This window comes from Molothrus aeneus, chromosome 2 (genome assembly GCF_037042795.1).
Source record: "Molothrus aeneus isolate 106 chromosome 2, BPBGC_Maene_1.0, whole genome shotgun sequence".
Lineage (NCBI taxonomy): Eukaryota > Metazoa > Chordata > Aves > Passeriformes > Icteridae > Molothrus > Molothrus aeneus.
This window is the reverse complement of record NC_089647.1, coordinates 88,435,163-88,579,341: the sequence shown is the minus strand read 5'-3', so window position 1 is coordinate 88,579,341 and position 144,179 is coordinate 88,435,163. Positions and strand designations below refer to the sequence as shown.

The 144,179-nt window shown below is 42.5% G+C and overlaps 1 protein-coding gene and 3 long non-coding RNA genes across 18 annotated transcripts; 3 read left to right on the top strand and 1 right to left on the bottom strand.

Moving 5' to 3' along the window:
* Window positions 1-39,398: 39,398 nt before the first annotated feature.
* LOC136553607 (uncharacterized) lies at window positions 39,399-46,583 on the top strand. Of its 2 annotated transcripts, none has more exons than XR_010783190.1 (4): window positions 39,399-39,533; window positions 43,270-43,414; window positions 44,364-44,477; window positions 46,270-46,583. It is a non-coding gene; the product is annotated as an uncharacterized lncRNA (long non-coding RNA). The 2 variants fall into 2 exon arrangements; XR_010783191.1 differs by having other exon boundaries at window positions 39,401-39,533; window positions 43,267-43,414.
* Window positions 46,584-52,287: 5,704 nt separating this feature from the next.
* On the bottom strand, window positions 52,288-55,254 carry POU3F3 (POU class 3 homeobox 3). The gene has a single exon (XM_066545254.1). The coding sequence runs from the start codon at window positions 55,252-55,254 to the stop codon at window positions 53,941-53,943; it is 1,314 nt and encodes a 437-aa protein (XP_066401351.1). The 3' UTR covers window positions 52,288-53,940.
* A 3,352-nt stretch (window positions 55,255-58,606) lies between these two features.
* LOC136553602 (uncharacterized) lies at window positions 58,607-98,070 on the top strand. Of its 13 annotated transcripts, XR_010783179.1 has the most exons (7): window positions 67,466-67,579; window positions 67,977-68,086; window positions 74,379-74,460; window positions 83,305-83,390; window positions 92,558-92,684; window positions 96,364-96,516; window positions 97,494-98,070. It is a non-coding gene; the product is annotated as an uncharacterized lncRNA (long non-coding RNA). The 13 variants fall into 13 exon arrangements; XR_010783172.1 differs by having other exon boundaries at window positions 67,465-67,532; window positions 96,364-98,070; XR_010783173.1 differs by having other exon boundaries at window positions 67,466-67,522; window positions 96,364-98,070.
* Window positions 98,071-105,681: 7,611 nt separating this feature from the next.
* Window positions 105,682-124,812, top strand: LOC136553604 (uncharacterized). 2 transcript variants are annotated; one of them, XR_010783185.1, is made up of 4 exons: window positions 105,682-105,729; window positions 110,981-111,065; window positions 121,531-123,036; window positions 123,857-124,812. It is a non-coding gene; the product is annotated as an uncharacterized lncRNA (long non-coding RNA). The 2 variants fall into 2 exon arrangements; XR_010783184.1 differs by lacking the exons at window positions 105,682-105,729; window positions 110,981-111,065 and having other exon boundaries at window positions 119,054-123,036.
* Window positions 124,813-144,179: the final 19,367 nt, after the last annotated feature.

The window sequence follows — 144,179 nt, the reverse complement described above, 5'->3', positions numbered from 1 at the left end:
GCACCTAAATCGTGGGGCCACAAGTGCTCACCGGCTTTTGGATTCAGATGCAGATTCTGGCAATATCTGGCTATGTGCAGGGATGGGACCTGTGTCTAGGTGGATTCTCCTTCTCCTGTCCTATGCTGTGGTTTCCACAGGAAGAAAATGCCTGTGTCTGGGCAGAAAGGGAACAGCCAGTGCTGTGAAACATGATCGAGGCAAGCAGGAAACACCTCTCCCATGTTTGTTTGAAACGAGACCAGAGACAGAGCTAAGGAAGGATCAGGGTTTGGGCAGTCACTTATTTGTTTGGTACCCCGGGAAAGTTTAGCTGCCAAGCCGGGGTCACAGGCTGTGTGATGGGGGAGCAGCTCCGCTGGGGCCGGCAGGCACATCTGGAAGCAGACGTTTGGCTTGCGGCTGCAGCCCATGTGTCAGGTTTGGTGCATGTCTGGAAAAGTGTGCGGCAAGGACCATCACCCCCAGGACTGGGGAGGGGAGAGAGGGAAGAGCCAGATGGCTGAAAAAACTCGCTAAGGGAAAGTACTTCTCTCTTTATATTCTTGCAAATCCTTTTTCCTGGCCCCCAAGTTCACAGCTGCATTTGCTTTCTTCTCATAAAGAGTTCTTTTTTGTTGTTGTTATTTCCAGAACGTGATGGAGGAATTCCTGTTTGTTAAGGCATTCGGCAAGGCTGTGGTAAGCTTCCCTGGTTTACTGGTTGAGATCACAAGGTAGTTTAGTTCTTTGTCAAAATGCACTAAGTGAAACCTGGGCCCTCTTGTTTTTCCCCATCTTTCAGAAGGCTTTTAAGAAGGGCTGGATTCTGCCCTCCCTCCTTCTCTCATAGCAAACAGCACCTTTTTTTCCTGTCAGAAGTGGAATTGCCTTTGCACAGCCTACATAAATAGAGGTAGTAGAATCTGGTTTAGGGAAATATTCTTCAAGTACATAATGAATTATTTCAGAAATCTAAATGACACTGAAATGAAAAATTGTCCTGTTACACCAAAGGGATATTTAGCTGGGGAACCCCCACACTTAGTATTTGGTATTTTGAAAAATATCAATATTCTCTTCAGCTTCTAGTTGAGGAACTGAGACCATGTTGTAATTCTTACAAGATGGATTTCCTGCTCTCACTCAAGGGGTTTTCCCTATAAAGTATGGTAGGAAGTGTGTTGAGCCTCATTAACTCTCATCTTGTTGCTGAAACAGCACTGAAAACTGTTGGAGATGTATATTAGGCAAAGCTGCCTTGGCTTGAGTGGACAGCAGTGAGAAGCTGCTGTGAGGTGAGGTGAACCAAGGTACGGTGAAAAGCAAAAGGAAATCAAACGTGAGTCCAGATGGAAGTTTGTCTACAGCAATATGTACTATAGCCCCTCTTTCTTATGTGTCAATACATCACAGATTTCCCTCCCAAAACCAGGGAAGAGTGAGTTGGAAACTGAGGAAGCCATTTCAGATCACTATCCTTTAAGATAGCTCCAATTTTACATTTTACATGTTACATCCTGTTGTATTTGACTGTCCAAAAAAATCTCTGTAAGGTCTCCATAGATCACAGAAAAAGTATTTTGCTCTCTCCATCATTTGTTTTACCCTGGCAGTGTTCTGTAGGTTTGTGTAGAGCTGCTCCACGTTTACAGAGGAGTGAAGGAGAGGAGAGCTAGAGATTTCACACTTGATATTTACACACTGGACATAGGCTTCGTTTATCTCTTCCGGAGTTTAACTCAGTGAAACAATTAAAAAGTCACCTTGAGGATTTATCTCTGATAACACTTCAGCACCTCCTAAAGAGAAGACAACCAGGGAGCTAGCAGTGCTCAGAATTCAGCGTTGTGAAGGACTGGACTGCAATCTTGCACGCATTCTGTCTATTTTATTCCTGGCTGAGGGCTGGGGTAGCCCATGTATGTGACTTCAGATGCTAGCAATATAGAGTACATTGAAAGCAGAGCTGGGCCAAAATGTTCTCTTTGGACTTCTTCAGGAGCATGGGAAAGTACAGATTGAGATTCAGGGTGTAAACTTTCCCCATTGAAAGTTTGATACAGTCAGTGTGATTTCCAGGTGGAGTGAGTGAAAGTTGAGGGAAACCTGTTCCCCTTCAGTGTATTTACTGCATAACGTGAGCAGCTGCACTCTCTAACCCAGCAGCAGATATTCTGCCTTGGATGTTGTATACATTATGTTGCTGAAAGAAGAATAACACAGTAATAATGTCCAGCTATTACAGGCCTTAACCTTTTATCCCCGAGGGACTGCTCAGAGTTTTGTCTGAAGAGTGCCTGTAGGGGCAGGGTACAAATTTGCAGGTGCAAAGTAGTATTTGCAACTACAGATCACAAAGGTGCAAATGCCACGTTCTGGTCTTTTGCTCTGCCATCCGTCATCCTGCAGGCAGAAAACTGGGCACTGTGCTGAGCTCCAGTAAAACCTGTGATCCTGACTATTTTATAACATTCCAGTCAAAGGATAGGCACCTTCTGCTCCTGTGATATGCATTTTCATTTTTTTGGATGGGCTAGGACATTGCCTCTTTCTGCCAGTTTCTGGAGTCATGACCTTTAGACTGTGTGTGGCTTCTTGTTCCTTCTGCATCCAGCTTAGAGATTTTACAAATCTTCCACCAAGGGGGATGGATTACACTGACTCCTGCATTCTTTTGTGTTCTCCAAGAGCAGTAATATTTACCAACAAAAATCTCTTCTCAATCTAATCCAGTTCACATGAATATCACATGAGGCTACCTCCTGCAAGAGGCAGCCTTAAGATGTAGTGCATGATTTTGTGCTTACTGTCTTCCTTCCCTTGTCCTTATTTTTTCTTCAAAGGAGCTATCTGTGCAAGAAGGGTGAAAAGACACAGGCCTTGGAGTGCAGACCTGTATGAATTAACTTAATGGCAAGCGCAGATGAATACTTGCTATCCGGAGAGTATGAAGTACAGAGATTGCATTTATTAAACATATATGGGAAATTTCCAAACTCCAGCACTGCCACAGCGCTGTGAGGGAAGGCTTGTATTGCTACACAAGTCCAGCTTGTCTGCCAACATGTCTACCCATTCTGCAGGTGTATGTGTTACAGCCCAAGGCAAAAATATCCATGCCTTTCCCAACGATCTCATGGTGCTTCTGCAGGCCAGATGGTTCCAATTTGAGGCCTACGCTCGGTGATGTAGCTGTATTGAGTTTCTTCCCTGAAACCAACAAAACCTGCTTTACCATTTTGCTTGGATTAAAATATTTGTCCCTTTTTTTCACAGGGCAGAAGAGGGACTCCTGAAGCCACTGAAGGAAGGAAATCATTACAGGGTTCTACAGAAGTAGGTCATGTGCTACAGCTGCTCATAGTTTAAGAGGAAGAAACATGGGACCTCAAACATGGAACACGACTCCTTCAAAATGCTTGAGAGCAACCCAAGAAAAACATCCTCAGATGCTTATTTAATAAACATTATCTATAATAGTCTCAATGTGTGCTCATGTTTCCTTAGGAGTTTGCACCTACTTCCCAGAGCTAACAAGATTCCAAAATAGAGCACAGAATAATTTAATGAAAAGGATTTAATAGTTTGTGTTAAAGCTAATATGGTCCATTAGGAGCTGTCATTTTATAAACAATGAAGGTATGTTACCCTCTCTATTGCCATAAAGCCATTCCACACAAGGTTTGCAAGCAATCAGTAATGTTCTATAGAACATTCATAGAAGACAATTAGAGCCACATTTGAAAAATGTGCTTTCCCTCACATTTGATTTCTTTTTAGGTAAACTTAAGAGGATTCTATATCTATGTAGTAGATGGATAAATGTATAGTATAAATACATATATACCCTGTATCTATATAGCATATATATATATATATTTATATATGTGTGCATATGTGTATTTCATTAGAAATCATACTATGTTCTTTATCTTAAAAGCACTGCTTTTTTGACAGTTTAAAAAAATGCCTAAAGTGAATTGTTAAATCAACTGAAAAGTTTTAAATTATAATCAAAGTGTGACTTCACAGTGGCTTTTTTTTCATTAAATTTAAATTTTTGTGAAGACTCAACCTGTTTTCTTTAGTAACTGTGAATACAGAAGACTATGGACAGAAACAGGGCCAGTTTTCATGTGTGGGGTTCTTTTCTTCACAATGAGACTTAAAGTAAAACGTGTGTAATTCTAAAAAGGGACTCTCCAAGTCTTGGGGCCCCTTGTGCTTAGTGCCATATTCCACCAGTGTGAACCTAGAGGATGGCAGCACTGTTGTAAGCCATAACTTGAAGAGGCCTGAGGAGAGGGACAGAAGAGCTCCCCAGCTCCTTCCCAAGTCCCATGCTTTTTGGAAGCCAGGCAGGAATGAAGTATGAGAGAAATCAGACCTAATGACTGCAAGGGAGGTGCTTCTGGTGTACAGTGAAGTAAGTGTTTGAAAAATTAACTCCATAAAGTGTCTTTATTCCTTATTGCGACATGATCTAGGAGGAGATGAAATAGTCAAAAGATGACTAACTTGGTAAAAGAAAATGGATACAACCTTATTATTTATAAAGTGAACTCCTCATTTAAACAGGGCAGCTTTTTCAAACTTAGATCCTTACTCAAGAAAACAGGCAAGAAGGAAATTTTAGTCTGAGGTCATTCTGTTGCATATTTACCTTACGAAGATTTATCGGAGCTACTTCTGCAAAGTTTGTCTTAGAACTGCCAGGTTCTTTAAAACCATGTATCTGGAAATCCTACTAGAAAGCTGAGCAGAGACATGTATAATGAAATAGTAATTAATTGCAACAAGTGTTAAACAATCTTTTTGGAAGATTAGATTAGTTGATATATTTTGCTGCTACTTTTACAAATGGTCATTATTCAAACATCAAGTTGGGATAAGAGGGAACATTAAACAAGAGATCCTACTTGAAACACCATATAAATCATAAGGAGAATGAGGAGACTGTCTGTCTTTTCACATGACAGCAGCACCAAAAAATTATAGGATAAACCCGCCCTAAATGTGTGATTTGGGTACTCCCTTCTTTCTATAGCATGTAAAATTTCTCAGATGAATAAGAAAGGAGACAGTTTTACATTTATTTTCCCAACTATTGTCAATGGATTTCATCGAAATGAATATTATTGATTTACAGCACTGCCTTGGCTGTCTTTGTGACAGCACACTTACGAGACCCAACAGAATTTCCTTGTTGGTCAATGGACATATTTTGGATATTTTTAATACAAACCCCACTGAGTCAGATCTAGCATTAAATCCATGTCTAAGATTATTCAAATCTGCTGCTCTGTGCTAGGGAAAGCTGAAAGGAATTCACAAAGCATCCTAGATAGGAGAGACATTCATGTAATGAAAGTACTTTGTCAGCTTACAGTGTCATTTTCACAGGGATAAAAGCACAAATCAGTTGTTTTTGAATAGAAGGCATCCAAATAAAACTAATGCCCATGGACAGAGGTAGAGCCTAATAAAAGCAGCTGAGCAGACCTGTAAAGTCTGAGGATTCATCTGAGCTCCCAGAATCCTGGAATTTATCTAACTAAACATAGTTGTTTCCATCCAGATGTTTACATCATTTAAGCCTCCTTTTGAAGTAAATACATAGACACAGGCATTTTTAGGAGGTACCTACTCAGCATCTCCTAGGGCTGACATCTACATCTGACTTGATGAATCAAGTTGCAAAACACTGATTTCCCTCTAGTGATGTTGAAGGGATCCAAGGAATCACCCTGAGGTGTCAAAGTATACAGGACAAATGTCTGAAAGTAAGGATTGAAGGAATCTGTCCCACAGTCTATTATAACAGCTACTAGGAAGGAAGTTAACTCTATCCAAGTTTAAATCAGGATAAGAACTACTCTTGCAATACAAAGAAGGGATATAGAAACATATTGTGCCATTTCATATTCTTTGGGGTGAGGAATATCCAGATTTTACAGTTCTGAGTTTCTATTGTACTATTGTTACTGGGCTTGACCCAGATAAATAATGGGTATGATGAACTTGTTTTAAGCTTGATGGTATTTCAGTATAATGCAGTATTTATGTCTTTGATTTGGTGAGCACAGAGCCAGTCTCATAGCTTCAAACATAATTAAAAGATTTCCTGCTTCCTGATTGTTTTCAAGTGAAAATTATTAAGAAAGATATAATTTTAGTTTTTCACTCAAATGGATATTATTTTAGTGTTTACTTACTTTCTAAAATCTCCATATGATTGGAGAGGACTGAAACAGGGGATGCAGGATGGAGAAACAGATTCCTGTGCTCGCATTAGCTTTGTTTTCAAGGCAAATTTCACTGCTTTAGACTTCTTTCTTCCCAGGTAGATAAAGAGAAAACAAAATATTGGTGCTAGAGACAGGTGCCTCTAATGTATTCTTGTCAGACATGCTGGGAACAGGAGAGCTCTATTTTTGAGATACTACTGTTAGCTACATTACGTGGAGGTCTTGTTAGCGGTAAGCAGCAAATTGGTGTTTAGCGATGCAGCTGACAGCACTTATTAATTTGGGGGAAAGGGAAAGAAATCTCCAAATTCTCAGGGAGACAGGCATAGTCTTGTGTGTCAATATGAAGAATTTATGCAAACATCCTCTCATTCTAATGAGGTAGAAAAAGCAGTACTGCAGAGACGGTAGTAAAATAACAGCTTATGCCCTGATTCAGGAAGCATGTACTTAAACCATCTTTATGCAGGACAGCACTTAATCCTCTGCTTAACTTTGATTTACATGGGTGCTTATGTGGTATCTCAGATAGGAATGACTAAAGGCTGGGATGAGCCCTGCCTCAATTAATAACAGATACAGCTCTGTATTCATCTAGTAATGTTAATAGCAATGATGGTAACAATAATAATTTGTGACTAGGTAGCTACTTTCATTTAAATTGATCAAATAGTAAGCTGCACAAACAATAAAGATTTAAGGCTCCCTGCATTCCTAAACTGGGAGGAAGTTTGGGCCATTCACCCAGGGTAACAGAGCACCTAAAGATGAACAGTGTAGGAATCACACAACTGTGGTGCCTAAGATAAAGAAAGCAACAAGCTGGTCAGCCTGCTTGGTCTGTCCAGTAGCTGATTCCCTGTATGTTCACTGGCCATCTTGAACAAAATTAATAAGGGGAATCTCCTGTCTACAAAGACAGTCTGTGGCAAAATGTAGAAATATTGGGGTCTCATGAATGCCCTCCAGGCCACTGTGCAGTCACAAGAATATCCTTTCCATTGTCATCATCAAATAATATACAAAGGGGAATTTAATTTAAGTTACTGTCTTTATTTGAAACAAAAGCATTGCAATTTGCATGACCAGTGCAAACTGCTTCTAAAACATACCAGTTTGGAAAGAACAAGCATGAGATATGTCTGGTTTCTTGTCTGGGTTACACTTCAAAATTTGATGATCACACCCAGATGACTAAAATAATGAAGGTGATAGATTAGTGTATTGATGCATAATCACTGTCTAGCCTGCAAAACTTATGAGCTGCATGATTTTGAGAACAATTACTTGTAATTAAAGCAATGCTGCTCCCCCCCTCAAAGAAATATTTTGTGCATAACACCAATTAATTACATTTTTTCAATGAGAATAGCTCTTAAATGGCTGTGCTGCTATTTATTTCTGACCACATTCAGAATTCTGAAGAGATATGAATTATGTATTGTTTAACAGTATTATTTTGGGGCTGGGATTGTAAAAAATACCTCCTTCTTTTTCGTTAGCATCTCTTGAATGAATTAAAAGCTAACCACTTCCACAGGGTGAAGATATGAACTAACTCTTTTAATGATGAAAGGGAGTTTTTAGCCAGACAAACATTGTCTGATGAAGTCAGTCTATCCATCCAGCTTAACTATCTGCTTGTTTGTCTCTTTTTGTTTTTAAATACTCTTCAGATACAATTGGTGAAACTAAAAGCCTGTCTCATGCCCTGGAAAGAAGAAATCTACCACTGTGCTAAATAAATATTACTACACTTGTTTTTAAAAAGCAAGAATGTGTCCTTTTTTCCAGAATACGGCACAGTGTAGGTTTTCCTTTCAATGGGGTTGCAGTATAGAGTTATAGCTGATCTCATTATTAAAATATTGCTGTGAGAAAAGGTTTTCAGTAGTCCAGCTCTACATATATGATCTATTAATTCAAATGTGCATTAAAAACTGAGCTTGGCATCTGAATCCCAGTTCAGTATTTGAAACATCACATAGTCTTGAAAGAGCTGTATGGAACAAAAGAAGATAGGAACCATCCACAGTTTGCTTTTCCTAAAGCTGCAGCTTTACCTCACCAGTTCTGCACAAATAAACTCTGTAGTACATCTTTAAGTGAAATAAAGTACAAGGTCTGAGCTTTATTCTCAGAGATGCTGTACACATGCTATTCCCATCAAATCTTTTCAACTCTTCCCCTTCCCTGGATACCACTGAAGCCTCTAAAAGAATTGGGCTTGGTAACCACATCTAACACCTTTCCTTCTGGCAGCTGTGGTTCCCTGAAGACATAGATAGGTATCACTCTCTTTTCTACTTCAAAACAGTGAGTTTTCACTTCTGAAAAATGGACAGGCTTCTCCTGGTAAATCTCTTACCAGGTTTGTATCACTGGCAGCGACATGAACTGATGTTTTCTCCCCAGAACCTATGTTCTGTATGAGTTGCCATCCTCATCTTGATAAGTGCTCTGCAGAACGCTGCAACAGTGTCTGCCAAGAGAGGAGCAAGGACTCCTCCTGCCTTTCCAGCTTGCTCCTGCCACCCTGAAATCCTGCCTCCATCAACATATGGAAGAGAAGTATCTTCTGATAATGCCCATGTACTCAACAGACATATGAGCAGCTGTACCCAAAGAAATGCATTTTAGTACATCATAAATATCACACATGCCCCGGGAACAAAAAGCAAGACAAAATTTCCTTTAAAATCAGTCAACACTCTGAGCAGAGAAACTTGCCCGTCTAACCACAGGCTCACTTGTGAGTGGCAGAGACTGAAATCACGGCCTTGATTCATTTGTGTTTTTCTGATCTGTCACACTGGGGTCTCTGCAGTAGCTCAGCCACCCAAGGAATGGCATGCTCAGTCTTTTCTGTGACCCACAGAAACATTCTCTGTGTCTGTTTTGGCAGCTGGTTGTAACTCAATCTGCTATGGTATCCACGCTTAAACAATTCTACCAGTAAGCAAAACAGCTACTGTTTTCATCTTACCATGTTTTTCATAGTATCTAGATGTTGAAATAACACTGCCAAAAAATTGACATTTTATGCTTTGACAATGATTGCTTCTGATCGTAGTCATGATCTCAGGCACAGCAAGGGGCCCAAGCCTTGGCTTCCCGGTGTGTCAATCAATCCTCAGCACCTATCAGGCACACACACGCTGCCACCAGCCAGCAAGTTCAAGCACCTCCACTTGAAAATAGCTGCAGTGGCGCTGGAAAAGGAGGCATGTTTTCCACAGTGTCACAAACTTGTGAAAACAATTCTGCAACCAAAACTGAGAATAGCCTTTGCAATCGCTACCCCTCTCAGGCAGCCAGCTCACTCCTGGGTGCTGTAAATATACAGTAATAAACTGTACCAAGGAACCATGATACAGTAATGTTACAGTAAATTCTGGTGGAATTGCTTTTGAGGTGCACCAGCCTGTGAAAGAGGAAGAGAAATGGGAGACACTCACATGTTCAAGGGAATGAAGAGGAAATACCTTTGCAACCTCACTTCCCTACCTCTGAACACAGCTCTCCTGTACTTTGTCTGTAGCCTATGGTGCCCTGGCAGCCCATTCATGCATAGAAAGACTTGGCAGAACACATGGTTACCCTTACACTGAATTCTTTCGCCATGTGTGTTTAATATATCTCTGTGATCTGATTCAAGTGGAGCAGATTTGAATACCTCATTATACGGAGACCAATATGTCTTCATACACACAGTAATTATATTGTTCATTCTGATGTTAGAACGCTGTATCTCTTGCTGAAAGTCAGAGTACTCGCATACATTTTTTAGTCACTTAGACATAAGTGACTATGCTGACATTCAAATTCTAAACAAATTGCTAATGAGCTTCCCCGCTTCTTTTTTTTTTATCTTCTCCCCAAAAGCAGATTTCTCAGCCTCTGAAAGAAACAGAATGGAAGAGCTTAAATGAGAAGACACACGCACATGACTGCAGTCTAAGGAATAGAAGCCCATTTCTCAGCCAGTGTGCACTGCCAGAGCTGTGTTGGCTCCTTGGGGAGAGGGAAAAAGACAGGAGAAGCAAGAGGGTGGAAATACTTTAACCACACTTCAGATGTCTACCTTTGTGCTTGGATTTTGTAATGAAGATTTATCTAAATCTCAGCAAGTGAGTATTTTCCCCTAATGGAAATGCTGTCTGCAGCAGTCGTTTCTTTCCTTTCTCTACCCACTACCCTTTTATCTTATTGTAGCCTTTTTGGTTTTGTAATAAAAATTGTACTTGTGATGCTACTTAAGGTGTACTCTTTTGTGCTCTCAAGCAATATGTCTGAAGGTGCTCCAGGACTGCAGGATACACTCTGGATGTAGACACACATGGTAAAACAGCTAACACCTTCTGTGACCAGAAGTGGGTTTTGCAGTTTAAAGGACAGTCTGTGACCATCATAGTGACTAGCACAGGAGTGCCCTTTGAGAAATGTCCTTTTAATGTTACCTGTGGTGCCCCCACAGGTGGTGCCTTGGGCAGAATGCAGGCATTCAGAATTCTTAGTGCCCAGACTCCAGTCCCTCCATCACCACCTATGGGTATATATTCCCTGTTATAGCATTACCCTATACAGATCTGTAGCAATTGGGGTTTAATTGCTTGGCAGTCATCTTTTCTTTCCTTCCAGTACCTTGATACTTGAGGTCAGGTGTTGAAATGCCACTTGGGTTTCTGGGACCTGAGTGTTAGCAGCTGGCTTTCACTCTAGTTCCCAAATCATTTGCTGTGGGGGGTCTGTATTCTGAGTTCCCTGTGACATTCATACCCTTATTATTATCCTGTGTTAATTAAATTTCATATTGTTCTTAATTGTGTGTGTGGCCCTTGAGACAATGGGAAGGATTCATTACTAAAAAGGCAGAATTTTATTTAGTGCAGAATTCAGTGCTAAGAGAGACCTCACTTTATCTACCCAGGGAAAAGCAGCAATAGAAGGGAAACAGCTGCTGGCATATTGGTCACGAGCAAAAACAGCAGGCAAGACTGACCAGTAAAGCGAGAAGAAAATTTAAGCCCATGTGTTTAAATTCAATCTTAGACTAAAAGGCTAATAATAACATGTATCATCCCATTTGTCTTTCACCAATGTTGTATTTTAAGAGAAAGTTTCTAGTGTAAAATTTACTCCTTTTTCAATCAAAAAATTATTCAGCTCCAGGAAAGAAAGGCATTCAACAGGATGGCTCAGAGCACATTTAATGAGCTAGGCAGGAATAACAGGCTCCCTTTCCCTCTTCCCTCTCAAGGGCTGCAGAGGACATTTGTAGGCATAACTCTGGGCCCCTTGCTTGCTGACATGTTCCTCCACTGTGCTGAATTTCTTTCCACTTTCTGTGGGGGGAAAAAAATGATAGCACTGTGCAGCAAAGCACATACCTTCTTCAAGGGGTGATGAACATTTGGTAACAAAATTCCTTGTCAATCTATGTGGCTTGCTCTGTGTACCCAGACTGACTGTTAACTTCTCTTCCTGGTGTAAACTGGAAGTACATGTGCTTTCTCTGCAGTAATATATTATGCCCCAGTGATATTTTCCTAGATAAGCATGGCTTTCACAGGCTGCATCCTCTTGTCTATCTCCCTGTTTGTGGGAAAATAAATGAACACACAGTGTGTGTGCTTGTTCTCAGAAAATTCCAGTTGTGTTTGCTGGTTTTCATCTTTTTTTCTCAAATGGCTGTGGATGCTCTTTCATTGTTTCCCATACGAAAAAAATCCTGATCAAATACACTGCATACCAGCTGGCAAAGGGATGGGTTCCCAGCAGGCTTTTGGCATTTGATACACTCATGTATGTGAACAGGTTGATATGATTAAGGTTAGAGAATGAGAGACAATTCCAGACTTTTCTAATTTTTGAATAGCATTAAATATTTGCTGGTGCTTTTTATTTTGAAGCAGGCAGAATGCTATTTAATGTTCACAACGGCAACCTGATGGTTAAAATATAGGGGGCATTCTATCCTCCTCCTACCATTGCTATGACCATAAACCAGACCTGCAAACAGAAAAGAATACAGCAAAAAATAGGACTGCATGTCTATATGCCCAAGTTTTAAAAGCTTCACTGTCGATGAGAGAAAAACTACATGGGCTTCATTTTTATTGCATTCAGTGAAAAGTTATTAGGAAGTGATCTGGGGACCTCTACACCTGTAAAACCAAGGGCACTGAGGGGACAGAACTCAGTGTAGCCACCACACTGCAATTTGCTGGTTGGCTTGGGTCTCCTTCCAGCCGTGCAGTATTCCCAGTTCTCTTTGTGCTGTACTCAGGAAGGGCACAAAGCTGTTTTCTTTCCAGACAATTTTACCGACGGGCCTGACTGCTTAATTGGTTTGGCACAGGATGCCAGAGCTCCACCATTTGTCTCTGCTTCCTGTTTGCTTCTCGTCTGTAACTCAGGCTGTGGAACGGCTCTTGAAAGTTTAGTGTGGTATGGTGTGGCAGATTGTGTAGCAGATTGTGTGGCTTCTTATTTGGTGACAAATTTGGTGTTATTTAGATGGCCTTAGGTAGCTCTTGACCCTCCAGCCCCTCGACTACTCATTTCCAGCTCCATGTCATTGCAATGCTTTGCTTAGCCAGGTGTTTATGTGGCCATGAAGTACAGCAGTTCATTCATCTAGTGGGAAAAGCAGATCTTGCATCCCCCATCTTGTTCACTGTTTGGCTGTGGAGGCAATTTTGCCAGCACTGCCCAGAACTCCAGTCCTGGCACTGAAGGACCACTTGAGGAACCATGGTCTGCACCAGTCATTGCTCCTTGGAAGCACAAGTCTGTGCACAGCACTTACAGCATCAGCCCAGAGCCTGAACTGCTTTTTCAGCTTTTGCCTGCAGGGATCAGAGGAGTGTTAGTATTAGTGTGATCTATTTATCTCAGCTGCATCCAATTTCTCTTTTTTCAATACAACATTCTTGGGGATGAACACACTTTAAAAATGGAAAAGTGGGATGTGCCCAGTAAAACTTTTTTAACAAAAGCCTGTCAAGCAATATAGGGTATGTGACTTGCATGTGCATTCCTATGTATGTTAGCTTGAATGACACCAGAAAAATTATGCAAGGAGATTAATCCTTTAACATTGCCTAGTTCTTCTTCAAAGTCAGGAGAAGGTGGTGAATGCATTGTAAAAGACACATATTTTGTCAAGGTTGCAGAATTTGATTTAAATGAAGTGTTTTCTCAACATTTTTTCTTACTTCTAAAATTGTTAAAATAGAGAAACTGAGGGATCTGGTAAAAAAGAAACACCAGGTTAGGACTGAGGAACAGCAAGGGCTAAGACAGATGTTTCATGAATGACAAGCTGGACAGGAACTGGCAAGGTGTGCTTGCAACTCAGAAAACCAGTGATGTCCTGGGCTGCATCAAAAGAAGTGTGGCCAGCAGATCGAGGGAGGTGATTCTCCCTCTCTCCTCCACTTTAATGAGCCCCTGTCCACAGCATAATTAGAAGGCTGAAACACCTCTCCTGTGAGGAAAGACTGAGAGAACTGAGGTAGAGCAGCCTGGTGAAGAGAAGGCTCCAGGGAGATCTTATTGCAGCCTTTCTGTACTTAAAGGGGATGTATAAGAAACAGGAGAATATACTTTTTAGCAGGGCCTGTTTCTATAGGGCAAGGGGTAATGGTTTTAACATCAAGGTGGGTAGATTCAGAGTAGATATAAGGAAGATATTTTGTATGATGAAGGTGGTGAAACACTGGAACAGATTTAAAGATGTCCCGTCCCTGAAAACATCCAAGGTCAGGTTGAACAGGGCTCTGGGTGACCTGAGCCAATTGAAGATGCCTTCTCATTGCAGGGAGGTTAGACCAGATGACCTTCAAGGGTCCCTTCCAACACAAACCATTCTAGGAATCTATGATTCTACATTAACGTAAAAACTGTATTTTGTTTGTTGATTAGGAAAAAAATTACAAAGCAATTGAGGGTCAGATTGTTATCTAACATATCTTAGTGCAGCTCCAATGAAATCAGTTGAGCTCTGCTGATTTACAACAGTTGAGATCTAGTCATGGCTTTCTATACCTCAAATTAATTACTGCAACACATTTATTTTTGGCTCGAAGGTAGAATTTTAAGATCAGGATTGATTAGCTTTTTTTTTTTCCAAATTATTAAAGCATCTTTAATTTTATTTTAAATTTGCTTTTACTATTGATAGTAGTTTTTTGTCTCTTGTCATCATAATTTATCTGTTAAAAGTTTTTCTGAGTGTCAAATACTTAGACTATCTTTCAGATTCTCAGGTGACTAAGATAGGATTCTTTCTTTAATTAAAAAGAAGAAGATTGAGTTTCAGGGCAATCATGTTTTGATATTCCCATATGTATCTAAAGTCACTCAGATTAGGAGAACAGGACTTCAGTTTTTGAAATTAGACTTTGTTAAATTGGACTCTGAAAGTGTATTTCCCTATCTGACTAAAATACCCATGGTTTTAAATATTACAAGGTAAGCCCTCATCAACTCTGATAGATGCTAAATGGCACTGCTTTACTGTGTTGATTCGGACCCCATTTCTTGCACTGTCAATATGGTGTAAAACCTTCAAACTCAATAAAATTACTCTAGGTTTAGACTGCCATAAGAGGTTAAAGTCTACCTCTATGCCTTTGCTCCCCAAAAGAGAAACGTTTGTCATGGTAGCCACTGAAACCATAACCAGTAGATCAGATAACAGAAATTATAGTGTGGTACTGAAGGGTTTGGAGTTAGATTAATTTATAACACATAAAATCTGATCTTCTCTTTTCCTAAAATAAGATACCATTTTTTGGGGTACTGAACTTTACTAATTATTATAACTAATTAGAATTCAGAGTCCACCTTTGAGGCACCATATCAATAACATCACTGAATAGTGCAGGGCTAGGCTTCCTTGGTTATAAAAGAGAGTTGGTTCACAGTACATGGTCAACATTACTTCCAAAGCTCCCCATGCACACAGGCTCAAGAGCCCATACTGTTTGTGGGCCACTTCTGCTCCTCCCTCCCCACTCATTTCTGCCCCCCTGCCAGTGATGTCCTTCTCCCCTCCCTTTCAGTTTCAGGAGCCTGCAGGTTATTAGGCTGCAAGTCATTAGCCAGACATCACTAGCTTACCAAGAAAATGTGTGCAAAGCAAACCAGATGCAGGAAGAAGGGAAGATAGAGCTAGTGTGGGTCAGCAGCCTCAGCCAGAGTCTCCATCTTCAGATTCCACATCTGGACTCTGAGGTCCCCTCTCCTGTGGCCCAATAGCAAATGCCCTGTTTACATCCTTCCAGTGAAGAAAGTATTTCAGAGCTCACTACAAGAGTTCTTGAGATTCAAGTCCTTACAGTGACGCTGGCTTTTAATAACACACATATACCCTTTTCTGTGGTTTCAAACATCCACAGTCATACTTACTCTCAAGTCATTCTGCCTGATTCTGAATCAATCTCTTGAAAGGAAGTGGGGGGGAAGGGGCGTTGATAAAAATCTCACCCTTCTATTTGTACTCCTCAGTTTTTTCTGGTGAAAAACTTTGGCCCTCTAGATGGTGGCTGAAATTGGCAGCAAAGGAGTCACTAACTTGGACAGTAGTTAACATGATGGTTCTGTTGACCTTGATAGGTTTCCCTGCTAGGACAACTGAGGCACTTGCAGAGCTTTGGACAAGCAAGGGCTGTGGAAAACCCATAATGGGATGTCCTATTAGCTGACTGGCACTGGCAGTGAAACAGTGCAGTGAATGACAGTTAAAAGCACAGTGGAAAAATATGCCTCTCAACTAATTTGTAACTGAAAGGTCAAGAATACAGAAAATTCAGCTGTATATCTTCTAACAGTCCTGATAGACCCCAAGCTTTGTGCATCCAATACCTATAGGTAGCAGAGTACCAGAGTCTTCTAAATGGCACATGCAGCCTTGTGAACTATCTCTCTCTTTTCCATTATTCCCATTTCAAAATGTCTAGCAAAAGTAATTTGGGTTGTACATTTCTAAATAACCTTTTCACTCCCTTCCTCAGCATTTCCTGAGAATAACAATAGTCATCTTCCTTGCCAGCTGTGGTTCAAATTTCCATGAATGGTTTTTCTTTTTTGTTCTTTCCGGAGCTGACCATCTTCCATTTACAGCATGCTACTCTGTTTCCATTATGGATCCTTAGCAGCTCAGATCAAGTTCCTACCTTCCCGGTCACCAGGTAAAATGGCATTCTGCAACTGCTTGTGGCAAAAAACAGTTGTGGACTCTGTTTGGAGCCTGGGTCACCGAGCAGTAGGTGTACAATGGGAATCTGCATGCCTCCCCAACACTTGTAGGATGGCTGCCATGACCAAGAACATCCTTTCACTGCTGCTTGCAAAATATGTGGAAGAACTGGTGAGATGTGCTGATGTCCTACTGCTGAAATAATGTCCTAGATGCAGTCTGAGCTTCTTTATTGTGGAAAAAGGAAAACAGATCCCCCCTCAAAGAACTCCCCAGAAGGATTCTCAGAACTAATTCACAGAGCAGTATTCCCACCCTCTGGATGAGCTGAGGCTAGTCAAAGTGCAGAGTGAGATAGCAGGTAGTGGGGCTGCAGCATACAAATACCACAGATGGAATTCAATTTACATGTGCCACGTATGAAGGGAACAAAATGCATTCTGACCATTAATGCATAAACCCAGCACTGAAGACTACAGAACAGGTGTTACAGATGGGTTAAAACACTCCCACAAAAATGCCACGTATTGCTGAGCGACATTGTGGATGCAGTACTCACCCCTCATGTCAAAGAGCTTTGGCCACATCTCTGTTCTTGATTAGGAAAAAGATGAGACTAGCTCAGTTGGTTAGAGCATGGTGCCAATAGTGCCGTGGCTGTGGGTTTGATCCCTGTATGGGCCCCTCACTTAAGATCTGGACTCGATGGTCTTTGTGGGTGCCTTCCAACTCAGGTTATTCTGTGACTCAGAATATTCTGCAATTGATTTCTTGCATGAATATCCAAAATGGACCAGTAGTTGATCCTGCCCACGCTGCTGGCTTTGCCTGGAGTCTCATTCAGAGTGAGCAGAGCCTGTGCACGTGCTGCGGAGGAGCTGTTCACACCCAGCTAGAGCTGCGAAAAGCAGTGGGCACCTGAGACAAGCTGCCAGCAGTGGAAACTATCAGCAAGGAAGTCTTTTGTTTTGCTCAGTTTTTGATTTACACTGGACCAGCATTTAAAAATACTGAAGACTGCTCAGGTGAAGGTGCCATTTAGGCAACCTCATACCCCATTCCTGCTCAGCACTGGGCAATACTTTTGCTTCCATCCTATGATTGATCTCATGTGGCTGAAACTGGCAAAGATAGTAGCTGTTATTATGTCATGTTTACATGCATTTATGTGTGTGTGGTAGAAACAGGGGAGAAAAAAGTGATTGTGGTCAAGTGAACTACTGTAGGATAAAGAGAGATAAATAATTCAGGTTCTCATTACAACCGAAGAGCGCAGCTTTCACAGAGAGGACAGGGACTGTCTTAGTGTGAATTGGTATTCAGTGGCTGTTTAGTAGCCATAGCATGTAATCTAGCATTAGTATTAACATAAATCAGTGGCAGGAATTAATAATATTTCTAAAGTCTTATATGATAACTGGATCCACACTATATTGTTTAGCTCTCTTGGGCATTTTAATGATCATGTAATAGAAATGTTGGAGTAGCTGAGATATTCTTTATAAAGCTCTATGAAAGGTCTTTAACACAATGTCTTTAGCAGACAGTTTTGATAGAATGTGTTGTACAAGAAGAAATATACCTATTTTGGTAATATGAGTATGTTTCATTAGCTCAGTTCACAGCAATATGACATTACATTTTAAAAGGAGTACAATTAATAACAATGAGAGGAGTTTTTTAGCTCCCAGAGTATAGCTGGAGGAACTGAGCAAGGTGTCAGGGCAATTAAATAGAAGGACTGTATTACCTTTGTCTGAACACTCATAGCATCATCCTGTCTCGATATGTTGAATAGGGGATTTCTTTGCAGTAGGATTCTTAATTTATTTTGATGTTTCCTATAACTCGGATAATAATAAGATGGACTTTTTTATTAATCTTTAAAATGTACAAATCTTGGGGATTAGCATGTCTGTAGATCCGTATATTTTCCATTTTCCATAGAGTATGGAACGATTGTGTTAGAGATACACACAATAGCTTCCCAGCCTGAACTTAATGGAACCATCATATCTGTTCTGTGGAAAAGTACAAAATACTGCTGGTGCATATACAGCACATGGATTAGATAACTGCAGTCCAGGGAAAAAGTTATACTTTGAGACTATTAAAATAATCAACATGAGTATTATTTTATTCAGCATTAACCTTTATGTTCTGTGTTAAATGACAATGAAACCAGTGGAACACAATCCTTCCCCAGAGTAACGGTACCGGGCATTTCTTTCATCTCTAAAGAGGTTTCTTAATATCCTGCAATCCTAAAAATGCTATTTTTCCTCAGCTTCAGGTCAGATTTAATAACAGTAACAGGAGATAAATTGATTGGGCTCAGCCAAGATTTCAGCAGCCCTGTGGATGATAGGCAGGGATCTGTCTCCTCCTGGGAGAAGCAGCAGCAGAAGGAAGTAGGGGCGTTGCTGTGATGCCCTCAGGGAACGGAGTCCTTCTCCCTAGGGATGTAGTCCTTTCCATGGCACTCACTTCTCTTCTAAAGGGTCTTCTGCTTGGCCCAGTCTGTTCTGCATATGTGGGTGGGAAGGCTTGGAGTCCTCCTTGGCCCTGGGAATGAGGGTGGCAAGGAGGCGACAAAGCCCATGTGACATCTTTGGTGTAGCCAACACTGAAAAACATAGGGTTGCTTTGAGGAGAGGCCCAAAGTGCTCCACAGAGGGAGCTCTCTTCTGCAGGGGCAGCTCACTTGTACTGCTCATACTTCCATGGCAGCAATAGTTAAATGGGAAAAAGTGTTAGGCAGGTGCCAAGGCAGAAGCGACCTTCCCCTTTTGCCCACACCTCCATGTGCCCCATTTCATGGGTGCCTGGCAGCGGTGCACCAGAGGCTAATAGAAAACACCATCCCTGGGCCCACAGGGAATTAATGAACAACTCCATGACCATTCATGAGTAACATTATAACCCAGCAGGGAACAGTTTCCTAAGCCAGTGAGCTCCAGGTGACTCCTTCCACAGCAGCACCCAGGTTAATGGCGCACGGCGCCAGCCGCCCCATCCCGTCCCTGGGCAGCAACTGACCTGGCCCTGCTTTTAAGCTGCCACATATGCAGTGACACACGGCGCCTGAAGCGATTAAATTGTGAGGGCTGCCCTTCCCTGCTTGCTGTTATTGACAGACCCATCAGGGGCAGTGATGCATCGGCACCTGCTCGGCCCCAGCGGGCCCGCACAGGACAGGGCGGCTGCCAAGCCACCATGTTTGGCGGAGAGGCCTTGCGCCCTCCCATCGACCTGCCGGGCCTCGGCTCTATCGACTGCTCCAATTTGCAAGAATTTATGGTATTGATGTGGGGCTGATTAACATTTTGTGCCACAGCAGTTCAATACAGGCTGGTAACAGCTTTTAATGATTAATTGACTTTTATGATTCCGCCTGGGTGCTGTCAAGCCGGCTGTGAATGGCGGGCACGCGCTTCCACAGCCACTCTCTCCGGTGGCACCGGGCAGTGATTGAGTGCCTGGGAAATTAGTGTCCTTGCTGTCTCGTTTTATGAAAGATAAATGCTATGACATTTAATGTAGACCTTAATTTAGAACAGAACTAAACAGATCATTTTGCAATTTAATCATAAACAGGTAAATATCAAAATTGTTTAGCATTTCACGAGTCAGGCAGACAGGCAGCAGAGGTAAAGTGAAGTGGGCAGCAGTGGAATTGCAGAGGTAAGGTGAGGTAAGGTAATGAGACTTGGAGCCAGAGATGTTTTAATAGTGGCAGCAGCATAAATTAGATGGTATATCACATCAGCCATTCAGGTATGGTCTGCCCATATGGTGATCTTGCTCTCTCTTTCTCTTTCATCCTTTAATCTCATCCACTGTTCCCACTCTAGCTCTAAGGTGAGGGCTTCTGACATATGACATGATTCATGGAAAAAAAAAATGTCACCTACAGTTAATTTGTTACTTAAAACAAACATAATCATTATGGAAAATTTGCAAAGGAAAACAGAATTTTATTATACCCCATAACAACTGAAAAAAAAGATTGTCTGGAAAGCTGTGTGCTGTCAACTCCTACCTTCCTGTGTTCATATTTATAGCCTATTCCTTTGCATTCGTGTTAATTAAAAAGATTGTAAGTTTCTTTTTAAATAACTGTCTAAACAAAATGTCATATTATGCGTGTTTATACATACAAAAGCTAAAATGGCATATTTTGATCCTCTTTGAAATTTTATTCTCTATCTTCTCATCACCCCATCACCCCCTCAATTTGGTATGATTTTCAGAGGAAATGAGGCTGCAATGGGCCAGATTCTTAAATCATTTTGACCCACTTCAAATGAGCTGGGGATCTGCTGAATCTCCCCATTCAAGGATTCCCTTGGCACTAGGGAGTTCCTAGCTCATACAAAGCTGACAGAGCCAATTCCTATGCCATCTGTTCCTACAGAAACCATTTAGAAGAGCCTAGTGGAGGCAGACCAGGGGTGCAATTGAGGTATTTCTGTATTTTCCTCTCCCTTTTCAAGACCCTCATGGAGGCAGTAGTTAACCTGTTACAGTACAACACAAATCCCAGGAACAAAATATAAAATGAGCTCTCTAGCTGTTCCTCTAAGCTTTACCCAGTACAATTTGCCAGAGATAATCCTAGAAGCCACACAAAACAGACCAGCTCCAAAGGCTCTTCTCTTTAAACCTGAATCACTTTCTGGAAGTCAAGAAGCAATCAGACAGAATTAAATTGCGAAACTGATTGGGCTGTAATATCTGAGGAAAGGGGGAAAGGGGGAAGGGGGACAAATTCCTGGACAAAGCTGTGTGCATCCACCTCTTTACCCTGATCAGCAGAAAATCTCATCTAATAGCAGCCCTCAGCCAGCTATGTAATACCTGGAAGGGGGTACTTAGCTCTTGAATCAAAATTCACAGTGCTGAGCAAGACCCTTAAAGCTCTGTGTACACTGGATGTTTGCCTATGGATTTATCCTGATGAGCTTTGTGACTCTCCTGACGCTATGATCTGAATGGCATGTACTCTGGCAGGTTTCTCTGCTTGAAGGCACCAACAATTATCTGAGAGGTAGTAAGGGATGGCTTTTTAAACCACCTCTCAACTGATGCCACTTGTTACTCTGTCAGGAGAAGCATGTCCTTCTTCAGCATCAGGCAGGCTGGTGAGGAAGCAGGGTCTCTCCTTCCCTGGAGTGAAACAGGAACAGAGTAAACCTATCTCAGCAATTAGGTGGTGACTATGGGCTGAGGGGCAGTCTTGATGTGCTGTTTCTTTCTGGGTTTTTTTTAGTACCACCATTCAGATATTTGCTTCTTTCTCTCAGCCCAAGCTTCTGAGTGACTGGCACATTTGGAGCGTGAGAGCATACCACATCATGTGTGGGACAAACCAAGGTGCCTTGCAGAGTCCCAGAATCCAGTATTGTTGCCTCAAGGAAGAGAAAGAAGACCAGGTCCCCAGGGCTTTTCAAGCTATAAGAGGGGAGGGCAAGAAGTAAAACAAGTCAAGAGCCATAGCTGGATGCTGCTGTCATCACTGTGGGGTTGACTGCTGATCCTTGGAGGAGCAGCAGGTTCCTTGATACATACTGACCTCTCACTTTGTGTCATCACAGAGCCTGGCTTTCAAGGACATAGGACACAGGTTAAATGGCTGTTATAATAGCCCATTATAACCTGGGCAAAGGTCAGTCTAAGCCACTGCTCACATTTTGCTTGTGCTAACAGCTGGCCCTCAACAGAATTCAAGTGTGTCCACACAAGCTGCTCTCACAGGATCTCCACTGACCCAACAGTTTGAAGATCAAGCCTAGGGAGTGGCATTCTGGCTTTAGATATCAGCAGTGAGTAAATTCCCAGGTTAGTTCACAGGCATGGGCTAAGGTATAGGCAACATGAAGGTAGAAAAAGTTTAAATTCCCTTGACACTGACTGGTGAAATCTAGCCTTAAAAAGGCTAGATGGGTACAGTGAGACCTCTGTCTGCTCCTATGGGTACCCATACAGCTACAGTTCTGGACCTAAGGTCACAAGACTAATCTCCAGGATGATAATGCCATGTATTCATTGCCAGGGTCACAGATGGAGCAGACATGTCTGCCTATACTCACCAATGTAAGTATATCCTAAGCATGGGCACAGCAAGCTAAGTATGTCACTGAAGCCAATAAGAAATCCCAATAAGGGGAGTTTTGCCCCACATCAGAGCTGCAGTTAAATGTGCCTTTGAATGTCAGCTTCTAAACAAAGCTGTCCTGTCTTTAGCTATCTTACTTGCATATTTGAAGGCAGGTGGCTTGTTTCTTTCTCCTTTGGGATGAGGTTAATGATGATACCACTCTTAGCTAATAACCAGTTGAATATGAGCCCCAGCAGTGGGACTCAAGCTCTATCTCAGCAGACTGTGCAATAATGCAGAAATAGTGGTTTCATCAGAAGGATATAAGTGAGAATGGGAATAGTGAAGAGAGAGTGCTTCTGTTTTCTCTGCTATCTGGGTAACTATGCAGCAGAAAGCACAGACTGTAGAGCCAGAGGTAGCAGAAAGGAGTGCCATGAGTGGTGCAGGTAATAAGTATTCCCACTGAGAATGAGAGGCTCTGAACCCTTAAGTTTGGCCCTCCCTATCTACACACGATGTTAAAACAGTGCCTCACCTTTGCTCAATTTAGCTCTGCAACTATAGACTCCTTGACTGCACTGCTGCTCACTTCAGAGCAAAGTAGAATGTGGTCCTCTTCCCTGCTACCTCCTCTTTCTCAGTGAGAGTCTCCTTAAGGGACCTTCAAAATCAAGAGAACTGAAAACTTTTGTTTCCCAAAGCATTCAAGCTGCCAGGCAATTACACAAAGAGCAGACAGTGGCTGTCATGTTTGAAAGGAAGTGGCTGAGAACACTGAGACCCAGAGTATATGAGACTATGCTGACATGGTCTTTTGCAGATGGAGGTGAGCCTGTTTTGTCCTTTTTCCAAGCCAGATGGGGAACTGCTTTACTGTAAGCTGATCCTGAGTAATGAAATGACACCCCTTCATGTTCAAAAGCTTCTAGTTAGTACCATGTGCCCCCAAAAACAAGCAGGAGAACTCTCTGTTTCTGCCAAAACCCAGAATAGTCCTACATTACGGTCCTGTGTACCTTTGAGGCAAACCCCGTAGGTTCTGACTCAACAGAGTATGAGGTAGGGAGGCCCAGCTTGTGGAAGGAAATAAGAATGGTTTAACTATGTAACTCTGTAGCAGGGCCAGTTCAAAATGTAAAACAAGTAGGCTGTTGCTTTTTCTGCCACATGTTGCAAAAAAAAAAAACCCAAACCCAACCCAAAGCAAACAAAAACACGACAGCCCTACTTTGCTTCAGACAGAGACCAGGAAAATGAGGCAGAAACCTGTGTCTTGGGGCAGCAATTGGTGCCTCTTATTCTTTATTTCTCTGGCAAGACTGAGAGTCTTGTTCTGAATCCTTAGGACCTGCTCCAGGCTTTGTCCTTCCTTAGCACTTTCCGCTACATAGGAAAGCAGGCCCCCAACTCCTCTGCCTGCAGGAGGGTTACACACTCCTTTTTCACTTGAGCTGGCTGTGGTGGGAGTGGCTGGACACATGCAGTGGAACTGTACTGGGCACATAAGGAAGTAACACGCAGCAACCGACATGCCTTGGAGACACCTAATTCAGATTGGCAGGATTTTCTGTGTGACCTTCACTATGCCCCTACATTTTGCCTAAGTTGTATTTTAGGCATGTAAGAGGCTGTTTGGGATTGTGCTCAGGTTCATCTTATGGCGCCTTGAAGTTCTACCCACTTACCTGCAAAAAGGAGATTCTATGCCTACTCCTCTCTTGGTGAGGGAGGCAAGGAAGAGGGGAGTATTCTGTGTTGTTTGAACAGTACAGCAGAACAAGAATTAGAGAAAGAGACAAACTGTGTGGAAAAAATCTCAGCCCCACTGAAGTCCCTGGCAAAAGTTCCACAGACTTCAACAACTTTCTATTCTATGGCTGCATGTGCTTGTTTCTCATTGCAGACCACTTTCAATGACACAGTTTTAATAAGTTGTATGGCTGCTGCAAAGGCTGAAATGCGACCTTCACCTTTTTTATTAGGGTGCTACTCTGACTAGCATGCAGCATCTCTTTACATCAGACCTGCATCAGGTAATACAGGAAGAGTATTGTATTATCAAGAAAGTTTTTCTCCCACAATATAGAATGACTGGCATTTAATCTCTTCCCTTGTTATTCTGTCATGTTCCTCTCTGTTCTATTGTATATTGGTCCATACACACACTGGGTTCAGTGAAGATTCCCATATTCAGCCTCACTTACTTTTGTTTAGATGCATGCCTAAAGATACTGGAGAAGAAGTGTGGTGGACTGTATTTATAATTACAGCTCAGATATTTATCCATTCAAAATAACACAATAAAATTTTGAGCAAAAATAATATTCAGTATTTTTCCAAGAGAGTCTATTGTTTTTCTGCAGCCACATGCCAGCCATTACTCAACAAAATTCCACACATTATCTTTCTCATGAGTTCAGAGGGCAGTTACCAAGTGAAATTTCCACCTGTAGGCACTGATTTAGTCTTCGTTTTATGATTCCTCTTCCAGATTTATAAGAGAATTTAATTAGGCTTCTTATAGATTTCTTTGGCAATTTTTGAATATATATATCTATCTCCTTCTTGATTACCATCCCCTTTAACTCACTGGATGTCCCAAATTATAAGCTTTGCATGGAATCAGTTGCCTTTGGCTATGTTTGGTATTATGTTACCTTCTGTTCAGTTAACGGTGTGGAGATAGACCATAAGCACTGGAAAAACCTCAAAGCTCTTTTCTGCTGTTTTGAAATTGAGAAAGCAGAAACATAATTGCTTTTGTTGGATCACAATTCTGAATAGCAAAAGACTTTTTAAACATCTGCCCTTCCTTTGATTGGCTTTACATCTTCTCTCTTTTTTGTCTACTGTTCATTATTCTGCATTTTATTCACTAATGAAAAATTCTATCCATGACAATATTTTCATATGCTGTAAGATGACTGCGATTCAATGCACTTAATCTGATCTAGCCCTACAGAAACCCTTAATAGAATGTGACAATATATGTTAATTCTGTGGGGTTTGTACTTCCTTCTTGCTTGTGTCATATCTGATCTGTACTGCCTACAATCTCAGGGCAATCACCTGCAACTCTGACTTTTAGCAGAGCCAGAGTCTAACTCCCAGCACATATTTGCAACACCTATTGAAGTCAAACAGCACCGTGTAGCTATATGGAAAGTAAATTTTGCTTTCTTTGTCATTGAAGCCCTTCTCCCATGCAGATCTGTGACAAATCTGCACTCACTTTCATTCTGCCAAGATCAGGTGTCAGAATTATTACATTTTATATGGGATTCTCTCTGATGGGAGAACTTGCATGTGTTTCCAGGTGCTGATCTCCTGCTTGCTCTTTATCACTAATCAAATGACTTGATATGTCTCTCTCCTTTCTTACTTTTTTAATACCACTGTCAAATACCTATCATGACATTACTATGCATTTCTAGGGAAATGTAGCAGCCAGAAATAATGCTGATCCCTGAGTGGAATGGAATAATCCATTCATTCTGCAGGGAATAGCTACCCTATTCAATAATAATATTGAAATTAAGAAATCACATTCGGTCTTTTAACATGGGAAGACAATACAAATAATTGGGGAATTTCCTAATGAGTCTGTTATTATAACAGTATCTAGAGGAAACCTGAGCACTCAGACAACTGAAATGTGTCCTTTTCTTTTTTTCCTGGTTTGAGCATAATGCCTGACATCAATACCACAAGTATTTTCAGTGCTACCTGGGAATAAGAGGAAATGAAGGCAGGGGACTTTTGAAAAATCACTTCTGATTTTGCTCATTTAAGAACTACGTATTTCAAAAGAAATGAGGGCCAAACTTCCAAGTGCCAATAGTCCCCTGTTGGATCCAGATTTTCAGAAAGATTCCATTCTCATTTACACTTCTCAATAGAGCATTTTTCCACAAGCGCTCAGCAGCCAGCAATTCTTTCTGGCCAGGAAGCCATTGAGAAAGCTGGCCTTTTTTTTTTTTTTTCCTTTTTTTTACCCTTCTGTGCCTAGAAGGGAACGGGGAGCTCTTTTGTGAATAAGGTTCTTCAGACAAGTTCTGCTTGATGAGCCTGGCTCTGAGGGAAGCAGTGAAGTACAAGTTTCCTCTCTGAAGCCTCCAGAGGCTGTGGGCGCTAGAAAGACCCAGTCAACTGTTGGGCAGAGATAGTTCTGAGAGAGCTAGCTTGGAGACTGGAAGCAATGGAGAAACACCCATAATTCCTGCTGGAGCTTTGCAGTATGTGAGGGAACAAGTATTTCCATGAATCCCAGAATTATTCCGGAAGCCTAGTTTCCAATGGAAAACTAATGGAGTTAGTGTTTCATGGCTGACTGACATTTTAAATGAATTATACTATTGCTGCACTGTGAATTCTGCCCTTATCAGACACTGGAGAATCCATGGGGGAGAGAAGCCTTGGCTGTGGAGTGGATTCCCTTATATCTAATAAGGTATAAGCTCTGACTGAAGCTTTCCTTCACATACATCCATTCTCTTTCCCAGGTGGATTCTCTCTGTGTCAAACGAGAACTGAGCGTAGGCTGCAGACTTTCCATCAGTAGAAAAACTCTTCAGTTTTCTGTATTCACAAAAACTTACCAACTTGATTATCTCTGGAACCTCTGCCTTTCTGCCAGGTTCAGCTACAATTACCCAATGGGCACAAAAGTATGAAAGTTTTTAGACAACTGTGTGTGCACATACACACACAGAGCAATTATATGAGCTGTGCTTCCTCATGGAGCCAGGCTAGAAACACCCACTGATAAACTCTAAATGACTGAAGTCTGCTGTGTCTCTGAGTGAGTTGGGCAGGCTGTAATAAAGGGCTGAGTGGAAAGAGAAATAAATTATTCTGTATCTCCTGTCCTGTATGGCAATCAGGCATGTCTCCATCCTCTGCTAGCCATAGGGTCTCCCCTCAGTCGGGACCGCTGCTCAGCCCCTTTGGCACAGAGCGCGCTGCGGGGGCAGTCAGGGGGGCTGGAAGTGTTCCTGGCTGGTCTGCCAGTGTGAAGGATTGGCAGTGTTTCTTGCAGTTTCCTTTCCCATGAGCAACTAGCAGCAATCAAATACAATCTAGCAGTTATTATTTGCCGTTAGTTTCTTTGATTGTGATTTGGAAATACGTTGCTAAGGAAAGCAAAAACCGTGGTTAACTGATTGATAGAAAATATGAGTCATAGAAAACATCTGGAGAGCCAGATGAGTACAAGTCATTGTTTGGTTTAATACCCTTATAATATTTGCTGCAAACAGCCAAGCTGAAGGGTGGATTCTTCATCATTTTTATTATGTGCTTATTCCAAAATATTAGTGAATGGGCTTTGGCAGCAATGTTTGATTTGTGCCCTTTTGCCCAGATACTACCATGTCTTGGCTTCCTGAGGCTGTGTAAAGCCAAATTATCAGAACATATCAAAATATAAGAATGGTCATACTGGATAATACCAACATCCCTCTAGACTCTTGCTTCTGATGGTGACAAATAGCAGACATTTAGGAAAATTTACAAAGCCAAAAAATGCAGCCAAAATGTTCTCCAACACTCTTGTATCTTCTAGTGATTAGCAGCTAGAGTGCAAGCTGAGCCAGAAGGGCTATCTTTGTAGTTAAGATGCATGGATGGATGGATGGATGGATGGATGGATGGACGGATGGATGGATGGATTTTTTTTTCTGCTTGGTTGCTCCTTCTTGGCCTTTAAAGGTAAAAATAGGTAGGTTACGTTCTGCCTAGGAAAAATGCTGAGGGAAGTCCTGCAGCTGGAAACTTTTGCGACCACCCATAGGAATTAAACTTCATCAAGCTGCGGTGGCATGTCTAAGCTAAAGTAGGAGAGAGTCAGCCTCTGAACTTCCAATCTTTGCCCTTCAGCTTAACCATACGTTTGTTGAGCAGAGGAAAGCAGAGTGGGGGAATGGGGTGGGGGCTGGGGGTTGAAGCTGACTGCAGGTGTCCAGAGCCTGCCATCAGGTGGGCTGGAAGAGATAAGACCAGCACAGCACCTGGCTGACCATCCAGCCCTTCAGCTGCAGCCCTGGGAGCCAACACCCTGGTTGAAACATGCTCTTCAAACCCCTTTGAGCAGAGAGGTGCCTGAGTAGACAGCGATAGTTGACTGAAATGTGGTTAAGGGCCAACTTACTTCAAGTCTTAACAAGGTCCATTCCCATGCTGATCACAGTTATTCAACAGCTGTGATTTACACATGTTGTGGATTTTTCTAAGAACCCTCTGTGGGTTTTTCTAAGAACCTTCTGTGTCCCAGGAGGACAGAAAAATATTAGCACATTTCTGATTTTACAGATATGGAGAGTTAAAATCCCTATTCTGAAGTTCAAAGTGAACTGGTAACTAGACCAGATATAGAAACTACTCACTCCTAAGACTCTGTTTTCAATGGCTAGCCAGCACTTCCTTTCACTTAATTTACTGTTAAACCTAGAGGCATAACTCAGAGATCCATATACCAAGGGGACTGTTTCCTCACAGAACTTTATTCAATATTTATAGCATGTGCTTATTATGGTGATCATATACAAAATTACATTGTTTTGACTCTTTATATGGTATTTTAACTAACAGGAATTGTTGCATTATCAAAAAAAAACAGGAGGGGAAGGGAAGGGAAGGGAAGGGAAGGGAAGGGAAGGGAAGGGAAGGGAAGGGAAGGGAAGGGAAGGGAAGGGAAGGGAAGGGAAGGGAAGGGAAGGGAAGGGAAGGGAAGGGAAGGGAAGGGAAGGGAAGGGAAGGGAAGGGAAGAGAATCCTTGAATGTGTTTTGTCTCCCCAAGTCAAGTGACAACATTGCTTCTTCAGGTTCCCTTACAATTACATGAGTTGTTTCCTTACCTGTTTGTCCTTGTTATGAAACCACTCATATTCTAAGTTGTTTTTTAATAGTTTAACGTGAGCAAAATATTAGCTTGTCAGAAGTGGTTGCTGAGTTTGTTGAGCCTGTGGCTAAGGAATGCTGATATCTGAGGAAGTTCTGTGAGCAGAGAACATCCATGAGGGCATCCACTGCAGACTTTTTTAATTCTCTGGGGGCTATTCCTGCCCTTTCTCACATCACATTCATTTCTAACCAAAACTGATGGGGTTCTAAAGCCACCCCTGAAGAATCATCCTCCAGGGATATGGAGTAGTCCCTGCCCTCTGCTATTCCATTAGACCTTGCTATTACCTGTGAAAAGGTTTTCCAGCAAACCTTCACTAAAATAATGCCAACAGAACCACCTCAGTGGAACTGTTTTGATGAACAAAATAATAAACCAGCAAAAGGACTTTTTTTTCTCTGATATTTTTCTGTCCACCTCAGGCAATTGTTTTCATGCTTCTGACAGACAAAGAAGGATGGCAAAACTTTCTGTGTAGACAAGAAATCCTGAGGGGTGTGGAACAGAATATTCACTGCTGGTTGTGGTTGCTGCTCAGTTGTCTGTCTGGGCTGCCTTATTGCATGGGGGAGTTTACTTTCAGAAATGGAGATTAATGGAGATTTTGGGTTGATGCCATTATATTTTTTAATTTTCCCTTCTTAATGTGGCTTATTTAAAGAGAGCACTAGGGTTTAGCACTGACTGGTACTATAGGAAATAAAAACAAGGTCAAAAATAAGAGTGCTTTAAGAAAGATCAACAGATAGCCAAAGGACTGGAAATGTTTGACCATTGGGATGTATTTATTGAAAGAAGACCCTTTTTGAAGGACAGACTCTGCCTAAGCAACTGTGGAAACAGCCTCCTGGAAGCAAGTCTGGCAGAACTGATAAGCAGAGCTTTGAACTGAGAAAGGAAGGGTACAGAGTCAAAGACTTGAATAATCTCCACACGCCCATAGGGCACCAGAGGAGAAAGTGTAGGCACACGAGGGTATGCCAAAGGATAAAGAAATTTAAGTGATCAGAATGGCAGGAAATAAGAATAAAGAAAGTGCAAAGTGTGAAGAGAGCTGCTTCCAAGGTGGCAATACAGGGAGTGTCAGCTTCAGCTCTTGACAAAACCGTGTTTATGGGGTAGAGAAATTTTTAAGAACAATATATGTACCAAAAAAGTGAAGAGCATAAACTAAGATGTCAAGGCACTAGATGGGACAGGTATACACTCAGAACAGAATAGCAATCACAGCTGGAACACTGGTCTCCAAGCACATGCATTATTCAGTAAAGCAGAGGTAAAGGTGAAGGTGGTGGCAGAGAACTGTGCATTAATGATATGAAACACTGCAAAGAAGTATGTGCAGAAATGATAGAATGCAAAAACCAGAATTTATTCCAGTTAAAATCATTTTGGGGAAAGCTGGTAAAGGAGAGTACTAGGACAATGCAAGCCCCCTTATTTTGCTCCAGTTATGTGTAAAGGCATAAAGGCATCTGTGATGCCATTAGAAATACAAATTCTATTGAGTTTGTATCATGCAGGCAAATTTTTACCTCCCCAAATGTGGATCAATAACAACCACCACTAAAAATTACAGACTCCAGATATTTATGGATGTACTAGTCAGAAAATGTCTTTAAATTCTCACAGAACCATTAAAAAGTAACGCTGGTTGAGACTTGGTTTTGGTAACTGATAACTGCAGCAAAAAAAGAAAAAGGACCTTAGTTCAAGTGATCAGGGGCTGACACTTCCTAATTAAATGGAACAAGTAAATGACTGCTAATAAGATTTTGCATTTCAAAAGGGCAGAGTTTGGTAAACTTTTGGAATTGATTATTAAAGTCAGATGGATTGCAGAGTGTGGGCAATAAAATGTGAGGGGCCTGGAGTTTCTACAGGTCTGAGCAACTAAAAGTTTTGGGAATCTGTGTAGCAGACAAAAGAGAAAGCCTGGTTGTGTAACCACTTCAAGAGATGTGTTAGTATATTAGGTTATGTCTTTTAAAGGAAAGACCAGATCTTAGGCAAGGAATGGACTTAAATGTGACAGGAAAGATCACACCAAAGCCTTCCCAAGCTTTCTTGCTTTCTTGGATGATATCCTACACAGGGGGAACAGTGTAATACTCTTCACTTGTGTTTCACTACAGGGTTTGGCAGAGCAGTGCAGAGGATGTTATTTGTTAGCTGGAGCTCTGCAGAAAAACTGTGTGTGTAATAAGGATGTGGCTCATAGCACACAGACACCACTGAAAAAAAATGATCACAAGGCTGGACAGAAGCAATTAGGAAGGCACATCAAACTAACTGTAGGGACAAATCTTGTTTCATATTTTCATAAACTATCATGACACTAGTACTGACTTCTAAATTTTTAAGCATGCAGCATTTAGAGGTATCATTAATTGAATAAAAAGTGTCAAGACTCTGAAAACCAGTAAAGATTAAACAAAAACTGTAAGTACAAAGTTACTACTAGCAGTACAATTTCCCCTAGGTGCTCCAAGCTTATAAATAAACACAAATACCTGGCCATGCTATGCAAAATAATTCTTATGCTACAGTATGACCCACACATGAGAACAGGCAACTAAAATCCAGTGAGACAGATATCAGAAAGTGTTAATACTTTAGCATTAACATTTACAATAGCATTTAGCATTTCTGCTTTAGTAGAAAACCTGAGGAGATCTTGTGTGCAGCTCTGAGCACCCATGCTCAGGAAAGCTCAATTTCAGCCGTGCAGAAGCATGACTACACTGAGGTTGCAGACTTTATCCCTGTACAGACAAATCCCTATACTTAAGAGTAGGATTCAATGACCCTTGTAGGTCTCTTCCAACAAAGGATATTCTGTGAATGACATAACTTAGAATCATAGGATCATCACAGAATATCCTAAGTTGGAAGGGTCCCACAAGGATCACTGAAGTCCAACTCCTGATCCTGCACAGAACAATCCCAGGAATCACACCATGTGCCTCAGAGTGTTGTCCAAATGCTTCTTGAACTCTGTCAGGCTTGGTGATGTGACGACTCCCCTGAGGAGCCTATGCCAGTGCCCAACCACCTTCTGGGTGAAAAACCTTTCCATAATATCCACCTTGACCAGTAGGAAACAAGAAGAGGGCTAAATAACTTGGCTTGTTAAGTTGGAAAAAAAGAAAAAAAAAAAAGAAATTAAAAAAAAGAGAAGAAGAAAGATACAAGCCAACCACAAGAAATCAACAAAAGCAGAAAAATGTTTTCTAGATGTTAAAGTCATCAGTTGAAAGCAAATCTGTGTGTTTGTGGCAAGAAGAGGTCTTGCTAGTCCAAGTTAGTCTTGTGGGCTCAACCATGGCTGAATATCTGAGGGAGAGATTAAACGGAGATATTTCTATAATGAAAGAAGACTGCAGATCTCTTTCAGTGTTTAATAAATCTTTTCTCAGCTTTTTAGTTCCAAACTATTGCTAGTTTGCCAAACATGAACTGAAAGACACAAACCTTGAAAAAACTTTTCCTTTCAATTTGGAGCCATATTCTGAAGTTTGAGTCAAATAAGAGGAAGAATGTGGGTTTTCATGGAAAATTTAAAACATCTTTCTCAGACTTGTTTGACTACTCAGCTGAACTTTCCTATCTGAAACATTCAGACTGGCTATGTCCTACATAGGGAAAAAGCCCCATTCACTACCTACCTGCTACTCAAACACCATCAAAAATGAAAATAAAGTTGTCTAGGATATTTCTCTATTTCCATTTCATGTGTATGCAGTGCTGCTCTTTGCCAGTTTGAAGCTAAACCTACTTGCAGAGCTAAAGACTTGCTCTTCCTCTTGCAAGAGGCCATAGGAAATTACCCATTGGCTTCACCGGGATCATATACATGGACTTCTTACAGATGAGCAAGCAGGTATTTTCTTCTCTGCCCACAGGGTCCATCTGCTTCTGCTGTTTCTGAAGAGAGAGGTTCTTGGAGTGACATTTTCAATAATAGTAACAGTTCCCCTCCTCTTTCTCCCAGATCTGTTATTCTGAATGTGCTTGGTTATGCTCCTGCCACTGTTAGCCAGACATTCTCTGTGTCATGCCCTGCTCTTGAGGTTCACCTGTCTGGTCTCCACCATGACTCTGACAATTTTCTTTGTTCCAGCCCAGTGCTGCAGACTGACTCAGCCTGATGCCCTCCCAAGCTAAATGTGACTGATCCCATCACCACCACCACCACCTGGCTCCAGCTGATGCATGAGCCCTTGGACTGTAACACACACAAAATGCTTTGGTGGATGCATGTTTCTTCTACCACTTCCCAGTCCAGCATCTCCCTTGCCTTCATACCTCCTGCTTGATGGGTCTCACTAACTGGAAAGTGAGAGAAAAATTTGAGTTTATCATGATGTAGATTTAACACTATACAAGTTCTGTGTGCCAGACATGAGTAAAGGGTTATATTTCAACCCATTGAATCCACATGAAAAGGTATTCCTACATTCATTTCTGCCTGGTTTTGGTTTGGGTTTTGGAAGTCTTTGTTTTGTTTATTGCCTGGCTCCTAGATTCACGTTTTTATGCAGAAAATGTTTGAACAAAAGGGAGGGTTCAATTTACCCTGTCATGAAAAAACTGTAAGACCTGCTTCTAAGAATTGCTCTAGCCTGGATTGCAAATAAAGGGTAAAAGAATAAAAATGCATTTCAGTTGGCATCACTGTAAATTGAGCAAATGTGCTGCAGGCTGGGGTCATTTTTCCTGAACCTGTTTGAGAGATATTATTTGTTATGGGCAAAACACATCGGCACTCAGGAATAACAGCACATCTTGACTAGTCCTGAACCCTGAGCCAGTGCTGAATGCAGTACGTCCTTATTGGCACTGCCTACAGACAGGTAGAACAGGCCTCATCTACCCTAACTTCAGCCATCTGGTCAGGTATGCTCTAACTAAGCCTGTCTGCCTGCTGTAATTGACTGAGCCATGCAGACAACTTCAAAAGGTGACTCATCCCTCCCTTTAGTAGGTGCCTAAGCAAGCTGGCACGGATTGCCCTCTGCCTTTCTCCATTGAATGCAGAGGGAGTTGAGACTTGGCCTACACACTAACTAGTACATGGCTAAAGTTAATGAAGATAAATCCCATCTGCAGTTAGTGCTGGATCTGATAACTCAACTGCTAAAGCTCCATTTGAACTGCAGGCATTGCTTTTAGAAATAGGTATCATGAACTTATTGGTATCAGATGTTGCCCATAAATGGGCAGTTCTAAAGGGAGGCCGGGGTGGGGGGAGGGATAGTAAACCCTTGATTGTGAAATTACATGATTACTAAATGAATATGATTCTTCAGCAGGCTGTTTTTAATGTCGGGGTTGTGTTTCTAATGAAGGAAAACATGTTGTATCACTGATCCATATCACAGTCCTCATGCTGTCTGCTATCAAGAGAAAGCAAGCTCTAAACTCAAGATCTATCAGATTTTTATTCATACCTGCAGAAATAAAACCATAAGGTTGTTCTTTTTAAAAATCAAAATAGTCTCTGTGCAGTGTATCTGATTCAAACCATATTGCTAGCAAGGTGGAACCTTGAAAACATTAAGATTTTTCTATGGTAAAAGTTAAAGATTAGAGGGCCCTGAGGAAACAGAACACATGGGCCAAAAGTTTTAAACCCAAATATTAAAGATAGTCAGCCAAGTCAAAACATTGGCATCTACATGAAGGGACTGTGAATTACAGTGGGACTGAGCACCCGCTGAGTCTACTTATTCCCTAGCACTTCTGAAAACTACTCCAATTTTAATTAAATAACTTCATGTGGATGAAGTTGCTTCAATTTTGTACAAAGGAATATTTATGCTCCTTGCTTTACTAGAAGAATCCCAAAAGGGTTTGGCCCCTTGTCTTTCTGCACCAGAATGGGAAGAACAATGAGAGAAGCCTTTGGTTCAGACAGAGTGGGTTTTTTTCAGTTGAATCAGAACTAACCCCTCAAAAAACAAAACAAAACCAACCAACCAAACAAATGAAACCACCAAAAAACAGAGGCCCATCACATAAGCCACCAGTGACTGATCAAAAGGACTTTGGAGAAACAGAAACCTATGACCATATCTTCAGAAAATTTGAACTCAAAAGCTTATGATGCGCTCAGCCCCATCAGTTGCCTGCCCCCCCAGGGGCTGACCTGGGAAATGCATTGTGTTAAATTATCTCAAGGAACTCATTTTTCAAGGTTCTCATTTTCGAAGTATGAGAAAATTCTCAACACTGAAGTAATTTAGAAACCAAAGCTTGACTCCTTTGAGTGATAGGGAAGCCCCAAAGATTATACAGTAAGAGAAAATAGATGTCATATTTTAGGTTGAATTACAATCTTTATATCCCTTCCCAACAGACACAAATTAATATCTGCTACTGTAGAGCTCAAAGCAGGTCTCCACCACCAATACCAGGAGGACCTTTCCTAAGCTAGAAGCTGTGACAGCAAAATGTGTCACATGCCATTCTTCTAGATTTGCAGTCCTTGTGAGGTAAAGCATGAGGAATCCTCCATCTGAAGGGCATTGGGCAGCTGTTCTTCCATTACTGTTCATGTAGGAGTGGAGGAAAAACTTTTAGTTTAAAAAACTTTCTCAGCTGAAACCAGTAATTGTTATTTCTCAATATAACCACAATCCTGGGCTTCTCTGCTGTTCCTGTCATTTGCTGGACAGCATGGCTTTGGATAAGGCACAAAAGACTTGTCTGTACACACCTGCTCAATTCACAGTATAGTGAGCCTGTGATGCCAAACACAACATCAAGGATGCCAGTCTTAGCAAAAGGCACTTGAAATTCAAATACTGAGACAACTAACTTTTAAGACATGTAAACCCTTCAGTGGAACTAGCCATAAACCTTGCTAGCCTAACTCTTCCTAGGTGGCTAACAAACTGGAGTGTGTCTCATTTTTCATGCCTACTCTTAGACATCCTAGCCTGACTATTAGAGGCTGTGTATTGCCCATAAAGCCAAAAATGCATTTTCCTTTCAACACAGATAGAAATTGCCTTTCTTTACAACCATTGAAGAAGAGGAGCATTCCCAGAGTCAGAAATGAAAATCTATTCCTGTCTGTTGCTATACATGTTATCTTTTCTTGTCGATAAAACCAGTTCAATGATGGTATGCTATTTCATTTTTTTCATGTGAAGTTTTTTTTTATTTACAAGCCTTATTTTGATATTGGAATAAACTTGTGCAATTTTTAATTGCTGGTGCTCATAGAGTGTCAGGAAATGACATGGGACAGGAGTTACGAATCACACTTTCACCTCTGAAAATGCAAACCCTGATAAAATTTGACCAAGCAGCAGAATATTGATCAAGCACTTGTTACTATTGCTTGATTGTCTGGTATATATAGTGGCCTGTAGCACAGCATAATTAGAAAGGATAAAGTCCTGGTCACTTTTCACTTAAAATTCCTTCTGCTGTGGAAGTTTTTGCTCCATACAATAAACCAGGAAAGAACACCTAAAATGTTGTTTTCTGGCTATCTGGAGACTTCAGAGTTGAATTTTAAGTCTAGGTTTTTCAAAACAATTAGTTGTTCCTCTGTTAAGAAGGCATAGGCAATGCAGGTGGATGAATCCCATTTCCAAACTATGCAGGTGACATCAAAGGCATTTCAGATGTTACACCAAAATAAAGAGGGAGTTAGAATCTGAATATTTCAGTATGGGCTTTAAGACTGAGGTCTTGAATATACAACAAAAAATTTAGACTGGTAACTCTAGTTTAAGCCTTTATTTCCCCACTGGTGTCTGAAAGAAGTCAAAATCCCCTGCAGGACTTGGTGGCCTAAACCCTCTCTTTTTGGGATGAGCCTTAGTAGTGGCAATTCAGACTCAACTAATGTCAGCAATGATCGGGTACCTAATCTGCCAAAATCACTTGGGCAAAATTAGCCTGGCCATTTAAGTCACATAGGATTTGCCACACACTGAAATGGCATCCAAAGGCATTGGACAATCTGCACTGAAAAAATAAATACAGTTTGAATGGCTCATGCAAATACAGTTGTTGCTAGCCAAAGGTTACAGTACCATTCCATGACTTGAAGTATGGACAGAAAGATTTCTGTGCTTCTTTGGTACTCCTTGCCAACATGCATGTACAGAAGACCTAAGTAAACACAATAAAATTGGTACGAGCACTTGAAAACTTAGCTCACATTCTGTACCTGTAAAAGAAATGCAGAAGCAGAAATAAGGAAAACTTCAAACCTAAAGAAAAACTTACATCCTGTTCAGCAGAAATGCCTGCATTGTCTAATTCTGACTTGAAGCCCTAGAGGTAGCAAGACCTGAAGTGAGGCAGGCACCTGTAGAGACTGGATGTGACCTTCAATGAGCTCAAACATTGTGGAGAGTCTCTTTTTTCTTTTTGCTGCTCGTGCCACAGGCCTGGGGTGCACAATCTCCTAATCTGGGCGACTAATGCAGTGACTTAACAGAACCGGGGTGACCAAGTCAGATGCCTCCCATCTGGACAGAGGCATGGCTGAAGAGCCCTGTCAAAAGGGCAGCATCATAATTTAATGTTAAAAATTAGCATATGCTCAAAAATTTTGGAAACAAAAAGCTTTCTGGGATACTAAAGGTTCTAAAGCAGCAGAATGGGGGCCCTGTTCACTTATAAGACATAGCAGCTGGCTGGGGCCCTCCCTGACCCCCCTGCAAAGGGAAAGAAGTTAAACATGCTGGGCTAAGAGGTCCTCTCCTTCCACTCTCAACTCTGTCAGACTCTGCTGGAATTTATTCATTCCCCCTCCCTAAAAAAATAGCGGTAGCTCTTCCAGCTCTTCACAGCTACAACGACATCATGAAGCCGCAAAGCTGGGGGAAGCTCCTGGAGGATAACCCCCAGCCGGGTTTCAGAGCACCTTTCGGGCCGGTTTCATGCACAGGGTGAGGGTGTGCGCCCTTCCCCATGCGGGGGCACCTCCTCGCTGCCAGGAGCGCTGCCCAGCCCAGCCCCGCTGCCCTGCGCCGGGCGGCGCGGAGCGGCCCGGCCCCCTCCTCCCGTTAGATGGCGCTACAGACTTTGCAACCACGTGCGCAGAGGCGAGGGGGGAAGAATCGCAACACTAATAAAAGAAATAACCCTCGTTCTGTCCGAAACGCGGGGAGCCGGCCTGGGGGAAGCGGCGCCCAGCGTCGGGATGCTCCTTTCCCGCGGGAAACGCCCGGGGTTGCCGGCAGCCCCGCGGCGGCTGCCGGGGCTTGGCTCTCGGGAGCCACCAGGGCAAAGTAGGGGGCTCGGGAACCAGCAGGGCAAAGCTGGGGGCTCGTGGCGGAGCCGTCCTTCCTACCGGGAGAATATGCTATCAGGAACGGGCAGGGAGCGCCGGACGGCTCCCAGCCGGGGAGCTGAGTGAAACCCACGGGTAGCCTCTCATCCCTCCCCTGTATTACTTCTCCTTTCCAGAAAGCTGCTCCTGCAATGTCCACAGCCTGCTTGGGTTCTGATGGCTGGGTGTTTGATCAGTCCCACTCTTCCCTCCTAACACTTTTTTTTCCTTGTCTGGAGTCCCGCGTTTCCCCTCGGTGTAGAACCCCGCGAGTTTTCGGGCAGCCTGTCAGTGGCTGCCACGGGGGTCCGCTGGAGCGAGGCTGCCCTAGGTGGTGGCTCTGTCCCTCGCCCATTCCGGCCGAGCACAGGAGGGATAGGACCGTGTATGAAACTGCTTGTCCTCAACTCACTAAGTCCATGATCGACTAGTCAACGCTTCTCCGCCCGGTGCCCAGCCGAAAGGCGGCTGGTTGTCCCCAGCCCTGCCGCTGAGCGTGCAGGCGATCACCTTGAGAAGGGGTTAGGGCTGTCCCGGCGCTTAGGCCACCGTCGCGCCCTCCTCCCGTGCCTGCCATCGGCCTGCGAACTTTCCGGTGGGGTAAGTGCTCCTTTAAGAAAGCGAACTGTTCCTTATGCATATTTAAGGCTGTTTGTCACCGGTGCCCAGCTGACACGGGTCTGGAGGCTCACACGCGGGACCCGAGCTCTGGAGGAGTAAATCATCCCCACTTTAAAACCACCCTCTGCCAGGGCTCCAGTTGGGAACTCCTTGCATTGCTCTGAACACATGTAAGTCATGGGGGGCGGGGGAATGGGGGGGTGCTGGGGAGACGGAAGGGGGAGACTGAGCCTATTTAGGGAGATGAGTAGGATATTTTGGTAATTTCCATCACCAGCATCCCCCCCCCACCTCGAGCCCACCCCCCCCCAAAAAAAAAGAAAAAAACCCTTGTCCTTGGATTTTAAAAAACAATTCAAAACAATTTATTATTATTATTATTATTCGCCCAGCCTAGGGGCTCCTGCCCCCCTCAGCATGCCTGGAATGCCTGGATCCCTAAGATCGGTGAGGTTTCCTGACTTCCTCCCTCTTTTTGTCCTGCACGAGAGCGCTTTGCTGGGCGCGCAAGTGTGCGTGTGAGGAGCGGAGAGCAGCGCCGGGAGGGTGAGCGGAGCCCTCGCTTCAGCCGGGGGGCAGGTGGAGACCTCTCACGTCACCCGCGGATCAGAGGACTCCTCCGTCGCGCCGGGGGTGGGATCCCTGGCAGCCTCTTCAGCCCACAGAGAGCGGGGGGAGCCTTCCGGGGACGCGAGTGCCTCGGAAAAGCCCCCTCCCCAGGCAGGCACCCTGCCACCTCCGCGGGGGTGTACTTCTGTACGTGTGTGCGAAACGCCACAGCGTATGTGAAGGTCAGGCTTGTGAGCTTCCACTGCAGCTCAAATGGGAAGGAGCAACTTTCAGTGCTCTGCTCTTAGTGGTTTCCTGCCTTTTAAAGTGAACTTGTTCGAGTGTGTTATTCAAAATGTGGTTCAGTAGTTATGCCTTCAAATTAAGTTGCTTCTCGGTCCTCATCGGGAAAAGCAGACATGTGTCCTCAATTGTATAGTATATATATATATAAAAATCTACTAGGTACTTTATGATTCCATCTGGAGAAATTAAAAGCCCAGAGCTGTAATGCTTATTCTTACATAGTTTACAAAAAAAGGGGGAAATGTGTGAGACACATGTCTCCAAATATAACCAAAGTGCTTTCCCTTCTGGTTAAAAAGTTGCATGCAAATGTTTTCATTTTAACACTCCCTGCCACCTGTACTTCTCAGGGAAACTTTTCTTGGCGTTAGTGACGAAGCACCAATAGTACTTATTAATGAATTAATTATTATTATGGCTGCTGAATTGACTTAAAGTGCTTTGGAGGCGAAACTGATCCATGTTAATCAGTTACAATTAATTGTGTTTCAGCTGCTGTGTCAAACACAGTTTCAAAGACGAAGGCGAGAAGGCTGTGCATGGGGTGTAGGGAAGGGGGTGATTCGGAGACTCTTCCCGGCCCCTTGCTCAGAGATGCCCTCTTGGATTGCAGAAACCGGCGCAATGTTGTCCCGGTGCCCCCGTCAGGTCACACAGAGGTGCGAAGGGCAACTTAGGTGACAAACTCCTCTTTCTCCTACCAAAAGCTGCAAAGATTAAGAGGGTCTAGGATTTAGGAGCGCAGCCCCGCAGGGAGATTTCCCTCAGGAGTTCGCATTACGGGGAGGGCAGCGGGCGTGGGCTTTGCTGTGCCGTCCCTGCTTGGCCGCTTTGGTCAGGGCTTTTGTGTCGGCGGCGGAGACAAGGAGGCAGCGGTGGGCAGCGAGGGATCCACAGAGTCCTCTCGCGGGGGGGGCGACTGCATCCCGCGGCCAGGAGCATCTGGGGAGAGGGGAGCGGGGGAAGAGGAGAAAATAGCTCCCCGAGGGGACAAGCGACAGCTGGGCCGGGCTCTGTGAATGCCAGGGAGGCCAGAGGGACGGCCGCAGGGCCGCGGGCAGGAAAAGCTGGGTCGCGCACACGGACAGACGAGACGCCGAGGGGAGGGCTATTCCCTGCCGTGCCGCTCCCCGGCCCCTCCGCCGCCGGCGGGACCTGGGTGCTGGGGATGCCGGGCGGGCTCAGCGGGGAAAGCTGGGGACGAGCAAGGCCAGGGAGAGGCGCTGAGACAGCCGGGCAAAGCCTGGTGGTGCTCCCGGGGCCGATGTGCCGAGGGGAGGCCCCGGGGCCGCCGTTTGGGCAGTGGGGCATAGGAGCGGCCCGGCCCCTGCGTGCCCAGCACGGCGGCTGCGGGGCAGCGTCGCCTCCACGGGGCGTGGAACGCGAAAGCGGAGCGGGCACTGCCTCAGCTGGACCGGGCGATGGTTGGGGTCGACCCGGCTGGGCCGGGGGCCGCGCACCGGCTGCCCGCACCCCCAGCGGGAGCTGGTGGCGGGGAAGGGCGGGAGACAAACTTGGCGTCTTTTGCCAAGGAGACGGGATTTTCCACAATGATAACGACCCCTTTTCACAAAAGTTAGGGGCGGGAGAGAGGGAGAACTGGAGGTTCTCCCCGGGCTGTGCGCCTCACCCTTGTCCTGCCTGCCCCTTGGCCTTCGCGGCGGGGGATGAGTCCGTCCCGGGCGGCACCAGGCATCATCAAATACTGCTTGTCCTGAGAGATTTACACTTCGCAAAAGTAAAGCTCTCCCCCGCCTCAGCTTCAATGTGACTTTTTTTTTTTTTTTTTTTTTTTTTTTTTTTTTTTTTTTATGTCAGTCCACAGAAAGGCAATTGGGAAACTCTATTCCCTCCCATCCTCTCTGGAATTGTGTTGCTGGGATTTTTTTGCGGTCTGATTTTTTTTCCTTCTCTCACTCCAACTCTTTCTCAAAGACTCCCCCTTTCCTCCCTCCCTCTCTTTTTTTTTTTTTTTTATTATTATTATTTCCCTTCATCATCCCATTGACTCTACTCAGCTTTTGCTTAAGATGAGCAAGGGAAAAAACAAACCACTCCACCCTGTATGTGCAAACGGACCTTTCTTGGAGAAGAGTAAAACAAACAAAACCCCTTTTACCTGCAATAGAAGATAGCGTACAAAATTATGCAAACCCCCCGCCCCCCGCCCCATCCTATATCGAATGCAGCTGAAATTAATTGAAAATTGTGGGAAGAGATGCGTTTTCCACGTGTGAACGTAACAGCTAAGGTCGGTCGGGTGGACAGGACACCTCGTTCCTGCTCATCACGGGTGGAATCGTTCTTTCCAGCTGGGATAGGTAGTGTTGCAGGTCTTGCAGAGGTGCAGGATGCAAATCTTCGGGTTTCGTACATCACAAAAGCAGGCTTCGTTGGATGAAACACCCATATTAACCAACTTTCTCCCTCTCCCTCCCTAGTTTTATTTATTTTCCTTGGATGCGGGACCGAGATGGTAAAAACTAAACAAAAGCACTTGCGTTTGTGTCGGCACTTTGTCGTCGGGGCAGCACCCGCATTAGATTATTGCCGGGGATTTATTTGCATGCAGCTGCAAACCCACAACCCGGCTGCTGACCGCTGCGCATAAAGGGCTGCCGGGGCCGGCCCCTGCCCGGCCGCCGCGGCTCCCGGTGGGAACACGGCCCGGGGGCCGGGGCTGGGGGGAGGATTTGGGACTGGGATTGCTCCCGACACGGCCCGGGGGGATGGTCACAGAGCCGACAGCAGCAGGGTCCCCGGCGCAGCCAGAGGCTGCAGGTGCGGGGGATGGGGGGAGGCGGGGGCGGCGCCGGCCCGCAGCCCCCTCCCCGCCACCCGGCTCGCCCCCAAAGGCAGCCGCAGCTCCCACTGGCCTTGCTCACAAGCACATCCGAGAAAAGCTTTTCCTAATGCCTATGTCCCGGGGACAAAAAAGGACCGGTGGCGGATCCTCGGGATTTCTCAGAGCTATTTTCAGTGCTTTGAAATTTGTAGTAATGTTGACGTTCTTTTTTTTTTCCCTCTTCTCCCCTTTCTTCGGCCCAGTAGCGTTTGGCAGCATTTGACGAGGGAGCTATTAACCTTTGAAGCAAGGGCTCTAGGTTCAAACTACCTCCTTCGCAACCCGCTGTATGCCTCTCTCTCCCCACATAGAGGCACGATGCAAGGATGGATTTGGCTGCATGGGATCGATGTAAGTGTCTCCTCAGGCCTCCATCTACCTCAGGCTGTGCTACCAAGTCTCCTTCATCTTCTCCCGGAGAACCCGGTGAAGGCACAGGGTTCCTGGAGCTTGAACTGACTCCCCTCCGAGCACAGCGGGAGCAAAACCTGCCTCCGAAGCGGGGCCGGCTCGGGGACGAGTCCCACGGCAGCGCTGCCGTGGTCTGGCCCGTGTCTCTCTCTCCGTGAGGGGAAGGAGGGGGTCAAACCAGCCATCCACAAACTTAGGGGAACTTCTGCCCGTCCCTCTGCTCCGACGGCCAGCATGGGACTGTAGGAGAAGGGCAAGAAAAACTGAGTTCAGGGAACTTAATTATTTGTCAGAGGAAAAAGCTGTTCCCACTCCATGCAGCTCCCTCGACTGGGCGTGAGCAGGGGAGGCCCCTCCGGGCTTTTCTGCCAAAGACAGGGGGCTACGGAGCGGGAGCTGCCAGGCAGGGAGGGCAAGGTCGGGAAACCTGCCCCGGAGGGGGAGGCTGGAAGGGCAATGGGTGCACGCAGACACACAGAGAGTCACGTTCGCCCCTCACAGCCCCACAGTGGTGCACGGAGATGAGCTGAGGGGCCGGGGGCGGGCACGGCCGGAGGGCAGCCCACCCCCCGAGCCGCCCCGTCTGACACCGAGCTCCCCCAGCGCGGCCCGGTCGCGGTAGGGACCCGGCCGGGCTGCGCTGGCACAGGAGGGGGTGCCTCCAACCTCATTCCCCCAAAAAACTGGGGAATAGGAGGCTGGAGCGCATGCGCAAATTAGGATGCACCTGTGGGCTGCAGTGGGCAGCGTTTGTGGGGAGCAGGTCAGTAACACGAGTGGCCAGGGAAAGCGCAAGGAAAGGCAGGAAGGGATGAAACCATTCTCTGACTCCTTGCGGAGCGAGGGTGTGTTGTCATCTTTGTTTTGGTTGTGTTGTTTTGTTTTGCAGGAGATTGGGACAATAGCTGGAGTGGATTATTCATTCCCATAGGGCAATACTTCCCTGTATGGGCTTCAGGATGCAGTTGGAAGCTTGGGAACAAAGCGGGCATCGAATGTCAAGGTAACTGGTCCCCTTCCTTTGTTTATGCTATTGTTAATGACGGGGCTCACTCAGCCCTGGCCTCAGCCGTGCTGTATGGCATTAATATTGACTTGAGAGAATAGGCAGGGCAATTAAAACCCAAACCCAGAACAACAGCAGCATCCAGCCCAAGCCCAGTTCTTCAGGTAAAACATGCTTCTTCTGGGCTACTGAGAATGATATAGAAGTCTTGCCTGGTATTCACAGAAACACACACACCATTCATAAAATTAAACACATCCCTATACAGCATTAACACATAGGGGAGACTCCATAACCCTGTCCTTCAGTATCAAATCAAAAGGGAAAGGGCACTATTTTCAAATACCCACTTATTAGCATGAGGGAATTCTCATCAGGATAAAAAAATCAAAGAAACTAATAAAAATACTATTTTAATTATGATAATCTAAAACTAGTAGAAACCCGAGCATTTATTGACTAATTTTCTTCTTCTCAAGGTAGTGGATGGTATTTAAAGTTCAACATTTCACACAGCTCCTTGTTTAGTTTAATTTTCTTGACAATCTAGGCAATTTCAGCAAAGGGGGTTAAAAATTTTGGTACACATCTGAGTGTGGATCTGCATAAAATAGAGAAAGCAAGAGAACTGGGGAGAGGATGTTTTATTATTTTAAGAAGAGAAGGGAGTGCATGTTTGCATGTGTGTGTGGATGCATGTGTGTGTGGATGCATATGTGTGAGAGAGAGTGAGAAACAAATGGAGAGATTTGCACCTTGCATTGGATCTGTAGCTTTAGTGTGGACTCTGAAACAAATATCTATTAGATTTCTCTGAAAAATATCCCACTCAGGCAGACAGACCCCTGTTTTGAATGAGAGCTCCAGGTGATGAAAGAAATTCATGTTATTCCAGAACAACTGCTTATCAAGTCTTTTTTTAATTTTTTTATTTTTTTCTAGAAAGATTAATTTCATCTCCCCTATCCTGGGCCCATTTTCAGTCAGTGTAGAGGTATAATAATGATCAATGCCCAGCACTTCTCATATCTTTTGTACTTGGTAAATATTTGTAATGTTTTGAATGTAGAAGGGAGGTGAAGAGATGAGCCCAATCTCAGCTTCAGAGGATCCTCATGAGTACTCACACAGAGAGAGGAAAAATCCAAACAACCAAGCCAACCTGTTCAGAAGACCCTCCAGCCCAAAACTCTACAGTCATGCAGTTAGTTTTTGTATTTTATCTGCCTGCTTGGTGAAAGGGTCTGCATACATCAGGCTATCTGGGTTTATGCCACCAGCTCCAGGTGTACACTAGTACTCCAGTTGAAAAGGGAACCTGGAGTTGTTGAGCAAACAACTCCTATTTGACTGTAGGGACTGAATGCTGTCTAGTCAGCTGTACGGAGCAGTGGCAGGGAAGTAGCTCCAAGTATTTCCAAAACTAATAACAAAAAGGTTACTATATATAAAATGTTTATACAGCCCACATTCCCTCAAGTTGTTTAAATTTTGGTTTGATGCATATAAATATAGCAGACATACCCAGTTTCCCATTAGCCTGTCCCTGCTTTTAAAAATCAATTCATTTCAGTTTGAAAGAATGGCCCCATACTCAAGACGGTCAACAACCCTTTGACTTTCTCCACTCAGTGTGGACCTCAGGAAGAAACAGCATCTGTCTTTGTCATTTCACATGCGTACCGCAGTGCCTTGACATTGTGTTTTAAGAGCAGGGCTACTACCAGGGAAAGGAACAGTCCCCAGCTGGTTCCCCCTTTCTAATCCATTTTCCCCCTTCTCATCTTAGGATCCTTTTGAGGAAGAAATAGTTCTGCTAGGACCCCATGCTTGGACTTTGGAGGGCATGGCGCAGTGGTCTGATATGAAAGCACTGTCCCTGCAGATGAAAACTCTCCTCTGTATCCTGCGCCTTGCAAGAGAAGCAGCGAAGGGACACTTGAAGTAACCAAGCATCTGGCATCAAGCCTGACAATCCACTTCACACTATGTGAAGGAAAGTTTGTTCCAAACCACATACTTTGTGGTGCTCAATACTAGTGTCAAACTGGTTTGAACTGTCCCAGGTCTAAAATAAAGATCTCCATTGTGGTATGACAGTGAGCTTGTCTTGCTAAACTTTTCCTGTTTATGTTGGAGGCACAGAGCTGATGTAATGCTGTCTTTTCACCCATGGATGGGCGCAATAGGAACAATTCAGAAAAGTTCTGTTTAGCTTTTCCCCCCTTGTAGTTGAAAAAATGCAAGATATCAGAAACAAGCCTATGTTTGAAGGTACAGTTTTCAACATGTGAGTGGGAAACATATGTACTGGCACTATTCGACAGCTCTGTAAGGGCTGTGCTTGAATTTTGGCTTTTAATCTCAACTTTGTTAGAGAGCGATGCAAAATGGAATGGAACCTGATTATTTGTGCTATAGCCTTGTGATGCTCATCCTATAACTGTTGGGGAGAGAAGCAAAACACTCTGCTAAAGCTTTGGGTGAGCCTGAGCTTCAGGGGGACTCTAGTCTTCACAGGTTCTCACTTCACTGCCTTTCTTTCCCTAGTATTTGTTATACGGGATTTTTTTTTCTGCTGTTCTACATTTTAAAGTGAGTACAGACTCAATCCTGCTAAGAGAGAGAGCTCCCTACATCACAAGCTCACGTTTGGCAAATGCCTACCCACTTCGACTGCCGCCCTTCAGGTCATCGTCCCCTTTTCAGGGGAGAAAAGAAAATCTTAAAAGAGAAAGAGAGAAGCGGGGGTGGGGGGAAGGGGGAGAACCCCCTGATTCCTCAGTGATCTGCACAGCTCGGACAGACCTCCAAGATCCCCTCCGCCTCCTGCAGACAAGCCCCGACGGAGAGAAAAACCCCACATGTCTGAACTTTTAACGTGCCTTGGCGTTTATACAATTCAGGCTCAATTTTTAACAAGCCCGGAGGGGGGGGGGGGGGGGCGGGGGGCGACAAGGGAGAAGAAAGTTTGGATTTAACTCTTCGTCGCTAAAACATCACCACAACCCAAACCCCCAGGCATCAGCAAAAGCGCCCAGCGTCCCCGGCAGCCGGTGCCCTCCCGCCACACACCGGCGGTGGCGGGCAGGGAGCGGCAGCCCCAGCGCTGGCTGCCGGCACCCTGCGCGCAGCCGTGCCCCGGGGCTCCCCTCGCTGCCCCGGGAGGGGGCCGACCCCCTTCGAACGCTGAGCGGGGAAAGCAGCCCTGCCTGGGGTCTGCGGGGCTGGCAGGGAAGTTTTTTGGTACTGCTAAAGGCACACACACACACACACACACACAAATATATATCTATATATATAGATGTATAGATATATATATAATACACACACGTCTTTATATATAGATTTCTATGTAGGTGTCTAGTCTATGTTTAAATTATTCTATCTATACACACAGTCCTCCTCTGATGAGGTCATTCTCCCATATATATGAGATTGGGTGTAAGATGCCAGATTCTAACGCCAAGATCTTATCACTGCCGATCTAAAAGCAATATAAAGTAAATGTTAGCAGAAGGGGAAATAAATTTTGGAGAGAAACATTCAACAAGGTGTCCCTGAAGGCTTTTCCCCCGCCCTCCCCAGCCGATGTGCCCACGCACTTTATGCCAAAGAGAGCCACTTCTGCACAAGAGACTCCTGCTTCAGAGCAAGGACAGACTGCACCCTCATCGTGGGTCTGTGCCTGGCAAGGGCTGCACCTTGACATTTTTAATCCCCTCCTCCCTTTCCCGAGCAATGCTCTCCTCTCTAATGCGCTAATCGGCTGCAGCTTATTTATTTTTATTTTTTCCCTTGTGGCTCCAAATATCTTAATTTTTTTTTAATTTCAGGAAACTCAAAACGGAAGAGGGGATGCTACATGAAAGTGTGACTCAAAAAAAAGGTTTTGCTATGCAGCCATCAGTAGCACCAGGAGACAGCTCCATTAAAAAAGTAGTTTTCCACTGCTCTTGAAAAGCCGTTATTTTTTACATCGCTTTTAGGAAGATAGATTAACAAAACATCACATTTCAAGCCACTCTGATCTGTAATTAAATGGAGGAGCCGGTTTGTATTCTCCTATGGCTTTTACAGAAGTTGCAGTGATCCAAAGTCAGGTTGCTGTGTCAGAGTGGCATTTTTATTAATGAGAATACAAAAAGCTTGCATATTCTTAGCCCGGCTTGAATTTAGTTGCTAAGCAACCGCTGTATGGTAATTCATCCGCGAAATTTAAATCTTGGAGAAAGGATCCTGCGTTTTGCTGAATGGTCGCCACGAGGAAAACAACTTGTGGGACCCGCGGCAGCTGCCGCAGCGGCACCGCGCCGCCCGCCCGCCGGCTCCCCCGGGCCGCCCGCCGCCCCGGGACGGCCCGCCGGGGACCCAGGGCAGGCGGGCAGCGGCGGCCGCCCCGTCGGCGCTGCCCCGGCCCGGCTTTCCGCGAGCGGAGGAGCGCGGCAGCGCCGTTTGCCCGCGCCCGGCGCGGCCCGGGCCCGCCGCAGCCAGCCCGGCTGTGGGGCGAGCGGGACGCGGGTCCCGCCGCAGCCCCGAGGGCGAGGCCCCGCGGGCACCACCGCGGACCCCGCTGCTCCTTTGGTGTCGGGCAGGACGGGATGGGCGGCGAGCCTTCCCCCGCTCGGCCTTCACCCCTCAGCTTTTTGTGTCGCCAAAGCCTCTCAAGCAAAGAACTCCCTACTGCTGTGTCATTGACACTGCGGGGCCGCTCGCCGCCCTCTTCTCCCCTCGCTCCGCCGCCTATTGAAGGCTGCGCCCGCTCCATTGTGCCAAACTGCAACTGAAAACACCGATGGGGCAATAACCACCTCCCTGCATCTCCTCCGATCGCTCCATCCAGCCACCCATTCCTCTCGCCAGAGGCGACCAAGCTCCTCGTCAACCCTGGCATTAGCAAAATGAATCCCTGTCCTCAAGCGCTCGCCCCACGCCTGCCTCCGAGGTCGGGACTTGTTGCGTCCCTTTTAGAGTTTGATTAATTACCCTGGAACTTAGGCAAACTAAAGTACATGTGGCGAAAAAGCTCACGCCTACAGTTTGTCCTGCAGCTTGCCAGTTACAGAGGTAATCTTTACACTCGCTTCCAAATCGAAATGTGCATCTCTGCGCTTCAGAAACGTATCCCTGTATAAATATATAGAAGTATCGATTTTGCTGTAGCTTGAAGATGTTGATCATTTATTACAAAAATAAACGAATAAATACAACAATGTATTGTTGCTTTCAACAGGATAAATATTTTACAAATATATAATTTAAAAAAACCCAAATTTAATTGTTAAAGTTATTTAAAATAGTACACTTATTGATAAAATTATCAATAGTATATACTGCATTTCATATTAGAACCAATTATTCTCTAAACGTTCCATTTAAAACCATTCATACAAAACAAGTTATGAGCATTGTAATGTGCAAACACGAGTCACTACATTATAGCATAAGGATTCTGTAAAGATCACTTTCCGATAGGAACTGCTGCGTTTTTAAGCCAAAGTAGAGCTCTCTGCTAAATTTCGGAATATACGCAGACCAACAGCAGTGACATGACTATTTTAAATACACCTGAAAATGATTTATTGTGTACAGACTCGACGGGGGAAAGATGGGATTTGAGTGAGAAGACTGGGGCGTAATAGAGGACCGCAGGATATGAAAATGTAAACTATAAATAATCACATCTCGGGATTACCCAGTCTGATCAAACATAACTTTGTAAAACATTTGGCTTTCCTTTAGGCAGGGGAAAAAAAAAAAAAGAAGATTAAAAAAAAAAAAAGAGTAAGGAAAACGATGCCGACTCTATTACCAAGCACAGAACACTGATATTATAAATGAATACAATTACTAAATTCATTAAGAGATCTGGCGATATATAACAATATTTTCATTATTTACACGTGTAACAATATAACCCTTAGCGCAAACCCTCTCACTTATTATCTACCTCTTGCTATCTCAGAGACTCACAACCCTGAAATTCCTAAATACATTCAAAGGATTCAGTTTCTCGGGGGCGGGGGAGGGGGCGGAGGGGCGGAGGGGGGAGCGCCCATGGCCTCACTTTTTGTGCATAACAAGTCCACGGAACGGGCACATTTTGCCGGTCCCTCCGACCACACGTTACTCCTCCAGCCTAACCCCCAGCTTTTCGGAGGCAGCAACCCGCAAAGGTTGCCTTTTAATAGAAACCAGCGTGAAGCCTAACGTTAGCTCTTTGTTGCCATCCAAATCGAGTAACCAAATACCGCTCCGAAATTTAAATAGACTTTCTTCGCGGCTAATACAACTGCTCCCCTTCGTGTGTGAAAACAGGATCCCACCTCACGTGTCAGTGGTACCCGGCCCCCGGAGGGGAGCCCGGCCGGGCCGCCTGCACGCCGGCCCCCGCCCGGCCCTTCTTCCCTCCCCAGCTGCAAAATCAGCCAGCAGCTTCTGCTACAACGAACAAAAGAAATAGCGTCCTTTACCCTTTCGGGTTCTCCTTCCCTTTGTTGGGTTGGCTTCTTCCCCCACCCCCCCTCTTATTTCCTCCGTGTCAGTAGGGCCTTTCGGATTTCACAAATCAAACCGACGGTGATATTTACTACGAGCTGGTGTTAAAATAATGCATCCCGGTGCGCGGCTCCCAGGTTGGCTTTGATTTATGGACTTACACAAGGCCTATCTGAAAGGAAGAAATGCTTGTTGTTCCTACAGCAGTTTTCTGGGGGTTTAACCCCTGCCTCAATAGCAGAGAAGCAAGGCAGGAGGGAGGGGGCGCGGAGGAGGGGAGGAAGAGGAAGGTGAGAAAGGAGCCACAGACGAACTGGATCATAAAAGAAAACCTTATTCTCCAGCAGACTATCAATGGAGGCGGGTGGATGCATTAGATGCAGCTCTCTACTTCCCACAACCTCCCCGCTGCAAAATGAAGAGAGTTGAGGCGGTCGTTCACTTGTCCCTACATTGCAATAAATTCTAGTGGATAAATATGACAGGTCAGCTAGTGCATCTATTGGCATCTCCAACGTTACTGACGCGCGTGTGTTTGCAAAGAAGGCATGGCAGCGCTATGGCAAAGTGGAGGAGAAAACTAGACTACACCACTTCACACCCCATAGAAAAACCTTAAAACAACAACAACAGCCACAGCAACAGCAACAACAGAAACGGTGAACTAGGCAGACCGCACGTGGGATGCTAAAAGTATTATTCTATATATTCGATCAGGAAAAAAATTATAAAATATAATTTCCTTTAAATTATAAAGATAAATTAAATACAAATATTAATACATACATAAAATGAGCCAAAAATAAATTATAGGTCAGCCCCCTTTCTCCCTCTTTGCACCCCCCCCCGCCCCCCCCGCACCTCCCCCCCGTCTAGCCTCAGTTTGGAAAGAGAAGAAACAAGACTGAACTTTTGGAAACATCCCTCTTAGCACCGGCCACGCGGGACCTGAGGACGCGCTCAGGTACCGCCCGCGCCCGAGTGCCAGCCCAAACCGAGGCGCCACTGCCCTTTCGGGTGGAAGGTGGCATGTGGTGAGCTCTAATGTCGCCGTCCTTCCCGGCGACACAGGGTCCCCGGGGCTGATGGAAGGGAGCGCGGACGGGCCCGGCGGAGAGGCGGGCAGGGGAGAGCCCCGCGCCGGGCAAGCAGCAGCAAGGGTGAGGCGGGGGCACTGCCGGGGAGCACGGGCCGTGCAGCCGGCAGGTCGGACCCTCCGTATTCCTCTCACTTTAGCAGTATGTCCCTTCAGAGAACTTTTTTGTTTGTTTGTTTTTCGACACAGTGTTTATGCATCAGACACAGACTATTTCATTCTAACAAATTTATTTTCTCAATCAGCTCTTACGGAATCACTACTCAAATTAAATTACAATCAAATTATCACATCAAAAGATACCCTTATTACCTAACAACTGTCCATATTTTCATTTCATTTTGATTTGTGCTCGTCTGAAAAAAACACGTAATACAAGATCTGGGGAAAAAATAAATTACCGTTTTGCAGCAGTTCATAGGTATTCTGAATAAAATATTAAAAGAAGTCATTTAATGAAAATATAAAGCAAATTTTTTTTTTTAGATCAACAACGGATCTAACAATTCTATATTGCCGTCTTTTTGAAAAGTCTGTTTATTAAAACCTACCAAAAACACTGCTTGGAAATGGCAGTATTATATAATCACATCCACAGCACCCATTCAATCAAAGTTGGCAACGGATTTAGGAGAGGAGAAGTTCAGATAAGTGCAGCTGCAGATGCTCAGTCCTTCTAAATCCCTTTATCTGAATCAGTCCAGAAATAAAAAATAAAAATATTAATAAAAAAAATATTAGCAGTGGATTTTTTTTATGACTCTTCCATGATGATTGGCAGCCGTCAGGAGCAGGACTTTGACAGCCCTAAATTATTTCCCTTTCTTTCCCTGGTTCCTTTAATTCATGCAAAGTCCTTCTACAGAGCTCGAACTTTAGGGACCAACAACATCTCCTTCTCTCACCCTCCCCCTGGCGTCTGTCCCTCCCCCCTTTATCCTCAGGGTCAGTTTTCTCCGCGTGCGGGCATTTATTTCCATATTTTTGTTCTATAGCTATACCTATATATATAGATAAATATATATATATGTATTTGCTTCCCTATTCAGCCTGCTTGTTTTTAGTGCTGTGTGCATATTTTTTTTTCCTGGAAAAAGTGGACCCTTTCATTTTGCAGAATATATAGATTTATAGATATATATGTTTTCAGAGTGGATATCTGCCTTGCACCAAAATTCTATGGTTTGGCCAAGAAAAACAGGGTGCCGGAATGCAGCAGGCACCCTCTGATTAACCAGATTATTTTTCTTCTGTTTCCCTTTTTTTGACTGCACCCATTGGAAAAAAAAAATTAAAAAGAGGGAGAGAGAAAGGAGAAAAAAAGTTTCTGTGATTCATAGAAGAGAGCCCTTTTGGGGATGGGGGGAAGAGTGCGGGGGGTGGGGGGGAGGAGGAGGGGAGAGAAGAAGCGCAGACAGTGGTGTTCCTTACTGCGAGAAGGGGATAATTTGGAGAAAAATAAAAATAAAAATAAAATTTAAAAAGCCCAAGCCCACCCCCCAAGCCCTTTCCCCACAACCAACCAACCAACCCCCCGGCACATCTGCAGTTTTGGTGCATTATGCATCTCCACCCCGTTTTCCCAACACGGTCTAAACGCTCTCGCTCGGATCGACCTTCTCCACCGCTCCCTATTGGTATCGATCTTATATATATATAGATGCACGCATATATCCATATATATATAAACACAAGCAGTCTGAACGAGCCTGGATCGTGTGTGTGTGTGTGTGTGCGCGCGTGTGTGTCTGTGTGAGCGTGCGGCTGTGCGCGGCGGTGCCGGGGCCGGCGGCGGTGCCGGCGGCGGTGCCCGGCCCGGCCTGGCCCGCGCTGCCCCCGCGCTGCCCGGCCCGCCCGCGGTGCCCCTCACTGCACGCTGGTCTGCAGTCCGTGGTGAGGGGGCGGCGTGTCGGAGTTGACGGTGCCGACCTGGGAGTAGACATCGTCGGGGGTCTGCTGCTGGATCCCCGGGGGGGTCATCCGTTTCTCTTTCTGCCTCCGATTGCAAAACCAAACCCTGACCACCTCCTTCTCCAGCTGCAGGCTGTCCGCTAGGTTCGTAATCTCCTGGGCGGAGGGCTTGGGGCATTTCAGAAAGTGGCTCTCCAAGGCCCCCTTGACACTCACCTCGATGGAGGTCCGCTTCTTCCTCTTCCTGCCCTGGGCGGCGATCTTGTCGATGCTGGTGGGACTGCCCGTGGAAGAGTCGGCTTCCTCCAGCCACTTGTTCAACAAAGGCTTCAGCTTGCACATGTTCTTGAAGCTGAGCTGCAGGGCCTCGAAGCGGCATATGGTGGTCTGCGAGAAGACGTTGCCGTACAGGGTGCCCAGCGCCAGCCCCACGTCGGCCTGGGTGAAGCCCAGCTTAATCCGCCGCTGCTTGAACTGCTTGGCGAACTGCTCCAGGTCGTCGGAGGTCGGCGTGTCCTCGTCCGAGTGCGGGTCGTGGCTGTTGACGCCGCCGTGGTGCGGCGGGTGGTGCCCGGGGTGCTGGTGGTGGTGGTGGTGGTGATGCCCGGGGTGCTCGCCCAGCTCCGGCGTCTCGCCGCGCACGAGCCCCGGGTGCACCAGGCTCTGACCGCCGGGGGGGGGGCTCAACATGCCGTTCACCGTGAAACCCCCGGGCTGCGAGTAGAGGAGCGACTGCTGCTGCTGCTGCCCGCCGGCCATGGAGGGTAGGTGGGCGGCCGCCGCCGCCCCCCAGGCCGCCGGGTGCCCCTGGTGCGGGGGGCCCAGGTGGGGCGGCCGGTGGTGCAGCGCCGCGCCCGAGTGCAGGTCGTCGCGTCCGCCGCTGCCCTTGACGTCGGGCGGCGGCGGCGGCTGCTGGGGGCTGCCCGTCATGCCCACGGGGCTGCCGGACCAGGGCGAGCCCGCTTCGGCGGCAGCGGCGGCGGCGGCGGCGGCGGCGGCGGCGGCGTGGGGCAGGGCTGTCACCCACTGGTGGGCATGGCTCAGCATATGGCCGCCGTTGCTGGCGGCCATGGCGCCCGGCATGAAGTCGCTCTGGACCATCTTGGCCGCCGGGTCGCCGCGGTAGCCGCCCGCCACCGAGGTGACGGCCACGCTCCCCGGCTGCATGCCGCCGCCGCCGCCGCCGCCGCCCGAGTCCGCGTGGACGATGGAGCCGGCCGCCAGGATGCCGTTGCCGGGGAGGTAGGGGTTAGAGGTGGCCGCGGCCATCCCGCGCCCGCCGCCCGCCGCTCGCCCCCGCCGCGCCGCAGACGCCGCTGCGCCGCCGCCGCCGGCTGCCGGGCGCCCGCCGCGAGCGCCCTTGCCCGGCGCTGCCGGGGCCGCTGCCGGGGCCGCCGCCCGCGCCGCCGCCGCCGCCGCCGCCTTCCCAGCCTCGCCGGGGCGCCGGGGCGCGGGGTTCACCTGCTAGCGCTCCGCTGCGCGCTCTCCTCCGCCCGTCCGCCGGCCGTCCTGCCTCCGCTCCGCGGCGCGCTCGTTGCGGTCGCCGGCTCTCGCTTCGCCTTTTATATTTTTTTAGCCTTTCTTTTTTTTTTTCCAAAAAAAGAGAAATATTTAGCTGTACATGTAGTTTTCCTCCGCCTTCTTCTCGCCCGGGTTTGCTGCTCGCAGGGAGGAAACCAAACAAAGGCTAAAAAGCGAAAAAAGGCGGGGGGGGGGATCAAAAAGCCCCCGTGCCTTCTCCCCTCCGCTCCCCTAGGAGTACATCTCCTCCTCTCAGCCTTCCCCTCTCAGAGTGAAACTTTTCCTTTTCTTCTTCCTTTAAGGCTTTGTGTGTGGGTATATTTTCCTTTTTTTCTGCCTCTCTGTCTTTCTCTCCTCGGTTCCTCGATCTCCTTTTGCTCTGTTAATTGCAAGTTTTGTTGGTGTCCTAAGAAAACTTCCTGTGATGATGATGGTGGTGATGGTGGTGATGATGCATTTCTCAAAGTTGTGCTGTTGCTGAAGCACTTTGTCCCCTTTGAAACAAGAGTCCTGCCGGAGCCTTCTTGCTAGAGTCACGCTCTGGATAAGACATTTTTTTCTCTCTACCTTTCCTTTTGGCGGTCGGAAAAAAAAAAGTAAAAAGAAATTTAAAAAGTTGAATTTTCTCGTTACCTCGCGAATTGTTTCTTTCCCTCTCCCGCTCTCTCTCTCGCTTGGTTTGTTGTCTTTTTTTTTTTTTTTGTTGTGTTTGTTTTGCTTTTTATTTTAATTCCAGCAGTTGGTCGAGGGAGGAGGCGGAGGAGGAGCGCCTTGGTGGAGAGGTGTGTGTATGTGTGTGTGCATATATGGTATCCTTTATACACTAACTCCAGCGGGGAAGTTGGCTGCCGGGCTGGCAGCGCGCACTGGCGGTGCCGGAGTCCCGCCGCTCGCCTCTCCCCGCCTCCCTCTCCCGGGCCGTGCCCGCGCCCTCCCTCCTCCCTCCGCCCTCCCCCCTCCAGTCCGTCCGTTCGTCCGTCAGTCCCTCCCTCTCTCTCCTCCCTCCCGCCGCCGCCGCCGCCGCCCGCGCCGCCAGCGCCCGGCCCCGCCGCGAGGAAGCGGCCGCCGCCGCCCCCGCCGATTGGCTGCGCGCCCCGTGACGGACAGCGCGCCGCCGGCCGCGCGGCCCCCCTTCCGGCCGTTCCGATTGGCTGCTTTTTAATTTAGGCGAAGTGGCGTCGGAGATGGAAGTTGCCCCCCCTTGCTTCTATCCCTCCTCCCCCTCCCCTTCCTCCTTCCTCCTCCCTCCATCCCTCCCTCCCTCCGCCTCTTAACTCTTCCTGCCCGGCGGACGCACGCACCTCGGAGCTCTCCCGCCGTCGCCGCTCGGGCAGGGGCGAGCGCGGGCGGTAATAATTAATACCAACACTAATAACGACAATAATAACGACGCCAGCACCGGGCTGGATTCGAAAAGGCGTTTGTGCGAAGGTGTCACCACCGGGCACACGCACCCGCTTCTCTCCCGCCGGCAGTGCCCGTACCGGCATTCGGAGCTGCCCCCCCGCCGCGCTCAGCCCCGGAGGCGCCCGCCCCCCGCCCGCCCCCTCTTCCCTTTGTCCGCCCCCGCACCCCGGGGTGCGTCCCGGACCCCGGCAGCCCCTCCGCAGCCGTCACGCCGGGGGGCTGGCCCGGCAACGCCGGAGGAGGGCCGCCCCGTCGGCGGGGGAGGTGGCAAGGGGAGCCGGCGTCCGGGCTTGCCCTGCGCGCTGCGGTCTGCTCGCAGGGAGCCAGCCCCGCGGCATGAAACGCTGTATTATTTCTCGTCCAGCGGAAAGAGTTAAGGGGGGCGGGGGAAGGCGGGGGCGCGGGGGAGAGATGCGACCGAGCGGAAACACTGCGCGCAGGCAACCTCAGTGAACCACGGAGAAAGAGAAAGTGGCAACAAAAACAAGGGCAAATTGAACGCTCCTCGGGGACTGCCGGTGCAATAACATCGCTCGGACACGGAGGGGACACGGCGCTGCCGGTGACCGCCCCGCCGCGCGGCGCCGTCCCACGCGCGCTCCCCGGGTGGCGGGGGCCGCGCGAAGAAAACGCACGGCGCGGGCATGGGAATGGGCAGCGCCGTCCCCGCCTGGCCCTGCCCGCCCCGCTCCCCTCCTCCGCACGCTGAACAAGCCGGCCCTGCCAGGCGGTGAGCTGCGCCCCGCTGGCAGCGCCCTCCACGCCGTCCTGCTCCCGCCGCGCTCGGCAGCCGGTGCTCGGGGCTCCCTCCAGCCGCCGGCTGGCACGGCACGAAATACCATGGCAGGTCGGGTTAGAAAAACCATTCAAGTGAAGCGTACGGATCTTAAGGGCGGTGGTAAATAACACCAAACATAATAATTATAAATATATATATATGTGTATATATATATTTGTATATATGTGTATATATATATATATGCATATATATATAGGTATATATATTTGTTCCCATGCGTCCTCCAAAGGTTTCTTTTTTTATATATAAAAGATCCAACACAGATTTCATTGAATAAATCTGAGATCTCCAGGTGCAGACGTTTGAATAGTCAGTGCCAGAACCCCATGTTTTCCTTTCCAGCCGATTTTGCTTGGATCAGGCTCAAAAACCGAGTGAGTCTCGTGGTTTTGTTTACACTGAATGGGGAGGATAGGAACGGTGCCATGGGGCCGTCTTTCATTAATATACAGTGAGGATTTTGTCTAAATTACTGCTATGAATTTCACAGTACACGCTTTCAAAAGCCGTCTCAGGTGGCCTGATGAAACGTGATAGCGCCTCTGCAAACAGATCTACTTTCTTAATAAAAAAGGAAGGTGTGTGGGGGGGTGGAGAAATCCCCCAAAAATACAGAAAAAAAAACCAAACCGCCGTACACCCTCATAACAGCGACAACAAAAAATAAAGCTCAAGCTGGAGTATGGTCTTTTATTTTAAAAAATATCCCAACAAAAAACAAACAACCAACTTCGTTCCCCAAATCTTCCCACCCCCTCCCTTGCAGAGTGAGATTGTTTTGTCTGGAAAAAAATCCAAAGTATAACAAGGGGAGAACAGTTAGTGCTGATTTTCATTTGCATAAATTTTCATATATTTTGGTGAAAATAATAGACTAGTGGAGAGCGGGGCTTAGTGGAGTCAGTGCAAAGGAAAATCTTAACATGGATCGTTTCGCTGGAGTTGAGAACATGCTTTTTTCCCCCTGTCACCTTATTAAAATCAAAAAATTAAAAAAAAATTCTCTAAATCCTGGGAGTTTGATCGGTAAGTGTTTTACATTTTTTTATCTACTTTTGTTTTCTTTAAAGTCTTCTGGATATATATTTTCAAAAGCTTAGGACAAGACAGGGGAAACCCATGGCAACTGCCTTGAAGGAAACAGGCTGAAAAAAAAAGGGAAAGAGAAAAGGGAAAAAAAATCCCACCAGCAACAAAAAGCACCTTAGTGAAATATTACATAAAAAGCATGGATTCATTCCAAAGCTCAAGGCAGCAATGGAATTCTTCAGCGCTGGAAAGTCTTTCTGGTTACTACTTCACTTTTCTGGGCACTGTTAATTATTGTAACACCAAGACTCGGGGAGGCTGGGCCGGGGCGGGGGGGGGGGGGGGCGAGGAAAGCTCTCGAAAATATTACAGATTTGTGAAGGGGAGGCGAGGCAGAGATGCGGGCTGTTTTCAAACGCTGCTTCGGGGGGGCGGGGGGGTCGCCCGGCGGGCGGGGAGGGGGCCCGGCCGGTTCAGCGGGCGGGAGAGGGGCCGGGGCCGGGGCCGAGCGGGGCGCGGTGACCCGAGCACCTGCCGGCGGAGGGACGGACGGACGGACGGACGGACGGGAGCGGGGGAGGCCGGGGAAGGTGCGGAGCGGCGGTGCACGCACAGGGTTAATATTGTAACTAGGGAACAGACGGTTAAGCACAACATCTAGAGCTCTGTAGTGAAAGTCCATCAGAAAGAGTATAATCAATCAAAACTAACCAGGACATCCCTTCATTTTATTCTCCAAGGAGATTGGGGCTGGAGGATTACAGACCAGATTTCACTTTGTTTCTCTCTCTTGACAATCTTGCCTGTCTCTCCGCTTTCCCCGAATCCCATCCAATTGCGAGCTGTAGTCTAATGATCTGAAACTCTTCTATAGCGTTTGGGTCAGTGTGATAAATAATGCGATAAATAATGTAGGATTAAATTAACAGGCCAGATACCGCTCCCGAAAACTTTACCGAACCTTAAATATCCCATTACGTGACTTTAATTTATTTTAATTTTACCCTTTTTTTTTTGCATTTTTTTCCTTGCCACCTCTGTTGCTGCTCTTTTGGATACACAATAGCTGGTGATCATTGTAATTTCCTAGAATTAGTTACTTCTTTGGAAACGGTCGATAGCCAAATCAATAAAATGGCTTGTAAAACTACGGAGGTATAGGTTTCAATTTGGGGGGGAGAAGAATCGCTCATTTTCCACTTCTTGTTGACGTGCCCAGCGTCTCTTTTGACTGGGGTTAACTCTGTGTGCTCCATCGGAACAGATGCCGTATAGAGCTGCTCCCTCAAGATCATTTGTTTCCTTGATGGGGGAACATTTCTGAGCAGAACATATTGGTTGCCATAGAGAAAGAAATAAAAGGAAGAACACTAGTCACATTAAGCTATATGTTTGTGCACTGGGCTTTAGATAAAAGGACCCCAGTTCAAGCCAGAGAGAACGGGGCCAAAGCAGAGCTTCTTAGCTTCACTAAAACTAGCTTTATTTTGTTTTGGACTTTTGCGGTTGAAACATGTAAGCTAATTTTATTGGCTGTCGTTAATTTTATACGATACGGCTTGCTGAACAAAATCAACTTTGGGCGCGCTCCGCCTGGCCCCGGCCGGCCGCCAGGGGGCGCCCCGCGACGCCCCCTCCCCGCGCGCGCGGGCGGGGGCTGAGGGCGGCTGAGGGGGCTGCGGGCCCGGCCCCGCCGCCGGCGCTGCCCGCACACCGGCGCTGCCCGCACACCGGCGCTCCCCGCCGCCGGGACAGCGCCCCGCGGCCCCCGGGGCCGGCGGGCGGGGGGACAGCAGCGGGGGCTGCCGGTGCACGGGCCGCCCGAAAGTGTCCCAGGCGGTGCGGTGCCTCCAACGGACCCGAGGCCTGCAAGGAGTGAGAGCGGTAATTAAACACAGGCACGGGCACCGCAGCTCGGGGCAACCCGGGGTGCCACGCGGGGCTTTTTTGTGGTTTTCTTCCTGTCCAAATAAGGCGCTTAAGCCTCTGGAGATGCAATAAAACGACTCGGGTTTTTTACATTATTTAATATTTAATCGCTGTATTAAACCTGGAAAAGTGGCTAGTTTTCTTTTTCTTTTTTTTTTTTTTTTCTTTCGTTTTTCCCTCCTTCTCCCTCAAGCTGGCCACTCCTCCCCCCGATCCCTTCAGACTTATCTGTGTGCGGGAGCCAGCGACAGAGGTAGCGCCGGGCTCCCCCCGCCTCCCGCCCTGCCCGCACCGGCCGCGCACCCGGCACAAATTTCGCCGTCCGGGACGCTCGCAGATTAACAACCTCAACTAAGCACAGCATCGACAGCGACCGCAGCTTAGCTCGACACAGCTCGGGTCTCTGTCCCTTCCCGAGCGCGCCTGCCCTCTGCCCTTACTCCTTTCCTCTGCTTCCCTCGCTAAGTGATTGCAAGAGGGGACAGAACTGAGAAATTTAGTTGGTGGCTTTTAGTTTTCGGGTTTTTTTTTTTTTAGTGCGCGGGGAGGGTTGTTTTTTGGGGTTTTTTTTTGGTTTTTTTTTTGGTGGAATTCCTGCGCAAACACGGCTGCTTCTCACCCCCGCGCCCTCGTCCACGGGCAGGACACAGGGCACGGGCGGACCCGCGTGGCTGCAGCATCCTGCAACGCACCTGCGTCCTCCCGGGACGGGCGGGGAGCGGTGGCCACGGGGGCGGGAGCTTGGAGCCACTTTGCTTCCCCGTGGTGGAGCCCCAGCAGTTTCCGTGCTACAAGGAAAGTTTTATTTCTTGCCTCCATAAAGGAAAGACCAATTGGAACCCTGGAAATCACACAGCCCATAAATATGATAGAACCTGGCAAGATGAACTCCCCGCCTAAAAGCCTAACACATGCATAGCAAAAAAAAAAAAAAAAAAAAAAGAGAGAGAGAGAGAGAGAAAAGTAATCAAAGACAGAAAACGACCTACAAGATATTACACTTATTACACTTTTCTACACTTTCCATTTAAAGTGTTCGTGGGGCTTCATTTGGAAAACGGAGTCAAGTCTTTGTGTGTATTGACCGTGAGGTAAAATGGTTGAGATATTTACATGAACGAAACTTTCCACCTACCGCGTTTGGCGCAATGAGCGCTAGGAATATTCCAGACTATTAAAACATATTTCCAGAGCTCAATTCTCCTCAGAAACGTGGTCACTTTCTTGAGATTTGCAGTTTAGTGAACATTTCCCTCGCCTGTGAAGCGGGCGGGTTTTGGAGTTGAAAGAGCCCAGCAAAATTCATCATCCCGGGGTCGGGATTGAGCGGATTTCCCCCAGCTTTCCTCTGCCCCTCCTTCCCCCAATCCTCCAAGCGTAACCTGCGTTATATTTTAAACAAAACAGGGTTTAGAAGCTCAGCTCCTCTGCTGTGTGCCTGCGCCAGTTAGCAGCAGCAGGCGACTAGGTACCGCAAGCGAGAGAAAAACTAACGCAAAAACGAGCAACAAGTTAATTCGGCAAAAGTAAACTTTTCTGGCTGCCTTTGGAGGAGTCCGGTCCGGCCAGGATTGCCGGCTCCATGCCTGCCGTGGCACCCCAATTATAAGAGTGCTACAGAGTGCATTTTTTTCCTCCCCTTTTTTAAAATAAATGCCTATTTTGTCCTAATGGATGCCTTTGGAAAATGGATGTAGAAGAGATACTGTCGTGGAAATAGTAAAAAGAAAGTGTTTACCGTATTTAGTATTCATTTACTTATAGTGGGAAATGATTAGGTATGTACTAATATAACCGTGGAGACCAACTGCCTAATTAGCATTTACAAATTAAAATGTTAAACATAAAGACATATTCCGTATACAGTCTGCTATATGTAAAACACATTCGTGCATAATACAGCAGTCAGCTGCAAACGTGAAGTTGACTGGCTTCCAGATATGTAGCGTTCTTGGCTAATGCGATCTGCTCTGGGTTTTTCAAGCTTACCCACGCTGTAGTTCATAGTTCTTATGACCACGTTGATAGCTGCACTAGGGATATTGCACTAACCAATCTGGAGAAAATAGGAAAATACACAGATTACTTTTAGAGGCTGACTATAATAACGATAAACACAATAGGCAGGCAGATCATTTATCCATACCTTTTATTCTGAAGGCTTCACTCAGAACCTTATTTGTTGTTTTGAGCATAACAAAGCAATTCGGGTTCTGTAATAAATTAGAACAATAATACAGAACCGCACATGCAAAGCAAGATTCCTTTATTTCCCAGCTGCATAATTTTGATATTACCCAACGTGTCTTGCTCAGGGTTCACCTCACACGGACTGTAATGAGAGTTGCCAAATGAATGGAACAATCTATCTGTTGACTTGAGCTCAACGTAGACACATTACATATGATGGAAACCTAATGCTCCCACCGATGTTAAAATCAGAGGGATACATAGTTTCAATCCAGACCCTTAAACATGTAGATTTTTATTAATAAGAATAATTGTGCATGTAGCGACATTAAAAGGGGATTTACAAGTTGGAGTATTTTAAAAGAGACTGTGAAAACCTTAGCCCTGCTTTTATTAGACATGATATCATTTTGATTTGCGTGCTTGCCATCTCAATGGCGTTTCACATGTGATAAAAAAAAATTCATATGCATTGCATAGTTTTTCTTTTACACGCATGAGGACTGGAAGTCTTTTAGTGGATATGAGGGTGAATAATTGTGATACACCAGAAAACAGTTCGTGCAGTTTGGCAGCTCTGGTTATTATTATTAGATTTTTTGACATTTGAACTTGTCTATTGTCTGAGGAGCTCAGTGCAGATTGCAGTAGGTCAACCTTAAGGCTGCTCTTTTTGGCATTGCACACAAACATGCACACGCTGTCTGTTCTCCTTGTGTGAATACAGCAGCTAGAGTTTTATCGTGCTTTTTTTTTTTTTTTAATGCACATTTATTTATATTTATCTAATCCTCTTGGGGTTTTCACGGTCCTGTGATTAGTTTGTACGTGCCTTCATTTTACACCCATTCCTCCAATCTATACATTTGCCTGATGTTGGATACTTTTAAGTACTCAGTCGCTTTTACAGCAGTATAATTCCAGCATCACGACGTTTGATAAAAGGGACTTCAGTAGCCCTGGGATTAAATGACATATTTCCCCGCAGTTTCGCTCAACTCCATCATGACTCCTACAGTCAAAAGTTAAAGTTATTCATCATCTCCCTGCATTTATTCCCTCCTCCCCTCTCTAAATGCAGCCCCACCACCCGACATCTGAAACAATTTCTTGCCGCCTGCCAAGAGTTAGGGGGGCAGCAATGTGGGGGGCGGAGGCTGGAACCCGAAAGCCCGCCGCCACCCCGCGTCCCCGGGGGACCACCCCCGCCCCGCCGGCCTTTCCGCGGGCGCGGAACGGGCCGCGGCCACGCCAAGGTCCCGGCAAACGCCCTCCCGGGCGGGGCGGCAGGAGCCACTTCTGAGAAGGAAAACGCGAAATAGGGATGGATCCCCCCCGGGGTGGGAGAGGAAAGAGGAGCAGGAAAACTGGATCAAACCCGATAGAAAAGTCAGTTTGCACTGGGAAAATCTAGAGATTGTGTCTAAATAACTTTTCCCTGGAGTGATTTGTGCATCTTGCTTTCCTCTCTAGTTTGGTTGGTGTTTTAAATTGAGGCTCTTTCCTCATCTGCTGGGGTGAAGGCACTCGGTCTGAACAACAGCCCATCTCTTCTTGTAGCAGTCTGTCATTTAAATATGTATCTATATAGGTATGCATACATCCAGGCATATACGTCTGGATTTGTTCCCCCCTTCACTTCCTTCTTCCCTCTTTAACAAGAGCCTGATAACGCGTTTAAGGCTTGTTATTTGAACTCTCTGATCAGCATGCAGAAATGTAATTGCAACGTTTTTCATCAGGAAAGAAAAGAAAGGGAAAAGGGGGAGGAAATCCCCCCGCTCCCCTTCACACCCTTACACACGCAGACACCCAGTGCTCTGTAATCGCTGAGTCACCGTACTGGGGGTCAGTGGGTAAACACGAAGGAGAGAGCAGCAGCTTATTGAAAACCCTGGCGCAAACTGCATCCCTCCTTATCTCCAGACTGTAGATCCCTCCCCTCCTTCTCCTGGATTTATTACTCCGGACTTGGGAAAGAGTGGCCCGAGTGCTGCCAGAGCCCTTTTTGTGACACCGTATGTCCTCCTCAGGCACAGTGGGACCTGCTTTGTTCCGGCAGGGTGGAAGGAAGAAATTCAACATTAAACTGCTATTTGGGCTGCCGGGAATGGGCATTGTTTTGTGGGAGAGAGGGGAGAAGGAGGAAAGGGAGGAACAAGGCCAGTTCACCTAGGGATATAAAGAAAGCTTTCCCTTTCTCTGGGGCTGGGCTCTGATCTGGGCATATTTACTTCTGTTTAAACGCTATTGTTCCTGCCAGCCTTTGACACAAACAGAAGGGGGGGGGGGCGGGGAGGTGGTGGTGGTGGCTGGAACAAAGATGCTCAAACCCCAGCAACCCCCAAAGGCAGAGGAATACTTCTTTTTTTTCCCTTTAAAACGTATGTGACAAGTCTTTCTCTTTGATGTTGTTTTCTGGGTTCCCCCACTCTCCCTGTGAGCTGAGCAGAGTGCCTGGCTGTGATTCACTTACCAGGGCCCGTTTAGAGAGGTACATGTCCCCCCAGTAGGTGCCAGGGAGTCTTGGAGGGACAGCTTCTCCAGCCCCTGGGTCTGAAGGAGAATACTTGAAATCGGTTTGTGAAATCCCAAAGCCCTGCAGTAGGAAACAAAGAGGCAGAAATGTTGGGAGCCCAAGGAGGGCCTGGAACACAGAGAAGCATTGAGCTTCCCAGAGATGCTGCAGCTTCTCAGCGGGGGACAGGGCAGAATCCTTTTTGGGCCGTCTCTATGCATTTGAGGGCTGGACTGTACAGCCCACATTGAATCAGAGTCATTGTGTGTAAATGAATAAGTGCACATTGTTTTGAGATGCTGCTATTGTATTTGGGGTTGGGGGGAGGAGAAGGTTATATTTTGTGTCTGTGTGTGCATGTGGGTCTATGTGCTTGCAAAAGGTGAGTGCAGATTGCAATAGTTGCTGCTCTATTTTTGTTTGTCAAACAGGGCCCTTCTCTTGGGAGAGGGGCATGTGGCAGATCCCAGCCCAGGATTACATTAATCAAAGCATTATTTCCCCAGGGATGTGCAGCACAAATGATAGTAAATCCTAATAAAATTGGATCGCTGAGAAATTGAACGCTTAAAGTAATCTGCTCTGCCTGATAAAAACTTCAAATTTATAAGATATTATGCATCCCCACCCCCAAACACCTTAGGTATCATCACTATGTGTGTATTATACAACTATCTGTAGGAGAGAAATCACTGTTCAGTTTAACAGGCCCATCACTATTGAATATATACATAGATATAAATGTGTTTGTATGAGCATGCACACAGATATTGCCCACACACACATGCGCAGAGTCATAAAAGAAGCTAAAATATTTATGGACATAACAATAATGACTATGGTCAATATTGTCAGGACTTTACAAGCAACACCTTTGCTGTGGCAGGTACTGTAGAAGGCTTGGACAAGGCTGTACATGGTTGTGTACCAGCACTATAATCTGGCCTGGGGATTTAATTCTCTCTTGCTTTTTACTGATACTCATTATGGACCTCCATGATGGCACCTGTGGTCTCAAGCCACTGAGCAGCTTTGCTTTTTAAACATGGGACCACAGGGATGGTATGAAAATAATTTTAAAAAATTTAAAAATATGTGAACATGAGTATTTGAAGCTGAATTTAGAAAGCTTTTGAGGGGGATGAGCTTCAGAAGGAAACTGTGTTGGACTGGATGGGAAGAGTTGAAAGAAGAAGAGGTATTCCCAGGCCAATTATTAAGTCTCAGACATGCAACATACTGTGCCCACAGTCTTTCAGTACAGGGCCGGGCCACCACCTTGCTGGCATGGGCCAGAAAAGATCAGGGTAGCTGCTGGCCACTTGCTAGCTTCAGACCCTCAGTCTCTGCTACTTCCTCTCTGCAGAAAGAAAGTTTATTTTTAATTGCTGCCATAGGACATAACAATAGGCTCAAAGAGATCCACTGTCCAGCAGAAAATTTGCTTTCCCTCCCCCCCCCCCCCCCCCCCCCCAAGATCGCTGTGCTTCCATATGTGTAAGGGGCAGAAGGCATTTCCACTCACCCAGCTGAAACTCTTTGAAAGGCTGTGAGCCTCCCCCGGCGTTATAAATGCCGATCATTCCTCCTACCCTCGCCGTCCCGGGACCCTGTTACCCCCGCGGGAGCTGGCCCTGCCTCGGGCCCCCGCTCGTGACCCGTTCTGCCTACTGCTTTGTGGCCGATGAGTCCTGTAGTCCTCTCCCTGCCCCTGTCTTTTCTGGCATCGCTAAGCAGACCGAAGGCGGCTTATCCCTTTTCCCAGCGTGGGGTTTTCCTTCCCCGTCCCGGCCCCGGGGGCTTGCGGAGAAGGGCGGGCGGAGGTGGTCCCGACCCCGCAGCGCCCCGCACCCTGCCCTGGCCTGATGGTATCTGTCCTCCCTGCCTGCAGACAGGGAAGCGGCGGAGGGGAGCTGAGCCCTCTCCCAGCCCCGAAATGACGCAGCCCCTGTTCCAGCATCGTCTCCCGTTTGGGCTGGCTCCATTTCAGAAGCCGTCTCCCTCCACCCCCTTCTTCCCAGCCTTCCTCCTTCCTCCTCCTCCTCGCCTCACCGTCACTCTCAAACAACCCCCCCCCCCCCCCCTCCCCACGCCTCGCTTCCCCCCGCCGCCCCAAACTCCTTCCTCAGGACCGTGGGATGCGGGTGAGCTCTGGTGAGAGTTGCCGGTCTCCATTTCTGAGCAGGGAGCCGCCGGGAGCGGTGAGGCAGCCGTGACGGGGGGGGGGAGCGGTCGGGGGGTTAGGGAGGCGATGACTGACGGAAGGAGGGGGGTCCGCACCCCCTCTCTCCCCATCTGGAGCGGCCGCTGCTCCCGGGAAGGCGCAGCCCCCGCGCCCCGCCGCCCCGGCCCCGCGCCCCTCGGTGGGCAGCACTGCCCCGCGCCGGCGCTCCCGCACGACTCCCCTCGCCCTCCCCCACGCGTGTGCGGACGGTGTGGGGACCCACTCACCTCGCCACTGACGATGCCTTTTCTCACACCCCCCACCGCCCCCCCAAAAAAAACCCGACAAACAAAGACCAACTATTTGCATAGCGTTCGGCACCCTCACTCAGTATTTAGCCCCACTTTTTTTATCACCCGTCTACCTCCGCCCAGACCGACCCTTCTGCCCCACCCCACTCCCCCGCATCCCGGGTGCAACCGGATGGCAAAAATCAAAGCTGGCTCCAATTTACCCCAGTTGTCTTCCTTTGAACACTCATAAGGTAGGTATGGTGGGATGCTGCGCTCCCACTCCCCATGTGCTCAGTGAGGTGCCTTCCTCTCCACCCTCTCCCCCCCGCTCTCTATTCCTTAATTGGCTGTATCTTGATGTGCACTTGTTTTGTTTAGCCTATTTTACCATTGCGGACGAGATAGGCAGGAAAAGGAGTGTTTGACTTGGTATGTCTCTGATTTTTTTCCCCTCTCCCTGTCTTCCGAAGTTAATTTGCATTTGAGGTCTAATCCATGTTTCAAAATCCTGCCATTTGAGGACCGTATAGGAACTGGGCATTCGTTTCTATTTTTGAGGAGGAGCCTCTCCTGCATTTGCTCCTTTCTGTATAATTTCATTGTGTTCACAAGTGACAGGGATTTGCATCAGTTATTTTGCAATTTATTTTTTGAAAGAGTTAGATCAAATTTTCTTATTTTTAAAATTGCCGAGGGAGCAAATACTAGACATTAGAAAAGGAGCATACATTATTAACAATGTTGCAAACTTGGTCACAGACTATATATTCATATATATGTATTAATCTGCATTCCTTGGAGTTGGATTTCTGCCTCCTGAACATTTGATTTTGATGAGAGAAATCAGTCAGAGAAAGTCAACTATACAAATGCTAAAGTGTATTTATAGTTCCTCACATCTATTTACAGGTGATTTTACTGCTGTTTGCTACTTTTGCTCCAGCACTTAGTAATTATTCACTCCAGCAAGGCATTTCATAGGATTAGATGCTGCATGACTCATTAAAGTTTTCAGTTTTATCCAGGTGTAACTTTCATCCACATCTCTGGAAATAGCTATGAGGCCACGTGGACTTTATGTAAAAAGTATAAAATATAAGTGAACATATAAAAAGATTGGATTTATCCATGGGTCTTTCAGTTCTTTGGATGTGATGAAGAATCCATCTATGTTGAGGACTTTATGGGTCCTTTAAGGACTTCTTTAGCATATTTTATTTGTATCTATAAAATGAATTTTCTTTTTGTATGTAGTGAATACATGAATGGCATATGTTGCATAATATGCATATGAGGCCTTTCAAGTATTTCTGTATGCCCACAAATTTATTTTTCACAAATGTGTGTGTGCGCATATGTATGTGTTTATACATGTGTGCGATAAAAAACATGCTGGAAGAGAAAACTGCCCAAAACAAAAAATATTCATAAAGGAAAAGTCATTAAGGTGGTTCACTGCGAGTTGGTATCTGGTACATTGCAAAAGTCACTTTAGTTTCAAACATTACTGTAAATACCTACATACACCCCCATCTCAGCAAAAAAACTCCTCTGTGTGTATTTGCCCTTCTAGAACTAACTAAATGGGACTGTGAATTATGCCTAAAAAGATGCCACTGATATAAAAAACTTATAAAATAGTAATGGAATATGGAATTTTATATAGTGCCAACAACTTTAGCACGATTCTTGGCATAAGCAATTTAGTGCAATTTTATTTGTCTGAACCAGAATGATATTACAAAGTGAATTAATAGAACATTAGTACTGAAAAAAAGAAACAGTTTTTCCTTTGAAATATGAAGTGCCACTAACTTGAGATGAAACCTGAAAGTCAGTGAATAATATATGGGAAATATTAATATTTTAAATGTATCATATTTAAAATTGCTGTGAACTTAAACAAGATTTCATATCAAGAAAAACCAAGTAATTCATTTTAGGTTCTAATCTTATATGCAATGTTTTACAAATGAAGCAACTCACTAAAGGAGGGAAGTCAGGTATGTAAGCACATCTTGTTATTTTGCACATGAAATATGGTCATTATGGAATATAAATTTAATTTTGGAAATGATAAAAAAGAACACTTATTTTATTTTTTCTACTATGATTCAAGAAAAACATTTTTAAGCAGATGATTAATTAGATGAAATGGACTGACATGGCCCATAATACCTGTATAGGCTTTTATACCGTGTGAAACCCCACCACAACGGGACCTTTATAAAAAGTATGAAGTCAAGTAATGCAATCATATTTTATATTTAGAATGGGAGCTGATATGATTCAGTTTAATGTTGTGAAAAAGTGGGCCCTCTGGCACTTGGCATTAAATTTTTTTAAAATTTCTCCTTCAAGTAAAGTTAGTAGAAAGACTGTACCATGGTTGAAGCCCAGCACTAAAGCTCAGGGGCAAATTGGGTGCTGCTCCTTGCCTTGCCATCGGTTCAAGTGCAGACAAGGTGTTACCCTTGGTACTCTCCTTAGTTCAAGGTCTATTGGCTCCAGTGTTTCACTGTCCTTCTCCAATGAGTGGGTACAGCTCAGCATCTGGAAGCCAAACCTGTGCTGCTCAAGATGGGCCAAATCTTGCTTGTCCCATTCATTGAAGCCATGTGGAGTTTTGTTTGATTGGAATGAGCAGGACCTAGCTCTCATTCTGCTCCCTGAAATATTTCCATTAGACTTTATTGTCAATGGAGAGATTATTGTTACATTTATATGATGTGAATGGAGTTAGGTATGAGGGCCACATTGATCTTGCCCTTATGCCTCAGCTGTCTAAGGGTTACATCCTACACACTTTGACTAGTGAATCAGGCCAGCAATAATTGTGGTCACAACATACTAATAAGTAGGATATGCATTACTGAGCATTTTGAACAATCGAAAAACCCCATACCTGCGTCTTTGCATTGATGGGTAGTGCTGGATATGTATGAGCTTAGCAGAAAGGGCAGTTGTGTGTTTTGGGAAAGACTTAAGGCTGCCATGAGGACTGTCAGCACTTGTGAGGTGTCTTGTTGAAGGACAGCAAATGTCTGGTTAGTCTATAGACTGGTTCCCACAGTGCCAGTTGCTCCCACCATGAGCTGGTTGCAGGTGCCACAGAAGAAGACAGAGTGGTGTTGGTAGGGAGGGCACGCAGTTATCACTTGCTACACAAGCGGATCTTTTTCTGTCCAGTTTTGGCCAAAGCTCTGGGACATTTGCTATGGTTCTCTCAATTATCTCTCATTAATTTCAGTAGCTTGTGTTTTCATTACAAATGCCCAGTGTCCTTTGGAAATTTACTATGGGTATTTTAAATTCAGAATAACTGTGGTGAGAAAAAACCCATGCTTTTCCTTTTTAAGCAGTTTTACCATTTAATCACAGTTTGTTTAAATATGCTTTTCTCTGCTGTGAAATAACCTTTCTTTCCACATTTATGTGCACAATCCTAACTCATAGCAGGAAAAAACATTTTAAAACACTGTGTCATGCTTATAGGATAATTATTAATCTTGTCAGAATAAAAAGCATACTAAAAGTATTCCGTACAAAGGTTTGTGCCTTAACATTTTGGAGAGTTGTTTTTTTTTAAATAATCAGAGATGTCATAACAGGGGGAGAAACCATATATAGCATGTAGTACAAGTATAAGACTCCTAGAGGACTATTTAGAAATACACAAAGCAAGCTTTTTTTTTTCACCTTTTGGTTAGCAGACTACTTGATGAAAAGGTATGTTTTTCTTTTTATTCCTACTTGTGTCTTACAGTTCTATGAAGGTGATGGGAAGCTACAAATTCCAGACTTTAGTTGTTATATATGATATAAAACTAAGAAAGAAAAATGTTCATGATACGTATGTGGAGGGAGAAATACACAACAATAATGCAATCTGAAAACAGAAAGAATAATTATTTGACAATAAACTCAATGTTAAATACAAGCAGAGTAATATTGTCCTAGTAAGAAATATAGCAAATAAAACGATACTACAAAAAGACACTTATGAAACTTCCTCTATGTTTAGAACTTTTCCAGTTGAATTTTCCTTTTTAATCATTTGTGACTATTGAGATATGGTTAGTGAACAAGCCAGTCAAAACTTTTCTGTCTTGATTTTCTTATCCCATATCTACAAATCCAAAAATGTGACTTGTAGTAACTTCACTTGATGTTAGGAGGGTGATTTTGCTGCTTGTTTGCTTGGATTTTACTTGAGACTTGATTTTGCATACCCTAACTCATGCTGAAATTTCTGGTGCATGTGAGCAGTGTTTATAGGGTCATCTTATTTTGTGCAAGAAGGACAGCTTTTTCATACTGGGGTTTCCGATAGAAACAGAAAAGGGATACTGCAGGAAAGCGACTATTTTTCAAGGGCCTTGGGCATTCACTCCTTCATTTAACTTCAGTGAGAACTGTGAAAAGCATTAAAAAGTGCCAATTTTTCTTTAGAAAGTCAAATGTCATGGAAATTTGACTTGTGTAAGTCTGGCTATGATAAATAGTAAAATTCTATAGCTGGAAATGTCTGTTTTTATCTTTGTGTGGGTTTAGCATTAGCTATACGTATATAAAATGCAAATGTACCTTTCCTCATGTGATAACTGTTTGCTTTGCCTTTTTCTTCTAAGAGGTAGAAAAAATTATTAAAACACTACTGCCCTGAAAAAAAAAGAGAAACAATAGAAATCATTGTTCACTACTCAGTTAAGAAAATAAGAAGTCTGTAAACTGCAGAGGGTGAATTATGATTTTGTAAGCTGCTGATTTGCCTTTCTGAAATTAGGATCCTTTACTGAACTCTCTTAGCTATTTTCATAACTATTAGGAAAGAATAAGATGCAGATTTCACACACCTGTTAGAGGGACAGCTTTTTGCACTGTGACACTCTGAAACCTAGAGGAAAATATAACAAACTTTTCGGGGAGCCAGCAATGGCTGGGGAGAGGAGAGTATCTGCACATGCTTCTGTGCCAGTGAATGCTGTAGCAGGTTGTGTGCACTGGGGGCTATGGGTTTTCTTTTCAGAAGAGGACTAGCAGAAGAACCAAAACCCATGACTAGTTATTGATCAAAGTCCCCTCAGTGCAGGACTTTCAAGTTTTGGGATCAGTTTTGACTGGATGGTATTGAGCTGCAGCTGGGAAAGGAACCCAATCCAAAGCTCTTTGTGTCCCTTGTGCCCACATTTGAGGAATAATTCCTTTGTCTGCAAGTGGTGGTTGAAGCTGTGACCCTCCCCCCAGCAATGCCCAGGACAAGCTGGCCCCACAGCCCCTAGCAGGAGCTGGGGTCTCTGGGATGGGAGGGCTGCTCCGCTTTGTTGTGCGGAACCCATAGGGACAGGGCTTCCCTCCGCATCCCGACACCAACTTTGCACTTTGGTTTCGTCTCTAATCTCTCTATTACGGTTTTTAAAATTTTAAATCCTGGCTTCAGTTAGAGATGATTGGACTGTGCTCAGCACTGGCTGTCTTGATAGGTTTGAAATTCCTGGGAAACCTCAATACTGGCATTTTCTAAAAACAGTAAGCAAAGCTCACTGGAATATTAATAGGTGAAACATTTTAAAGGGGCAACATCACTTTGTAATTTTGTGTGTTAAAACGTTGGCTAGGGGCAGCTTGGGGGAGTTGTGGTAAAGCCACAAGTGTTCTTCACAATTTAAAGCTTCTGCATTTTAATTATTTTTTTTTCTGCCACTGTAAAGGATCCCTGGAGACAATGGGGCTGTGACACTTAGCAACAGGTTATCCTCAATGTGCAGGGAGCACCATAAAAACCACAAAACGGACACACAGAATAAAAAACAACACCCGCTCCCCCGCTTCCCAGTTTCTTTACTTTCTGGTGTTGGAGTAGTTACACTGCATCGGCAGTGGGTAAAAAGGAAAAAAACCCAACCAAACAGATGGAAATGTTGTCTCTAAGCTGACAGAGCCTCTGCAAATTTGCTTGAAGGACTATCTTAAAATAATAAAAATAATAATACAACATTCTACACTGTTCTGGAATTTATTTATTTAAACACAAATTTATGGAGCTGGTCACAAACTAAAAATTGGAGAGTTTGGCACTGTATGTTGCTTTGGTATATTTTTCACCATTGTAATGAGCTACAGGGAAACAAAGGAGGATGTGAATATAGGGCAGTTGGTATTTAGATTTGGGTGGCACTTTCATGTGTTGAAAATGTCTTTTAAAAAAATCTATTTTTCTTCTATCATGCTATTGAATTATAGAAGGTGTTGAGATAGAGTTGGAATTATTTAATAACCAAAACTAAGAGTGTTTTCTTGCGGTATGTTTCCTATATTTCTCATTGCCAACCTCTTGAGTGATAAGGAATCCTAAGGTCCAGGCTAAACTCTCCCATGGGGTAGAATGGGCTGTTAGAGAGTGAGATGATAGATGGATCTATTCCTCACCTTCCAAACCCAGTTTCTTTATAAAGCAGTAGAAAACAAACCTTTTCATAGAGCATCAAAAAGCAAGCTCAAGAACAACACTACTATCACACCTTTCACGGTATTTTTTTTCAGGCATCTGCCCCTGATTTTAATCCAAAGGAGCTGCTTTTGGAACTGGTGTGTCCGGCTTTGGTGTTTGCCTGCTGAGGAAGAGGTATGCCCTTTGTCCCTCACCTGCAGATGGCTTGGATGCTTTTACTTTACCGAGGCAAGCACTTCCCAGTGGGTGCATTCAGAAAGTGCTTTTCATAGCATTAGTACAGAACCAAGTTACAAAAGAATATTAATCTAATACATTCCAAAATTCAAATATGTGTGATTAATAAGCATTATTATCTATAAATAAGGCTCTAATGATACTTTGGCAGTGTTGTAAACACAAGAATCAGAAGCAATTATTGTCATTATTGTTCTGCAAGTACCTTCCATGAATACCAAATGGATATTACTGTCCAGCTCTTTGGCACATAGAAATCCTGTAAAGAACAGTTGTCAGTCAGTAAGGCCTGGCCGGCTGCTGTTAACTACATTTGTTTAAAATGTAGTGTACCTAAAGACAAAGCCGACGAGTTATTGAAAGCAAGATGACTGATTAAAAAAATTATTCTTTGTCCTTTGCAATACCCAAAATTATGTTAAATAAAGCCTATGAGAAAGTTTTCCCATCCTATGAGATTAACTGCCTGTGTGATGGTTGTGATTAAAAATGGAAATGGATTCTCTGACAAAAACACTGCCCTTCTTTGTGTGAAACACACAAAGGTGAGGATGTCCCAGCTGAAAGGTGGTGTGTAAATAATGACACCATCCCCCCACTCCCCAGCTGTAAGAGGTAACTCAGGACTAGTTTTCAAGGACACAAGATGAAAGGGATCTTAATCCTCGTCACATTTACCTCTCCCTAGTTTGTACAGGTCCCATAGACTGGAGTCACGCTAGCGGCCGGGTCCCACTCTCTGTGACTCCCCCACTCTCCCGCCTTTGGCAGTCTCACCTCCCTCACCAAACCTTGCTGCTTTAGACGGCGCCAGCCAGCAGTAGCATTTTGTGGTGGGTGTTATGTTGTTCTTCGGATGCCAGGGTGTCATTGCGAGCGGGAACAGTGTGGGTCTGACTCTTCGAATATGCAGAAAGAAAAAGTAAAAAAAAAACCCAACCAAACCCCAAACAGTAAGCTTTACTTTCCAAATGTGTTCAATTCTTCTTATCTCTCCTTGATATTTGGGGCGTGCAGCACCCTATACCATGTGGTTTAACATTTTGTTCTCTATTTGTAGGTCAACATTTCCATGATTAAACTTCATCCTTTATTCAGCCTGTTCTGGCTAGGCTTTGCAGCACATGTGATATAAGCTGTTTTCACAGCTAGTAGGCCAAATCTTACTCTGAATAAGGGAGCCAAACATATGTGACTGAGTCAGACACTTAAATCAACTCCTTGGTAAATGGGAGATAACTCCAGGTGCAGTGATGAACACTGAGAACCAAAAAAGTGGGAAGGGTGGCCAGCGTTCCTCTGTGTAGGAAAGGAGACATCCTATGCACACAGGCAGTGAAATCATAGCCCTACCCAAATTTTGCTCTCCTGCATTTGTCTGAGGACACAAAGCCCTCTTCACTGAAGTAATTGGGAATTTTTCCATTCAGGGTCAGGCCAGCCTGGGGTAGGCTCAGCTGCAGCTGGGCATGGAACAGGCTGTGCAGGAGGAGGACAAGGCAGCAGGAAGCGAGCCCACCTTACATTCACATCATGCACAAGAAGGTTGCTGGGGGAACATGGAGCGCTTCACCTACAGCATTATGTTTCCTTCATTGTCCTCCCTTCATCTCCCTTACCGATCTCATTTACGGACCAAGGCTGGTGGCTCTTCTTTCGCTTGGTGGCAGGTATCGGTTGCTCTAAGTCCATGAAGTTGGACTGGGCAACCTATCCACTTAAATCAGTGGAACAATTCCCCGAAGCACTGCCATCCAGAGTGAGTGTGACCTACCAGTAACCCTTGGTGCAGAGGATTTTTGTTAAAGGACTCTGGCTGTGGGGCCAGCAGCCCTCCTCCTGTCCTTCTTTGCCATTGCCTGGTAATTCTGTTAAGTTCTGGGAAGCCTAAAAGGCTCATCAGGCACAAACAGAAGTGCCAGAGGAGGAAGGGATGTCATAAGTTATCCAGACCTGCTGTGTGGCTGCTGTGTGATGTTACTGCCTTCACCAGAGCTGGACTGGTCTAGGTTATTGGGTCACTCCGCAGCAAGTACCAGAGTGAATAGCAGGAGATCTCCTGCAGGAGGTCCAGAGAGGACCTATATTCCTCAAATGGAGATGGCTGTACCCATAATATTATGGAGAGAGGACTGTGCTTCATATATAATTTGGTGATGAATTGCAGCATCACAGAGAGGACTTGACAACAAACCATTTCTGTAGGAACAAGCACTTCCAGAGCTACAGTGGGGCTGCTTCCCTCAGCTAAAGGAAATACAGGCAACATAGCAGGACTTTCAGTGACTTTTACTTTTTCTTTTTTTGTTTTAATGGCACCCATTCTTTAGGTTTTGTTCATTTGCTTAGGTTTTTTTAAATAGCTTTTTTTTTCGTTTAGGAAGAAAAACATATCCTGCCCAAAACTAAATCTGCTTGCTAGATCTTCAGTGAAAAAGGTCAACTGGTGACTACTGTGGCTTTTTGAGTAATGTGTTATTCATAGTTTAGAAAGTCCTGTCCTGATAAGACACACAGTAGACAACACATATAAGATGAAGTTTATGCACTAGTCTGAGGTTCTGAGGACATGCCTCATGGCTGGGCAAATCCCTGGGCATTAATGTAGACATCTGACCCACTTCCCTACCATTGCATTGGGAAGAAAAGCCTGCTGGCTACGAGATGTTACCAAGGACTTCATAGAAGGCAGGTGCCTTCCGTGCTTGTCAGGCAGTTAAGGGATGCTGTACAGAATGAGGCACAGAAGTAGATGATCTGGTCCGGTGTGTCATGGGGATGTGGAATGGTGCAAGGCAGAGGAAGGATAAGCTGCACACTCCTGGAAAGCAAGAAGGAGAGTACCATGATTCTGTCCTCTCTGGAGTGAAGGTTAATCAAGAATATGCTGGAATAAATCCCTATGTGCATCAAAGATACATCGGTATCAAATTAATGGAAAGGAGAAGGGAATTTAGGACAGCTAAGATCTGCTGATAGGGTCAGGTGACCTCCCTGTCCTTAGGTCTACATTTTGGAAAGACAAATTGTACTTTGGTTTCACTTTTAAATGTGTAAGCCAAATTGTGATGCTTATAGACACCAAGAAGATTGGAAGAAGATGGGGAAGTCCTGTAATCAGGGAGCGAAAGGATTGCAGTAGGATATGGTGAAGTTAAGCAAAAGAAAATTAGATTTTTTCTCTCCAGCTATTTAGCCAAAAGTAAAATCTCCATTTTCTTATGCTTAAATAACAGTCTCTCTCTTCCATGGTATAAAAGATCCCAAGAAGATGCAGGAATGAATTAAGACTGTGGTAACAGACATGATTTCAAGTTAATGAAGAGACAGTATGTTTTGTATTATCTTTCTCTTGTTTTTGATTGCTGTTTTTGGGGGGTTGATATTACTGTAAGTAAATACATTTGTCTTTTGTTTCATTTTCCCCCTGTGACCTATTTCATTTAATTAGAAGGAAATGCATAATAGGAAATGAGTATCATCACACTGGGCTCCATCCAAAGCCCATGAAATCATCAGGAACCTTTCCCGGGTTTTTCACTATCACTGCGTCCAGCCCAGCAGAAAAGAGGGGTTATTTCCACCTTATCTGGAAGAATGTATGCTGTCAGTGTAAAAATATTACAGTTCTTATTTTAAGGTCTGGCCCCAATACTAGGGAAGGATTTTGCTACTGCATGTGCCTCTCTGTGCCACATGTTTCACATCTGTGGCAGCACATTAAAGGATAAAGGTTCCTAAAACTTTAACTCTGAATATACCTATAAAAAGAAGATAGAAATTAAGGAAAAGATAAAAGATATTGATGGAAGTACAGGAGATGCTCTTTAACATGCATATTATTGACTCAATAGATTGTTACGGCTTCAGAGCTATTAGGGTCTGCTGTGTCAATGTGTACTTAGGGACTGTTTAATATGCAGATGGTTGACATGACAGACTGGAACCATTACAGTCTATCATGTCAGGGGGGATACATGAATACGCACTTTGCCAACACTGTAAAAAGTCCCTTTAAAATGCAGTAGCTGTTTTTTACAATAATTTAATAGGTTTGGTTCTTTGGATGCCCAGAGACTTGAGAGTCTGGATTTATCAGCAACAAAATTTATTTCCAAATTAAGTCATTTTCCATGTGGAATGTGCAGTCTGGAGGACAGGGTGTAATCTCAGATACACAGCTCCTATCAAATCTTGTAAAATTAGCTACTGCACTTGTGCATATGTAGAAGAGATCAGAATCTATCTGTCGGCATGTGTCTTTTTGAAGAATATAGTTTTGTCTTTTTGAGGGGTAAGGGAGAATGTTGTCTCATTTTTCATTCAAATAATCTTCAGTAGCAATTAAATAGCTTATGCTACCTAAGAGATCAGTTATTACAAGATAAGCAGCATGACAGTTTGGAAAACTGAATAAGTCTTTGATTATTTACTAAGTTTTGATATCTGCTATTTGCCTCAAAATGCTAAAAAGTGAAGTATAAGATACAAACATGAAAGGCTCATTTGATCATCATAAGGAAAGGAATCAGTAGTTTTGCTTTTCTTTTCCTCAACAACTTATTTTTTATTAAAATAGCAAAGCCAAGTGTTGTGTTTAATAAGATATATTTTTTTCATTTGAATATCAAATGGAAAAATACAATTAAAACATTTCTGCTTTTACATTAATCGTAGGCTATATTTCAGCAATGCATATATCTAAGAAGCTCAGCATACACATTTGGTATATATTAGATGCTTCTAACAGATGCCCAGACCTCTTCCCCTGATTTTTAATGTTCTTTTTTATGGCACTGGTCCAGGGACATTTTAATTTGCAAGCCTGTGAACTTGGAAATAATACTTGTAGTGGGGCATTATGTCTAGTCCATTCCCTCTAAGTTTATTGTCCTGTGTCACCTAGCCCTGATTTTAGCTGGTTTGCTGAACTGAGTTGCATGGTGCAATTACAGCACAAAATTCACTGAGCAAAAGCACTCTGTCTTGCAAATAATAGTAATTGTGCAATATTATAAAGGTCTTTCCTCTTATCTGTGAGAGAGTTGGTGGACAAATTCCACAAAAATTTGCATTTTTAGGCAAATGTGATGGCTGATTTCTGACAGCTCCTTTTACTGCCTGATGCTAACGGGGAGACCGTGGGGGCAGTTTGGATGTGGTGGTGATGGGCAAGTGCCAGGAGGTAGAAGATGTAGAGAGCACATTTCCCATAACCTGTTACTCAAGTGCTCCTGGGTCTTCTGTGAGATTTCTGCAATGACACAGGAAAGCCAGTAAAAGCTTAGGGGAAAAGAGAGGTCTGGAAAAGCCCAGGAGGTGGCTTCTTCTTATGCTGAATTCACCCTGTACTCACGGAGAAGTCCCTAATGGGAGATAACTCTGCAACAAGGGAGGACAAAGCAGCAGAAGCCTGAGCTGCAGGAAAATGTGTCATAGCCTCAAACTGCATCAGTACCTGTGGGAAAGGTGAGCTTTGTTCCCTCCCCAGCTCTGGGATGGTGGGCATGTCCTATGGCCATGGGTTGTGACCATGGCTGTGGGAGTGGCAGCTCCCACAGCCCTTCTGCCCCCACCTCTGGCCTCATGTGACTCTCCCGGCCACTCTGCCCTTCTCCTTCCCCAGGGCAGCCCTAGAAGTTCCATATCCCTCTCTGTGTTTCCCATGTGCAGGGAAACATCATCAGCTGAAAGAGGCACGTATGAAGGTATTATGTGAAGCACTGTGTTACCTGGTGCTAATCAATAAAGCAAAAATGTAGCTTTTTGACAGCACTTGTAATTTTGACTATTGCAATGGTGTGCCATTTCTTTGAATGCACTCGCTTCTGTGCCCCATTAAAGCATGGCTGGCATCGCTTTCAACTATTCACAAATGCTGAGATGTTGAAAAATGTAACATTTACAAAAGATACATCTGGTGTATATTTACAAGGCTCAGGAATCATTTAAATAGTGCCTGTGCCATCACCATATTAGGAGAAAAGTTAGTCCCAGCCGCATATGTGAAATCAGTAGTCAAATGTGTGCTGGTTGAAAGTCCATTGCTGTGATGTGGTATTTTGGGGTATTAAACATGAAAATACTAACCTGGGTAAAATGCTCAAATTAGATAAATATAGACCTGCATAACATATGTGGCAGCTACCTATAGGCACCTGTATAAACGGTGTGGTCAGAAGAGGGTTATGGGTTTTGAGGGATAAATGCTTACATTTTTTTTTTAAAGTAAAGCACAATCTTTGGCTTCTCATTGAGGAATGTCATCACACCTTTGTTCCTGTTCTTCAGTGGGAATTGTAAGACCTACCTTGGAATTGAGGAAAAGGCTATTGAACAGCTTCCTTTATATCACATAACATGTCAAGGACAAAAAGGTGTTTGTCTCCTCCTGCCAGTGCAATACCACTTAAGTTACATTTGTAAACTATTTTTTAATTAATGCGATGGGTCATGTTTTCACCACACTAAGGCAGGAAATTCAAGGTAAACCAGATACTCCTTTTCTCAGTCACACAAACATGAATTAAGCATGTAGCATCAGACTTAATTTCAATTTCTAGGTCTGTAATTGAATCTAGCTCAATGTGAACTTTTTTCTGCACCATCACATTGATATCTGGATGTTAGTGACATTATTTAAAGCAACAAATCAACCCATAGGACTGTGTTCAACTGTATGTTGTTTGACAGTAAATGGAATAAAAAAATGTTACTTTTCTCTAGGGGCAAATTTGTTAAAGGGTTTTCATCTTTTGTCAAGATATTTAATCTTGGAATGTTACAAAAAAAAAATGCAGTTTGTACAAGTGCAGATTTCTGCATGCACAGTTTGCCTGATTGCTAATTTGGCTTAACACACTTAGCTTTAGCACACAGGAATGAGAGAGGATAGGTAATTTTTGTATATATCCTTCTGAGTCAAGTGTGAGTCGCTGAACTCTAAGGGAAGCAGGTATCCACTTTTGGGGCTGAAGGCTGTCACTCTGGATCACCCTGTACATCAGTCTCAGTTCATGCATGCCAATGAGTACAAATCCTAACAATGAGCAGTTGAATGATGCCAGCAGAAATGAATGTTTCTGAAAGCTTCAGGGTTTTTGGAGAAAGCAGCTGAAGCCAACTCTGTGGCACTCACCACTGTTGCCTAACTGAAGGAGGGCAAGATTTTGGCACAAGCCTCCCATGTAATGGACAGATTTGAACACACCTTTCTTTTTCAACAGGCTGAGTAAAGCTGGTATGGGACTATAGAATTAAGCCAAAATGCCCAACCATGTTATTTCCTCAGAGGGGTTCACTAAAGAACAACTTCAACTAAATTATTAGCACTACTAGTAATTATTATTATTAATTCCTTTTGGTAAGCCTGTCTCTCCATCACAGTAGCAATCACGTGCTGGGATGTCTACTGCTTAGGACATCACACTCCTTTGGAAGTGGATGCTTGTTTAATTGATAGATTGCAAAGAAGGTCTGACCTATTGCCTTTTCATGTTTTGCTTTGTTTCAATTGCCCGGACTCTCACAGCTCCTTAGTAGCTTTTCTGATCCATCATGTCAGGCTGGCAGCTGTGCCTCTGCACTGTGCCTGCCTGCCCACCGTGAGACAGATTTCACTCTCAGATGCTTGGCAGACCCTCCTCCCTCACTGTTCTCTCACTGGAGAGCTGATTTTGCCTTCACCTCTATTAAACGCCTTGGTTTTAATGGGAACAACTGCTTTCTCTCATGGGTCCTCAATCCTGTGCTCTAGGTGTGCAAGGACAGAGGAGGAGGGCACATTTCCAGATGTCCCTAGGTGTGTGCTACGCATGCGGGATCAGGCTTCTTCCTGACATCTGCAAACCCAGCCCTCTACCCCTCCCAGCAAATGGTCCCACTCAGAACTATGAGCATTTTAATTTGGAGATGTTTTCCCCAGGCTGTGTAACTTTTGCCCTCACTGTGGATTCCCCACTTCTCTTGAGCATAATTTCCCTGGGTCATGTAGGCCCACAAAGGATGGCATCTCAAATGAATAAACTCCATTTTACATCAGTACACCTGAAAAATTGTCCTCAGAGGTTTCCACCCCGTCCCCAACATCAGGAAGGGGTTGAAATTTTATAAGCAGATTTCCAAGAAGGAACAGATTTTTTTTTACTGACAAGCTGTATAATAGGTGTTTTTGAGAGGTCGTTAACTTGAACAGTATAGTCAGAAACAGTGTTACACCCCACACTGCATCCATCGTTAAGCAATTAAGTTACTGATGGGCTTTTACATTTATTTACCTTGATGGAAAGATATGTTTACCGAACCTGAGTACAAATCAACATGAGGAGGTGGAAGTTCAGAGTAAATTTGACTAATGATGTTGTGTTTTCATCCTTAAAAGAAAGAAAAAAAAAACCCTCTCTGCTTTTGATGCTATTTTATCTTCATTGGAAGGGATCCGAAATGATCCCAACTGTCATGTGAGCGCTCAGTTAGGCTTAGATCCTCTTTGATTGCAGCTGAACATCTCTCTCCGTTGGCTCATACCTTTCCTTATATGAATACAGCATACAGCACTTCAGGTTGTTTACTGAACAGCACTTTAACTCTTCCTCTGTGAATGCCCTCACGATTATATCTTTAAGCAAAATTTGAGCTGTGGCCACCTTTGCCTGAGGAGATGTTAATGCGGCCTCATTGCTGATGTGAAGGAAGAATTTCCTTTTGCTTTCACAGTAACTTCTGAAATACAAATAAGAAATATTTATTTCATGAAACTTAATTCTCTCTCCTTTTTTTCAGGCCCACTCTTTTCTCCAGTCTTGGTATGAGGATTTCTCTCTCTCCAAGTAATTCCTTAGCATACCCTTGAATGGCATCTACCACACGTGAGCATCCTCTACAGTCTCTAAGATACTTTTGTTGTTTTTCTTCTTTGAACATTTGTTTTTTTGAGATGACATTGACAGACATGAGGCCTAAGTCTGGAGATGTTCTGTGGGTAGAACTCACATTTATTTCAGTATGTCGAGCAGTTTTAGGATCTGATCCATATTGAAGACTAGCATGGCGTAATGAGGCCTGGGCATATACAACAATATGTATTCTAACATAGCTCACTCAAAACAAATATGTTCCCTTCTCTTTGGCTGGTATAAACAAACAATCTCCATTGTGTTCTGCATGGCTCTGCTGCACCGCCTTGCACATGGCAAGAGCTTGGCTTCCCTGTTCACAAAAACAGCATCTCCGTTCTGCAATGCGGTGCGTGCTCAGACAGACCTGCAGCTTAGGACACTGGTCCCAAACTGACTGCTGGTTTGGTCTTAAGTCCTAGGTGAGGGAATGAGGGAATTTTTCTTGTGACAGATGTACTTATACAGGGTCTTGTTTCTGAGTCCTGTGCACTTCAGTCAGACAATACCGACTCTGGATTCCACAGCTGGAAAGCAGAGAATCAGTTGTTGCAAGATTCCCTCACACTGACCCACAAAATCTTATATCCTTGCAATAAAAACTGTCAGCTTTGTGAAAAATTCGTGATGACTCGAGGTGGAAACATTAGCAGGGGTGAGCTCAAAACTCATGTGTGAGACCCATTGTCTGTGTGAAGCAGAGTGAGTTTGAACCCAGGTGTTCCTTCTGTGATTGAGCTCAGACTTTTATGCCATTTTACAAAGCCATTACCTTCTCCTGTAACTTGTGCTGGAAGCAGAGTGAGCTGTTTTGGCACTGAAATGATTTCATTGTTAGGCTAAGTGTTACACAGATGGCATTCTTAAATGTAAAATTCTTTTTATGATTCTTTCTATTTCATATTTATTTCATTAGATCATTATTTATGTTAAAGAGTCACTATTAATCTGAAACGTGCTCAGCTTGAAAGAAAATGTTGAGAGGAGTTTCAGGTATCTGATCCTCAATCCTTTAGTTTTTTTGTTTTGCGTTTTCCTACTTAAAATGGTTTTTTCTGTCTCTAGGTGCTATGTGACAGATCCACACAAACAACAGAGGGGAAAGAGCCTCACTTAACTGATTAGAGGAGAGAAGCAGTGAAAGGGAATATGCACAAAGCACTGCCAAATTCACAGAGCAAAGGAAAAGATAAAAAATAGAATAATTTCACCAGCCTATTTTTTTTCTCCATAGAGTAATGTAAGGTATTTTTTATACTAGCAACAGGGAAAGAATTTTCAGGAAAAAATGTGATTTCTTAATTAAGGATCTCTAATTCAAAATATAGTCATTTAATAAAGAGTGGTTATGATAGAAGCAACTACTCATTCACATCAATAATTCATTCAGAAGTAAACAATATCAACATATTAGCATTTATTTTTCCATTTAATAGGCTGTGATTTAAAATAAATCTAAATCATCATAATCATTTTGCTCCATATGCTGGCAAAGAAAAAGTCACCTTAAACCAGATGCATATTGTGAAAAAAAGGAAAAAAAGAAAAAGAGGAAGACAAGTTGTTCTAAAGAAACAGCATATGGGAGAAAATCTTAAGCCTCAGTAAAGATGCTCTGCTTTGTAGATGACAATTTAGTTTTGAACTGAAAGAGGGTATGTTTAGATTAGATATTAGGAAGAAATCCTTCACTGAGAAGCTGGCGAGGCACTGAAACAAGTTGTCCAGAGAAGCTGTGGATACCCTATCTCTGGAATTGTTTAAGCCCAAGTTAGATGGGACTTTGGGCAAACTGATCTAGTGGAAGGTGCCCCTGTGCAGGGCAGAGGGGTTGGACTAGATGGTCTTTGAAGTCCCTTCCAACCCAAACAATTCTGTGATTCTAGAATTCTGTGATAACTATGATTCTATGATAACGAGGCTGAGTTATGCCAAACAAGATTCTGGTCAATAATTTTCAAGAGCTAGAAGTCAAATACTGATTTCTTTCTTTTAGAAAATTAAGAAAAAAAGGGATTTCTGTCATTTCCTTTTAATCGGGAAAAGGCAATAAATGTGATCAAGAAAAATTCAAATTCAAAGATGTTTATGTATGGAAACAATAGGCTGTTTGCAAATCCTTATGTATGGAAACAATAGGCTGTTTACAAGTTCCAAGTGGGCTCTGCACGTGTACCTGCTTGTGTGCTTGGAGCTGCATTTATTTTTCCTGTTGCTAATTACATAGCCAATGCCTCTCCTAACTTGTATCCTTAACTACCCACAGAATTTTGTCAGCTGACAGCTCTTTTTCAGCTCCCTAACACATCAGCTCTCCTGGAGCAAGCTCTGTTAAAAGTTTTATTTCTGTCACCTGTCTGAGGTCCAGAGAGTGGCGTTTGGAGCCTGTGGATCAGGGCTGTACTTCGAATTTTTTTTACTTTTGACATACTGAAAAAGGAATGGAGGGCTCAAGGCCTGGTCAGCCTGTGCTTCCCTGCTACAGTATCTCGAGAAGTCGGTGTAGGTCTCCTTCTTATTGCTTTTTCTGTTTTTGCTTTCAGTAGGTGAGGCCAGAAGCTGTGGTGGAGAGTGGGGTGTCAGCGCTCTGCCTGTTCTGCTCCCATGTCCAAGGTAGCACTGACAGCACACTCTTTGGGCCTTGGTGCAGCCATAGGGCTCTCTTGTCCTTGGATGAGTTCAGCAAAGCCCTTTCTCTCCCCCAGACAGAGAGCTCTGTATTCTGTCTGGGAAAATAAGACTGTGCAGCCCTTCTTCCCCAGAATTCCAGCAGTGATGCTCTCGGGGACCTCTCAAAGGGGTGGCTGCAGTTGCAATGCTGTGAGCATTGCAGGTTAACTCTGCAAAGAGGTGTTTTCTTAGCCTCTCAGGTGAGTTTTGTCACCTGTGTCATTATCCTGTTACTCTTCCAAGATTGTTGTTGCTGTCCCAGCAAAGGCTGCCCGGATGTATAATCCCAGGGCAGGCAAGTTTAAAGGGTATCTGACTTTTGTTCTTTTCCAATCTCTGTCATGCTTTATGCTGTTAATATTCCTCCAACAATTTTTAAGGAGAAAAGTGAGTCATGATTGATTTTCCATACCCTAACAGAGAGGAGCCATGTATTTTCCACAAGCTATTGCATTATTTCTCTCTCCGGTGTGGCTCTGATTTAGTGCTGGATGAAACTCAAAAGGAGGATTAGTGTAGAGAGACTCCCATATGCTTGGATGCATTTCTGAACTGTGTACTATCCTCACTGCTTTTGATGAAAAAAGCTGGGCTATAAACCTGATGAGAACAGGCTTCCATGCAAGATGTTTAGTATTTCCTGCTTCCATTTGGGCCAGGAATACAGCACACCCAGCCGCTTTTGGCCCTGTAGCTCTTGGTCACAGGCCTGCCTGAAATTTAGAAAATCACAGCAGTGGAAAATGAGTGGGAGAGTGAAAGGAAGTTGATTTTTCTCCACTTTAATAAAGGCTAGATTAGGGTTTTGTTCCAGTTTTGGCAAAAGCTTTGCTGGGGGAAGGGCACAGGTAGAATGTTTTTATACTAATGGAATTGGTTCATCTGTCTATTAGATGGCTGCACTGAAGTGCAAGTCCCTTTTTATGGACCTGAGTAAAATAACTTGTGCTGCTTTTTAAGGGCTGTCCCTCCTGGAAAAATTAAAGCTGAATGTAAAACTCTGACTATATTGTATTTAAGGAAATTGGGAGCATAAGAAGGAAGCAAGATGAAGAGAAATAGTGAAAAAGGGAGAGAGGGAGGCCTCCCAAAGATAAGCTGCTACAGTGAGTTGTGCTACTGCTTGGTGTCACACATGGGGGCTTCACTATACCTAATACCTGATCATTTTTCTAGCTGGTAATTAAATTGTAAACAGTGAAACACAAAACAGCACTGAAATTGACTCTAAAACTGCTGGTGTACTGCCATTTGGGTCTATCTTCTGTAGTATTTTCTTTTTTTAGAAAGAATTTCCCAATAGTACTGTTATCAGGTGATCATTTTTGCTGATTTTCCTCTCCATTACAAAAGTTTCTGAGTTTGTGAATGAAAGGCTATGAAGGGCCAAATCCTTTGCTTCTCAGTCTATTAGTAAACTAATGTTAACTTACAAGATTTGACTGAAACCTCAGGCTCTGCCAGCTGGATGTTTGAGGAGTCCAGGCTGGCTAGGTAAAGAAACACCTTTTTCACATGACCCAGCTCGGCTCCCGAGTTGCCCCACAAGTTTCCATCAGTACAAAGGCTGACTTTGTCTGCAAGGAGCAACTCAGATTACGGTCCCTTCCAGCTGCATTGCCCCTGACCCCAGTGCTGCCCCAGGCTGCCCACGCTCTGCCCTCCCTGCACACACGGAGACTTCAGCTGCAGCTGACAGCGTTGAGTCTGCTCTTGAGGGTGGCCTTGGATGCGTTTTAAAAGGCAGTGCAGGCGCTCTGTGAGGATAACATGGAATGATTATTTTAGGGCAGATTTTTCCCTAAAAAAAAAATAGTTCTACATGTGCGCAGTTTGATCTTCACACAAAAGATTTATATAAGAACTCACTTCTCTCTGTCAGTTACAAAAAAAAAAAAAGCATGCTGGCAGGATTTAGGGAAGTGTGCAGGCTAAAGGATAGAAGCAGACAAAAGGGAGTTTTTCTTCTAAGAACATCTGCACAGCTGGAACCCTGGCAGTGCTGTGGTTTGAAAGCCTAGGTGTTGCCTGGCTGGGGCAAGGGACAATGTCTGTTTGGCACCCTCCTGACACGCAAATTTGGCCAGGGGTTCTTAGAGCAGTCTCAGCCATGTCCCTTGCTGTGCATACACAGATGCATGGACATTATTTTGCCATCAAATGCCTGTTTTGGGGAATCTTCCACCCTGGAGGTAAACTGTACATAAATGATCTGAGGGTAAAGGTGAAGGGAGAAACTGTGATTTCTTTACATGCTAAAGTAGATATAAACCAGGCACAGAGTTAACAGGAATAGAATATCTGCAGTGCCTCTAGATCAGCAAAAAACAAACATCCCTGACTCCTAGATGCCATGCAAAAACGTGCCTATAGCTCAGGCTGGAGAAACTTAACAATAGGTCTGTTAGAGAAACAGCCCTGAGAGCCTAGCAAGGATAGGAAGGCTCCCTTGAGGCACCTGCACCCCAAATGTCTTTGTAAGGTCAGATCACCACCTACGGGTAGAGCACGGGCTAGCTCAGTCTGATCTGCTTTGTGGCATGAAGGAAATGCATGTGTGAGACTGGAGTTGTTCTGATTTTTGTCTGTCTCTGGCTGGCCCCATTCAGCCATCTCTGCCCTTGCTGGGGAGTGAGTCCCAGATCCAAAGACAGATTCTAACAATACAGCCTGTGTGCATGCCTCTAATATAACATGATGCTTATAACTGAATATAAGCAGGGATGAGGCTTTAGATCTTCCTCAAATCTCACCGTAACTTTGAGATTGTCAGACAGTGCTGAAGTGAGAGATCTGGAGTAGGAAAATTAGTGAACACAAAAGTCATGATATTTACTTAGTTTATGCATTTTCTCTCTTTTTTTTCCATAAAACCTGCATAACTGGCATGTAATTGTTTTGCTAAGTGAGTCTTGAAAGAAAAAGTCTTGATAGCTGTCACATACCTTCTTTGTAGTACAGTGTGTTGTCCTCAGAAGATAATCAGTAGAACTTGCTCAGAAAAACTTAATCAGCAGAACTGAGCACATTGTCAGTGCTTAACAAATAATAAATTATAATAATAGCTGCAGTTTCTTTTGACACAACCTATCAAACTTTTGCTTTATTTCCAGGAGTACCTTACTTACCTCTGTTTAAGATTTAATACCTTCTACAACTCTGCTTGTTATGGTTGAGAGAACTGGTAATACTACCTAACAGGGTGGAAGTATTGACTGCAATAAAATTTTGACAAAGGGCAGAAACAAAATACAAAGAAAATTCTTGAACTGTTCCTTTCCACTTACTAGTGCTGCTTTATAAATCTTAAAATCTGAATTCAACAATAGATTTGATCTGTTCTATTGTTAAAATGTAAAACACTATGCTTACAAGTTAATAGAATCACACTTAAATTTTCTGATAGTCTGTTTTTTAAAAGACAGACTCATTAGGCTTTCTTTACAGAAAGGTGAATGTGTCCAGAAGCACATCTCTTATTATTAATTATTTTTATTATAACAAACTTGAATGGCTCAGAAAGTTGTTAACATAGCTGGGGCTATCACTTTGCCACCATTATAGTTTGGTCTTGGCTTGGAGTTACTAACACTCATTTCATTTTCTGATCATTTGGTAGTTTTTATGCAATTTGTTGGTGGGTTTTACTGACTTAGAACAAGACACATATTCACATCATAAGAAAACCATCGGGTCAGCTCTAAGCTGCTGCTAATTGTCACAGGCTTAAATGGACCCGTTTCAATTTAACCCAGTTGAGGATCTGACCAATGATCACAACTGGCATTAATTAGCAGATGTGTTATCAGACTCCATGGAGATGTCCTGGGTTGAGTGACAAGAGAAGCGCTCAGCTCCTGCAGCCGGTGGAGCTGTGCCAGTTTGGCAGCTGATGGCACAGCGCCCGATGCTGGCAGGTGGAAAGGCCGGGTCACCCCTGATGGAGGCACGCTGGTGGCTTCTGTCACCAGTCTCCAAGTAGAAGGAGCTGCAGACAGAGACCAGAGCACCAGGCATGTGGTTGTAGTAAAGCACAAACAACACAGGACTCCTGGGAGGAGGATAGCAGGCAGGGAAGACAGGGAGGATAGAGTGCTGAACTGACTTGTCCCTGAAGCTGGATATGCACAAGACATTGCACTGCTAGAGAAGCAAAAGCCACTAGCAAATGTGTTGAGGCTCTGGCTTTCCATGTGTGCCATCTGATCTGACACTGTAATGCCAGTTGCAAGTGTGTGGCAGAAGGGTGAGGAAAACACATTTAAAAGCAGGGGATCCTGAAAAGCAGTTGAATTTCACAGAGACAGCTACTGACAGTCTCAGTGCTATTATGGCTGTAAACTAGAGGTTTGGACCATGACTAGAAAAGTGTCTTGAGCAGGTCATGGGGGTGAATGAAGAGCAGGAATGAGAGGCTGCAATTTTATCAGGGAAAAAGGCATCCTCCCTTTGCACTTCTCTGAGTGCTGTGTGGGTTAAAACCAGGCCAGTAACCTGCCCAGATATTGCTCAGTAGCAGCCAGTCCCTCTTTCTCATGCCTACCTACCTCCACAGGATGGTGGCAGGAACAGCTAATGGCATGGGACCTTTGTAAAGATTTATGGATTCTTAATATTTACAGGACAAAATTGGACATCAGGTAGCTCAGGGAGTAATTTTTTCAGCTCTTGACAGAGTTTGGAAATTAGCTTAACTGACCCCATGTATTTTGATGCACTGTGAAAAAAAGAAATTGTTTTAATTGTGAGATCTTTCTTTGTAACCCAGGAAAGGAAAATAGCAAGAGAGTACTGGGAATGGAGAAATTTTTAGACTGGTTGCAGACCTCTGACCCAACTGATAGGAAGATGTAGACTATGCAAGGAAGGCGCTACCACCTGCAAATTCTCTGTTACCCTTCCTGCCATTTCTCCCACCACTCAAAGCAAGATATGAAAAGATGTTTATGCATCATTTGCTGTGAAAATCTGGGTCCTTCTCTGAATAATTATCTTTGGGCCTAAGGCCATGAAAGGGGATGACTGAGACTTGTGTGGGATATAGATGTCCAAGTCCAATTTCCCTATCTACACATTCTTTGCATTTTTTATCACCTGCATTTTTGATAAGAATGTTCTTAAGACATCTAAAAGCTTTTTTCTGCTCATGTCTCTTCGTCAGTCACCAGCTCAGCTAAGTTGAACTTCCCAGCAGTTAATCCAGATTCATCTCCTCAAACCATCCACTGCTTCACCCATATGTCTTCCAAGAGTGTCGTGGTAAAGCACATGTAACACGTGATCAGGGCTGAGCAGTACACAAAGTACAGCAGCTGTGTTAACCGTCATTCAAAGGCATTAACTTCAAACTCCACCCAAGCTTCAGGGGCTTCAAGCCCTTATCTCTTATCTGCAGAGAGAGCAGGAACCTTAGGTAGGAAGCTGCATGCTAAATATTCATGAGGTTAGAGGTTTTTCATACTTCCTGCAGAAGTGATACTGACACATGTATGGTTCTCTGGGAGGAGTTTAAGCCAATGAAGTACAGAATACAATCTCCAGCCCTCAACTGCTGAATTAGCTTGGTGTTTTGGATTGATGCAGACAGAGGATCTCTTTTGGTATACTCATTGCTGTGTAAGGTGTTTCTAAAACATTGTCTTCACAGCCAAATGAAAATACAGTGATTTTTCAGAAAAATCAGTAGAACATATCCTCAAAGGATATGATGATTATTGGAGTTTTAATTAAAATAGCAGGTAAAATAAGTATTATAGTGTGCTATTACTTCTAAAATAACAACAGAATAAAGATGCCCATTTCTTTTTTGAGTGCAATTTTCTAAATGAAAAAGTAAACATTAATATCTGCAGAGATCTTACTGATCTTGTACGATAATTTAGAAAAATATCCCTATTAGGGATAGTTATATATGCTTTTTGTTGGAAATGCAATCACAGGATATGCACATAGCTGCAATCTGTAGATAGATTAAGTAAATTAAATCACTCAATGTCTTTTTTCAATAGCTCTAAAGTTAAAAGTAATTTGCAAAGAAAATACTCAGTTTCAATTGGTTTGTAATATCTGTTAATGATCTTTGGAAAAATTTCTGATAACATGCAGGAATTCCCTCAGGGGCAGGGTTGTGAATAAGTGGATTTTTTAAAGTTTGAGATGTCATTAGCTAGTGATTTCTTTGAAGTAAAAAGCTGTTACAGAATAAATTGCAGAGGTATACAAGTGAACAGGACAATCATTTTTATGAATAATATACATTATTTCCACTGTGCTTTCTGGCCTCTAAAGAAATAATTTACAATCTAGCTTGCCATTACAAACATCCTGGAAGAGCAACTGCATGAGCATTTTGTGCTTACTTTATGTGTATTATTTGACTTTATATAAAAGAACACCTTGATGGTATAAAACTACCAGTGTAAGGAGCTGATTTGCCCCTTTTAATTTTTTTTGTTTTCTTTTCCCCCCAGGAGATAACTTTTTGAACCCACAAGGCTGAAACAACTTCCCTTAGCTGAAATGACCCCAGCACAGCTATTCACTAGAAGACATCCTCCTTGATTTCTTGGAGGGCCCATAAGATGACTGAAGTTGTAGGTAAGTGCAATTATGTCAAAAAGTGCCTCTATTCTCTTGGTACCTTGTCAACATGAACATATTCTTAACAGTTCAGAGATGAATCGGGTATCTATCATGCCCCACCACAGTAAGGTAGTATGAGATAAGGCAATAAGGACAAATGAGATCTCCTGGTTCTGCTCCCACCTTAGGATATCTCAAGTAGAAAAGAGTGCCAGAAACATCATAGAACACACTTGTCCATGGGGAATGTTGTCCCGTTCCAAGGTTCAATTATACAACTCAACCATGGGCATCCGAGGTTGGACCGTCTGCTTCCACAGGTTCCTGTGGGTGGTTCTGGGTTTGGATGGGGATGGAAGGGATGCAGGTCTGGATAATGTGGCACTGGGACTCCAGTGTGTGTTGTCACACCAGTCATGAGATACAGTTAATTGCAGCCATTGACCTTTTGATTTCCTCACCTTCCTCCAAACCTTTTTTGCCCTTTTTACCTTGTTGGACTTGGTCATCTTATTCCTGCAGACCTGCAGACAGAGCTGAAGACCCACCATGAGTATGACTGATGCCTCCAAGGTTCCCATACAGGGCTGGAGGAGAAAGGATTTGTCCCACTCTAGAAAGAGATGAGACAGTCACCACTTTGAAAAGCCTCCTGGACTTTCCTGACCCTCTGAAGGCCCAGTGTGATGGTTTACCATGTGTGAAGGTGCTGTCCTGACACTGCCTATTGATTGGCACATACCATGAACTGCTGGGATGATTGGACATCATTGTATAGTAGCAGCTAGTAAAACACAGATTTTTTAAGGCTACAAGCAACCATTATTATAATCTAATCTGATCTTCTGCATAATGCTTTCAACTGAATTTAACCCAACCTGAGCTTTGTGTGAAGATTTGCTTTTATGCCTAAGATTGACTTCTCATTTACAAATATGATGCTGTTTCTCTCAGTACTAACCATGTGATAGCAAGTTCCATTAATTAGCTGTACATTGTTTGGAAAAGCAATTCCTTTCATCCATTTAAAATTCAATACCTTTTTGTATCACCTTGCAGGATAGGAAAGACTTTTTCCTCTGCTGTTAATTAAGTTCAAAGATCCTGAGGACAAAATGTTATTTATATTGTAGTCATGCTTAAGTAGAACTCTGAAGAAGCCTGGGGATCCCATCACACAAAGTGAGGGAGACTGCAACTCCTTTGGGACTGAGACTGTTTTAATAGACACATGGCACATTTTCAAGGAACATGAGTGATTAAACTGAAAAAGTTGCCAGTCAAGTCAATGGATTGTTATCTCTCAACCATCTATGCCTTTCAGAAGAGAAAGTTAGGGAAAAGTGAAAATTCTAAAAGTTAGACCCAAAAAATGAGTTAGGAGTGTAGTCAAATTCCTTGGAAAGGACTTTTCACAAGTGCATGAAGTGACAGGACAAGGGACAATGGCCATAAGAGGAAGAATAGATTTAGATTAGATATTATGATGAAACTCTTTACTATAAGAGTTTCTAAGTAAGGCACTGGAACATGTTGTTCAGAGATGTGGGACGCCTCACCCTTGGAAATGTTCAAGGCTAGGTTATAAGGGACTCTGAGTAACCTGCTCTAATGGAAGGTATTACTGCTTATGGTGGTGGGATCAGAATTAGATGATCTTTAAGGTCCCTTTCAACCCTAGCCATTCTATGATCCTATGATTTAACAAAGGAAAAGTGTTTCTAATATGTAGCTCTGTGTCCTGTCCACTGTCCATGAGTCAGATTGGCCTCCAGTGGCTGAAAGTTCTTTAAAACAACAGGGTACACTGAGGAAAATACCTACAATATCTGGTTCATGAAAGGTCCCAGAGCTTTCCAGAACTGCTGGGGTCCAAGGACATTTTCTAAATTGTGTGAGACAACGGCATGTGGTCTAAGTTTATGGAGAGACTTTGTTCAGTTCAGTATGATTTGAATCATAGATCTCTAAGATCAAGTCCAAACATTAACCTATCACTGCCAAAGTCACCACTAAACCATGTCCCTAAGTGCCATATCTATGAATGTCCCATGAGAATATATTTTTCCTGAGAGACAAGGCAGTGCTTATGTTCTTTCTCTTTTCTCAAGAAATTTCCCATCCTTTTGACTTTTATCATTTTTATTACCATTCTCTGGACTTGTTCTATTTCTACTTTCTTTTTTCAGGGATGAGGTGACCAAATTTGAAGACAGTATTCAAAGTGAGGATGTGCCACTGATTTATATAATAGCATTATAATATTTTCCATATTATTCTCTAAAACTCTTTTCTTTGTACAAACCCTGTAAGATTCTTTTAATTCTTTGAACTACAATGCCTTTTAACATCTGTAGTTTACTCTGATCAGATTTTAACAAAGGAATAAAAGGCTCCATTTTTCACATAGAATTTTATTTATTGTTTGAACTTTAGAGGAGAAATTGGTTAACTTACAATTTAAAATTCTTGGCAATGTAGACCATTGGGCAAGGATTTCATTATCTATATGTATTTCTATACTTTCTGTAGAAGTGTGTGAGGCTGAAAGTTAGTGTATAGTATCTTCACTCAATAGGCTTGTCTTTTGCTTTATAGACATGGACAAAACCTAATTTGGATCTACTGGCATTCCCAAAAATGTCAGAAAGGGCATTCACATCTACCCCCTTCCTGATGAAACATGCTGGAGCCCAACATTGGAGCCCTGCTGTTCATGCAGGACCAAGTGCGCATGCAGCACCTGAATTTTGCCATCTCCCACATACTGCACCTCAGACTTCCATGCCAGGCCAGGGAAAGATCCCTTTGCAAATGATGCACTTGATGGCTGCAGAGGGTGAGGATCTTGCTCTTGTGTCATGGCTTGGCATTATGCCTTCATCAGGATATTAGAAAAGGCTCAGGGAAAATGGTTACAGCTATTCTATCACCTGAGACACTTCCGGCAGCTCCCGCCTTTCCTTAGAATTACCAATCCAAGTAGTGACCCTGCCTGACCCTACTTATCTTGTAAAACCTGACAAGATCACAGCCTGAAGCAGTATAGCCACAGGCTCAATACTGGCTACCAAAGTGTCTGTTTAGTATTTTCAGAAACGTTGCTCTAAAGATTTACAATACCAGCTGCTAGATATATGGACAGCACCAACACAGCTCTGACCCCTGAATATTCAGCCCCACTTGCACAGAAATTTGTGTCTCTCAAGGGGCCAACACTGAGCTGCCACAAACTAGTGATTGCCTACCTGCAAGCAAGTGAATTTTAAGTACAATTTGATTATATATATAAGACATTGGGTAAAAGTATTTGAAAACTATGGTCTTGAGTTCAGAATTCATGGTTAGTTTTTCTAATCAGTTGCATTACTGCTTTAGCAATAGAAAGGTCTCTGCCATTTCTGTGTGATATATATAGAATTTACTTTTAATTTGGTGTAGAGAATTTTCTTCACTCTTCCATGACCAAAGCAGTTTTTCATTAGAAGGTATTTTTAGATGAACTGTAAGTTTCCTCCCCAGCAAAAATTTTAGCTTCACCAAGTGAAATGCACATTTCCTCAGATATCTCTAAGGATAAACACAGGTTTAAATATACAAAAAAATTTAAGGGTTCAGTTGCATATGGGTTCATACACCGGATGCATTAAGTTCTTGCAAAGTTGTGTGGGCTTTTTTCCCCTCTTCTTTTTAGAACAGCAAAGACTTGGAACAGACATTGAGGTCCTATTGCTCCTGTCGGAAACTTCTGTTGACTGCAGTGTGAGTTGGATGGGACCCAGAGAAACCAAATACAGACAAGTAATGATGAGTTGGCCATACAAGCAAGGAAAATCACAGATAACAGGTGCACACCAATTAGCAATGTATCTTTTGGGTCATCCAGTACATCTTCCTGACACTATGAGGTTGTTTCTTATGGCATATTTTTGTGAGTTTTTTTTCGCCTAGATTAAATTTCCTAAGTGATGCCATATCTCAAGGGAGAGGTTGTGTTGCCTAGAGTATCCTGTTGTCAGGAGTTTTTCCCTGTTGTTAACGTCATCATATTTTTCTATTTATGTCCCTTTGCAAATTTCCTTCTTTCCCTTCTTTGATCTCTTTTAACTAGTGTGATGTTGTCTTTAGTTAGCATTAAGGCAACTCATAGATATTTAGCTCACCTAATCTTTCCTACTGTAGCAGTCCTTTCACCCTTCTTGTTATTCTTCATTTCTTCTCATCACACAACTGCCTGTCAGTAGCTTTTTTAGTTATGAGATTTTAAAGACATGGTGCATTTCTCTGATCTAACAACAGATCTGGTTTAGAGCTGAGCACCCTTAGTGTCTTGTCACTTTGTCCAGGGGAAAGCTGCAAGCATTCTGAACAGGCACACAGGTATCCTACTTGAACCGCTTCCTTGGTGCCACGTTATTGATCCACAAAACACTACTAAAACAGTTAACCTAGGAAATAAAAAAATAAAGTACATGGCATTTTTTTAATTTCTCATAGTGTAAAAAAACAGAATAGCACAGATAAAACATCTTTGATGCTGTTGAGATTATCTAACTCTTGGTCATGAACATAACAGACTAACATTATGGAAAACAGCATCTTCCATAACTACATCTGAGTGCTAGAAGAGCACATTGTAGAAAGTAATTATATACACAGAGACAAGCCTAGCTGTTCACTTCAGGCAATAAGTTCTGATCTACAAACTACAGTTCTCCTTTTGTGCTAGATGAGATCTTGGTTGTAATTGACTGTCTTTACCTTTTTGTTCTGTTGGATTGGAGGAATATAATTTTAATCTGCTCTCTTTAAATTTCTATTAAGGAATGTTTCAGCTACCTGCAGCCTCATCCGATGATGCTTAATGAACTCAGCTAGCTCGATCTTCTGTGCACCAGCAGGGATTTCTTTAAATGGGTAAACTGTATAGAACATTGTTTTCAAGTTTAACGTACTTGGAATTAACCTTATAAAATAATGGCATCTCTAAAGACAGATTATATACACAGCACAGACACGTATGTGTGCATTTATGTGTGCATGTCTGTGTATACATGTATATATATACATAAGTGCACACATATGTATAGAAATGCTGATGTTATTCACCTTTTTGAAATCTTTACAGCTAGTATGAACATGAATGTGCTGTTAAATTTGGCAGTGTTATACATTTTTGTTGGAGTTTACTTCTGTAAGATAAAATCATAAAGATAAGCTGTGAAACTCGTGCAGCTGATGACATAATTCTAGAATCTCGTGATGCTGAATCTCATATTTCTATGAGTGTGGGATGGATGTTCCTTGTTGAAATAATTGTACTGCCTATTGAAATATATGTTTCCTAGTTTTTATGTGGGCGCTGAGATGTCCAAACTATTAAACATATATGGTACAATGAGTCCTGTGTTTCTTATTTATTCTAAAGAAGGCAATTAATTTCTATGGTTTTATTGTATAATAAAACAAATTACTCTAAGAATCTCTTACAAGCATAGCAATAATCTGTGACAGTATGCATATTTACTTTTAATAATGATGTCCAAATATACATATGTGCATATAAATATGCATATATGTATATACAAACACAGAGAGACATACACACAAATTAAATGAAACCAATTAGAATGTGGCATAAATAGGTTCAGAGCTTACCTGTTATGGCTGTGTGAAGGGATTATTTGAGCTACAGGGACATGCAAGAAGACGTAGTTCAGTATACTCTATTGGCTCAGTCTCATTATGCTCACCCGTGACAGGCTGTGCGCTAAGGCAGGGTACCAGCAGACATTCGTAATGACAGCTGGTTCAAAACAGAGCTTTCAAAGTAGTGCAACACCCCTAACTTCCTTCCACATCTTGGTGTTTGCCAGTGCTTAACTGAGGCTGCTTCTTAAGGTCGGATGTTCAGAAATAAGTTATTCAGAAAGAATATGATTCTTAATGTTTGAGCTGTAGATATGTTCAACCTATAGGCTTTTTGTTGCCCATGAATTTGCATTTGAGCTCACATATGGATTACGCTTGTCTACTACCCACAAAAATGATGGATGTTTCTCCCTGATACCATACCTTATTTGCCTGGGTTGTCCTCTATCAATTTTTTCACTCTCTTGTGGGCTACATAAACTGGGATTCAGGTGAGAGCCCTTTCTTCTTACTGGGACTGAAAAATTCGTCATCTGCTATGCTGAGAAAGGGAGGAAAAGCAGCTTTACTTTAATATCACCCATATTACACCCCCTATCCTCAACCAACCAGGAACACAGCAAAAAAAAAAGCCCAACTGAGCTTCAGTTGTTGTGTGTGACTTTTCCTGGTGGATGCGAATAGAATCTGGAAATACACATACTCCTCCTTGGGAGAGAAAAGCAAACAGGTTTTATCTATTTGCAATTAAACTCAGGGAAAAATAACCAGGCACAGAAAGCTTGTTTGAAGGTAAGATATGAATATAAGTAAAGATAAATATCACTATGCTAAATTCAAGGCAAATGTGCCACATTGTTATAATTATTACAGAGAACATGTGCTAATTAATTGTTACACTGTGCTGGTGCAAGAGTTGAGTATTCCATGTGGGACAAAGAGAGGAGCTGACCCTGGGATGCTGTCGACTCTTGTTTAGAAGCCAGTGTGTGAGGAGCATGCCATGAATGTCCTTGTGAAAATGAGACTGGTGAGCTGATTTGGTCTTTGAAATTACTTTTCAGAGGGGTTAGAAAAATATTTTAAATCTCTGATAAATTTTTGTTGTACTGGATGACTGGACTGCTGAGTGTGTGCAGTGTGTTCAAAAGCAGTTTTGTGTTTATCATACCACCTGGGGAACCTAAGCACTAAGTGTCAGGCCTTCTGAGGAATTCAGACAAAAAATAACCCTGCTGTTAGGGGATCTTCAGTGCTCCTAGGACACTTCTTTGTAGATGAAATCAAGGAGACCTGAGCATTGGGGGTTCAGAAAAGCATTGACCATGTGTCTATCTGTCTTTTTTGGATCTGCACTCATTTCTAGAGTATTGACTCTGCTTTAGCTGGACATGCATCTGGGGAGATGTTGAGGGGAACAGGATGGGTCTGTCCTCATTTCTGGAAGAGGTATGGGTCTCCTGCAAGCCAGAGGTCTGTTTAGGGCTGTTTCCCTGCAGCAGGCTTGCTTGGCTTACAGATGGGTCTGCACCCGTCGTGCTAGCTCCAGCATAGTACGTGTGAGCAGTGTTGGCCACGCTCACAGGCTGGCGATGCTCCTGTTTGCCATCAGCCTTCCCTCCTGGATCAGGGCCGCTACCGATTGCTGAGGGGTGGCCAGGAGCAGCTCCCTCTGGTGAAACTCTTTTGTGCTTTTATCTCCCTTTTCTTGGCAGTAAACTGCCACTGGCTCCCAGCCATGGCCCTCTCGCCCTCCCCAGTGCCCAGCTTGCATGCTCAGCCAGTGCCTACATCTCTTCCAGCAGCTGGCCCTACTCTTCCTCCACAGCTGGCTGCTGCCCCCTACTGTGGTAATTATTATTTATTATGGATATTCAGTGTACATTATGTGTCCAAAGTCCAGTACAGTCTGAATCACTACCAGGGTCCCACTGTGTGGGCAGAAGCACACAGTCATGCAGAGTTGTATCACATTGATATTCACTTGACTCTCACACAGGGAAAGACTGAGGGGAAAGGGGTGAAGGTGGCTGTTGGCACCTATTAGCACTATCTGATGTGACACCTACTCTCTGTGCTCTGTTATGTGACTCCTGCAACAGCACAGCTGAGCGCAGAGCTCCTTTTTCTCCACCTTGCTATCAGTAGCAGGTCTCCTGCTATTCCTGTTACCTAGCTGGAAACACCTGAGGTGTTTTCCAAAAGTCATGGTTGCTACATAGTCACAGTTTAACTCCCTGTTGCTGTGAATGCCGACATTGCTTGGCACAGCATGGCTACGTGGGATACCATTTTCTTTCCTATTTCTCTCCATCACCTTCTCTGAGTTTCTTTGTTCATGCGTCCCTCTCCTAACACTTCCACATTCCTTCACACCCTGCCTCCCTGAAGACACTACCCTCAGCTAAAAACAGAGGAGCTGTAACTCCCACAACTTAGTGCACAGGCAAAAGTACCTGGAGGGAGAAGCAGATTTCTGTACATTTGGAAAAATACAGAATCCTGGACATATTCCACACATGTATGTGCATGTGTGAGAGGCAGGTTCTTAGCTGTGCCCTGTTCAAGAGGATGGAGCAATACTGCTCCATGGCAGCTGAGGATCTGTCCCAATATGTAAATGTAAATATCTATTTTTACAAACCCTCCTACAGTTTGCTTTTAAAAAAGCTTTCTTTTTAGACACTGGAAACATACAAGCTAGTCAGAAATGTCCCACTTTCTATATTTTCTCTAATTCCTACCTGTGACTTCCTTTGAAAGCTTTCAAAATCTAATGAATTCAAGAGACAAAGCGAATTAAAACTGGAGATGCTTTGCCTTCAGTACACTGGGCCTAGTCTACAGGAACTAAAAAAAAAAACTAGGAGAGAAAATGGAAGGGTACAAAGCCATGTAAATCCAGATAATTTAAAATGTTTGATTGTAAATAGGCTACCAAACCAGCAAAATTCCCACAGTCCATTATTTGTAATCTTGTGCCCTTTCAGCTAGCTACAGCAAGTTAATGTAAAGAACAAATACTTACAGTCTCTGCATCAGAGCACTTTTTGCCATGGATTACTTTTTAAATTATTTTGCATTTACATTTAATTGTTTCCTTTGCATGCTATGTGTACACATGCACTCCTCCCACCCTCCATACTTCATACGTAACTGTTTTATAGGCTGAAGCCTTTGAATATGGAGTATTCAAACCTCAGAGCACAAACCTCAGGAGTTTCAACCCAGGAACTGATTTGTCCTCTTTTAAGATGGGAACCACATGTGTGACATGTGAATCCAGATCTTGGGTGGATTCTGGATACACTAATTTGAAAGCATTGGGGCTTGGGATTCAGACTCATTTATTTGTTATGACACTAGTCCTGATACCTACTACTGTGTGTTCACCTTTCCCTGCCTCAATAGAAAGAGAAAAGCTTCTCATATTCTCTCTTTCCAGACTGATTTGTAGTTCATTCCAGGATGGAATCATCATCAAGTATTATTCTCAGTTTTATTTCTTAATATTCTCCGTGATAATTGCTTATTATTGGCCTTCATATAACCTTTAGAATCTTTGGATCATTTGGTCATCTTTCTCTGAGAACACTCTGTCATCCCACTTTTCCTCTGAAGGCTGCTCCACTGGTTTTTCAAAGTAACTGAATGCACTTTCCCCCCTGGTAACTTCCTTAGTGGTTTGGGAGACTGAAGGACACCTTCATGGGGTGTTCTTGTCCAACAAGCTCTCTCTTGAGCTGTTGTTCAGAACTAGTATTTCTGGTCTCCCTAAAACTGTGGCAAACTTCAAAGCTCTTTTATTTCCAGGATTTTCCTCATCTCCTTTTGAAGACAGGCAACATAATAGGGCTTCCCAGCCTTCTTGTGCTGCTGCATTTTTCAAGGGAAGAAGGCATCGTCTTGTCAGTATCTTGGCTTTTTCCCACTTTATTTCCCCTCAGAACTCCCAGATGAACACCATCCGGTTGTGGTGATTTACTGCACTTGAGTTTCTCAAGTTACTCTACAACTTCCTCCTTAGAGACTTCAATCTGTATAAAGGCCATACTCTGATTTTCTTTGCAAAGTGCCTTTGGCACAGGAATTTCTACACTGCTCTCAGCAGCAGACACAATGCAAGAGATTAATTTAACTCCTCTGCTAGCTTGTTGCACTCTTCTGACCCACCGTATATGGCTTTGTGGGGATTTCTGCAATGTTTTTGTGCAAAGTCCAGGCTAAGAATAGTATTCACCAACAGGCGAGGCTTGTCTCTCAACTGGTATTCTCTTGCTGTTCTGCTGAAGGATATTTCTTTAGGTTACTACAGCCAATACCAGCACATCTTATTTGACTGGTTTATTAAGCCCAGTATCATTCCTTTGCACTATGTCTGTCACACATGTGTTAAATTCTCACCCATGCAGACTGGCACTGTCCCTAGAGAGATGTTCAGGTGAGGAGCTGGTCCTGCAGGAAATCCTTCCCTAGTGCTTTGGCAATCCACCCCCTGACAGGTCACAGCAAAGGGACAGGATGAGTGCTCAGCACCACAGCCCAAGAGGAGTGGGGTTTATATCCTAAACTGTGGTCTGGCCCTCATCAAGTGAAAACCCTTTGGTCTTCTGCCTTTCATAAAGGGAAGTTGAAGGGCTGGAGCAATCCTTTCTCTTTTCTGCTCTTTCTTTTATATATTTTTATTTCTGTTTCTTCCCACTCCCTTTCTGTTTTGAGAAAGACGGAAACTGCCGTATGGCAAATTCAGTCTTTAATTATTTTGAAAGACAGAACTAGAACATCAGAAATGGGGCAAATACTTTCCATGTCCTGTTTCATTCCCTGGCCAGTGTAGATTGGCCTTCAGTCCCAATATTTCAAAAGAAGGGCGGTTTTAAGAAAAAAAAATGCTCACAAAAACTACTGAGCTTTGTGACTTAAAATATATTTCAATGAACTTTGATGTTCATTACTTGGTTTGTTTATAGATTCAAACCCAAGAAATTTTCTTAATTTGTACTGCATTCACTAAAGAAATATATGTCTGGTTTGAGACACAGACAAGCATCCCTTTGATATGGTATGGATATGAGATTGATGTTCGCTAGAGCTGCCTAAGGCCCAGATATGGAGACTATATCAGAAATCATTTCCATGACCTTCATCCATCAAAGCAAAAAGTGTTTATGCTGTTGAGTTTGTCCTAGCTTTCTGAAAGGAAAAGCTGTAGAAAGCCTATTGTGGGTATCCTTATTTTACTAACTTTCTTATTTCCAATGAAGAATTAAAATCTGAAAGCTCTATTTCTCATAGGCTTTTGTGAATAAAGACCCTGAGCTTCCTAAAACTTCCTAAATTAAAGTGAAATATGTCTCAAGATTCATAACGCAGACCTATCAGCTGAAGTCCAGCCTATGAAATCTATGTCAAGATACAAACAGGCATACTCATCCCTAGCACATCTGTCTGTAATAAACGAAAATGCCTTAGAAATTAGTTGGGTCTTTCATTTTCTAAAATTTGGCACTTCATGTACAGACCAGGATTCTTTATAAATTGCTGTGGCTGTCTTAGAATTAGCTATCTAGTCTCAGATAACTCTTCTTTCCCTGTCTGTCATGGGTAGCACCTCCAGACCTCTGTTCAACCATTTCATATGGCCATTATAGGATGGTATCTCATGTGGCCATATGAAAATAAGCCTCTGTTACTGTTAGAGTCTCTTTCTGTCTCAACTACAGAGGGAGTGTAGGCAATTGCCTCAGAGTAAACCACTAAGGTGATACTCTCTCTTTGCTAATGTCTTGGTTTATTAACATTTTAAATTCAAGGTAAGTAATTCTGATTTATGTTTTTCTTTCACTGTAGTCTACAATAATGACAAATGCCTCCCAAATATCCCTATTCTAATCTGTTTTTCCTGAAATTATTTCCAGTTTTTCTGCTTATGTAACTAGAAATGCTACTTTCTTGGTCTCATTTTCATAATCTACAGGTATTCTTATTTTAACTTACAATATTTTGACTAAATGTAGTGATATACTAGGATCCCACTTAGCACATGAGCAAAATGATCTTGTAGTACTGTACAAAGTTAAGATACCAAGAATAAATTGCAGGGAGGCAATTTTAAGATGCTTCTCCTAACTGATATAACCAATTTTGTACAATTGTAATATTGACAGAAAATATCAGAATACATATTTGAATTAATTGGAAAGCATAATTTCAATGGGCAGAACAAATATAATGTGTTGACATTTATAAAATATGGTTAGCAATAACTAAGTGAAATAATTGAAATCATACTATACAGCACATAAGGCAATTTCTCAATTTTTGGACTCTGCCTTCTCACAAAACAAGCAGGTTACACAATCCCCTAAAATGTAACGTTCTAGGAGATCAAAAATCTTTCAGAGGTCATTGGGAAGAGACACCAAAAGGTATACAAAGCACAGAAAACAATAAAGAATAGTTCTGTAGAGATCGATAGCTCTTCCTAATTAAGAAGCAAGGCAAGACTTGGCCTTTTATTTTAATAATGCTTCCACAACTTGAAAAGCCTGCCACATGGCATGCTGGTGAGAGAAGAGTACCAACTACTGCTGTTGGAAAGGTACAAAAAGCAGCAAACCTTTATTTTGGCTTTTGAGTAACTTTGAAATCTGTTTACTGTGTGGAATGTATGTGCTGTCAGGACACAGGCTGGTCCCTTCTCAAAACCTCTGCATCAGCAATCAATTTTTCTCATTAAAACTTGTATGCTATTCTCTTGCTCTATTCTCTCCCTCTATAAGATACTGAAATTATTGTTCAAGGCTCAAATTCTGGTTCACCTGCCAGTGGTCTGATCACACCCACCATCACATCGCGCCAGCTCCTTACTAAACCTTACCCAGGAATGTGCAACACCTTCCTTTCCTCTTCATGCGATTTTTGCCAGGACTTAACAAGGCAGATAGGACAAGACAGAGAGTGCCTGGAAGTGCTGCCTCCTGTGTCAGTCAGGCTTCTAAAAATCCCCCATGCCCCCATATGGCTTACCGTGGGCAACTACAAGAAATCTACACAGAATGCTTTTTGGAGAATGACTTCTTTGCATTGCCTGTCTCACACATTTCTGCATATTCCCATGCAGTAGTCTGCACTTTTGCTTGGGATGATAGGAAATATTCACAGACAAATAACAAATAGCTGCTCTCATCATCTTCATTGATGTCAAAGGCTGTTGTTTAGGTGAACCAGGAGGGAAAGCCTATTGTAAAGTGTGAATCAAGTAAAGACTATGTTGAAACATTCCACACAATTGAGCATGTTTTCAGGGGTGATTACTTTTGCACAGTACCCAGAATATTGCTCCCTTCTCTCGGTAGGACCTACTCCCTGATGAACTACTACTGAATGGAGGAAATCTGTGCCACAGGTACGATGGTTGATCCAAAATGTATGATTAGGAAACATCTTTCAGTTGGTGTTGAAAACAGAGATGAACAAGAAATGAACTTTAAATGCAAAGAAATTGGTTGATTACATCCATTCCATTCATGGGGTGATTCGTGGTTGTCTTCTCTCTGCAAATTTTCATCAACATTGAAAGGTTTTGCCAAATCTAAGAAAATATCAAGACCTTGGCATAAATCTCTTACTTGCTCATGAATTTGAGTCTAGTCAACAGTTTCTCATTTAGTTGCAAAGCATTTTAAAATTTATTTATTACTTCTGGACTCTTTAAGATTTTAGGAAAGTTCTGACACAAGTTTGGATGTGGAAATGGGATCTTAAGGATAGATGTACATAACTCTCTGAAGAGTTATGATGTAACCTTGGCTGCAAGAATCTGTTCTAGGAGGAATTTTGATTAATCTTCAGATGCAAATGTCACAGTTTAGGGCCATTTATTAAATTTTTGAGTCTTGCAACTGGCTCTGAACATTAGTGTACTTGGGAGGACCCATGACACTGTGTGTGATCTCTAAGTGGTGTCTTGGAAAGCCAGGTTTTGTTCTTCTTTTTCTCCCTATAGATCCTTAAAAATATGCAAATCTATGTGATCTGCTTCTCATACAAAGAGTTGAAAATTCAGCTATGGATCAAAGATTAGAGCATATGCCTATTATTGCAGCTGCCAGTTAACTGATCCAAGTGTTTAACTCTTTAAAGAAAGAGAGGGTCAGCAGCTTTCTGAATAATTGTTTCCAGACAGTCTTCAGTTAGTTGGATTTCTATATCACATTCAACTTCAATTGCTGCTGTCATTTATCTCCATTCCACAGAGTTTAACTTTACTAAATTCACATGTTAGTATTTGAGCCACTTACTCTTAGACACATCCAGAGCATGCTCCATACTCATCAACTGTTTTTTATGGTGCCTCATAGATTAAATGAGAAAAACTGATGCCATCCAAACACCCGCCCTGTGTCTTTTGTCATGCTATAAAGTGCAGAGACAAAGAAACCAGGCCATAAATGACTCAAAAATAAAACAAGTCGGGGTGTGTACCAACCTTTTTGAAAGCTTGTCTTCACTTCTGTATCGACAGTCAGAATGAGAGGTGTTTTGATGACAACCATGGTGCCACACTGTGAGAGAACACTGGGCTGCACTTCCTTGTCTTTCAGTCTTGTCTTGCCCTCATGAAGAAAAGATCTTCAGAGGTTCTCTGATCATGTTCTTTGTCCCACTCTGGTGGGCACCACCTCAGTCTCAAGTGCCCCAGACATGGGACCTTGTGTTGGGATCAGCATTACCATCCATATTTCAGTGCTTCCTGCTGGAGAGTCACCAACTGCTGTCTGCAAGCTCTCATGCTGTGTCAGTCTCCTTTGCCATCTTCCTCCTGCTTTGCTGCAGTTACCAATCATGCAGTTGTTATCTGAAATGATGCAAAAATGGTGTAGGGAGTTTATTTTTAGGTGATGGTAAACTGAAAAATAAAACATATTGGAACTCTGCTCTTATTCCAGCTTTGGTCTGGACTATTCAGTGCCAGCATGCCCTACTTCATCAAGTAACCAAGTCTCAAGTTAAATGCTTTCCTCAATGGATACTTGATTTTGAGAAAGAGAGCAAACATGCTAGTCTAAACTAAAAAGGACTAAGGAGACAAAAGTGTTAAGGACAGGGTCTAGACCCTTAGCATCTCCTCAGGAGAAAAGATAAACACCTCTCTTTGGCCAGGTCCAGTTTCCTACACCTTTCTGAGGAGCAGTAATGGAGAGTGCTATTTATTATGTGTTGGGATGAATGTAGGGAATGTTTTCCACCATTTAAAAAAATAGAATCCAGAATTTATGGGAGTTTGAAAAGCAATTTCCTTTTAAGGTGCAAATTCCTAATTTGCCACATAAAAGTACAGGAATTAAGTGCTAAATCCTTCTTTGCCAGTGAGACTTGTGAAAGGAGGTACGAAAAAAGAGTTACTGTTAGGTTTCTATTCATGTGTCCTGAAAGCCAATGTATGCAAAAGTGCTGAAACAGCCCTGATTTTTTTTTTTCAAAGCCTTCCTGCCGTTTCTGACTGACTTTTAAAAAATGAACCCTTGTCCAGTTTTATTTGTATGGTGGGTTCTGATTTTGTTCTGCCTGTACTGTATCACTTTTCTCTCCTCACCATTAATCTTCCATGAATGTTCCCTGGGGCACAGTTCTCCCTTTTCTGCATGGAGAGTTTCTATTGAAATTAATGGACTTTCTTCTCGTGGGTGGAAGGAAGAATACACCCTTATATCAGCCCTGTTGCAAAAGAATATTATTCATTGAAAAAAAGTGTTAGTCTCACTCCTGAAAGCCCAGGGTCTAGTCAGGCAGATTATAGTGGGAGATCCCAACAGGAGGTCTGGTACAGAAGCAAGAACTACTTGTCCAACATGAAAACAAAAGCCAGAACAGAAGACTTTTTAAATGTTCGAACAAAACCCCATGGAAAGTCAGTGGATATACTATGTGAAGAAGTGTACTGTCCCAAACCTAATTCTAGGGCAGACCCATCTGGTGGAATACAACTCAGTGAAGATATCCATTCATGACCTGTAGAACCAGGCATGTTCACAAGAACAGCATGCAACCAAAGACTAATTTGATCTGCAAAGAGGCACTGCAGATTGGCCAGAGGTTCTGGGCCAGGCAAATAAAGGTACATTGTGCTGTGCAGATGTATCACCTCATTTGGAACGTGGGCTTGGGAGCTTGGGCATCTTTGACACAGTTGAGCATTGCACAATGTACACATGCTAATAAGCATGGCTACATGCCCTTAGAGGCTTAAATGGAAAAGTCTTATGTTCCTTCACAGAGAACCCTTTGCTGAATTAAAGAGAGTGTTGACAACCTTCAATTGAAACTGCATAAATTCTCATAGGAAGGATAGTAGCTGCAATTTGAGGTCTTGAGGCAGGCGGATGACCTTATAAAATATACTACAGTATCTAAGTTTAGTAAAACAAACACACTGTATTTAAGTAGACTATGGAAATGTAAATATGCTTCAGGACTGGCCCCAAGCAGTATATGTTACAGTAATGCTGCTGTCACATTTTGGATAGATCATTGCTGTAGATACTATAATCTAAGGCTAGAAGATAGAATTTAATATGCATGGAGAAATTTAAACAGAGGATAAAAAGCCCTCTTTCCTCAACAGTATTTTCAGGAATGAACCTCACCTCCACCTTGTAATCCAAAAAAAACCCCAAGCTTGTCTAACAAGGCATTATATAGATGGGCTAGGCCACTCCAATATCTTTAATAATTTGGGATATTTCAGAAGGGAAGTTCTTCTAGTAAGGATGACTCCTTCCATGGTGCCTGTTTGCTTCCCATGATTCTTTCTACCATGCAGTGCTAGAAAGGGTAGCAAAGGTTTGACAACCACAGTGGCAGACAAATAAGGATTTCTTGTGTGTTTATGGTTTGTGAAACCTTGATTGTTGTATAATTAACATGTCAGTTACCTTTGGATTTTCAGTTTTAGCAACCAATGTGTTTTTAATGTTTACGTTTGATTTGAGCATCTCTGACAAAGCTCTTGTTACTCATTTGTGTGTATTTTTGGTTGAAGATTATATACATATCTATCGAGATGATTCTTTAAACAGTGCTCTATCTGCTGCTCCTTCCACCAAACCTGGATCGCTTGCTTTAAAATTAGCCTTGTCAAATTTACTTAAAGTGACCAGGCAAATACATACAACTAATTTTGTTATAGGCAAAATTAACTAATGCTCCTTTTCATGGTGAGGTGCTGTAATGATTTTATATAGCAGTCAAACTATTTAAATACTAATGCTGTCTTCATGCTGTAATCACCATTCTAGTCAGATGTCATTTTTAGTAGCCTATGGGGAATTCCATCCCTTAATTATTCTTCAATACACAAACCAAGCATTCTTTAATTGGTGTAAATTGAACAGTGTTCCAAGGCAAACAAGAAGAGGACAAACTAATCAATGATTCTGTGCATGTCTATTGGAAAGCTATTGCCATTAGATCAAGTAACGAATCCTTGACTCCATTAGCTTCAGAGGAACGATGGGGGAAAAATACTGCTAATGCCACTTCTTACTATCAATCAGTAATGAAAAGTGTGCAGCAAATCCTTTAGCAGAACTGCAGCTTTTCTTGAAAGTGCTCATGGAAATTTAAAATATGAAGATATTTTGACTTCAGACTCCCGAGTCATATGTCTTTGATGGGGATTTGTCCGGAAACAATGTGTTTTTGTTCTCTGCTGCCTTCAGTCATGTGGCCTGTTTTTTATTTTTCTTTTTCAAATAAATGATTCTTGAATGATAACATAACTTTTTTCAACTTGTCAGGAACTTTTGGGTGAATTTTCTGTCTCTTCCAGGCTGTTCTCTGTACATTCATATGTATTCACTACTGCAGCACAACATAAATTGGTTGGCTCTCCCATCTCTTTTTTTAATACAATCTGAAATAAAGGTGCTGTATTTAAGAAACAGATGAAAAATCCTTCTCATAAATGTGTCACACTCACTTTTCATTCTTGTCTCTTTTTATCAGTTCTCTAAAACTGATTATTTATCTCTGGAGAGGGAGGAAAAAAAAAAGTAAAAGGCCCATTACAAACCTCTGGCCCAGATCTGCCAGTCTTAGAGTTTTAGTTAGTGTGGAAAGTGAAACTCCTCTGGAAAGAGATATACTGGCTATGGTTGTTCACTTTTTAATCTATTTGTTTTTGATATAATATGCTATTTACTGTTTAAGGACCTTTCATGTTGCTTTAAATTGAAGTTTTTAAAACAAGTCTAGCATAAAAAGCTCTAAGTGACATAGGCTGAGTAGAAAAATACAGCATCTTGTACAGACAGCCTTTGTTCACCACATTACAGTTGAAAGAAGTGTAGAGCAGGCTTGGTAGATAACCTGCCTTCTTAAAACAAGAGGGTTTCTAATTTCCACACATCCTAATCACAGTCACATTACTTTACTCTCTGTACCAGACCCCTCAGGGCTGGCTCTAGGTTTTGCTGTGAAGTCACATGTGTGGGGCCTGAGGCATTTTTCCACTTTACTTTTTTCTTTTTTAATCCTTTTGCCGGCTGGGACTCTCTAACTGGCTCTGTTGTCATGGGTGGCTGAGTAGGGTGGTAAGGAAGAGAGCAACACAGGTAATCACTCTCAAGGTTTCATACTTGTTTTTTTCTTATGAGGATGAAGATGCTGCAATATGTGTTTTCTGAGGAAAAGAAAGCTTCTCCCCTCACCTCCCTTCCCAGACCAGTGTGTGATTTCCAGGTAATTAATTCCCCTCTGTTTCCCTACTTTTTTCCTGTGCTGGTTGGCTCTTGTGTGTGGTTGTACTATTTCTCAAAAAATTAAAGTGTGCCATCTGGCTTAAGGTAGCTTTCTTCTTTCTGTTGCTCTTCAATATCTTCTGTGGTAGCTGTTAGAGGATGTTGATGCCAGCAAGTGGTTATGACACTTGAAGTGGGGATTGTAGAGTGCTGAAGAGGATTTTCAAGAGTGATAAAATCCTCACTCTGCTGAGAGCATGATCTGAAAGCCAGTGGGTCCTTTGGAGTCTGTATCTGCTTCCTTGGTTTGGAGATTTGGCCCCTGAAACAAAGGGATGCCAAATGTCCAGGGCCCAAGCAGATGGGACACGCTCAAGGAGAGATTGTGGGGCAGCTGTGGGGTGCAGAGGGGATACATGCTCTGAGATGACACCAGGCAGTCTAGAGTCTGACTGTACCTTGTTATAAAAAAAGAGACCTTTTAAAAGGCCATACTATGCATACTATGTTACAAAGGGAAAACTTTATCTAAGCAGAATGTTAGATAAGATGTTCCTGTAAAGACTTCATAAAGTTAAACTTTGCATTTTTTGGTAAATCTTGTGAATTTCACTCATTTAAAAAAGATAGTTGTACCACTATTCCCATATACATGAACAAGCCTTACTGGAGTTGAAACCACATAAGAAAAGAATCAGGCCAACTTCAAAACTATGCTTGGGATCCAAATGACACCACTGGGAGGATTTAGCATAATAAGTTTACCTGAGGTTGGAACCTGTGCTTTCGGTTGTGTGCCAAATGTGGTTTAGGCTATAAGAAAAGGCTAAGATTTGTCATCTGATATTCATGAAAAACAAAGGAAGACATTTTTATTTTGGTTTATTTTTCAAAAAATGCCAGCTCCAGATTGTTGGGAAAGCTTCAGTAGAATAATTTCTTAATCACCTTTATGTTCTTAGGCGTAGCTGGCCTTCAAAGTCCATATTAAAACTCCCCACTGATTTCCTTGGGATTATGCCCCTCAGAATGGATGACAGGAGAAACAAATACTCATCAGGCCTCAGCCATTGCCTGGCAATCCCAAGGGAAATGCCCCTCTGATCCCCACAAGGAAATCCTCAGACAACATTTTACAGGATAAGGAAAATCTCTTCTTTCCCAAGGCTGACAGAGAGAAAGACAGACCATGGGAGGCGGGATGTGCCGCTCCCTTTCTGAGACAAAGAGAATGCACTAACACACCAGCAGCCAAGGGAAGGGAAGCCAGAAGAAGGCTTTTGTAAAAGGCTAGGATAGTTAGTGTGGATGCTTCAATTTAAACAGATACAAATGTGTTAATGAAATGATGTGAAAAGTCCTAATTTTAGAGTGTGACAAAATTTCAAAATTCTTTTTACCTTGTTACATACTTTAACCCTTATGCAGGTGACTCCAGAGATCATTCTGATTTGAAAAAAAATATGTTTTAAATGATACATTTGTTTGCTTTTTTTGTATTTAAGAGTGAAGTAAATGTTATACAGATGTGACTCTTGGGGATGGTATTAAACAGGAACAGGAGCTGGACTCAGTGGTCATTGTGGGTCGCTTTCAACTCATCATATTCTGTGATTCTATGGTTCTATGATATTTTTTCATCAAATATAAAGATACTACCTGAAAGAAATAATATTCTCATTCAGACTTGCATTATGCAGGTTGTATTCCGTGTAGTTTTGGCAAAGTGCTATTGTATCAATTGCTATTGATATTGGAACAGAGTTTGGGATTGCTTTGCTTTGTACTTTCTGTTTGATCACAGTCATAGAGACTCTGCTTCTAAAATCTGCTGCATATACTCCAATTCTAATGATAAAGTTATGTCATATTGACTTGCTTTATTTTATAGTATTTCAGCCAGCTAATTCATCATGGAGAGATTCTACATGTTTATTTTTATTTTTTATTTTTTATTTTTATTATTATTATTTTTATTTTATTTTTATTTTGTTCTGTTTTGTTATGTTATGAGAATGAGCTCACCTTTGGTCATGCAGACCATTCTATCTATCCTTATCAGCAGGTAAGTCCCATCCGCAATTCCTCTCACTCATAATGGCAGCTATACTGGGCATTTATAGTGTGTTTTTTGCCCTAGATTTATTTAAAAGGGTTTTTTTTTTAATGGTACCACAAAAGCAAGAGTTCCATCAGCTTCTTAAAATAAATTAAAATATCAATGTAATAACTGCTAAGGAATTGCCGTCAGCTAAAACTATACTCATATTATTTTGGAAAGTACCTTGTGCAGATTATTCTCAAAGGTCTTCAGTGGGGGAGACTCTAGACCCTCCACAAACAATAATTTCCACAGCTTCAATGTTAGAAGCTTTCAGCTTTCACTGTTAGAAAATTTTTGCCAGCATTTGACCTGACTTTCCTTTGTTTCAATGTAGTACTGTCACTTTCTGTCATCTGGCTGTAGTCCTGAAATACAAACTCTTCCCTGCCTCTTCCCAGAAGGCTTTTAACATTTGAAGTCCTTGGATTTTATGTCCACTCATTTTCTTTTCCAGATGAAATCACCCCAGTTCAGATTTCTTTGTAGGTGACATTTCCCAAATTTCTGATCATTCCCATTCCCCTCCTTCGGACACTTTTGAAGGCAGCTGTATCTTTTTTGAAAAGTGATTTTTTTAATGGGGTCCCTGCCAGCATGCAGCTGAGCAGCACGATCACTGCCTTATCTTACAAGAAAGCTTCTGTCTGCTCAGCTCCCAACAGCTCAGCCCTCTGGCACCCAGATATGCTTCTGATTTTCTTTCCCACAACTCTGGGGGAAGAAAAAGAGAGATTCTCCCTCACTCAAAATCAAGCTCCAGTCTTGTGTTGCCTGCTCCTACCTAGTGGAACCTTCAAAGTTCTTCAGGAGCTGCTTAAGAGGGAAAGAGGGTCCTGGATGTTATCTTTCGGAGGAGAATGGAAACCAAGATTTTTCTGTGTATATGAGACACATTTGACCCCATGCAATTTTTCTCTTTCTCTCTCTCTTTTCCTTCCAATATGAAAACCCCCTAAAAAATGCAATGTTTAGTTTTATCTTGTTTTCTATTTTTTTCTCATGTAATTATATGCATTACTAATTTAAGCGAATGTGATATGAAAGCATAGTTTTAAACCAAAAACGCCCAGAAAGCCAAAAACTTGTCTTTTTTTTTTAACCATTATTTCTTCCAAAGTGGCTTGCATCATTCAGCATAAATTTTTTTTCATCTTCAGGTCAGTAAAATTTTTGTGAAAAACCCTCACCAAATTTTTGAGCGATTGTTCTCCTTCTTGAATTGACACATTTGAGCAAAATAACTCATAGAAAATTCTAATATAATTCTGCCACCTATGTAAATTCATTCAGATTTTACATCAGGATAGCTGGTTAGTTTGTTTGCAGCAGCATATTTTGAATATTTTTTAAAAAATTGCATGATTTTAATCACAGAAAACATAGACTTAGGTGCCTCACTCCCTTAAAGTTAACAGAAAACTCCCTTGAGCTTCTCTTGGGAAGGGTTGAGCCTTTAATCTTTGTTTGTATAATAATAAAGTCCCTGAGATAGGCTGGTAGAAAAGTTTCTTTGAGACACACTTGTATCAATGTTAGGTATGGGGTTTTTTTCTGATATACCCTGGTTTCCTAGACTGCTTAAGCAGGTACTAATGATTTTGCCAAAATTATCTCCTCCTGACCCTCTGGTATGTCTTTCTGTTCCTATTTCATGAAGGTAGATAAATATTTTGCAGCAGAAGTGTGAAAATATATTATATATATATATTTTTTTTTAAGTGTGGTTCATAATTAGTCTTCTGTTTTCTTACTCCATTAAATTCCATTCCACATGATCATTTCTGAACAAACATTTGCTGTCAATATTTGCTGAAAAAGTCCAACTCAACCAAGTAAATAAAGCATTAGAAAACATAATTTTGTTTCTTCATTCAGCTAAATCCATTAAGACTTTAACACAAGTAGAAACTAAAGACAAAGGGAATTTCTTAAAATATGAAGGCCTGTAGCACATTTGCATTTTTAAATTAATTGCTGACCTAATTATTTGTCAGTAGTAGGATAAGTTAATCAAATATAACTTACAGTAAAGCTTCTAAACACCCACAGGATTTTCTCCCTCAGAGTAAATTGTCATAGTGGTCCAGTTTGACAATCCATTCTCACTGTCATCTTGCGACCAAAGGAAGACTATCTGCGAAATGGTACCATATGGAGACACAAGAGAGAATGAAATACTTAGATCTCCTGTACAAAGGCATGATAAGCTAACAGTCACCAGAGGAAGTCAGGAACGACGAAGCTTTGAAAAAAGAAATACCCCGCCTTTCAAATCCATTTAGATTTATTTTTATACTCTCTCCAATTTAGACTAAAATAGTCTGATAATAAATATGCATATAAAATAGGAATCAAACGTATTGTGCAATGTTTCCTTTCTAGCATATCTGTGGATCTGCATTTCAGGCTTAGCATTAGTTTGATGAAAAGGCCGGTATTTATAGACAAGACTAGGACCTTTCCCTCTTCATCTTACAGAAACTGACTTTGCTATCCCCAAATAATATGTTGCAACCAACCACTTCATGACCTTAGGCTAAGAATGCACAATTTTACTTCAAAACGCACTTGGAAACAAAATCTGATGAAACCATCAGGTAATGTGACCAATGCATTATTTTCAAAAGGCATAGCTAGGCATTTGAGCTAGAAATACCTCATCAGTAGTAATATGAACTACTTCATCGTTTCTGTTATTATAGTACTGCCTCTCTCCTGTCATCTGCTGGCAATGGCAACCCACAGAAAAGGATGTTTTTCTGATCATTTTGCACTCATTAAATACAGCTGTCACAATAGCGGATGCGAGACTGCATACAAAACTTTTATGCCACGTCAAAATAAAGCAGAAACATTTTAAAAAGATCTGAAACCTTTGAAGCCTTTTCTTGAGAAATATTGAAATATTGCTTTTTGTTGTTGTTGTTTGCGACAATTGAAAATGTTCCACAGCTACACACATTAAAACTCACTGCAGAACAAAACATCATCCATCAAAATTAAGGAAAAAAAGAAAAAAAAATAGAGAAAACATAAAACCAAACCAAATCTCTCTGAAGCACAAAGTGTTTGGTTTCTGAGAGTCTGAAGTTCTGGTTCATCACCTGATTTCTGGGGCTGAACATTCATTGAGTTTCAAGATCTCAAGGGACCTGACATTTAATTCTGGATTATGGATGAAATCTGCCCCATAAAACTTCCAGCTGAGTGAAAACATCTTCCCCTAGTTCCCCATTCTGAGAAACAGCTTTCTTTCAGGCTGAGCAGCAATAAATTCTGTAGTTTTTTGACATTATTTCCTTAAAAAAAAATATTTAAAAGGTCATTTTGAATGACCCCAAAACCATTTGGCGAGTGGTGTGAACAGAGAACCCCTTATGAGTAGCATGAGCAATTACTCTTGTTTGGATGCAAGTGTGTTCTGAAATACTGTACCATGCAAGGTGACCTATTGAAGACTTTGGTCACCCCGTAAGACCTGCAAGAAAGCAATAACTTGCACCTGTCTTGCACCTCCCAAATTCAGAATTGCATGATCATAAAAGAATAAAAAGTTGTTAACTTTGAAGCATCTCCTTGAATTGATGGCTAATGTGAAGCAGGTCAATTGAGAAGATTACAGATTTTCAAAAATACAGAATTTTCAAATGACACCCAATTGTGGGCAAAATAGCTACTCATATGAACATACTTAAGATATTCAGGATGGCTGGTCTAAAACGTCTATCAAGAGACTTCTTCGAAGACAGGATGATACAGGTATAAATCAATGACTTCTATTACTTGCAGTAACTCATTGAACAAAAATGAGATCCATTTCTTTGTAGTAAGTCTGCTCTTTGTTGTAAATCTGCCTTCCTGAATGTATGGGCTTGGGCCAATTATGTGATTTACTTGTTGTGGGCTTTCCATTCCCTTCTCATTTTTAAACTGAAATTTTTGCCTGTGCAAACAATGATGAGAAAAATGTGCAAGTGCATGTGCATGTACACACGTGTGTATGTCTAAACGAACCTTTAACACACCCCTGAAAATTTCTTCATGCTCACAATACTGCCAGCAGTAGGATGCATGGAAAGCAGGCCCTTGGAAGCCATGGCTGGTCTGGAACAGCCCCAAGCTCTCTCATTCCCCCTGCAAAGTGCAAGCACACGATGGCCAAAGGGAAGCAATTTCCAGCATTTGTGTGGCTGGCACCCATGCAATGCAAGCTGCTTTCATTATGGGGAGCTAAGTGTGTCTCCATGAGATTTGGTGACACTTACAACTGTTGTGTGGAGATATTATCAGCTCTCTCACTCTATCTCTCTCCCCCTCCTCTCCCTCTCTCTGACTTGTTTCTTCCTGACACAACTATTTCCTGCTCCCTTTACTTCTCTTCCTGGATACCCTTTATATTGTCCTTTACCTTTGTTGATGGCATCTTTCCTGAGGTAAAAGAAAGAAAACTGTGTCCCCGGCTTCGGGAAAAGGAGAAAGACAACGCAAATTTTACTCCAAGAGCATATTCTCCTAGACCAGCAGTTTTTGTTAGAAGGCGTGACAGAATTTGTGAGTGAGAATACCAACATTGGGAAGAGCATTGCTGAGTTCTTGTTTGCAATTACTGCCTACCATCAAAATTCCTGGCTCAGGCAGTCCCAAGATCAATTCATCTGATGTCCCAGACAGAGTCCGCTTCCCAGATTGCAGAAAACTTTTTCAGACAGCACTAGACTCCATAAATCTGAACCTCAGGGCACTAATCCCAGCTATGGCTGCAGGGTCGAGTCACTTTGGGACTTGAGTGAATGGGGATAAATCACAATGGAGTGACCAGTGGAAGGAAATGCAGCCAGAAGAAATCTCAAACTGTAGGTTGTGAATGAGTATGAACAGAAATTAAGGTAAAGATGGAGAATTTGGCATGCAGTACAGGGAAGAAAGGGGTGAGAGAATTCAAATAAAGGGCACATGTAATGAAAGAGAGACAGAAGAACAGAGGAAAAGGAGGAATATGAAAACTGTGAGAAAGAGAGGGAAGAATGCAATATAGGGAAGGATAATACAGGAAGTGGGAAAACCTTACTGGGAAAGTTGAGACAAAGGGAAGATAAAAACCATGTGAAACACCTACAAGCAACATATTGTGTGCAGCTACACCATTTCACCAGCCCAGAGTTCACTTTCTCTCTCAACATCAGAGTCCACCTGCTGGCCTTGGGCCAGCTGAGATACCCCACTCATGCCCTGGCTGCTCCAGTTCCTCCCTTCTGGGATTCGTGTTCCTTCCTACTGCCATCCCATACCAGGTCAAAATACTCAAGTGCCTGGCCAACTCCTGTCTTAGGGCTTTCAGAACTAATTTTCAGACTGGACTGTAATCTCAAAATCTGCCTGAGAGGGCACGGTATAATCCCAGCTCTATTTTAAAGGTCAAGTCCTGCAGGTTTTGCCCGGTTTTGACTCATTCAGACCTTCCAGTGATTTCAAAAGCCATTGACCTAGATAAGGGAGGGCAGAACTGGGGCCACAGTCAGATTTCCAGTATAAAAAGTGCCTTCATTTTTAGATGGCTTCACTGTACCTGCTGTGAGATTTCACTGCTCTATATTCCTCATTGAAATACGTGGAAGGTTCTGTACATCAAATACATAAAAGATTTGACTTTTAATTCCTACCATGTATTTTGGTAAGAGGAATTAAATGTCAAAACACAAAAGCAATTATACACTTAATGGTAAAAAACATATAATCAAGTCATTTTTTATATTTTCAAATTGCGGGGATTGAAGTAAAAGGGCAAGAGGGTCTTACTTTGACATTATAGGAGATGGAAAGGCACATTTGTATCCTTTTGTACCTTTTACAAAATGAATATGCCTGTAATCAGACCCATTCATTTTGAAACGGAGATTGTGCTTTAGATCTATGACATATTTGCGAGGGTGTTGAGAAAGTATCTAAGTAAAATGTGCCATAGGAAATCAGCTCTGGAGAAATGCAGTTATTCTTCATGATGATATACAACTAGTTTGGCATAACACTTGGGGTGAAACAAAGCCTGCTTGTATGGGCAAGTCATGGCTGTATATTTAAAAAATCATCGCTAGGCAAAATTTCCTAACTTGGGAAATGTCCAAGCTTCAAATTGCTGGAGGCTGGGACAGTGATCTGGGACATTCTGCTAGGAGGTTATCAGCTTCTCCTCTGCAGTAGGCAGCTGCTGAAGGCCACTTTGGGGTTTAAGACACAGGTCTGTGTTTTAGTTCTGCCTTTGTCAGGTTAATTTTTATGTCTCTTTCCTCTATGTACCTACCAAACTTAAGGGTAAAGTCCTGGTGATGCCTCTGTTTCTAGGGTATTTGAAAATATTGGCTAGTTGCTGGTGTATCTGTACATTCCCTACCGCAATGAACCACTGCTCCTATTACTCTCCAGCAGTGACCTGGTCCCGCAGTCTGGGCACAAGGACAGGGTGCATCACAGCTCTCTCCAGCCTGAGTAGGTGCCTCTCCTTCCCTGAGGCTGGGGATGACTGATGCACATTTACAGCCCAATCTGTCATTTCTCTATAGCAAGACCCTCTGTAGCTGAGACAGACAAGGTACAGAAATGGACTTCTGTGAGTTTAGTGACAACAGAGTGCTAAAATGTCTCTTATCCACTTCTACAGCAGTTTATGAGGGAATGGAAGACCTACTAGTGATAAATATTGCTACATTACTGCAATATGGCAATTGCTTATACTCAGCATCAATCTTTGTGAGCCATTAGACCAAATTCCTTTTAACCCTGCAAAATCTACAAACATATCCCGTCAAAAACATAACAGATGTAAAGTGCGGGATCATTCCTCCTTCCCACAGACTAGTGTACTCATATTTTTCCAAATTCTCAGGTCTGATTCCTGCTTATGATGATATTGCATTTGTGAAGCTGTCAAAAAACACTAAAAATTATTATGAATGTCCTTGCTGTGTAAGTAAATATATACAGCTAAGTGGCTCTGACATGAGCTAGATGAAAACTCCAAAACAAAAAATTCAAAGACACGACTTAAAATGCCCCAAAAAAGAAATTCAAGCTGAATTACCAATCAGACCACATTTTTGCCATTCTAAAGAGGAAATATTTATTTGGACCATGGTGATTCCCTGTATACACAGATAGCTGGCACTTTGCTCAAAGCTTATCCAGGTAGCCAGCTTACAGAAAGGATTTCCCTTCAATGGATTTACATCAGCAACCTGTCCCAGAAAAAATGTGCGTTATTTACTATGGAGCTGGACAAATTAGGGTTCCATTTTAATGTAAGCTCTAATTCTTGACTTCCAAGATTAATTTTGGCACTTTTTTTTTTGGCGGTTTTTGGTATAGAAATATTTAGGTGTTTTCTTGATGACTCTTTTATAAAGGTATCATAAAGATTAAAAACCTGATCCCAACAAATAAAAGGTAAAAATAATCATTTGAGGAAATATGGAAACATTGGCCAGTTCACCTGGAGATCTGCTGCTTCTGCAGGCTGCTTCACATCTGTAGAGATCCTAAAAACACAAAAAGATTTTAAGAGAATACTTGTATTTATATTTTATGACTTAGAAATGGTAGAACATCTATTTTGCATGCCAAAGCACTATTATTATATATCTATATTTAGCTTTCACTTTTAGTGGGTGTTATCTGCTAATGTATATTTTGGGGAGTTTGAAAATTTAATGTAAAACTATGGTATTTTTCACTTTCTGTAAAGAGTGTGCTTTTGATAACAAAAGAGAAAAAAAATCTCTAACCTGCTAAATGGTACTTACTGAGAAAGAGGTTTCTCTTTTCCAGAGAGAAGGAGGCATTGAACTTTTAAATTCTACTTGCAGGGTTACAATTTTATAGGGGGAAAAAAAGGATCAGAAAAATCCCATTTTTTACAAAAGTTAATTTCTCTCAAATTTGGACCAATTGAGTTCTATCACGTTGTGTTTCTCCTCAGAGAGAATGCAATGACTGGCATAGGAAGACTCTGAGAACAAATTTTTTGATGGACATTTTCTGTCACCCTTTACCATCACAGCATACATTTTCCTGTCACATAATATACGGTAATTATATGGATTTTCCTCTTTCCAAATCAGAGGAATGCTTCCTTACTTGAATGGAGGGGCCACAGACTACTAGTCAACCTAAAAATCCTGTTAGCATTACATCTCAGCATAAATAAAGAATTTGGATCAGTGCCTTGTTAGATCACCGCTATTTCTAGCTCGCTGAGTAAAAAGAGCATTTTTTGCAGCCTAGTTTGATAAGTAAAAGGTGTCTTTCTCACCTGCGTGCACTCTGAATTGTCACTCTCATTCTTTGTTCCTTTGCATGCGGTTGTTGTCAGCTCCCGAGTCACAGAACCACTTGCAGGAACGGCTCGGGAGAGTTTCGGAAGAAAGGGAAGGGAAAAAAGGAGCCGCATTTTTATTTAACGGGAGAAGGAGAACATAAAGAAAAGAAAGGTGTTCTCAAGAACGTAGCCTGCAGCCTTGTCAGGTAGCATTTCTTCAGATGGTTTTTTTCTCACCCCTTTCCCACCCCAAGATCTCTCTTCATCATTTTTTTAAACATCTCTTCTGGGACAGAGACATGAAAGTGAATTGTGGGTCAAAGGCAAGAATTAGGGGTTGCCAGGTCTGCTTTCTGATGGCTTTACTTTATCTTTGTGTCCAAGCTCTTGCCAGTTAGCAGGTACTGTGGGTTATCCATTCCAGTCACATCATTTTCTGCTTGATGACAAGCATCACACCTTCATCCATCACATTTACATTTCAAACTGCCACACTGCTCTATTGATTAATTATTTAGCAGCTCTTGGCCACTTGTGAGCGTTTCTGTGCTCACGTTTCACAGGGAAGGTCCATTCTTTTTATTTATGTGCAGTTTTGTAAAGCTAAAAAAAAAAAAAGGTAAAGCCTTTATCATACACACATGCCCCTAACCCACGTGTGTGTGCCTGTATCTATGCACACATATGTGAATATTTATGTGTGTATGTGTATGCTGGTACAATTAGGCACACACAGGGAGCAGAAGCAGGTAACCTGATCAATAAGCACATGCTCACACTGATAATAGATTTCTGAGTTTTCAGAGCACTGAACAGCAGATCAATGAGACCTTGCAGGTGTACTGGAGCTGAGAATTGAATCAGCTACATCATGCTCCCTACAGACCTGCAGGGAACACAGACATCATCCTCTGGGCTTTGTCACTTTGAGGAAAAACAGGTGGAGCATTTTTGCAGGTGCCTGCTAATGGCTGTGTTTCTTCCACATCACAGTCAGGAAAGGGCAGCCTCTGAACAAGACAGGAGATCCAGTTCGACCCAGGGCTCAACTTGCTCCAGAAAATCACTCCAGCTGTCTTTTCCTCAGTTCTCCTTTTATAAAATGCAGAATGAGGATCTAAATCTAATCTTATACTCCTTTTGCTTGCTTTATTTTATTGTCAGATAAAAATCCACTGAAAGAATAAAACCTACCTGCTCTACCTGAAAATCCAGGTTAGCTCAGAAATCTGTGTCTGGCAGAATGATGTTTGGCCTTGCTTCTGTTCCCTGGGGCACTCCTGGGCACTCTGCTTTAGCTGGACACTTTCCTGACCCACCACCACCGCCTCTCACCCAGCAGTTCCCATGAGAGCAATCTGTAATCCTTTGGTGTCCCAGGTGGTGGTACATTCCAGACTACCCTCTGATATTGGTAACTGCTTGTCCCAGGATTCATGTCCCTAGAAGGAACAGCTGCAAGAAGAAAGCAAGATGCACAGTTCCACAACGGGAAAAGAAATGTTTTCAATAAAGGCTTTGGAAAAGTCATCACACACTTGTGTTGGAGCAGAAAATGAGGTAATCTTGAAGTCTCGAATTAATTTATTATTTGGGTCTGTTTTAATGTTTTCTACTGTTTTCTTTTTTTATAGGTTTATTATGGATACAACCCAACAAATATAAACAGAGTGATTCTTTTTCCTGTTATTAATTTTCAATGATTTTTGACTTATACAAAGCTTATTAAAATCAAAAAGAGTAGGTATATTACCTTTGTGGGTTCTGGTGAGACCTTTGAAGAGCAGAGACTACATGGCTTTTATTACTCCATCTCTCACATTTCTGTGTTTATCCTTCAAATTGTAAAAATCAATGTAATACCACTGACTTTTTTGTAAATGGATGGGATTTGTGTCACTATTCAGCTCATTATGTGAATGCTGTTATGCTAGGGTTGGTCAACATTTTTCTGTTAAAATTACTAGGTTTATTATAAAGTACATTGGGAACTTGAACAAGGTGAGTGAGTATCCTATTTATATTTACAGTAAAATATTATACCACTCATACAATGCCACAAAACCATCTGCTTGGTCTATTAGTGTTGCTAGTGCACTATGTAGCACACAGAGAATAACTGACTGGGTCCTTTCTGTTGAAAGTATTGAAATGAAAAAGTGGAGTTAGCCTTAGCTCTGACTTATGGTGGAGGATTTTGTTGTTTGGTCAAATATAATCCCCATCTCTGAATGCAGTTAAAGGAAATATTTAATGTTTAATTTTTGCCATTACTTCGCCTCTATGTTTTCTTCCCTTCCTGCCTCATTCAGTCCCTTTCTGTCTCTATTCTAACAGAAACTTCTGTGAAGTGCAAATTAATCTACTTGTATTTTTTCAGCTCTTTCCAGAATTGCTCCACCTCTGGCATTTAAAGTAACCACTTGATGCTGACAATCCAGACAACTCCCATATCTTCTGCCTTGTACAGCACCAAAACCACCAAAACTAGTGCCTGACAAAGAAGACCCCTGAATCCTCACTAGTGAGGGAAATGTTTCTCTTGCTTTAGTGTATAAAGGAGGAAGAGAATGCAGCATGTAACTCCTTGGAGGGAAACACAGCAATGGATGGTGTTATCTGTGAGAAATCCTGACTTCCCAATTTCCAGTGTACTGTGAATATTCAGAGAAAACATTTTAATTTCTGCCTGTTATCCTAAGTGATTTTCAGTGATATAACTTCTGCATGTGAAATGTCATTGCAGCAGTATTAAGTTATAATTAGAATAATTAAAACTTCTAGTAATTTGAAAATCAACATTTTCATGGTTAACCAAAGGTGATGATATCTATTACCTCTATAGTAAACAAAGTGTCTTATAACGTAAAGTGCAAAAATGAAGGACAGAATGTGAACTTTTAACTTATACAGGAGAGTGGTTCCTCTTACATGAGTAACTCCAACAAGAAAACAAAAATACTGGTATCGTGGCAACACTTGATAAGATAAAAGATGTTATTATCAAGATCTCTCTGTAGTACTCTTCCACTGTAAAGATGCAAAATTAAAAGACAAATGAAGTTCTTTCTCTAATATAATCATCATATAGTGACAATGTACTGATCTGCCTTTTAATTTTTCCCCTTCATTTCTCTGGAATAGCCCTTCTCTGTAGAATAACAGTCTCCTTTACATACCTATTCATTCATTGATCCTAAAACTATCTGATACAGGGTTGGTATGGCAGCAAAGCTCGTCACACTTTTTCTTTTTTGCTTGCTTCATCTCTTCACATTTGCAGCTAACAGGCCTGCTCTGTATAAAAAGAATAAACACAGTAATTGGTTTGCCATAGGTGTGTTTAATTTGTATTGTCACAAATAAACAGGAAAAACAGCACTTCATCATTTTTGGCTAATGAGATCAGGAAAGTATTTTCATAATTGAAAACAAAGAGTCTTTTAAATAAGAGTTTTATATTAGAAAGTGAGAACAATATAAAACAGAACCCTTTTAGCGAACTCTTCTCTAAAATGCCAAACACGATAACAAACAAAACCAATTAAGCTATGAGTGGACTTCTTACTTTACATAGATTAAAATACATAAACATAAAATTCTCAATATTTTACAGGATTACACAGACTCTAATTCTTATTTATTAATTTTATTCTTGCTGATTACCATTTCTGACTGCATAAATACTAGCCAGCAAATCCTGCTATCACCACTAATGAGAGAGGTACCAAGAAATTATATGACAGACACAAAAAATCCAAGTAGAGCAACAGGTGGTTCTTCCTATTGTCTATGAATACAACATTACCTTAACATTTTGAGTAGCAAATATTCAGCTGTTGCTTAGAAGGTGGTCAATTGCATCATCAAACTTAGCTGGCTTCCACTTGGTGACTAGAGTTCATTAAAGATGAACATCCACATCTTATTGTCAATCCTTTTCTGCAAAAGAATTATTGTTAATCAATTTTGATATAAAGGTCAGAGAAGAAGAATGCTATGTCTTCTGCCCAAGCCTGGTCATTCAGTCAACAGAAAGAGCCAGTACAGTATTTTCCAGAGGAATTAAAAAGACAGACAAATAAACAACCAACCAAACCATGAAATAGCAAGTCATAGATCAAGCTAATAGTGCAGTGCTGTTGCCCATGGAGAACAGCACTCCTGCCTGACTTCCCAGCACATGGTGCATTTGCTCTTACTTTATTAGCCAAGCAGGACTCACTTCTGCCTTCCCAGTACACCCAGAAGTCCCAGAAATACAGTGATGGTTCCATCTGTTATGGTAATAGCATTAACAACTATTCTTTTCAATCAAGGAACCCTATTTATCAGATGGTCACCTGTAGCAGGAAATCCCACAGGTTGACCACATGCAACACAACTAATTTCTTTTTATTTCCTCTAAATTTACTATCTCGTACCATTTAACTGCACTGACTGCCCTCTTGTTCATAAGTAATGTGACAGAAAAAATAAGGAGGCCATGACTCATAGTTTAATTAATTACTCCCAATTAATCACACCTTCAGGAGCCTCAGGTAGGTACAATATTGAGAAACAGACTTCCTTGCTATGCCTTTTACATATAACATTGATCAAGAGAAAAGGGAGAGTGCTTCTGTCCCTCAGGGGTGTAACTCTGCATTGCTTTGCTGGAGAATTACAGCAGGATTGAACAGAGAAACATCTTTGGGAAGCAAGCACCTCACAGGAATACACATTTCTACTTCATTCCTGCCTTTTTTACAAAAATGCTTGGAAAACATGCAGAAGTCATTGATCCATAGGTGCACAAAACCAGCTGTTTGTACACAGTCCATCTTAACATTAATCTGGCTGAAACTGATAAACAAAAAGACACTGTGGGATGAGCTCATTGTAGGTAACTGCTCTGCACCTGCACAGCAGGAGAAAAAGTAAATTATGGTCTGTCTCTTGTTTTCTCCAGACTAATAAATCTTAATTTTTTCCTAAAGAATGGCATGTGGAGAGGAAACACCCTGATTCAGAGCATTGTGTCTAAGGGGAGGGGTCTCTGCAAGGTGGCAGTGACAAGTCTGACTGCTCCATGAATTGAGACAGACCTAGGGTAACCTCATACTCAGGATGATAGGTAAAACATCAGTTTACAGCATCACTGCTGGGACTATGATAATGCTGCAAGAGATACCAACAGGGTTATTGATTTATTTGAATCAAATATTGTTAACATCGGCCAGAGGAGAGGACTCCAGGTCCCAAACTGGCTAGGTAGGGGCCACTTTGCTGAAAAGGGCTATGATTACAGATAATTGCTGGAACTGGAGTACAGACCTTGCCTTCGTGACTTTGCATGTCCATCCGTTTTTCTTCCCCCTCTGAGATTTCTACCTTTCCCTCCAGAGAATACAAAAGACAACAAACACCACACAAGAAAACATAGTCACTTCTTCAAAGTTCTGCTTAAAACAATGTGCAGTGCCATACCTAGGCCTGCAGGGAGCTGGCCGTTAGGCTCTGTTTCAATAACCTTCTTTGGGGACAAAGAAAGAGAGGCTAGCACTGTGGTTAGAAGAGGTGCAAGATGCACAGAGGCACCTTCCATTTCCCCCTGGTTTTACCTCTCCCTAGAAAATGGGAGGTGTTGGAAGGAGGAAAGTACTCTAGACCCTACTGACTTTAGATGTCATTGCTTCCACTTTATGAGAGGGGAGACATCCTGAAGTCCAGAATTCTGGTGGCATGTGAGAACTTTTTCCTCCTCAGCTGGAGCTGTGACTGAGCTGTGAGCTGAATTTCACAGTCAATGCAGCAATCCAATAAGATAGTGCCTTGATGTTTGGTGGTTATCTTGATTTTGGCAGTGCAGTGGAAATGGTTTTGTACTTAACTTCACATAAATGACACAGGCACAGAGATGTGAAAAGTCCTGTAGGAGTGGTAGCAACTGCATACAGCTTTTAGGCTAAGGATTAGCTGCCTCTAAGTAGGTTGCCCTCACTAGATTGAGAACTGATTGCAATACCTTCTTCTTTCTTCTTTACCTCAATCAATAATTTTTAGGGTTCAAAATAATCAGAGTGCAATAATTCCTCCACAGGAACAGTCATGTAGTGATGAATTACATATTCCAGTCTGCATAAGTATGAAAGAAGAAAGGCAAATTTCGAACAAAATCTGCTGTACTGAGGCTAAATTTGTGTCTTTGCAGCTGACAGGTATGTGTCTTTACTGCCTTGCAAAGTTTAATACTTAATGGGAATAAGCTTTGGTAACACAACAGACATTAAAAAACAGACAAACCAGCTGAAAGCTTGGCTGTATGTGTCCTGTGTGTGCGCCTTTAAACACTATTAAAATTGAATTTGACTAGACTTGCTCAAATCAGACCTGTTATCAACAACACATTGTCTCAGGAGACCAACATTTGTCCAGTTAGGGCTTCCTTCATTAATCGTCCAACATCAAGCAAGCCAAATCCAAATCTGTGGAGAAAAAGCAATTAGATATTTTAAGCAGTGATAAGAACACCACAAATAATCAATTTCTATGGCATTAACAGCTACCTGGCCCAGAAAAAGTCTATAAAAGCTAGAATTTATTGCAGAACACCAGACAGCTTACAGAGCATTGATTCTTAGTAGTATGCATAGATTGCTGGATTTAAAGAGAAATCCCTAATGGTTTTTACCTTTAATTTTTTTCCTTTTAAAGGGAAAACAAGGATAAGGTGTTCATGAGGCCAAAATACAGCAAAAGAAATGTCTAAGGACTGTTAAACAGATTTTGTCTATCTTTCAGATGAACAGAATACTACCACACTGTTTAGTGGCTATTATATGCAATCTAATGCATAAACTTTGTAAGAGATGAGATGCCAAATACAGTCATCATATTCTATGGTTAGAAAAATACAGTAATTTGGCTTATTTTTAAAACATCTATTGTACCTGAAATGCCAACAGACTAGAAAGCATTTTTGCATTTGTTCTCCTTGTGAATCTTTAGGATTTAAAGCCTTCTATTACTCCATAGCAATCTCATATTGGAGTATTTTATTCTGCATTAAACTTTGTGATTTGTAGCTATTTATAAAAGCAAAACAAAAGGTAGTGCAAAACCCAGCAGGCAGAGCATTATTGTCTGCAGTGGACAACAAAGTTTTAAAACCTATTTAGTCTTAATGTTCCCAAAAAACAATTTTTGTATGTAGATGTTATCGTTTCTCTTTAAATGTTGAACCAAAACATATCTGAGCTCAGATTTCTAGACCAATGCTCTGAGAAGTCAAAAGGGGCTTTGGCAATCTTCTCCTCTGACCCCCTGTATACATGCACTAGAGCCTTTCCCAAGTAGGTGGATTAAACAATGTCTTTCAGAAAGATGTCTAATCTCATTTTAAAGACTCCAAGCTATGGTGAGTCCACCTCCTCCCTGGGTAAGCTCTTCCAGTGTTTAATTACCCTTACTGCTAGGAGACAGTGTCTTATTTCAAGGTTGAATTTGTCTAATAGCATTCAAATACTGAAAATGCAGGGTGTTTGAGAGAGAGCAAATATAACTGACATGATACACTTTATACTAATCCTAAATCAAAAGATTATAGAAATATTGAAAACATGACAACTAAAGCTCTATTTTGGCAAACATTTATACAAGGGGGTATCTCTCTGCAAAGGAAATGGTTTTCTTTCAATTCTGCAAGCTTACACACGTGTGTAAAGTTATGCCAGGACTTCAAGTGCAATTCAAAAAGTGGCATCTGGAGTGACTTTTGCTGAAAAAAATATTAGGCATTAACTATTAAATACAACCTCCCTCCATTTCTGCCCCTTCTAAGCAGCCTTTGTGGCTGCTTATAAATACTAGAAGAAAAAGTGAGAAAACTTCCTCATTGCAGAAATGTGATTGCTGCCATAGGGGGATGACTGCTGAAATCCAAACACAACCCAAGAGGGGAGAGAGAAAAAAAAAGGAATAGAAAAAAAAAAAAAAAAGGAGAGTTGTCAAGATAATTAAAACTTTGCAACAATTCAGTAGTGGTGCTGATAAAAACAGCACTGCTGGCTGAATGCAAATAAGATGGTAAAGGCCCTGTTTGGATTATGGTAATTACTCAGTCTGAAGTTAGCTTCAGCCACACACACATATGAGCACACACATACACACACAGCAGTGGAGTGGAACCTGACAACCATACTTGGCGTGCGATCATAAAATTCCCTGGCACGCTCTCAGGATGCCATGTGGAGCTATTTGTACAGTTAGGTACGGGACTGTGCCGCGCAGGAAATACCAGCGGAAGCACGGCTGACCCTCCTGGCCTTCAGCGAGAGCCTGCCCCCCCGCTCGCTGCTGGCCTGCGTTCAAAAGTGATCTCTGGAGAAGGCAAATCAATCGAACACATGTTTGGTCTAAAAATGTCATTTTGGAATATGTTAAGATATTTCCTTACATTAGACCATTTTGTTTGCCCCAAAGATTTGTCAAGTGCAATTGAATGCATACACATCACAACACATGCCAGTGCCAGAACAAAATAATTTCAATGTGTCCTTTAGTACTCCGATAAAATGCAGGCAGTCGGTGTTGAAACGAGATGCCCTGTGAAAGTCTTGAGAGCACTGGCATTCTGCATTTCTTCCAGGAACTTGTTTCTTTAAAATTTGGGATCCATCCAAATGAGCAGATTTTGCGTAAGAATGAGGAAGAGGACAAGCTCAACCTCTCCTCTTGCCTTCTAGACGGAGGAGTTGAGGCAGGCTAATTTATGTGATGAAAAATCATTAAAGGAATTACAATTTCCAGCTCTGATTCCTAAATAATAAAGCCTTTATGAGGACAATATCATTACAAATAACCCTATTAATCCGTTGATTCAGCTTTAGAGCCAATTCTGATATATGACAAAGATGTGTTTCTTCAACAGTTTTCGCAAGTTAATATTAAATAATATTGGCACACACATCATTTTTATTACTGAGTTCTTTGATTTGTTCACCCTGCACAGTCTCTGCAGCTGTGTGTTTTATGACCTACCCATCACAGGAGAAACTCCCATTAGCACTGGCACACAGCAGAGGAGATGTGAACTTTGCAATCAGCCTTGCTATCCTCACTCTGTTTTTGGTTAGTGCTGAAAAGGCTCTTTCCAGCAGATCAGAATAGTCACAGCCCCATCTGAAAGTGCACCCGTACTGTGAAGGGCAAGCTTCCCTGCCTGGCATGTTCAAAGTCTGCAGAGACTGTATCAAATCCAGATTTATACATGACTGTGCATGTCAGGATGCAGTCCTCTGACCAACAGGCTCCTGAGGGAAGGCACCCACACCTCCCCCTTCTCTCCCCTTCCCTCCACCTTCACCCCCACACCCTTTTTCTCTCTTTGCATTGACCCAGTGTGGTTGCTAAAACACACAAACACACACACACACAGACACACACAAAGTGCATCAGTCTTGAAAGGCTGCAAGATGCTTGGGTTGCTGTACTTCAGCTGAGACACAAATTAGGTCTGTTTTGATTTGCTGTGGGGATACTTTGCTGGTGTGTTTTTTCTCTTTTTCCAAAAAATTATTCCTTGAAAGAGTACTTATCAGCTGATAGACCAAAAATCAAAATTATGTGGTATCTCTTGTGAAATTAACTCAGGGAAGTTTGCACAATGTCTTCTCTGAGATTTTTATCTTAATTAAAACAAAGACATATAGGAAGAGGAAAAAAGAAAAAAAAGAAAAAAATTAAAAACTGCCAAGCTCTCAACTCTTACCAATTATCTGACAGTACTAATCCAAGACTTGCAATTGTACAACAGAGAAGAATGATTGCTTGCAAATTCATAATTTCACCTTAGAAATTAATTTTGATGGGGTTATCATGAAAAGGGTAATCAATATAATTTGCATCTAAGACCTTAGCATCATCCTTTCCCCTTTCCTGCATTTTGTGCGTATTTAATCACCTGTGGCTGCCACCGACAAGATGCAAAAGTTGGGCTATGATTCTGAAGCAATCAAGAATGTTAAGCATTTCAGAAATGGCATAGCATTACTTTGCCATAAAATAAGAACATTTGTGAAGGATATAATATTGTATTATAAAGAGGAAAAAGAAATTGCAAAAGATTGCTAGATGTTAAAGGAAGTCTGATGAAAATGCACATTTATTAGTTCATATTAGACAAAAAGTGCTTTATAACTATATAGTGTTGCTATTGCGATAAATGTAGTATTTGTACCAAAGTGCTCAGTTCTTCTCACTACTGAGAGATATGGGATTATGTGTCTTAAATTGAAGAATAATGATAAGACTTAAAAGACAGATTGAGGACCCACAAGATCTTGAATTTTTTTATGATATATCCATTTCCAGAATGAATAATAAGTTTCTGGACCCTTTAATGCTTTTTGTACTGTGTGAATTTTTTTTTTTTTTTTTATTAGTGCGGACAAATAAATTTTATTTGATAGCTTGTTGTATTTAAAGACAGTGTAAAACTCTCATTGCAAACAGTTGTTTACAGTGCGCTTTTCAGCACAAAGCTGTTTTAAAGCTCAATTGTGCATTTTGCAGATAAAGTGGGAAAACTAACTGAAGGCTGTATTGTAAGCAGTGGTTGCCGTGGAAACCCCAGTTTCAAGAGCTGGTTCTCCATTACCACTTAATTTAGGCTTCCTAATTGCATTCCACTAAATCGGTAGCGACAATATCTGCAGAGCAAAACTGCATGCCCAGTCTAGCGCAAACCTCTTTGAAACAGGCTTTTTGAAAGCCAGGAGCTATAAAAACTCAGCATGACGTGGAGCATATGAGAAACCTGTAGTTCAAATGTACTGCTGCTTGCTTTCTCATCCTTAGTAACTTCAGTGCGCTCCACACCAATCTATTAGTTCAGTCTACCTTAAAGATCATAAAGCTCTGCCATGTGGAAACTCATCTGTCCACCAACACATTGGTGCAAAATAGATTTAATTGTACTCCCAACCCAGTATCATGTCCATCTTATTTTACTACACACCAGCAGGTAGCCGGTGCAGAGCCTTACTTTCCTTGAACTGCCCTTGCTCCATAATACGAGGAGAACAATACTTTCTCAGTTTAAATCATTTGCCACCGTTCAGCTGTGCAGCAAGCCAGACCGCCCATATGTGACCTAAAGAGAGCCTTGTCAGAACCACTAGACATAAAAGCATTCCAATTATCGACCATACTGCTTTAATAGAGGAGGCAACTAATATGATAGTGTAAGTGATTCTGCCACTGAGAAGCTCTTCGTCACTGTCAGATTAACACTTGAGTTAAACTCTTGTAAATCAGTCACATTATGCCGTCGGTTGAGAAATAAACACAGACCTATTACTCTTAGAATTCCAGAGGGCTCTCCCCGCCATCCCAGTTGTGCAGGATGCCCTATTAATCTGAATTTTGTCATGTTTATTATTTTGCAATTACTAATGTGGGTAACATTGGAAAAATTTAAGTTGTCTACAATTAGATTCTGAAATGGATGTACATGCCTAGCAAAATCTTCTGTGAGAGAAAAGGAGAGAGAGGACGAGAGGAAAAGTGTAGACAGCTTACGTGGAACTTCTGACTGAAAAAGACGGGAGACCACCAAATAAATTAAATCCCATTGCTCTTGAAAAAAAAAAACCAACAAAAAACCCACAGACCATTTCAAGACAAAATATTCCAGTGTCTTCAAGCTGAAGACTTCCCACAAGCTCACAGTGAAATGCATCTCCTAAACACTAACATCTGAGGCCTCCAATATATATTAATGAATGCTGAAGTTGAAAATAATAAGAAAACAACTGGTCTTACGTTGCTTCCTTCTTTCCACAGTATGATTAGACGCAGGTAAAATACCTTTAAGTCATCATTATCAGCTCACCATCAGTTTTTCTGTTTCTGTGGATTTCAGTCAAGTTTCTTGTCTTTTTATCAAGCTTTTGTCTTCTGCTCCACCTGAGCTACTTGGAACACAAAATCAAGACACCTCTGCTTTTGATATAGGGATTTTGGATGTGAGAGAGTGGACAGATAAGGATTGTTAACACAAGCTGGGATTTATTTCCTGTGGCACAGTTCTATCCATTGAATGGAGCCCTCTCAGATGGATGGTGAGGCTGGGAGAGAAGGAAATGGGGGTGGGGACTAGAAGACTGGCTGTTGAGTTTGTTTGGTCCCAGGTTGCTTCAGCCAGGTGGACACTCCCCAAGATTTCTAGTCTTCTCCTGTTTATATATCAGGAGCCCTATCTGGAACCAAGGCGAATTCTCAAATAAAAAATGTGTACAGATCTTTCTAAAAATGTTGATCAGAGATGTAATCCCAGTGTGTTCCAGGTCAGAAACAGCAGCCAGAAGAGATTTTAGGCTAAAGGTCCTTTTCAGGCTATCATCTTTCTCCAGTGAAGTAGGGAAAAAAACTTCCTGTCACTCTTTTTCTCTATGAGTTTTTGCAAGATCTGGGAAGACAGGTAGAAAATGCTGTAAGTAAAAAGGGTGAAACAGGAAGAAATTGGCACCACTGTTCTAAAACTCTACCGAAAAACGGCTTGAAAGATCATGTGTTTGGAAACCATATAATTTTTATATTTGGCTTTGCTCTTTAGAAGGCCCTTAACAAGGGGCAATGGCAGAAACCAAAGGAAGACCAGTAAAACTGTATTGTACTCTGAGAAAAGTCAGAAAAGACACTTTTCCACTCTATCTTCTAGTCCCTATGGGTCGCTTTTCTAGTGGAAAAGTGTGGCCTTGAAAAAGTTGTGGGAGAACTCAAAGGAGGAAACCTTTCACCCCTTGTTTTGGACTAAATGAATCATGGCAGAACTTGATCAGAGACTGCTCAAGGCATCATCCACAACAGATTAAATTTTCTTTGGGTAGGTCTATAGGAAGAGATTGTTGACACACATTATTTCCTCTGAGCAGTCTTTAAAGTGGTAGCTGATCTAAAAAGAAATAAAATTTATCCAATGTGATGTGTCTCTGATAGGCAGAGACACATTACATTGGATAAAAATTCTGGTTTTCAGTTTAGGTAATTCATGTCCTGGAGAAAAACAAAGAAAAATTAAAGAGCTCTCAAGAGACAATAGGATCTATTCTGTCCTCACATGCATGACTTAGTTACAAGTGGGCTCCTTGCCAGCTTCTGAGCTCAGCTACACACATGCAATTTTCTTTGACTTAGAGCATATATTTTTGTGGGCAGAATCTGGACTTTTTGCATATAGGAATTCCTATTATTTTTTATTATTTGTATGTTATTACAAGAATCATGGTATCATTGTTTTGAGCTTTGGGAAAACAAGTCTCTATGTCCTACCCATTGGAGAGATTACGGCCCAGAAGAACCAGCACCATGTGAAGGGTGGGGGCAGTCTAACTATCAGTCCTCTACACGGCCATATCTTCCCAGTTAAAGAGGTGTCACTTAAAAAATAATTGACATTCTTGAAATGGATGCTTTCAGATGCCTGACAAATTCTCTGTGTGTACCTTTCCCTTCCATCGCTGCATCCAGCACAACACTGCTTTCCATCCCAAATTTATTAAATCCTCATCCCCAGAGCTGGTTTACCCTAAGAATGCACTCAGTCTTGTTTCAAGCACCTGCTTTTAAAAGGATCTACACACCACTGCTGCCAGATTCTGTGCTCAGCTACACATGCGGCTTCCTTTGACTTGGAGTATACATTTTCCTGGGCACGGCCAGTTCTTTTAGGGCATGACTCTATACAGACATGGAAGCCCATGTGGCTCACCTTTGCTCGGGGTTTGTAAAGGCCCTAGCAGAGGATGCAGAGTGGAGGAATTTGAAGCAGCAGAAGGCAGTGGGAGTACTGCTGTGTTTCAGGACCATACCTGGCATCTGACATGACAGTGAAAGAGGCAGGAGCACATGGGTAGGTGGGAATGGTGTAAATGAGCTTTTCCTCTGAATGCATCTCTGTACACAGCACTTCACTATTTAGTGATCATCATAGTGAAAGTAAGAAATCAGACGGACTTAAGGACTTACTCCTATGTGATGGGAGTGAAAGAGTGGGGATAAGACAGAGGATTTTGAGTCCTCAGAAAAGAGCCAAATCAGTGTGTTCAGTCTCTTCTGTGTGCCTGTTTGAATGGCCTCAAGTACAGCTGGGGCTCTGCAGGTTTGGGAGGGGAGGGTTTCAGGGCAGGGAGCAGAGCCAGGGAACGACTGCTCTCTATCCCTTGCCACCCCTGGCACCTTTCCCAGTGGAAGTCAGAGTGGGGATTAACACACACGGAACTGGTTCTGTTCCAACTCCCCAAGAGGAAAACAACATTTTTTCAAGCTATATGATTCTTGTTTGTAGCTACGTGACACGTTATTTAATGGCTGTGAAATACTGCATTGTTCTTATTTTGAAGATGCGCACATCTTTGGAGGACTGCTCTCATTTTTCTAAATGCTTTTTAAATGCAACATTTACAAACACCTTCATTTTCTTGTTGTTGCTGACTTGCTCATTGACATTTTAAGCTAAACAGCATATGGCTTATAGCTTTGTACAAGCAATTGTATACAATTTATACATTTTCTGGAATTAAAAAGCCTTGGAAACACGATGAAAATTTTCAAAACTACAGGTTTATTCTTAAAATTAGGAGATGTGTGAGGTCTATTCTTAATTTTTACGGAGTTTTCCAAGTGATCCAAAAGAGTTGCTCAGGGCATCACAATTTCCTGGCTGAAAAACAACAGAAACAACACAGGTAGATATTTAGATGTTTTAGTCCCATGTGTGTTCAATGTTTTTTGTGGCCTTTAGATGGAAGGTTATTACTGGAATGTAAGGTATTAATTACTGTTATCAGCATCTAAGACGTCTCTTGCTGAAGATTTAAATCAGCTTCCTCTGGAAGCATAGGAAATAGGATTTAAAAGGCCTCCTGCATCAAGTTCAAACCCCAGTTTTTGCTGTCAACTGCACATCACACAATTTGCTTCATGAAGTGCTCAAGTTTCATGCTGTAACCAATGAAGTTTCTTGCTTCCCCTGCTCCTGTTGGATGTCTGCTCCAAGATATCATTCCAGTGCTTCCTCCTAATTTCCTGTTGGAGTTTATTCATGGCCATTTTATAACCATTTTTTCTTATCGTCCTTTAAATAGCTCTTCTCCCTCTTTGTATATTTATAGAAAACAGTTATGTTTCCTTTCAGCCTTTGTTTTGTCTGTCTAAACAAGTAAGACACTTTTAATTTGCCATGTTAGATAGCCCTTCCTCCTCCCAGTGCACCTTTTTGGTGCTTGCCCCAGTTTGAATAATTGTGTTGTACATTGATGAAATAAAATGGGTGACCCAAGTTGTTCACTGTCTGCCTGTGCTCTGTCAGAGAAATATCATCCAATGAAAATTAGGAAAAAAATCCACCACTTCCCTTCCCACTCTCCCTCATCAAACCTTTTTTTTTTATATAGGCAAAACATATCTAAGGCTCATGATCACCTTTTATTAGCAAGGACAGTGATCCAAAATTTTTAAGTACCCAACACTACCTCTTCTTTCAGCCGGCAGCTGAAGCAATGCTACCCGCCCAAACTAGGTGCCTAAACCCACTGCTTCATTGTTTGTTTTCTGAAGTGTACCATCTTGAGGCTACTCTCTCAGATTTCACCTTGTCACATCCCACTCCTTTTCTTCCCTTTCCTCTCCTTGCACTACAAGATACTATTGGCATTTTTTCCTAGCTTTGTGTAATCAGAAAATTTCACTTGCATATACTCCCTTTGCTTCAGTGTGGGTGTTAATGAAAATAGGACCCTACAAAAGGATTAAGAATAAAAGCAGTACGTGTAGGACCTGATTACTGATCTCTGTCTATCGCAGTAGACCTATTTTCAGAACAACCTGCAGTCACCTCTTCTCCAATCAGTTCCCCTCAGTTCTTCCAACTGATGTCCTCTTTCTCCAGTTTAAATAATACTCCTCCCCCTCCAATCATCATAATATGCTTTATGGATACCAGAGGAGTGAGATCTATTGCATTTCCTTTCTTTAGAAAAACCTGTTTATTTATGACATGATCCATTTTTGGAAAAGTCTGACATGTTTCAACACATCTCTTGTTTCCTTCAAAATTAAATTTAAAACCCAGCATGCAATGAGAGCACATTATGAATCTGAAATGCTGCAATGGTTGTGTACTTGGTACTATAATGGGTTAATTGTTGCAGTGCAGGAGGCTGATAGGGAGCCACAAGAAGGTGCCTGCCTTAATGAGGAGATGGTAAGGAGCCCTGGGGCATGGAATAGCAGCTAATATGAAGGAGAAAACAGTAGGATAGAAAGCTGAGTAACCCAAATAAAGATACATTTGCTCTTGTTTATGTTGCAATTACTGTTTTGCATTATCACTGACAAAACTTAGAAACATTAAAGTAACTCAATGAGATGGATGTGTGCATGGAATATTTCTGTCCCAGGCTAGGTTTTCTATGTTTTAAGGTTTCACTGGCACTCCCTACTCAAAACAACAAGCTACCAGTTAAACAGAAAACCAGAGCACTACTTTGATGAGTGGACATACTGTTGTTACAGTCAATACTTTTGATTCCTGGGGAGGAATTCTGTTTCCAGCCTACATTTTTTTAAAGGAGGAATTTTTGAAATACATCAAGTTCCCTTGGTCTAAGGGCAGTCCAGAAAATATTGGAAATGAGTAACTTTAAAGGAGTAACATGGATCAGAATAGTGCTGCTTCAAATGCATACTATGCAATGACACTCATCCACTTTGTGACACTTTGTTCAGATTTTCAGGCAAAACTACCACCAGTTACAGTTTAAGATGGGTCAGTAATGCATACAACATCAACTTTGCCTTAGTATTTTGGATTAAATCAGTTCTTTCTTTCTTGGAGGCTGGCTGGCAGGGGTAATGGAACCTTGAGAGACACGAGGATCAGAATCAAAGAAAATTTGTTCAAATCCCAGGAAATGTTTAACTTCATGTCCAAAATGGTCAGTTAGCCTTATACTATCTCTTCCACTTTATCCATTAATTAAATACCTTTGAGTCATATTTCTCCAATAAGGATTTAAAAAAAAAAGTAAAATTTACTTTTTTTGCAGCTGGTACACAAGTAGTGGACTTTATTATATGTACCTTCTCCAAATGTAACAGCACATGGTATCTGGTCTTCACAAATTTCTAGTTGCTGGACATTTCTTTTTAGGATTAATGAATTGTAGGAATAAATCAATATAACTTTAAATGGAACTGGGATCAAAGTCAGACTTACTGAATATTGATAATCATCTAGGTGAACACTGGGGGTAGCTTCCAAGTCAAATAATAAGATTCTCAAAAGCATGTTTCTATAAAACAAAGGTAAATATATAGTCTTTAATAAAACCTCTGTAGAGCACTGCAGAAACAGAATGAAAGTAAAAGAAACAGAATCAAAGTAAAAGAGAGTTTACCTAAATATCAGCTAAACCTTTTTCTTTACCATAATTTTATTCTCATTTTATTATAATGGACCTTCTCCCCCACTCCTTACACTTTTCCTCTTGAATCTCCAGCCTTCTACATCCTCCTTGCTCCCCTTACAGTAGAAATTGCCATACAGGGTCAGACAATAAGTCTCTGTGGTCTAACATTCAATCTCTCTGAAAGAGGCAGTGTATCAAGTCTCCTCCTTGTCTTTAACAGAGACTGACCTAAAGCATGAAGCTTGCCATTAGTATCCCTCTTACAAAATAGGTAACTGCAAGTATTTTGTACTGACTGTATCTTACAAAGTACTTGGCCTCAGTGACACACAAGGGCAATTATTACCATGAGCTAATTATATACTGTGAGTGGAGAGGGGGAATATTTCTTTTTTTTCATTGAGTTTCCAAAGATCAGCTTTTACTTTCAGGCAGTATTTCCTTACCCTCATGTAATCATAGGAGAGCATGGATAAAAATTCCTGACTGACCCCTACTATTATTTTGGAAGTACTTATCATGTCAGCTGTGATTTTATTTCCTTCCTTTATTTCTGAAGTCTCCCATTCATTATCTGTTTCTCTGTTTCATTATCTGTGCTAGCATTTTTATTGCTGTTTAACCTTGCTGGTTTTGCAGTGTATGTGCACCAAGTCCTGCTAACAGTCAACACACCAATGGGTGAGGGAGCAAGCAGCAGTGCATGGATTAAGGAGATGTTCTGCTGGAAACATGGCATGCACTTGTGTGGATGTGTGCCTCAAAGCGGGATGTCTTCCCAGAGAAGCAGCATCAGTGTTACGTGACCCCTGGAGACATCCCCTGTGCAGACACATTGGCATGCAGTGCTGCTGTCTCCGTGTCCTGCTGCTCCAACCCAGTAACCTGTGGGTGACAGGGAGTGACGGGCGGTTGGCAAAGCTGCAAGGCTGGCTGGGAATCTTTGCTAGCCAGAGGCAGGATGCTCCACAAGCCCCAGGGACAGTGCCCCAGGGCAAGCAAATCTCAGGAAAGCAGATCCTCAGAAAGAGGAGGGAGAGAGCTGCCATGAGAAAAGTGCTGGGGGGAAGCAGCAGGGGGAGAGTACAGTGCAGCTCATAAGCTGTATGGAGAGGGTAGGAGACGGGGATCTGGTGGTAAATGGAAACAGAGGAACAAGTTCACAGGAGAAGAGGTAGAAGAAAAAACCAAGACTATATTTGGGAGGAAGATGAGGTTGAAGGCTGGGAAGCTCAGAGAAGGTGAAGGAACCATTCTGCCTCTTGTGATGAAAGACTTGTCTCTAATATAAAATGACTAGGCTGTCTGCTATCAGCACCTTGAAGATGCTACATACTGATGAAGTGGAGAGGAAGACAGGTTTTATTTTCCAGCCAGGTGATAGTAGGTAAGTTAGTGCTTTTGCAGTAGTTTATGAATATTTGATCTCCCTGTTTTGGTGGTACTTCCTCACTACATCTATCCCAGACTGACCCACATTCTGCCTTATCCTCAAGAAAGAAAAGAGCACTGGGTTACAAGCAATACAGAACAGTTCAAATACTATAGCTTCCACAACCAAGAGCTACCTGTAAAAAAATTTTAGGAAACTCCAAGTAAACAGTCTATGTAAAATTGTGGAAGCAATATCTCTGACTACCACTGAATGGAGAATCATTTCATACAGAATCATTTACTGTAAAAGTGTTTGGCCAGGACAGATTTGTCTATAAACTTATGAAGAAGTGATTAAATTGGTAATAATGTACATTTTTGCTATGTTTTTTATGTGTGTATGGACAAAATAAAAAATTATTTTGCCATGAAACTCTCTTCTGTTGATTTTTCTTAAATAATTGTTTTACTATAACAGTTATCTTTACTGCAAAATGGCATCTGAAAAAGGACCAAATTAGTAATGACAATACTAAAATAAAAACCTGTACCATTAATTTGGATCACTGTGGCACATAGAAAATTTTTTGCAAATTAGCCCAAAAGAAAACATATTCCTACTCATGTGCAGTTACTATAGAATTGATACTACCTACCTAGAACAGATGTTAAAGTGAATGAATAATCTGTTCTTCAAAACTAGTCTACCACAAGTGATCACTTCTCTTGTATGCTCTTTTCATCTCTGTATGAGTGGTGAGAGAAAGGAAATATACCTGGATATGCTGTTAGGGGTAATGTTCAAACAAGAAAATAATGTGTATATATTGCTTTAAATCCCGTCCTATGAAAAAACTGTTGAGACCTCTAATTCTCATGATGACACCTTTGGGAGCTGTAGGTATCTTGCAAACAGTGCTTCATGTCACAGTGAGCGTCTAACAGCATGTGACTCAAAGCACTGCCTTGTGCGGATAACACAAGAAATAATTCACGTAGTTGATAATTTCCATTTCCATTTAACAAACAATCTGTTACCCAGATACAATTGTATCTGTGAAGATTCCATAAGCTTAACTTTGGAATGATACATGAATTTAAGACATGCATTTCAAACAACAACTAAAAGAACTCACTGCAATATGGAGATGTATATATATCTGCATGGAAATACAGAATTAGTCTTAAATGGGAATGTATTTAAATGGGAATGTATTTAAACAAAACAAAAATTGTAAAACTTTATACAGGTATAGACACTTTTACTCAGGATTTGGACAACTAATCAAGTTCCTTGTGTGAAAATTTTGTTTTTATTACTAGTATTGTGTATTATTTGCATTGCGAAATGCCTTTAGGGCCTGAACTAGAAGCCAGGTTCCATTATAATGGATATTAAGCATGTAATGAAAAGGTAGCATTCCCCTCCAAAGTGTTCTTGAGGTAAATTTATCTTGCAGTCAGAAGACAGAAGTGACTACACAAAGCATGGAGATAGCAGAGCCAGTTTTTAGTTAGGCATATTGGTAACCCAGACCAAGGAATACCAGCCCATTGAGGACTAGCTACCCTTCCTTCACAGTCAATTTTGCAAATGTCACAGAGAAAAAAAGCAAAAAGTGAATCTTGAGGGGAAGAAAATAGACTAAGGAATAGGGGAAGTTGGTAATATAATCTGATTTTGCATGTAAACAAACGGCTCAGGAGCACATATAGGGAAGGTTGTGAGGCTACTCCTGTGAGAAGGAAGATTAGAAGTAAATGTACAGTCTGGGATTATATCCAGTCTAATACTAAAATCCCTGCTGGTGGTTTGCTGTGCTTATTTGCCTGCCATCTTTGTTGTATGCTTCTGGTGGAGAAGCACACAGCTAGCACACCTCGATGGCAGTAGGTTTTAATTGAGCATAATTTCTCTTGGAAAGTCACAGCATTTCTTGGAAGGCAACAAGGGAAAACATAATTTTGCTGTGTAACTGAGTTTCATAATGAAATGTCTTACAGCAAAGCCGTGTTGCCTCATTACTCTTAAACCTTTATTAAAATGCTTTTAAAGTGTATTACTTGATTGTATAATTTGAGGATCTTGCTGCAGAGTTCCATATGAGTTCTGTGTTTGGCCTCTCCTAGATGAGATAGCATTAGTACTTAGAAGTCAAGAATATGAAAATTAAGGTTGAATGGACCATTTTCCCTCCCTTCCATGAACACCTTGTGATGCAGTCTAATTATATTGTCCACTACTGTTGCTCTGTTTTGACATTTTACAGATTCTCAATTAAACCACTTAACCTGTGACATTGATAAGTTCATAAGTCAGAAGTCATTACATTATGTTGTTCTGTAGTTTGCTTCAAGATCCAACCACTGGTGAATGATTGAACAAAACTTCAGAAATATTTTAGGTAAAGTGCTGCAATATTACAGGGTTTCAGGAAAAAAAAAATCTGTGACTAAAAATTTAATAAAGGAATTTTCAACTAAGTGTGAATGGTAATTCATTTTCAAATGTTAATATATGTCTTATTTAACAATGGATAGTTTTAGAGCTTTAATTGTGTATTTCTTTTTTATTAATGATACGTCATATCCATTCAAACTGATTTTTGAATCTATACTGACTGAAAAATTAGATTCATCAATTCTGGACGTAAGATGAAGAATGAAGATTTCAGCCCTGTTTCAAAAGTTGAAGAGCATCTTAAAATCACCAGTTATAAAGACAAGGCATCTGCATATTTACAGCAACTGTTGTCTAGTGTCAGTACATTTGTTTTTACTAGATTTCCTTGTGACTTCTATTGTGAGGCTTTTGGTTTATGTACTCTTTATTTAACTTTCACAGGACTGGGCACTCCCAAGTTGTTATGCGCTTCACAGGGAAAATATATCTGAGTAACAGGAACAAAAATAATAGTACAACAGCCTCTAAGCTTTTCACTGGCACTAATAAAAATAGTGTTTTGGCATTTCATGAGTCTAAAAGCTCATATAGGGATGCCTCAGTATATACAGGTGTCCAAAAAATTTCAGCCTTGAAGGACTTTTCTAGGTAAGGCTCAGATGTCTTTTCTGTATCTCCTTTAGTACTGATGCCACTGATGGATTTAAAATGCATTCATTCAGCAATTGTTCTCAGGCTACTTCTGTAATGTATCACAAAGTAGGAAAATTTCCTGGCTTGAGTCCTTCCAATATCACTTGGGGAAGTGAAGAAGACAGGAGAGGTGGAAAAAAAGAGAAGGCAGTTTTGCTAAGAAAGGAAATTAATGGTTTATCTCTATATCCGTTTCTTCTTCTGTATTTAAGCAAAATCTGAAAATTTTTCTTCCTATTCAATTGATCAATCTACTACTCTCATAATTAATTTAAAATTAATATAGATAAATTAATATTTATCTATAGATAATATTAATATTATCTATAGATATAGATATAATATAGATATAGATATAATATAGATAATATAGATAAATTTATATTAATAAATTTATATAGGCTGGCTTAACCTCCTGGTTATTAGCATGGTACTGCTGCCTTGGTTTTACATCAATTGCTACCACCTTTCATTAAATAAGTGAAAATATAACTTTTCTACATCAATAGAAATAATTCTGTATTTGTACTATAAGACTTTAAAAGTCAACTTGATGTAAAAATAATATGTTTACTCAAAGAAGTGTTTATTTTGTATTTGTTAATGAATAATGTATTGATGGACATATCTTTCTGATGTAAGACATATTTACCCATATATAGCACAGGTAATATATTTACCCATATATAGCACAGGTGATAATTATGAAGAATTTTCCATGTCTGTTCACTGCATTGTTTCTGAGAGGTTTACATGAAGTGATTAAAACATTGGTCTTG

Bases quoted from the DNA above. Each gene is read 5' to 3' on its own strand.
- POU3F3 (XM_066545254.1), bottom strand. From the start codon at position 55,254: ATGGCCGCGGCCACCTCTAACCCCTACCTCCCCGGCAACGGCATCCTG.